At 46.6% G+C, this 144,179-nt stretch overlaps 4 protein-coding genes across 6 annotated transcripts; all 4 read right to left on the reverse strand.

Annotated features, from left to right (window-relative positions):
- Nucleotides 1–5,932: 5,932 nt before the first annotated feature.
- Nucleotides 5,933–39,946, reverse strand: LOC140721819 (zinc-binding protein A33-like). The gene is made up of 9 exons (XM_073036632.1): nucleotides 39,758–39,946; nucleotides 39,169–39,327; nucleotides 27,080–27,149; nucleotides 21,601–21,782; nucleotides 17,269–17,364; nucleotides 16,234–16,467; nucleotides 15,174–15,196; nucleotides 14,968–15,086; nucleotides 5,933–6,560 (listed from the first exon to the last, which is right to left on the reverse strand). Exons 1-9 carry the CDS (start codon nucleotides 39,944–39,946, stop codon nucleotides 6,028–6,030), a joined length of 1,605 nt encoding a protein of 534 aa, XP_072892733.1. The 3' UTR covers nucleotides 5,933–6,027.
- Nucleotides 39,947–41,060: 1,114 nt separating this feature from the next.
- On the reverse strand, nucleotides 41,061–59,394 carry LOC140719522 (zinc-binding protein A33-like). 3 transcript variants are annotated; one of them, XM_073034229.1, is made up of 6 exons: nucleotides 58,978–59,394; nucleotides 54,494–54,589; nucleotides 53,458–53,685; nucleotides 52,396–52,418; nucleotides 52,190–52,308; nucleotides 41,061–41,677 (listed from the first exon to the last, which is right to left on the reverse strand). In XM_073034229.1, the coding sequence occupies exons 2-6, from the start codon at nucleotides 54,530–54,532 to the stop codon at nucleotides 41,145–41,147; spliced, it is 942 nt and encodes a 313-aa protein (XP_072890330.1). In that variant the 5' UTR covers nucleotides 54,533–54,589; nucleotides 58,978–59,394; the 3' UTR covers nucleotides 41,061–41,144. The 3 variants fall into 3 exon arrangements, with proteins under 3 accessions (XP_072890330.1, XP_072890325.1, XP_072890324.1); XM_073034224.1 differs by having other exon boundaries at nucleotides 52,399–52,418; nucleotides 53,458–53,691; XM_073034223.1 differs by having other exon boundaries at nucleotides 53,458–53,691.
- Nucleotides 59,395–78,117: 18,723 nt separating this feature from the next.
- LOC140719455 (zinc-binding protein A33-like) lies at nucleotides 78,118–93,898 on the reverse strand. Its single transcript, XM_073034138.1, has 6 exons — nucleotides 93,487–93,898; nucleotides 93,266–93,361; nucleotides 92,637–92,870; nucleotides 91,584–91,606; nucleotides 91,380–91,498; nucleotides 78,118–78,734 (listed from the first exon to the last, which is right to left on the reverse strand). The coding sequence occupies exons 1-6, from the start codon at nucleotides 93,895–93,897 to the stop codon at nucleotides 78,202–78,204; spliced, it is 1,416 nt and encodes a 471-aa protein (XP_072890239.1). The 5' UTR covers nucleotide 93,898; the 3' UTR covers nucleotides 78,118–78,201.
- A 12,295-nt stretch (nucleotides 93,899–106,193) lies between these two features.
- On the reverse strand, nucleotides 106,194–124,870 carry LOC140719463 (zinc-binding protein A33-like). The gene is made up of 6 exons (XM_073034163.1): nucleotides 124,446–124,870; nucleotides 124,275–124,370; nucleotides 114,126–114,359; nucleotides 112,919–112,941; nucleotides 112,707–112,822; nucleotides 106,194–106,809 (listed from the first exon to the last, which is right to left on the reverse strand). Exons 1-6 carry the CDS (start codon nucleotides 124,854–124,856, stop codon nucleotides 106,277–106,279), a joined length of 1,413 nt encoding a protein of 470 aa, XP_072890264.1. The 5' UTR covers nucleotides 124,857–124,870; the 3' UTR covers nucleotides 106,194–106,276.
- Nucleotides 124,871–144,179: the final 19,309 nt, after the last annotated feature.

Genomic DNA, 144,179 nt, shown 5'->3' on the forward strand with positions numbered 1-144,179 from the left:
GTGTTTCTGTCTTTACAACAGAATTATTAGCAATCCTCTGGGCCTTATGGTGGATAGAAGACTCTCGACCATGTAGGGTTATCATCTGTTCAGATTCAACATATTGTTCAAGAGGCTGTCTGACTTAAAATGTACTTTGTTTTTCTATTAAATCTTTGTTTGTCCATCAAGAGAACCACCATCTGATTGAAGAATTTATTATTCAGTTTATATGTGCGACTAGTTTATATTCGAGAATCTGAGTTTCCTGAAATTATATAATTAATTATATATCCTGCGCAGGGCAGTAATACGCTTCGACGCGTCTAAACTGACGGAAATAGAAGAAGAAATGTCTGTGTGTGGAGCCATGGGAGGTTGGAGAGTTTTGATAACTTTCCTGTGTTTAAAGTGAAGATGGGTGTGGAAGCTGGGGAATTTGTTGAATTTTCAAACATCTACATTTCCGTCCTGACTGATGTTCTGCTGATTTGTAAAACCGTCGTTCATCGTTGTTAATATCCTGAATTCAGTGTTCTGCCAATCCAGATGGTAAGATGTGAGAAAATTCAATTTACGTCAGTGACGTGTTCAATTTACGGATAGGGATAGCGAACAGACTGAATATCTCCTTCGCGATTCCCCATTCCCTTTTCCCTCTCCACCTCATCTCCTTGCCTGCCCATCGCATCCTTCACCGCCTTCTTTTTTCCCATGGCCTTCTGTCCTCTTCTACCAGACTCCCCGTATCCAGCCCTGTGTCTTCTTCACTAAACATCTTCCCAGCGCTCTGCTTGATCCCTGCCCCTCTCGGTTTCTGTAACCTCGTGTTTCTCTCCCCCCTCCCCACACACCTTTTAACTCTACTCCTCATCCTGCCAAAGGGTCTCGGCGCGAACTGTCGACTGGACTCTGCCCGGCCTGCTGAGTTTCTCCAGTATTTTCTGTGGGTTACTCAGACATCCAGCAAATGCACATTTTCTCTTGTTTGAGCCTGAATGTCAGTTTCACGACACAATACCGCCACCCGCCGCTGTAAACCGGTACTGCAGGAAGGGCAGAAACAAAATACTGTACTGGAACTTTCAGCTGGAGCAAACTCAAAGTGATTTATTATCAAAGTACGCATGTGTCAAGATGAACAACAATGAAATTCATTTTCTTGGCAGCGTTTACAGCAAATCCAATAGCAATTTGGAAAGATAATAATAAACTGAAACAAGTAATTAATGTGCAAAAGGGGACAATTTCTGCCAATAGGCATCGAATTATAGAGCACTACAGCACAGAAACAAACCCTTCGGCCCATCTGTGCCAAACTCTCATTGTCTCATTCTATCAACCTGCACCTGGACAAAACCCCACCCATGCATGTACTTTTCCAAACTTAAACATTGACATTGAACCACTTCTGCAAGAAGCTTTTCTCCACTCGCACCACTCTCTCAGTGAACACGTTCCCCTTCGATATTTCATCCTTCACCCTTCACCTATGAACTCTACTTGTAGTCCCATCAAACACAGTGGGAAGGCCTGCATGTATTTCCCCTATATATACTGTACCACTCATAAATGTGTATATCTCTATCAAATCGTGCCTCACTCACCGAAGCTCCAGGGAATTATGCCTCTAACTCAGGTCCTCAAATTCCTTCTGAATTTTCTCTGTACTCTTTCAATCTTACTTACGTCTTTCCTGCAGGTGGGAGACCAGAACCGTACACAATACTCCAAATTAGTCCTCACCAATGTTTTATCCCTCTGTTGTTCTGCACTCCTCAGACCACTGACATTCACCGTGTAAATCCTACCCTGGGTTGTCCTCCAGAATGTGCAGTACCTCACCTGTCTGGAATAAATTCCATCTGCCATTTTCAGAACATTTTATCAGCTGAATGCTTGGAAGTTCTGCCTTACTGTCCACTACGCTCAGAACTTGTCAGCTGCAAATTTGCTGATTCCGTTTACCAGAGTATCATCCAAATCGTTGAAATTGAAGACAAACAATGGACCCAGCATCGATCCCTGCAGCACACCACCAGTCACGGGCGTCCAGTCAGAGAGGCAACCAAACGGCAAAGAAATAAATTGCAGAGTCCTTGAAAGCTGGTCTGTCACTTGTGGAATCAGTTCAGAGTTGAGGTGAGTGAAGTTATCCACGCTGATTCAGGAGGCAGAGTAAATTTATCATCAAAATATGAAGAGCAGGAGTAAGAATGTATTGTTTACGCAATGTGAACATTGAAAGCAGGACCAACATTGTCTGCCCTCTAACTGTCCTTGAAAAGGTTGAAATGATCGACTCCAGCTGCTGCAGTCCGAGTGGTGTCATGCACTTAAATCAGTTCCTTAACAATGACATTGAATAGTCAGTATTCTATTAACAGAGGAAGTGATTGGATAATGAACACTACCATTAATTAGTGCAATTTAATATTCCAATTTACACCCAATCAATGTGAAAAGCACCATTTCATCAGCTTGCTCCCTCTCCTGTCCCTTTCCCTCAGAATCCTGGATTTTGCTCCTGTCTCCGCTCCTCTCAGGTCAGTGAAGGGATCTAACATCGGAATCTGTTCACTTCCTCTGCTCCAATTTCCCCTTATCCCGGAAAACATTTCCAGCTGTTTAATAGTTCGGCCGTTCCTTCATGGTCGTGGAGTGCAAATCTCGCTGCCCAGCAACAATTTGGGACCTCCTTCACTATACAGTAAATGTTGATCTCCTGGCGCTGCCGAGATTCTGTCAACAATAACTTTTTGGCGCAAACACGAGGATATCTGCAGATGCTGGAAATTCAAGCAACTCACACAAAGTGCTGGTGGAACGCAGCAAGCCAGCAGAATCTATCGGAAGAAGTCAACGTTTCGGGCCGAGACCCTTCGTCAGGACTAACTGAAAGATAGTAAGAGATTTGAAAGTAGGAGGGGGAGGGGGAAATGCAAAATGATAAAAGAAGACCTGAGGGGGTGGGGTGAAAAAGAGCTGGAAAGGTGATTGGCAAAAAGGATACAGAGCTGGAGAAGGGAAAGGATCATGGGACGGGAGGCTTCAGGGGAAAGAAAGGGGGAGGGGAGCAACAGAGGGAGATGGAGAACAGGCAAAGAGTGATGGGCAGAGAGAGTAAAAAGAGGAGGGGGGAAAATAAATCAGGGATGGGGTAAGAAAGGGAGGAGGGTCTTTAATGGAAGTTAGAGAAGTCAATGTTCATGCCATCAGGTTGGAGGCTACCCAGCCGGTATATAAGGTGTTGTTCCTCCAACCTGAGTGTGGCTTCATCTTGACAGTGGAGGAGGCCATGGATAGACATATCAGAATGGGAATGGGACGTGGAATTAAAATGTGTAGCCACTGGGAGATCCTGCTTTCTCTGGTAGACAGAGCATAGGTGTTCAGCGAAACGGTCTCCCAGTCTGCGTTGGGTCTCACCAATATATAAAAGGCCACACCGGGAGCACGGGATGCAGAGGACACCAGCTGACTCACAGGTGAAGTGTCGCCTCACCTGGAAGGACTGTCTGGGGCCCTGAATGGTGGTGAGGGGGGAAGTGTAAGGGCAGGTGTAGCACTGGTTCCACTTACAAGGATAAGTGCCAGGAGGGAGATCGGTGGGAAGGGATGGGGGGGGGGGGGGACGAGTGGACAAGGGAGTCGCGTAGGGAGCGATCCCTGCGGAAAGCAGAAAGGAGGGGGGAGGGAAAGATGTGCTCGGTAGTGGGATCCCGTTGGAGGTGGCGGAATTATACGTTGGACCCGGAGGCTAGTGGGCTGTTAGCTGAGGACAAGTGGAACACTATCCAGAGTGGGGTGGTGGACGGATGGGGTCAGAGCAGATGTGCGGGAAATGGGAGAGATGTGTTTGAGAGCAGAGTTGATGGTGGAGGAAGGGAAGCCCCTTTGTTGAAAAAAGGAAGACATCTCCTTCATCCTAGAATGAAAAGCCTGAGAGCAGATGCGGCAGAGACGGAGGAATTGTGAGGAGGAGATGTTCCTCACCTACCACCCCACCAGCCTCAGGGTCCAACGAATAATTCCTCGTAACTTACGCCACCTCCAACGGGCATCCGCTTCTCGAATTCCTCCATCTCCATCGGCTGGTTGAAAGCCGCGTTACAACGAACTGAACGTTCATCCAACAGCCGGACTGGTGGAGTCATGAATCCAGGAGTGAAATTTAAACTGCTGGAAGAACTCAGCGGGTCAAACTGCACCAGTGGGGGAAAAGGGATGGGTTTGACCCTATTTCAGGAGGAAATTAGGCTTGACTGATGGATTCCAGCATCTACAGCTCCAGTCTCTCGGATTCGGGGCAGTAACAACGATGAACCAGAAGTAATAATAAAAAAGATTAGCTTCATCCACATCGGGATATCGAAACAAAACGGCCCCGTTCTGAGTGAACGACCGATGCAGTCCGACCGACGATTGTGCAGAGACACCCCGCAAGGGTCGGTATGCTTCCGGCGCCAAAATACCATGCCCACAATTCACCGATCCTAACTGTCGGAAGATGGGAGGATACCAGTGAACACAAATGAAACGTTGTCCACTCCTCCCTCAACAATGACCTGCCACCTGCCACTCATTCATGCTCCACCAGCCCCTACACCTCATCCCTCACCACTGTTCAGGTACCCATAGTCCTTCCAGGTGAGCCAACACTTCACCTGCGGGTCTGTCGGGGTCATCCACTGTATCCTGTGCTCCCGGGCCGGTCTCCACATCGCTGAGTGCCGACGTAGACTGCGGGAACACTCGGTTCCTTCCGCCTCGGAAAGCGATTTCTCGGTGGCCAGCCATTCCAATTCGACTTTTCATTCCCATTCTGATACGCCAGTCCAGAACTTCCTCTGCTGATGTGACGAGACACACTCGGGAGGAGCAACACCTCATTCCGTTTGGGTCACATCCGACCTGATAATAGGAGCATCGGTTTCCCACCTTCCGATCGTTTATCCGGCTTCTCTCATTATCCATTCCCATTCCAGCTCCCCTGTCAGGATTTTCCTTCCCCTCAACTGCCTAGTATGTACCTCTGGTACCCCTCCTCCTTCCCTTTCTACCCCTGTCCTCCCCCACCAGATTCCTTCTCCAGCTATCACCTCCCAGCTTCCCTCATTATTCCCCTCCCCATCTCCTATCACCTGCAAGCTTCCCTCATCCCTCCCCGCCCCCTCTATCACCTCCCAGCTTCCCTCATCCATCCATTCCCTCTCTCCTATCACATCCCAGCTTACCTCATCCATCCACCCCTCTCCTATCACCTCGCACCTTCCCTCATTCATCACTCTCCCTCTCCTATCATCTCCCAGCTTCCCTCTTCCATCACTCCCCGCTCCTATCACCTCCCAGCTTCCCTCATCCATCACTCCCCCTGTCCTATCACTTCCCAGCTTCCCTCATCCATCCCGCCCCCTCTCCTATCACCTCACAGCTTCCCTCATTCATCATTCCCCTCTCCTATCACCTCCGGGCTTCCCTCATCCATCCTGCCCCCTCTCCCATCATCTCCCAGCTTCCCTCATCCATCATTCCCCTCTCCGATCACCTCCGTGCTTCCCTCATCCATCACTCCCCCAGTCCTATCACTTCCCAGCTTCCCTCATCCATCACTCCCTCTCTCCTACCACGTCGCAGCTTCCCTCATCCATCACTCCCCCTGTCCTATCACTTCCCAGCTTCCCTCATCCATCCCGCCCCCTCTCCTGTCACGTCGCAGCTCCCCTCATCCATCACTCCCCCACTCCTATCACCTCCCAGCTTCCCTCATCCATCCAATCCCCCTCTCTTATCACCTCCTAACTTCCCTCATCCATCACTCCCCCTCCCTATCACCTGCCAGCTTCCCTCATCCATCACTCCCCCTCTCCTATCACCTCCCAGCTTCCCTCATCCATCACTCCTCCTCTCCTATCATCTTCGCAGTGTTTCTGTTCCATTGACGGATGCGGTGAACGAGTTAGAATTAATGGATCGATAATTCTCACATCGTGTTTATTTCACTGTAAACGGGTCGGGTCCCTGACGCCGGTCCCGGACCCGACCCGTTTACAGACCCGGAGCGGAACCGGAGCAGATTCTCAGCCACTCGTTTTCATATCCAGTCCAGAAGAAAGGATAAAGTTTCTTCGTGAATTTATTCCCACTGAAGGTGTGGAGATGGGACTTGGTCTCCGCGTTGTAAAATGAAACTGTCCCGGACTCGTAACTGATATAAACTCCCACCCTCCCGGGGATGGGACCGGCAGGGAGACGGGACACAGGGGAGTTGAGAACCCACATCACGTCATCAACCCGCGCGATGGTCCAGAATCCGGTCTCCGGACTCCGTGTGAACTCTCCCTTCCTCTCCACAGACTCTGCGGCGACTCCCAGACCCCAGCGCCGATTCCCCGTCACTTCCACCTCCCAGTAATGTCTCCCCGATGTGAATCCCTCCGATCCCAGCACACAAAGCCAGTTTGTGAACCTCTTCCCAGTGTCAGGGAGATCCCTCCGGGTCCCGGTCCGTCTCAAACTCTTCCGATCCTCAGACACCTCGAGCCGCGGATGCGCCGTTTCCACATCCAGGGTGACAGAGACTGGGGGGAGAAGCAGAGAATTAGAGAGTCCCCGGGGATCGGGGGGAGACTCGGGCAGCGCGGCCCCGGGGATCGGGGTGGGGGGGGGGGGGGGAGACTCGGGCAGCGCGTCCCCGGGATCGGGGGGAGCCGCTGGGCCTCAGGCACAGTCGGGTGGCCGCTAGGACCCTTTCCCGGGGTTTTACCCAAACACAGCGGATGGACAACCGGCATCTTCCCGAGGTTTTTCCACCGGGATAAAGAGCGGAGTTCTCCCGAATAACACACACACAATTCTGTAGGAATTTAACGGATCGAGCAGCACGTTTGCAGGGATGTGGCCAGGCCAGGCCACGTTTCAAGTCCCGATCTTTCCTCAAGAATGGAAAAAACCGGTGTGGGCAAGCGGTGGAAAACAATTCGATCCAGATGGGCAAACACGACGAAATCTGCAGATGCTGGAAATTCAAACAACACTCACAAAATGCTGGTGGAACACAGCAGGCCAGGCAGCATCTATAGGTAGAAGCACTGTCGACGTTTCACCAGCATTTTGTGTGTGTTGTTCGATCCAGATGGGGATTGGGTGAGTGAATACTGGAGGGGTTTAAACAGGAGGTCAGGGAGCCTCTTCGGCCCAACACGTTTGTGCCAACCAACTTGCTTTAATGACCTAGTCCCATTTGCTGGGCATCTTCCTGGTTTGTGCGAGTTTATTACAACGTCACTGCTTTTTCAGTTCGGAGTTCAGTTCCGGTGTTGTCTGGAAGGGGTTTTCTACGTCCCCCACCCCCCCACCGTGACTGTGTGCATTTCCCCCAGATGCTCTGGTTTCCTCCAAAGGCGTACCGGTTACCAGGTTACTGAGATTATTGTGAACTGTCTTGTGATTAGGCTAATGATAAATTCTTGGGTTGCTCTACCCACCTCTACAGCTTCTTCTGGCAACCTCTTCAGTTCCAGAGAGAAGGACCCATCCTGTCCAGCGTCTCCTTATAACCCAGGCTCTCCAGCCTCCGTAACATCCTTGTAAATCTGTTTACACCCGCTCCAGCTGAGTTACATCCCAAGGTGACCAGAACAGTACACACTGCTCCAAATGTGGCCGGACCAACGACTTGTACACACATATCAGGAAGTCCCAGCTCCTGTACTCAGAATTCTGACTGATGAAGGCAAGCATGCTAAACTGTGTCACAGTGTTGAAGGAACTTTGTACCTGTGCCACTTGCTCTTTCTGTTTGACAACTTCCTCCAGAGTGGTACAATTGCTGTGTCAGTCCTTTCCTGGTTTGATTTCCCAAAATACAACACCCCACATTTCCCTGAATTAAACTCCACCTGCCATTCCTCGGCCCACTGGCCCAGTTAATGGAGGGCCCGTTGTAAACTTAGATCACCCTCTTCACTGTCCACTCTACCACGAATTTTAGTGTCATTCATAAACCTACTAACTCTGTCCCTACATTCTCATCCAAATCATTAATATGAATGACAAACAACCGCGGACCCAGCAGTGACACCTACAGGTCACAGGCCTCCAGTCCACTGTGTTTCAGATTCAATTGGACAGATATTTCAATAGACAAGGCACAGAAGGCGTGTCACCTAATACCAGCCAATGGGATGAGTGTAGATGGGTAAATAGGTCAGTACACAGATGATGGGTTGATAGGCCCATTTCTGTGCTGTACAAAGATGACTTTGTGACCTTAAATCAATGGAATGACTGAGACCCCACATCCCTCCGGTGCAGAGAACTCTAAAGATGCACCATCCTCTCGAGGGTACAACCACCCTGAGGCAGTGACCTCTGACCCTCGACTGCTTGACAGGGGAAACATCCTCCCTGCATCCTGTCCGTTGAGCCTGGGAAGAGTTTCGTGTTTCCCTGAGATCCCCTCTCATTCTTTGAAACAGGGAACAGAGAACATGGAACAGTACAGCACAGGAACAGGCCCTTCATTCAATGTGACAGAGACTGATCAATAACGGCATCCTTCCTCTTCTATGTCGGATCGCCAAACCGTCAATTCCCCAACCTTTCAAAAATTTCTCTGCCTCCGCCTTAAATATATCCAATAATCAGGCCTCACACAAACTGCTGGAGGAACTCACTGGGTCAAGCAGCATCTGTGGGAGGAACGGGGTGGGGGAGTCTGGGGACACTGGGAGGTGAATGATAGATGGAGATTGACACAGGGAAAAGTGAGAGGAAGATGGAGTGAGGTTGCAGGGGTGGGTGACGGAGAGCGTCAGGAAGTGAAAAACAGGAAACCAAAGGCTGCCTTGTTTTGTAATCTTCTCAGTAACGGAGATGATAATGGGAACCATTCCGGGAAAGATGAATGGCAGGTGGAACTGGAAGCGGATGGGAGAGGGGTGGAAAGCCTGTCAGTGTTTTTGGCCAGGAGGAGGAACTACAGTCTACAAATGAGTCAATCTGAATGCATCAAGGACAGTGGAAGCAGACAGACCAATTGTCTTTGTTCTTGCCATGAGGTGGAAGGAGATAGAGGCTGCCGTTTTATGAAAAAATCTGTCCTCCATTTTGTGAACTTAAGTTGCTTGGCTTGAGAAGTGCTTTAAAGTAGACACAATGCTTCGGGTAATCTGCTGGGCTAAGGCTCATTTCCAAATAAGAAGTTATTTCTGATATGTTCTTTGGCTGGAGCTTTGTGACTGCTGGGGTCTGTATCTGTTCTTCATGATTCTCCACGGTTACTGAAGAGAACAATGAGCCAGAAATTACTAGTTGTCATTTGCTGGCGAAAGGGCAATGAATGAATGCTGTTTGGAGTAGAACCAGTACGAATGAGTTAAAAGTCAGTCACATGACCCACAGCCAATAACACTGAGATGCAACATTTGAATTGGTAAGGAATGAATACAAAAGCAGACGATTCGAGTGTGCTGACTACATTGACTCTCTGAGAGCCACCATCGTGGATTTGAAATGCCCCACCGATGTTGAGATTAAAAATGGGACTATGAGGAACAAATGGCCAGCAGAGACTCTTATTCACTGGGAGAACCTTTTCTATTCTGTGACTGTTCATGGAGGATCGGGTGAGCACTCAGGTAATCAGTTGTGTAAGTTGATGTGTGCTTACGTGGAGACAATAAAGGTACTTGTTGGGAATTACAGATTCTTTGTGCCTCCCTGATCATTATTACTAAGGGGAAGATCCTTGGAGCAGTGTGTATAGATGAATCTACAAGGTGGAGGGAATGAAGATGGCTGACGAGGATCTCTTTGTTTTCTTTCCTACAATCCCAACCCCACAGCCCCTCATGAGAACACGGATGAATTTGAAGAGTCCCTGGCAGACATATTTGCTTGACAATTCACCACAGGTGAGTTGCTGGAAGACTGGAGGGGGCTCAGGTGATAGGAAGGAATCGATGAGCAAGCCGGGGAACTCCAGGCCACTGAGCCTAATATCAGTAGACATAAAGTTTCTGAAAGACAGGATTGACAGCACGTGGAAAGGCAAGGACAGTCAGCACGGCATTGTGCATGAAAAAAATCATGGCTCACAAATCTGATTAGGTATAATACATCAAATTTTCACTCTAAAGACAGTAATGTGGCAATTATTTGATGAGGAAATGTGAGATTGAAGAGGAGGATTCTAGGCCTCGGCCTATGGACAATTTTCATAAGCTGAAGGATGAGGAACTACAATCTTCTGAGTCATTTCACGACCCTAATGCAACAAGGGACACAAAAAAGTCCGTCTTTACAATGAAAGCTACTCATCAATTGGTTTTACACGGACTGGTGATCCATTGAGTCTAATCTGTGGCAAACCACCCACAAATGTAGCAATGGCTCAAGCATAATTGAAAAGGCACTTAACTATAAATCAGTCACATGACACGTAAAAGAGTTGATTATTTTAAACGGCTACTGGAATATCAAAAGACACAGAGTAAAGCTTTTGTTAATAAAGTCACAGTCGGTGAGAGGATCCAGGACACAAGTTATTTAGTAGCAGAACTTATTACCCAGAAAGGGAAAAGTCACACAGTTGCTGAGAGCCTAATAATGCCAGCATGGCAGCGGAGTGAGAGACAGATAGGGCGGTAATGGGACAAGGCGAGGAAGGAAGTATGTGTGTGAGGCCAGTTTTCTGTGCTCAGTGTCAGATGTGGGAGGACCTGGAGTCTCCCAGACTCCCGCACCACCACATCTGCACCAGGTGAGTCGAGCTGCAGCTCCTGAGGAACCGAGTTAGGGAACTGGAGATGCAGCTCGATGACCTTCACCTAGTCAGAGAGAGCAAGGAGGTGATAGGGAGGAGTTATAGGCAGGTGGTCACACCGGGGCCACGGAAGACAGTCAAGTGGGTCACAGTCAGGAGGGGAAAGGGGAAGAGTCAGGTACTAGAGAGTACCCCTGTGGCTGTACCCCTTGACAATAAGTGTTCCTGTTTGAGTACTGTTGGGGGGGGGGGGGCAGCCTACCTGGGGGAAGCGACAGTGGCTGTCCCTCTGGCACAGAGTCTGGCCCTGTGGCTCAGAAGGGTAGGGAAGGGAAGAGGAAGGAAATAGTGATAGGGGACTACTAGTCAGGGGGTCAGACAGGCGATTCTGTGGATGCAGGAAAGAAAGTGGGATGGTAGTTTGCCTCCCAGGTGCCAGGGTCCGGGATGTTTCTGATCGCGTCCTAGATATCCTGCAGCGGGAGGGAGAACAGCCAGTGGTCATGGTACATATTGGTACCAATGACATAGGTAGAAAAAGGGAAGAGGTCCTGAAAAAATACTACAGTGAGTTAGGAAAGAAGTTGAGAAACAAGACAGCAAAGTTAGTAATATCGGGATTACTGCCTGTGCCACGAGACAGTGAGAATAGGATGAGATGGAGGATTAATGCGTGGTTGAGGGGTTGGAGCAGGGGGCAGGGATTAAAATTGAAGAGACTGGGGAAGAGGAGGTTAGCTCACAAATACAGAAAGCTTGTAGACAGTGTGAGAGTGAGGATAGGCCGGTGATAGAGAAGGGAAATTTCTGAGGATGTGACTAAACACATTGATGAAGGAAGAGCAGTAGATGTAGTGTATATGGATTTCCTCAAGGCATTTGATGAGGTACCCCATGCAAGGCTTATTGAGAAAGTAAGGAGGCATGGGATCCAAGGGGACATTGTGGATCCAGAACTGGCTTGCCCACAGAAGGCAAAGAGTGGTTGCAGACAGGTCATATTCTGCATGGAGGTCGGTCACCAGTGGAGTGCATCAGGGATCTGTTCTGGGACCCTTACTCTTCGTGATATTTATAAATGACCTGGATGAGGAAGTGGAGGGATGGGTGAGAAAGTTTGCTGCTGACACAAAGGTTGGAGGTGTTGTGGATAGTGTGCAGGGCTGTCAGAGATTACAGTGGAACATTGATAGGATGCAAAACTGGGCTGAGAAGTGGCAGATGGAGTTCAACCCAGATAAGTGTCAAGTATTAATGGTAAGACTCTTGGCAGTGTGGAGGATCCGAGGGATCTTGGGGTCCGAGTCCATAGGACACTTAAAGCAGCTGTGCAGGTTGACTCTGTGATTAAGAAGGCATATGGTGTATTGGCCTTCATCAATCATGGAATTGAATTTAGGAGCTGAGAGGTAATGTTGCAGCTATACAGGACCCTGGTCAGACCCCACTTGGAGTACTGTGATCAATTCTGGTCGCCTCACTACAGGAAGGATATGGAAGCCATAGAAAGGGTGCAGAGGAGATTTACAAGGATGTTGCCTGGATTGGGGAGCATGCCTTATGAAAACAGGTTGAGTGAACTCAGCCTTTTCTCCTTGGAGCGACGGAGGATGAGAGGTGACCTGACAGAGGTGTATAAAATGATGAGAGGCATTGATCGTGTGGATAGTCAGAGGCTTTTTCCCAGGGCTGAAATGGTTGCCACAAGAGGACACAGATTTACGGTGTTGGGGAGTAGGTACAGAGGAGATGTCGGAGTAAGTTTTTTACTCAGAGAGTGGTGAGTACATGGAATGGGTGGTAGAGACAGATACAATAGGGTCTTTTAAGAGGCTTTTAGATAGGTGCATGGTGCTTAGTGAAATAGAGGGCTATAGGTAAGCCTAGTAATTTCTAAGGTAGGGACGTGTTTGGCACAACATTGTGGGCCGAAGGGCCTGTATTGTGCTGTAGGTTTTCTATGTTTTCCTATGGTTTTTTTTCTATGTAGAACTATTGTGGGTAAAATGCAAGGACAAGAATTTGAAGATGTTTCACTCTCAAACAGTCGATATACTGATGACACGTCACAGGATACTGAAAAGGTTTTGTGTGATAAACTGAAAAACAACAGCTTCTCTGTGCAGGTTGATGAGTCCACAGATTTCACCAATAAATGTCATGTTGTAGCATTTGTAAGATTTGTAAGTGATGGTGAAATTCAAAAATATTTCTTCTATTGCAAAGCGCTGCCTGAAAGAAGCAAAGGCCAAGATATATATATATATATATCTACTGTTTTGTTTCATAGCTGAAAACAAAAGGTCTGTCTTGGAGGGACTGTGTTGATATCTGTGCTGAGGTGCCCCATCAATGGTTGGCTCCATGAGAAGTTTCGATTCTCCTGTTAAGGAAAACCCTGATGTTGTCACACCACACTGCTCTCTTCACAGAGAGGTGCTGATGTCAAAAACGCTTGGTGATGAAATGAAAAAAGTTCTGGATGATGCTACAAAAATGCTTAACTTTATTAAGCAAAGACCAGTTCACTTGAGAATGTCTAAAAAACTGTGTGAAAAGCTGGACAAAGTGCACATACAGAAATCCGGTGGCTTAGCGGAGGAAGATTACTCAACAGGGTATTTGAGCTGAACGGTGAATTGCAGGAGGACTATTGAGAAAATAGTAGGCCAGATTTTGCTGAGTGCTTTGAAGATGAAGAATGGCTGCAGAAACTAGGCTACTTCAGACATTTTTCATCATACAAACAAGTCTCTGCAAGGCCCTGGAGAAAATGTTCTGACTTCAAGTGACAAGATTCTTGGATTTAAAAAAAAGAGAATCTTTGGAAAAATCATATTGCAAAAGGAACTCTTGAAATGTTTCCACTGCTACTTGGACTTGTGAGTCTCATAAGAAACCATCTCGAAGAATTGCAGAACCAGTTATTGAACAGAAATTTATTATGTTTGCCTTCTGAGTTTTTAAAATTTATGAAAGGGAAAGAAAGAGATTAATTTCAAGAAATTGAAGCTAATCTTCACTACCTGTTTTTTTTTTTCAAGAATGGTTGGCTACAAATTGATTCTCTACTTAAAACAATGCTGACAATTATTTTAGATTATTATATCTGCAACTTACTGATTTAAGTTAACGTACCATGAGCTGCAGATATAATATTTTTTACACAGGGGTTCCTTGAGACCTGAAAATTATTTCAAGGGTTGCTCCAGGGCAAAATGGTGAGAAAGGATGATCTTGTCTGAGCCTGTGTCCTCTGGTCCTTGACTCACCCACTATATGAAATATCCTCCCTATGTTGACTCTATTCACACCTTTCAATATTCAATAGGTTTCAGTGCAATCCTCCCTCACTCTTCTAAACTCCAGTGAGGACAGGATTAGAGCCATCAAACACTCCTCACATGTTAAACCTTTCATTTCTGGGATCAATCTTGTGAAACTCCTCTGGACCCTCTCCAATGTCAGCACATCCTTTCTTAGTTGTCGGGCACAAAACTGCTCACAATACTCCCAGTGCAGCCAGAGCAATGTCTTATAAAGCCCTGCTGTCATATCCATCCCTCTGAAAGTGAATGTTGACATTGCATTTGTCCTCCTTACCAACCCAACCAGCAAGTTAACCTTTAGGGAATCTTTCACAGGGTCTCCCAAATCCCCTTGCACCCTGACTTTTGAATTTTCACCCCATTTAGAAAATAGTCTACACATTTCTTCTTTCAACCAAAGTGCACGATCATACACCTACCTACACGATTTCCCATATGCCAAATTTTCCCAATCCTCAGACGTTCTACTAATTTTTGCAATGTTGTATGCCCTCTCCTTTGCTTTCATGCTGTCCTTCATTTCCCTTGTTGGCCATGGTTGCCTCAACGTCCCTTTAGTAAACTTCTTTTTCTTTGGGATTTATCTAAACTGCACCTTCCGAATTGCTTCCAGAAACATCAGCCTTTGCTGCTGTGCTGTCATCCCTGCCAGTATCCACTTCCAATCAACTTTGGCATCTCCTCTCCCATGCCTCTGTAATTCCCTTTAGTTCACTGTAATACTGACACATCTGGTTTTATCTTATCCCTCTCAAACTGGGGGGTCAATTATATCACTGGCCCCTAAGGGCCACGAGTGGGCTCAACCACAAGGGGCTCTATAAAGCCATCTCATTGGCATTCTGCAATTGTTATCACAAAGAAGGACAAATGAATCTTCGTAAGTCTTACCTTGATTAATAGCATCAAGTGTTTCTCTCAATGCTGTGTTCAACAAATAGGGGTGATAGAATCTTTCATCTGGCAGGGCTCCATCTGTCACTGACAATTCCCGGACATCATCACTAATCCTGTAAATATTAAACTGATGGTCACATTCTGCAATTTTGAATTATTTCACAAATCCATAAAGGGTTTCAGTAAAGAGTGTGTCCTACCTCCTCTTTCGACGAACTTCTTCCTGGAATAAATGAAACACAAATTGAGAAGATGTAGGCTCACTGTCCACATCCTGAATTTCACCCAGGTCATTACAAGGTGTCACAAGTTCCCACTCCCACAGTCACTCACACACACAAACAGTTCAGAACCACGGGGAAAATTACAAAGAATGTTTCTGAAAATTATGCCACAAATGAATGGATGCAACTGACAGGAAAGGCTGGACAGGTGGTTTATTTTTATCTGGATATGATGGCAGGATGATAAGATGGAGGAATTTAAAATGAGTGACAGATTAGATTGGAGAAACCATCTCTATTTATGGGAGACCTTAAATTAAACATAAAATGCCAGGTGGTTTGGCAAGAGAACGTGGAACTCACAGCCACAGGAGTGGTTGAAGTGGAACAGCAGAGATTGATTGTAATGGGGAAGTTGGATAAACACATGAGGGACCATGGAGTTCGGGGCACTGTTGCTGGGTGTGGTGAGGAGGTGGGAGGAGGCTTGTGAAGCAGGGAAATTGATAGGAGAATGCATAGAAAGACCTGTCTATGATGTAAATTGGGATATAATCCGAAGAAGAATATATCTGAAAAGGAAAACTGACAGTGCAAAATTCTCTAAAACAGTGAATCTGATGCAATCTAGATATAGATGGTAAATCTGATGTGTGGGTCACATTCTGCAATTCAACCTCAGTTCCCACTGATCAACAGAGAGACCCTCACACCCACCACACCAGACACACTCACAGTCTGTGACTGTAACTGGGTGTTACTCTGAGTCTCAAGGGATATTATACATGGGAATCACAGAAACAATCACCAGCTCAGTGCTCTGATCAGAGTAACACATTCCTGAGAAGGTTGCAGACTGTCCTGTGATGTACAGATGTTGTGGGATGGGGTTTGGGGACAACAACAATCTGGAACAGTCAAAACATCTGTCTGGTTTAAATCAGTTTACAGCTGCAATATTTGTAAAGACCACATTGATCAAAATACATTATTCTGTCACTGTGCCCCTCTACAGAAACCAACTCAAATTTCTCACCATGAGAAACATCACATTTTCTTGTTGCTCCATCTGTTCCTGTAACTTTGTGATTTCCTCGTAGATGGAATTTAAATTCTCTTGAATCTCCTGAAGATTTTTCTCCATTGGATTTAGAATCCTCTCCTCTTCTTCCCTGAGATCTCGGAGTGTGTGCTGCTCTTTCTCGGAGATAATCCGGCGCAGTTCAGCAAACTGGGATGTGATGTGGGACTGAACACTGTGTGACTGTTCCTGTTGAATGAAAGGAAAGGCTGGTTTATTATTTGGCTGTGAAGTATTTCCTTATGACATGGACAGTGACCATTCAGTCCATTAAATTATTATGCTGGTTCTCAAGAGCTTCAACCCCACTCCCTCACTTTCCCTGAAACCCACTGTTCCTCACTGACCCATTCATTTACACTTGATTCACAGACCACCCACCTTCACAGGGTTAATTACGGTAGTGAATTAAACATTCAACCAGGATTTATGACAATATCGGCCCAGTTCACAAGGAGTACATGCTAACTCCCCACAGACAGCACAAAAGGCCAGGATCGAAAATGATCACCAAAGCTGATATTCTGTATTAAAGGGAACAAAACTACACAACGATTTATATTTAACTATGAATTGTTGGAATAATGAAATATATAGTTGTATTCCACCTGAAAAAATTACATACAATCTAAGAAATGAATATGATATATTTTTGCAAATTTGGCTCCCATACCTACAAAAGATAGGATTAAATACATAGGTCCTTTGAAGATAAAATTATAAAGTAATTGGGGAAAGTAAAAATAAAAATTAAAATTATTTTTAACTCCATGGAGCATGTGGGGATCCTCTGATATCCAGGCAATCTTTCTCTTCTTTCTTTCTTTTTTTTCTTTCTTTAGACAAGGGTTAAGGGGGGGGAGGGTTAATATTATTTTTTCTCTCTCTTACTATTTTATCATTACATTTATTCTTTGTAATTTTCTAAAAATTTAATTAATAAATAAAAACTACACAACGACATTGGAAATTCTCCTCAAGAAGTCTCACCCGAACTCCGGAAATCTTCTCTTTCTGTTGCCGCTCCATTTCCTCAAACTTGGATTTCTTTTCTGTGAGAGAGTCTAACGCAGATTTAACCCGGTCCTGGGAAGCAGAGAGTGAAGGAATTAGACAATAAAGATGCAGTGCCGATTCAGGCAGTTTATTGTCATATACACCAGGGATTTAACCTTTAAATCGAAGCAAGAGGCGGAGAGGGAAGAGGTAAAAGAAGCTCGGAGAGAAGCTGTTTCTTTTTTAACTGATCAGGGCAAAGAGGCTAGACTGCGCAAGCACGTGAAAATCAGCCTCTTAGATCAGCGGGGGAATTTTAAAAGTGAGCAGAGGCTGAGGACGAGCTTCACTCCAGGGGAGGTAAGGCCAGGTAAGCTCCTTTAATTAATCTAATTAGCTTAGGAGTAGGTAATGGAGGCAGCAGTTAGGGCAGTTGAGTGCTCCGTTTGCAGTATGTGGGAAGTCAGGGCGAGCACAGCTGTCCCTGATGACTACACCTGCAAAAGGTGCATCCAGCTGCAGTTCCTGACAAACCGTGTTAGGGAACTGGAGCTGGATGAACTTCACATCATTCAGGAGGCAGAGGCAGATATAGACAGGAGTTTCAGGGAGATAGTCACCCCTAGGAGTCAGGAGACAGGTGACTGTCAGGAGAAGGAAGGGGAATAGACAGGAAGAGCTGAGCACCCCTGTGGCCGTTCCCATCAACAATAAGTATACCGTTTTGGATACTGTTGGTGGGGACGACCTACCAGGGACAACTTGCAGTGGTTGCGTCTCTGGCACCGAGACTGGACCCTCAGCTCAGAAGAGACGTAAGGAAAAGAGGAGAGCAGTAGTGATAGGGGATTCGATAGTTAGGGTGACAGATAGGAGGTTCTGCGGAATAGATCGAGAATCCCGGATGGTGTGTTGCCTCCCTGGTGCCAGGGTCTGCGATATCTCGGATCGAGTTCTCAGTATTCTCAAGAGGGAGGGTGAGCAGCCGGATGTCGTGGTCCATGTAGGGACCAGTGACGTGGGTAGAAAGAGTGAGGAGGTCCTGAAAGGTGAGTTTCGGGAGCATGGTGCCAAGTTGAAGGACAGGACCTCCAGGATAGCAATCTCAGGATTGCTACCAGTGCACACGTGCAGGCGGGTTTAGAAATAGTAAGATAGTGCAGATCAACACGTGGCTGAAGACATGGTGCAGGAGGGAGGGCTTCAGATTTATAGATAATTGTACAGTTTTCCAGGGAAGGTGGTACCTGTTCCGGCGTGACAGTTTACATCTGAACTGGACGGTGACGAATATTCTTCCAGGTAGGTTTGCTAGAGAGATTCCAGTGGATTTAAACTAGACACAAGGGGGGAGGGGAACCAGAGTGTAGGAACAGATGTATGGGAGAAGGAAGAAAAAGAAGTTCTTTGTACTGTTAGAGATAAACAGAGAGGAAGAGGTGGAGAATTTCTTAAATGCATTTATTTTAATGCTAGGAGCATTGTAAGAAAGGTGGATGGGCTTAGAGCATGGATTGATACCTGGAAATATGATGTTGTAGCTATTAGTGAAACATGGTTGCAGGAGGGGTGTGATTGGCAACTAAATATTCCTGGATTTTGTTGCTTCAGGTGTGACAGAATTGGATGGACAAGAGGAGGAGGTGTTGCATTGCTTGTCCAAGAAAATATTACAGCAGTGCTTTGGCAGGATAGATTAGAGGGCTCATCTAGGGAGTCTATTTGGGTGGAATTGAGGAACAGGAAAGGTGTAGTAACACTTATAGGGGTGTATTATAGACCACCTAATGGGGAGCGAGAATTGGAGGAGCAAATTTGCAAGGAGATAGCAGATATTTGTAGTAAGCACAGGGTTGTGATTGTGGGAGATTTTAATTTTCCACACATAGACTGGGAAGCCCATACTGTAAAAGGGCTGGATGGTTTGGAGTTTGTAAAATATGTGCAGGATACTTTTTTGCAGCAATACATAGAGGTACCAACTAGAGAAGGGGCAGTGTTGGATCTTCTGTTAGGGAATGAAATAGGGCAGGTGACAGAGGTATGTGTTGGGGAGCACTTGGGGTCCAGTGATCACAATGCCATTAGTTTCAATATAACTATGGAGAAGGATAGGACTGGACCCAGGGTTGAGATTTTTGATTGGAGAAAGGCTAACTTTGAGGAGATGCGAAAGGATTTAGAAGGAGTGGATTGGGACCATTTGTTTTATGGGAAGGATGTAATAGAGAAATGAAAGTCATTTAAAGGTGAAATTTTGAGGGTACAGAATCTTTATGTTCCTGTTAGGTTGAAAGGAAAGGTTAAAAGTTTGAGAAAGTCATGGATTTCAAGGGATATTGGAAACTTGGTTAGGAAAAAGAGAGATCTACAATAAATATAGGCAGCTTGGAGTAAATGAGGTGCTCAAGGAATATAAAGAATGTAAGAAGAATCTCAAAAAAGAAATTAGAAAAGCTAAAAGATACGAGGTTGCTTTGGCAAGTAAGGTGAAAATAAATCCGAAGGGTTTCTACAGTTATACTAATAGCTAAAGGATAGTGAGGGATAAAATTGGTCCCTAGAGAATCAGAGTGGACAGCTATGTGTGGAGCCGAAAGAGATGGGGGAGATATTGAACAATTTCTTTTCTTCGGTATTCACTAAGGAGAAGGATGTTGAATTGTGTAAGGTAAGTAAAACAAGTAGGGAAGTTATGGAAACTATGACGATTAAAGTGGAGGAAGTACTGGCGCTTTTAAGGAATATAAAAGTGGATATATCTCCGGATCCTGACAGGATATTCCCTAGGACCTTGAGGGAGGTTAGTGTAAAAATAGCAGGGTCTCTGACAGAAATATTTCAAATGTCATTAGAAACGGGGATGGTGCCAGAGGATTGGTGTATTGCTCATGTGGTTTCATTGTATAAAAAGGGTTCTATGAGTAAACCTAGCAATTATAGCCTGTCAGTTTGATGTCAGTGGTGGGTAAATTAATGGAAAGTATTCTCAGAGATGGTATATATAATTATCTGAATAGACAGGGTCTGATTAGGAACAGTCAGCATGGATTTGTGCGTGTAAGGTCATGTTTGACAAACCTTATTGAATTTTTTGAAGAGGATACGAGGAATGTTGACGAGGATAAAGCAGTGGATGTTGTCTATATGGACTTCAGTAAGGCCTTTGACAAGGTTCCGCACGGAACGTTAGTTAGGAAGGTTCAATCGTTAGGTATTAATATTGAAGTAGTAAAATGGATTCAACAGTGGCTGGATGGGAGATGCCAGAGAGTAGTGGTGGATAACTGTTTGTCAGGTTGGAGGCCGGTGACTAGTGGTGTGCCTCAGGGATCTGTACTGGGTCCAATGTTGTTTGTCATATACATTAATGATCTGGATAATGGGGTGGTAAATTGGATTAGTAAGTATGCAGATGATACTAAGGTAGGTGGCGTTGTGGATAATGAAGTAGGTTTTCAAAGCTTGCAGAGAGATTTAGGCCAGTTAGAAGAGTGGGCTGAACGATGGCAGATGGAGTTTAATGCTGATAAGTGTGAGGTGCTACATTTTGGTAGGAATAATCCAAATAGGACATATATGGTAAATGGTAGGGCATTGAGGAATGCAGTAGAACAGAGTGATCTAGGAATAATGGTGCATAGTTCCCTGAAGGTGGAATCTCATGTGGATAGGGTGGTGAAGAAAGCTTTTGGTATGCTGGCCTTTATAAATCAGGGCATTGAGTATAGGAGTTGGGATGTAATGTTAAAATTGTACAAGGCCGAATTTGGAGTATTGTGTACAATTCTGGTCACCGAATTATAGGAAAGATGTCAACAAAATAGAGAGAGTACAGAGAAGATTTACTAGAATGTTTCCTGGGTTTCAGCAGCTTAGTTACAGGGTAAGATTGGACAAGTTAAGTCTTTATTCTTTGGAGCGTAGAAGGTTGAGGGGGGACTTGATAGAGGTATTTAAAATTATGAGGGGATAGATAGAGTTGACGTGGATAGGCTTTTTCCATTGAGAGTAGGGGAGATTCAAACAAGAGGACATGAGTTGAGAGTTAGGGGGCAAAAGTTTAAGGGTAACACGAGGGGGAATTTCTTTACTCAGAGTGGTAGCTGTGTGGAACGAGCTTCCAGTAGAAGTGGTAGAGGCAGGTTCGGTATTGTAATTTAAAGTAATATCGGATAGGTATATGGACAGGAAAGGAATGGAGAGTTATGGGCTCAGGGCGGGCCAGTGGGACTAGTAAGCGTTCGGCACGGACGAGAAAGGGACGGGTTAGAAAACAAAAATGCAATGAAAAAATATCAGGTGATCAAAATCGATTTGTTTTACCCTATATACTTCAACGGCTTCTTTAATTGGCAGGAAGTTGTGAGACTTGTGTTCCCGCGTATCTCTGCAGATCACACAGAGCAGTTTCTTGTCGTTTTCACAAAACAGCTTCAGTTCTTCCTCGTGTTCCTCGCAGTAAAGTTTACTTTCCTTCTCTTTCGGATTCAGGTTTAGTTTTCGAGCTTTCTCAGACAGATTTGCTAAGGCCCGATTGACCCTGAGGGTGCGGTCCGCAATCTCCTCTCTACATTCCGGGCAGGAGTTTCTCTCCTCCCTTTCCCAACACCGATTGATACAGGAGCGGCAGAAGTTGTGTCCACACTCCAGTATAACCGGGTCGGTGAAGAAATCCAGGCAAATGGGACAAATTGCCTCGTCGGTCCAACTCTCGACCTGTCCTTTCGAAGCCATGTTAACTCCCGGTACTTCCTGGTTCAGGATCCTTTCACTTTCGGGGAGCCGCTGAACCCCTGCGGTACCGCGGCTGTCCACTAGGGGCGCTGCAGTCTCGTGAATGACGGTTCTATTCCTACGAGTGTTCAAAGGACCATTTCCACAACAAGGTGGGATCAGGAACACATTAAACAGGTGGGAACATAACGAAAACCTCAGCCATGGACAGCCCCATGCCCGGCTGCGAAAAGAAGAGTGTTGTGCATGGGTTACCCCCGTCCTGCAAAACCGCAGTGTGACAGATGCATCAACTGAATGTCCACAGGCTCACCCCCGGGATAGGCAGGACCTTCGCCTGGAAGATGATTGGATTGTGCAAGGAGAAGCCAGACAGCCAGACAGCCGATCGGTGTTCGGCCCAGGTCAGAGGCCTCTGGCGAGCTGCTCTTGGCAGTGCAGAGGGCGTGATTGGCATAAGAGGCAGAACATGACTGAAGCCGGAGAGAAGAGCCTGGCTCAGTCTGAGGCAGGACTGAAAGGGACGAGTTCTGAAAATAGAGACACTGGAGACTGCAGATGCTGGAATCTCGAGCAAGAATCGAGATGCTGAAGGAACTGAGCGGGTGTTAACCCGAAATGTCGATGTTCCGTTTCCCTCCACAGATGCTGCCTCACCCGCTGAGTTCCTCCAGCGGCTCGTTTTCAATATTTTCGAGGTCCAAAGAGAGCCAGACTGGAGTTTAAAACTGTGGTTCAGTAAACATTTAAAGCAACTGTTAAATTCGTTCATACCATGAAAATGGAGATGTGGAGAGAATATTGTGCTGTGAGGAGACAGATGCAGTTGTGATGATGACCAGTGGCTGCAGGAAAAAACACAGGACTGGACGTTATACATCACAGGGTGGAAAGCATTCGGTTTTTCAGTGAAGCTCTGATTTCCACTGCCGTTCATATGAAGAGGCTTCCTCACTTCACTATGTCCAACCCGGCTCCAATGGCAGGTATGGTCTCCCTCACTCCAAACACACCCAACAAGTTGATTTTTTTTAAAATCATAACAGACTTTATTTACCATAAAAATATTCACCAGAATAAACTGTGTAATGCCATTACCCAATGAATTTACATTCAGAGTCATTCATTAGTGTTCTTTTACTTTCATTGAAACCGATCAGACCGTTTCCGCTCAAGTGGCCCCGGGATGGTTCACTACTACAATAATAGAGAGACTTCCTCACCCAACCCGGCCACTCACTGTCCAGCGGCAGAGGAACCCTGTCCCTTCAGTGCGTCCCTCAGCACGTACTCCTGCAGTCTGGAAGGTGCCAGTCGGCTACACTCCTCTGCAGCAGGGGCTTCCATCCACCACGGGATCGGGGCCTGTTGTCTGCTGCTGCCTCCTAAACCCACCACCTGCTGCTGGGTGACGGAGGCAGCGCTGCAGTGGCTGAAGGCCAAGGGAGAAGGTGGCACAAAGGTCGGACGTGGTCAGCTGTGACGTCCAGTGCCCCTGGAAGCAAAAGCTGCAACCCACGGAAAGCGAGGGAGGGTGAAGTCCCTCTGATGGTCCACTACTTCTCGGTTGGATTTTCCATTCACAGGCTTTGATGGTTCCATACCAGGCCAGCACGTAACCCCTCCATATACTCTCCACCACACATCTGTGGAAGTTTGGTGAGGATTTAGATGTCTCGCTGAATCTCCACAAACTTTCGAGATATTAGAGACACAGACATGCTCTCGTCACAATCGCACTTGTGTACCAGGCCCAGGACACATCCTCGGAAATGATAACATGGAGGAATTTAAGGTCGCTGGCCCTCTCCACCTTTGATTCCCCGATGAGGACTGGCTCATGGACCCCCTGAAGTCACTAATCAGCCCCTTGCTCCTGCTGGCATTGAATGAGGGGTTGTTATTGTGCCAAGGCTCAGCCAGGTTTTCAGCCTCCCTCCTATATGCAGATTCGTCACCACCTTTAATGCGGCCAGCAGCAGTGGTATCATCAACAAATGTAAATATGGCATTGGAGCTGTGCTGATCCTCACGGTCAGAGGTAAATAAAGAGTAAAGTGGAGGGGTCGGGAGCTATACACACAGCCGTGTGGTGACCTGTGCTGATGGAGACTGTGGAAGAGATGTTGCTGCCAATCTGAACTGACTGGGTAGAGGTCTGGATGCGAAGGGGAATCCAGGGAAATGGCATCAGCACAGTGAAGAGGCATTTGTCAGGTGAGGGGCTAAATGGCCTCCCCTTGATTCTGTTCTCCATGTTCTTCAGAGCTGTGGATCGACTGAACTGAGGGAGCATAGAAGGCGCTGGTGAATAAACAGAGGTGTAGAGCAGGGGGGTGGAAAGATGGGGAAGTATAAATAAATGGTCAGCACAGAGATGATGGGCTGAAGGGCCTGTTCCGGCTCCTACTGTTTTATCTTCTGTCCTGTGGTGAAATATAAATAACTGTCAGGCAAACAACTTTCTCAGTGAGATGGGGACATTGATGCAACGTGACATCGCGAGGTGTCGGAAACACTGGGATTACTGACGCAGCTGCAGCAAAACTTCCTGATTTCACCCCGTTGTGCTGCAAGGTCCTGCTCTTCCTAATCAGATGCAGAGAGGCAGACAGCACGGACCGAGGCCCTTTGGCCCAACGTGTCTCTGCAAACCGAGCTGTCTTCCTGAACACATCCCATTTGCCGACATCTTGCCCTCATCCCTCTAAACCTTTCCTATCAAGCACTTATCTATGTTGTAATTTGTTGTCTTTTAAATGTTTTAATTAGACACACCTCCACCATTCCCTCTGGCAGCTCATTCCACAACTCACCACACTTTCCCCTCACCTGAAACCTCTGTCCACAGGGTTTAGACTCCGTGACCCTTGGAAAAGGACTGTAACCATCCACCTTACCTGTGCATTTTGTAAACCTCAATAAGCTCAGCCCTCAGCCTCAGGGAAAACAGTCCAGGCTCGTCCGGGTTCTCCTCATCACTCAAGGAGTAGTTCTGACAACATCAGACTGAAATATTTCTGCACCATTTCCAGCTTCTTGTCATCCTTGCTGCCACCAGGTAACCAGAATTGTGTCCAACACTCCGAGTGTGTTTTCACTAATCTCTTGTACAGTTGCACCATGTCATGACAACTCTTGCACTTAATACCCTGACTGATGAAGACAAGGGTATCAAATGCCTTCTTCACCACTTTGCCTACCTACAGTGGTGCTCGCAAGTTTGTGAACCCTGTAGAATTTTCGATATGGCCTAAAGTGTGATCAGATCTTCACGCAAGTCCTAAAACAAGATAAAGAGAACCCAATTACATAAATAACACAAAAAACCTTATACTTGTTCATTTATTTATTGAGAAAAATTATCCAATATTACATGTATTTGTTGGAAAAATTATGCGAATCTTTGCTTTCGGTAACTGATGTGACCCCACTTGTACAGCAATAATTCCAACCAAACGTTTCCGCTAACTGTTGATCAGTCCTGCAGAGCGGCTTGGAGGAATTTTAGGCCATTCCTCCTTGCAAAACCGCTTCAACTCTGGGATATTGGTGGGCTTCCTTGCATGAGCTGCTTACTTCAGGTCCTTCCACAATATTTCTCATGGATTAAGGTCAGAAGTTTGACTCAGCCATTCCAAAACATGAATTTTCTTCTTTTTAAACCATTCTATTGTCGATTTAGTCTTGTCTTTTGGACCATTGAATTCTTGCATAATCCACCTTCTCTTAAGCTTCAGGTGACAGACTGCAACCCTGACATTCTCCTGTAAAATGTCTTGAATTCATTGTTCCAAGCTGTCCAGGCCCTGAGTCAGCAAAGCAGCCCAAAACCACGATGCTCCTTCCACCGAGCTTCACAGTGGGATGAGGTGTTGGTGTTGGTGTGCGGTATCCTTTTCCCTCCAAATGTAGCAATGTGCTTTTCTGCCAAAAAGTTCAACTTTTGCCTGAACATTGTCCCAGAAGTGTTGTAGAACGTCCAGGTGATCTTTTGCCAACTTGAGACATGCATCAATTTTTTTAATAGGGCAGGGTACCTCATCTCATCTCATTGAATGGAACAACTCATTCCAAATGGTTTTTATAGAAGGCGTTAGCACAGAGGTTCACATACTTGTTCCAACAAATACATGTAATATTTACGTTTATGTATTACCTATAAAGTGAGGCACCACTTCACCTGCGAGTCAACTGGGGTGATACACTGTATCTGGTGCTCCCGATGTGGCCATTTATACATTGGGGAGACCTGTCGCAGACTGGGAGACCATTTCGCCAAACTGCTCAGTCCTCCAGCAGTGGCGGGATCTCCCTGTGGCCACACACTTCAATTCCACAGACCACTCCCACTCTGGAATGTCCGTCCTTGGCCTCCTCTACCGTAAAGATGAGGCCACATGCAGGTTGATGGAGCAATACCTTATCTCCTGTCTGGGTAGCCTCCTACCTGCCGGCATGAACATTCAACTCACAGACCTCCATTGATACCCCTGCCCCCCCTTACCCCATCCCTATCTATAATTTTAGTCTGGTTCTCTCTCTCTCCCTCTCTCTTTTCCCCCCTCACTATAATCTCCCCCCTGTCCTACCTTTCTTTCTCTTTTATTTCCCATAATTCTCCACCTTCCCCCAGCCCATTTCCCTTCAGCCTATCACTTCCCAGCTCTCTACTTCATCCCTCCCCCCACCTCTTATCCCCCCTTGTCCATCCCATGTTACTTCACTCCTGATGAAGGGTTTCGGCCCAAAACGTCGTCACTACCTCCTCCCATAGATGCTGTCTGGCCTGCTGAGTGCTGCCAGCATTTTGTGTTTTTATTTATTTCCAGCATCTGCAGATTCACTCGTGTTGCCATGTAATATTGGATCTTTTTCCTCAATAAATAAATGAACAAGTGTAATGATTTTGTGTTATTTATTTAATTGGGCTCTCTTTATCTAATTTTAGGACTAGCATGAAAATGATCTCATTTTAGGTCATACTTATACAGAAATAGACACAATTCTACAGGGTTCTACAGGTAGATCTACATTCTGTCGTCACCAACTTCCCTGTCCAGCGCACCTCCAATGATGGTGTCATCTGCAATTTTACTGATCAGTTCACCCACGTTCTCATCCAAATCATTAGTTCTCTATATATCATAACATAAAAGGTTTATGTGATTGATTATTTGAAAATTAGATGAAAATGATTTGAGCTGGAGTTCTATTCCATTCCACCTCCACTTGTACTGTATTTTTAAAAATCTTTTGTGTGTAAGTTATTTCCTTTCAGCTTTTCTTAAATATTTTTCTGCTCTCACCTCACATCCCTAACATTACCGACCATGGTACTGTTGGGCTTGAAATTCTGCCCTGTGTTCGTTTAGCAAGAGAGACAACCAACACCGGAATATTACAAAACTTGGGTTTATTGCAGAATTCGTAACTGGCACAGCGAATCGACGGAGTCGCTGGAGAAGGCGCGTTCCAAATTCCCCTTACAATCTGCTCTTATTTATATCCCTTTTCCCCCCAGCACAACCCCCCGCTACATATTAGGTAATATCGGGCACTTGTGTCCATCTTATTGGCCCGCAGCCATATGCTCACGAGTTACCTGTTTCTTTTGTTTACTGAATCGCGTGACACTGGTAGTTTCGGTGTAGCGGGGTCCCCAGTTTCGCTCCCCCCTCCCTCTCATTACGTGAGCCACTCCTGACCTGTAATGGCAGTCTCGAATTAACCCTAACATTAACCCTAACACTCCCTCCCTTGGCCTCCCAGAGGCCACACCCCTTACAAGCTTTTCCGCGGCTGCCGGGATCAGGCAGGGAGGTGAGCGTCCCCCGGCACTCTTTGGCGTGTCCTCCCTATTTGCTTATCCTGATTTGTCCGACCTAGGGTCACAAAATATGGGTAGGGGTTCCCTAAACATCCGCAATTTTTACAAGTAGCATGCAACATTTCAGAAAACTTATTCAAGAACAAATTCACAATCCCCCCCCCCCCCTTGCCATGGTCCATTTCAGTCCGTGTCCTCCCATAGCGCGTCCACTTTCCGGGAGGGCCGTGTCCTCCCCTTCCACCGGGAACAAGGGTGCCTGGTACGCCGGTGGAGGTCCATCCTTTCCGGTCAAGGCTCGATCTATAGTCCCGCAACAACAACCACACGTAATAAAGATAGCAATTGAAATAGACAGTCCTAGAGCCGACTGTCCCAGAAACGCTCCCCACTTGCCAGAGGTCTTATTTAGCCAGTAGAAAATGATGCCAGTTATTGTCCCCCTCCCTTCTTATCTTTTAATGCCCTGTTGAGACCTCGGTGACAGGGTATGGACCATGCCACCGTTTTCCGTTCCAGGTGAGCTTCCCCGGGCCTCGGAGGAACACTTCCACTCCTACCTTGATGGTGTCCGACCCCTGCGGCTGCTCACTGTTAGATTATTGAAGTCGCACAGTTATCAATTTTACCATATTTCTAAAAACTCTCATATACTCTGTTACTCAACACACAAATGTCTGAGTTTCGGTAACTCGAAATTGAAGTGCTCCATGGCTCCCTAGTACACAGAGAGGATCAAATGTGGGACGGTCGCCTTTCAAAACCTGACCTTCACGTGGGAGATTTCTCCTCTGAACAACCAGTCTAAGGTAGGCGCCGTCAGTATCCCTGTGTACTACGGTGTAGCGCGACACTTTTCTCTTCTCCTCCTCACTCCTGAGACTTTTATGCCCATCGTGGGCGGCGGGTACCCTCACTTAGAAGACTTTTCCACGGGCGGAGGATCTTCCTAAAAACAGATAAGAGTTAGCACTTACCAGTCACGATTCTGCACCGGGAATGATCTCTCCCAGGGTAATTTGGGGTTGGTGAGGATCCGTCAGCAGACAAGATCTAACTCGGTGATTTAACTATCTATTGGAAGTCTTCGATATAACAGGCACTTCCTGACCTTAGTCGAGGTTGCGGCCGCAAGTTGTCTGCTGTCGGACCCGCCAGCCTGTGTTGTCTCTCCCTCCCCACGTCGGGGTCACCAAATGTTGGGCTTGAAATTCTGCCCTGTGTTCGTTTAGGAAGAGAGACAACCAACACCGGAATATTACAAAACTTGGGTTTATTGCAGAATTCGTAACTGGCACAGCGAATCGACGGAGTCGCTGGAGAAGGCGCGTTCCGACTTCCCCTTACAATCTGCTCTTATTTATATCCCTTTTTCCCCCCAGCACAACCCCCCGCTACATATTAGGTAATATCGGGCACTTGTGTCCATCTTATTGGCCCGCAGCCATATGCTCACGAGTTACCTGTTTCTTTTGTTTACTGAATCGCGTGACACTGGTAGTTTCGGTGTAGCGGGGTCCCCAGTTTCGCTCCCCCCTCCCTCTCATTACGTGAGCCACTCCTGACCTGTAATGGCAGTCTCGAATTAACCCTAACATTAACCCTAACAGTACCAACCTCTCATGTAATGGGGAGGGGGGATTGTTCCTCGCTGCCATTTACGTGAGGGAGGGAGGGAGGGAGTTGAGGGACTTTGGGGTTCTGACATTTAACTGTCGTTGATAATTGGGGCACTCCCATTTTCGTGGACGTTTCCAAATAAAAAGCATTTCAGGATGTGAATTGTAAACATTTCTCTGACATTAAATGTACCTTTGACCCTGTGAACCAATCTGCAAAGCAATTCCCCCACTAACACCCTCTGCCTCCTACCACAAGCAAATGTTTTATCCAGTTAACACACAAAATGCTGACGGAGCTCCCCGGGCCAGGCACCAGCTATCGAAAAATGTACAGCTGACGTTTCAGACCAAGACCCTTCTCTAGTCGGGCATCTACACGTTGCTAGTGAAACCATTCCAGACGCACTTCACAAATTCTACCCTGTCCGAACCGTCGACACTATGTCTGACCCAGTCAATGTTAGGGAAGCTGAAGTCTCTGACTATTACAGAGTTATCTGCATTCTCCCTACACATGGGCTCTTCTGATTCTCACTGACATTTGGCATCCAACAAATGCCAACAAAGTGATCATCTCCATATTTCTAACTCCTACCAATATACTCTCACTGGCCGTTCCCCACAAGGATCTCTCTAAGTGCTGTGGTGATGTTCTCCCTAATCAACATCACAACTCCCCCTCCTCTCTGACCCCCACTTCTGTCACGTCCTTTGCATCTGTAGCCCAGTGAGGTGGTTTTGATCTTATTCAATGGGAGAGCATGTGTGAGGGGCTGAACAGCCTCCTCTTGCTGCTATTTCTGATGTTCAGAGCAGTGAACAGACTGAACTGAGGGAGGATGGAAAGGGTCAGGGAATGAATAGAGGTGTAGAACAAGAGGGTGGTCCCAATTGAACAGACATCTGGCAAGTGAGCGGCTCTGAAACTGAGTTTGGAAGGGTTCAGTATCAGTCTGTCCTTGTTAGAGTGAATGGTGAGACTGGCGGGATGAGAGAACCCTGGCTGATGAGGGTTGTTGAGCGTCTGGTCGGGATGGAGTTGTGTGTCAGGTGAAAGCAGCTGGGATCAGGTGAATCCCTCGAGGAGTAGGAGGGATGTAGGAAAACACTGAAGAGAGAACATCAAGAGGCCAAAGGGGGTGTGAGATAGCTTTAGCAGGTAAGATGAAGGAGATTCTACAGAAGATTCTATGAGTCTCTGAAACAAAAAGGGTAATGAGTGAGGTATCCTTGGAGGATCAGTGTGGTCATCTATGTGTGGAGACACAGCAGATGGGTGAGGTCTGAAATAAATACTTCTCATCTGTATTTACTATGGAGAAGGTGCTGGAAGTTTGGGAATTCAGGGAGGGGAATAGTAATCTCCAGAAACACATCCTCTGACATGTTAGGGATCCAGGGAAGAAATTGTAGGGACCCTGGCCACACAGGGAAATGCACCTTCTTCTCCCGGAGTCTCCCCGAATTGGCTTGAGAGCAAAGTATAACGAAGGAAATAAAATGCCCGCTTCAGAATCAGTGTCTGTGTGAGCAGGTAGCGGCGCTCAGAGGATGTGAGTATATTATCGAGACAAAGCAGATTCAGGTTGTTAGTAACCAACAAAAATGCTCAGGCAGAAAAGAAAGTTGACAGAGAACAAAGGACAAGTAAAGAAAAGATTGGAACGATGCGGAGTCAGCACATTCTGCGTTCTCCAACTATGGTTCCTTCAGAGATGGTGCTGATGACTAAAGAGTCTTTTTTGACGTTTGTTGATGAGGTACTGGTTGGGGCTACAACTTCAAACAAGAGGACGGATATGATAAAAGTAGCTGTTGGAGCTGCAGAGAGATTCCTTGATATGAAACAGGTTTTACCGGAAAAATTACATGAGTATGTGACAGAGAAATAATCACTGAATACTTCCCAGTTGTCGGGGTCAGAGAGTATGGAGGAGCTTTATGTGGATGAAGAGGCCGATAATTAGTATTTGGATGTTTTTCATACTACAATGGAATGCAAGAAGTTTAATTGCAAATGATCAAGAATTAAAAAAATTTGTTGGAACTTTAAAAGACAAGCCTGATTTGATCTGTATACAGGAGACATGGTTAAAGCCTCATTTAGATTTTGTGATCCCTGGATATGATAGTTTAACAGCTGACAGAACGGGTAAATCTGGTGGAGGGTGAGCAACTTTCATAAAAACAAGACTTCAGTTTAGAAGACTTGATTTTAAATCTAACCTTGAAATTGTGGCTGAGGAGGTTTGAAGCTCTCGTGGTCAAACAACTTTGATTAACTTTTATAATCCATGTAATGTGATGATGTTATCAGGTTTTGATGAAAGTATGAATAAAGTAAGATCCCCAGTAATCTGGGTTGGAGATTTCAATACCCATAATCCTGTGTGGGGTAGTGAAAGTAAAGATAGTAATGGAGCGGGAGTAGAGGAGTTTCTAGATAAATACAACATGGTACTTCTAAACGACGGAAGGCCTACAAGATTTAATATTGTAAAGAATACTTGTAGTCACTTAGACTTATCGATCACTTCCTCAGACTTAGCCAGGGTTGGGGAATGGGATGTTATGGACAGATACACACTAGGAAGTGATCACTATCCTATGTTATGTAGATTTGGTAGAAATTTGATAGTAGAAGTTGAGGAGAGAGCTGCTGGGTATAATTTTTCTTTTGCCCTTTGGGATGAGTACCAGGAGAAAGCTGTGGATATGATAGAAGAGATTGATAGCGAGGCCTCCATAGACGAGTGGAATGAATCCCTCTGTTCTGAAATTCATAAAGTTGCTCAGTTGACTATTCCGCTGCGGAATGTTCCTGAGGCTCGAGCATTAGTTCCGTGGTGGAATAAAAACTGTGATATAGCAGTCAGAAACAGAAACAGAGCTTACAGGAAATTAAGAAAGTACCCAGTGTTAGATAATGTTATGGAGTATAAAAAGGAAAGAGCAGTAGCAAGGAGAGTAATTAAAAATGCAAAGAGGGATAGTTGGAGAACCCTGGGCCCTGAGACACCTATAAAGCAGCTACGGAGGATCATTCACAGAATGTCAGGGACATATAGAAAACCATCTATCCCAGCTTTGCTGGAAGGACATATTGAATCTGTAACCAACAGGGAAAAGGCTGATCTGTTTGTAGAGGTGTTCCAAGCTTTGTACAGTTCTGGAGAGCCAGGTGATTTGAGAAAGGAAATTATGTTAAAGGAAAAATGGAAATTAGACAAGAGTTTGGATGATAACAGCTCCATGAATTTGTTTTTCACCCTTCAGGAATTGCAGGAAGCTGTCCAATCAGGTTCAAACTCTTCTCCTGGTAGGGATGGACTGTGTTATGAATTGCTTAAGCATTTAGATGACTCTGTGTAATAGAAATGCTAGCTTTGTTTAATTTAGTGAGGAAAGGAGGAAAATTACCAGTCGAATGGAAGCATTCAGTGGTAGTTCCAGCTTTAAGCCAGGTAAAGACGCATCTAGACTGAGTTCGTATCGGCCTATAGCTTTAACATCAGTGCTTTGTAAAACTATGGAACGAATGGTCACCAACAGACTTGTTTATTTTTTAGAAAATAAGGGACATTTTGCAGCCTATCAAAGTGGTTTTAGAACTGGAAGATCAACAGTGGAATCTGTTGCCCTTTTAGATCATGATATTAAAAAAGTGTTTCAAAATAGAAAAGTAATGTAAAGTGTATTTCTAGATATTGAAAGAGCATATCACTCACTATGGTTTATTAATTAAACCCCATGATGTGGGAATTAGAGGTAGAATGTTTAATTGGATCAAAGATTTTCTTAAGGAAAGGACAATTCAAGTAAGAATAGGTGGAACAAGCTCCAAGTCAGTTAAAATAGATAATGGTACCCCTCAAGGAAGCATCATTAGTCCAGTTCTTCTTAATGTCATGATAAACAATATATTTGATCAGGTAGGGACAGGATTTGGCAAATCAGTGTTTGCAGACAATGGTGAAATCTGGAAAAGAGGAAGAAACGTCAAGTATATATTAAAGCGGGTACAAAAGGCGTTAAGATCAGTTGAAAACTGGGCAAATAAATGGGGTTTCAGTATTTCTTCTTTTAAATTTTTTATATAGTTTTTAAATACTTTAAAGTCTGTGTCTCCTGATTGTGACAGGTGCCACTCTGCTGAGGGCTCACTAGCACATCTTCTCTGGTTTTGCCCGACATTATACAACTTTTGGACTGCAATTTCTGAGTGGGTCTCAAAAGCCTCTTCTAGAGACATTCAGCCCAATCACGACCTCGCCATCTTTGGATGTTCTGCAGTGACTCTTGAGCTGCCGCACGACCTGCAGATTGCTCTGCATCTCGGAATGGTGGTGGCTAAAAAACTTATTCTTCTGACCTGGAAGGCTACTACTCCACCTACCTTTGCACACTGGCTCAGGGAGATGTTGTCTAATATACAGATGGAAAGGCTGCGTCTGCACAAACCCAATACACAAAATACATTTGAGAGAATACGGGGACCTTTCTTGGCTCAGTGCCATATTACCTCACATACAGAGTGACCTTGACCTGTCTAGTCTCATGAGTGGGTGTGGTGCCTAACCGGATTCCTTCACTCATTTTATTTTATATTGCTGCCGTGATACCACTGTTGTGTCAACTCTTTTTTTGAAAGTCTATTTACATAATCTTGTAAATTGTCTGGCAGCCTTTTTGTTTTTGATTTGTTTTGCCTGTGCTCCAACTGGAGCTACATTTCTTTTACATTGTTTTGTACGTCTTCAATATTTTTTGTCTTTGTAAAACTGAAAATTCTAAATAAAGGGTTTCAGTATTTCTGCTTCTAAGTCCAAATATATGATTTTTGGCTTTGGAAGAAAGATTCCTGTTTGTGAATTCTGTCTATATGATTTTCCATTAGAAAAAGTCAAGGTATTCAAGTTTTTAGGTGTCTGGTTTAATGAAAGACTTACTTGGAGGGTTCATATAGATAAAACAATTGGAAAGTGTGAGAAAGTTTTAAATGTTATGAGAAGTATTGCTGGATGTGACTGGGGAGCAGGGTGGGAAACTATGTACGTAATATATCTAGCTATGATTAGATCAGTTATTGATCATGGTTGTATTGCTAACGTTTCCGCTGCTACGGCAGTGCTTGAAAAATTAGACCCTGTGCAGTCCAAAGCACTTAGACTCTGTTGTGGAGCTTTTAGAACATCAGTCCCTGCACTATGTGTGGAGATGGGAGAAGTGCCTTTACATTTAAGACGAGTTCAGTTGGGCCTGCAGTATTGGGCAAAACTAAATGGCTTCAATCACAGCTGTCCATCAAAATGTCTTTTGCAGGTGAAGTCGGAGTGCCAAAGTGAATTTAAAAGATATTCATTTTTAAATTTGGTTAATAACAGGGCTGTGAAATTGAAACTGATTGAGGAAGACATAGCTGACCAAATTTACTTACCACCCGTTCCCTTTTGGCTTTTACCAGAACCAGAAGTAGACCTATTCCTCCTTTTACTGCTTCAAGGAAACAGAGCAATTTCAACAGCGTCGATCGTAAATGAATATTTAAATAATAAATGGGGATCTTATCTGAAGATTTTTACTGATGGCTCAGTGGACCCAGACAGCAGTGAGGCAGGATTTGGGATGTACACATATCAACTTGGAGTCGAGATTGGTCACCGGGTTTCAGATGGTGTTTCTGTCTTTACAACAGAATTATTAGCAATCCTCTGGGCCTTATGGTGGATAGAAGACTCTCGACCATGCAGGGTTATCATCTGTTCAGATTCCGCATATTGTTCAAGAGGCTGTCTGACTTAAATGTACTTTGTTTTTCTATTAAATCTTTGTTTGTCCATCAAGAGAACCACCATCTGATTGAAGAATTTATTATTCAGTTTATATGTGCGACTAGTTTATATTCGAGAATCTGAGTTTCCTGAAATTATATAATTAATTATACATCCTGCGCAGGGCAGTAATACGCTTCGACGCGTCTAAACTGACGGAAATAGAAGAAGAAATGTCTGTGTGTGGAGCCATGGGAGGTTGGTGAGTTTTGATAACTTTCCTGTGTTTAAAGTGAAGATGGGTGTGGAAGCTGGGGAATTTGTTGAATTTTCAAACATCTACATTTCCGTCCTGACTGATGTTCTGCTGATTTGTAAAACCGTCGTTCATCGTTGTTAATATCCTGAATTCAGTGTTCTGCCAATCCAGATGGTAAGATGTGAGAAAATTCAATTTACGTCAGTGACGTTTTCAATTTACGGATAGGGATAGCGAACAGACTGAATATCTCCTTCGCGATTCCCCATTCCCTTTTCCCTCTCCACCTCATCTCCTTGCCTGCCCATCGCATCCTTCACCGCCTTCTTTTTTCCCATGGCCTTCTGTCCTCTTCTACCAGACTCCCCGTCTCCAGCCCTGTGTCTTCTTCACTAAACATCTTCCCAGCGCTCTGCTTGATCCCTGCCCCTCTCGGTTTCTGTGACCTCGTGTTTCTCTCCCCCCTCCCCACACACCTTTTAACTCTACTCCTCATCCTGCCAAAGGGTCTCGGCGCGAACTGTCGACTGGACTCTGCCCGGCCTGCTGAGTTCCTCCAGTATTTTGTGTGGGTTACTCAGATATCCAGCAAATGCACATTTTCTCTTGTTTGAGCCTGACTATCTGTCAGTTTCACGACACACTACCGCCACCCGCCGCTGTAAACCGGTACTGCAGGAAGGGCAGAAACAAAATACTGTACTGGGACTTTCAGCTGGAGCAAACTCAAAGTGATTTATTATCAAAGTACGCACGTGTCAAGATGAACAACAATTAAATTCGTTTTCTTGGCAGCGTTTACAGCAAATACAATAGCAATTTGGAAAGATAACAATAAACTGAAACAAGTAATTAATGTGCAAAAGGGGACAATTTCTGCCAATAGACATCGAATTATAGAGCACTACAGCACAGAAACAAACCCTTCGGCCCATCTGTGCCAAACTCTCATTCTGTCTCATTCTATCAACCTGCACCTGGACAAAACCCCACCCATGCATGTACTTTTCCAAACTGAAACATTGACATTGAACCACTTCTGCAAGAAGCTTTTCTCCACTCGCACCACTCTCCCAGTGAACACGGTCCCCTTCGATATTTCACCCTTCACCCTTCACCTATGAACTCTACTTGTAGTCCCATCAAACACAGTGGGAAAGCCTGCATGTATTTCCCCTATATATACTGTACCACTCATAATTGTGTCTATCTCTGTCAAATCGTGCCTCACTCACTGAAGCTCCAGGGAATTATGCCTCTAACTCAGGTCCTCAAATTCCTCCTGAATTTTCTCTGTACTCTTTCAATCTTACTTACATCTTTCCTGCAGGTGGGAGACCAGAACCGCACACAATACTCCAAATTAGTCCTCACCAATGTTTTATCCCTCTGTTGTTCTGCACTCCTCAGACCACTGACATTCACCGTGTAAATCCGACCCTGGGTTGTCCTCCAGAACGTGCAGCACCTCACCTGTCTGGAATAAATTCCATCTGCCATTTTCAGAACATTTTACCAGCTGAATGCTTGGAAGTTCTGCCTTGCTCTCCACTACGCTCAGAACTTGTCAGCTGCAAATTTGCTGATTCCGTTTACCAGAGTATCATCCAAATCGTTGAAATTGAAGACAAACAATGGACCCAGCATCGATCCCTGCAGCACACCACCAGTCACGGGCGTCCAGTCAGAGAGGCAACCAAACGGCAAAGAAATAAATTGCAGAGTCCTTGAAAGCTGGTCTGTCACTTGTGGAATCAGTTCAGAGTTGAGGTGAGTGAAGTTATCCACGCTGATTCGGGAGGCAGAGTAAATTTATCATCAAAATATGAAGAGCAGGAGTAAGAGTGTATTGTTTACGCAATGTGAACATTGAAAGCAGGACCAACATTGTCTGCCCACTAACTGTCCTTGAAAAGGTTGAAATGACCGACTCCAGCTGCTGCAGTCCGAGTGGTGTCATGCACTTAAATCAGTTCCTTAACAATGACATTGAATAGTCAGTATTCTATTAACAGAGGAAGTGATTGGATAATGAACACTACCATTAATTAGTGCAATTTAATATTCCAATTTACACCCAATCAATGTGAAAAGCACCATTTCATCAGCTTGCTCCCTCTCCTGTCCCTTTCCCTCAGAATCCTGGATTTTGCTCCTGTCTCCGCTCCTCTCAGGTCAGTGAAGGGATCTAACATCGGAATCTGTTCACTTCCTTTGCTCCAATTTCCCTTTATCCCGGAAAACATTTCCAGCTGGTTAATAGTTCGGCCGTTCCTTCAAGGTCGTGGAGTGCAAATCTCGCTGCCCAGCAACAATTTGGGACTTCCTTCACTATACAGTAAATGTTCATCTCCTGCCGCTGCCGAGATTCTGTCAACAATAACTTTTTGGCGCAAACACGAGGATATCTGCAGATGCTGGAAATTCAAGCAACTCACACAAAGTGCTGGTGGAACGCAGCAAGCCAGCAGAATCTATCGGAAGAAGTCAACGTTTCGGGCCGAGACCCTTCGTCAGGACTAACTGAAAGATAGTAAGAGATTTGAAAGTAGGAGGGGGAGGGGGAAATGCAAAATGATAAAAGAAGACCTGAGGGGGTGGGGTGAAAAAGAGCTGGAAAGGTGATTGGCAAAAGGGATACAAGGCTGGAGAAGGGAAAGGATCATGGGACGGGAGGCCTCAGGGGAAAGAAAAGGGGAGGGGAGCAGCAGAGGGAGATGGAGAACAGGCAAAGAGTGATGGGCAGAGAGAGTAAAAAGAGGAGGGGGGAAAATAAATCAGGGATGGGGTAAGAAAGGGAGGAGGGTCTTTAATGGAAGTTAGAGAAGTCAATGTTCATGCCATCAGGTTAGAGGCTACCCAGCCGGTATATAAGGTGTTGTTCCTCCAACCTGAGTGTGGCTTCATCTTGACAGTGGAGGAGGCCATGGATAGACATATCAGAATGGGAATGGGACGTGGAATTAAAATGTGTAGCCACTGGGAGATCCTGCTTTCTCTGGTAGACAGAGCATAGGTGTTCAGCGAAACGGTCTCCCAGTCTGCGTTGGGTCTCACCAATATATAAAAGGGCACACCGGGAGCACGGGATGCAGAGGACACCAGCCGACTCACAGGTGAAGTGTCGCCTCACCTGGAAGGACTGTCTGGGGCCCTGAATGGTGGTGAGGCGGGAAGTGTAAGGGCAGGTGTAGCACTGGTTCCACTTACAAGGATAAGTGCCAGGAGGGAGATCGCTGGGAAGGGATGGGGGGGGGGGGGGGTCCAATGGACAAGGGAGTCGCGTAGGGAGCGATCCCTGCGGAAAGCAGAAAGGAGGGGGGAGGGAAAGATGTGCTTGGTAGTGGGATCCCGTTGGAGGTGGTGGAATTATACGTTGGACCCGGAGGCTAGTGGGCTGTTAGCTGAGGACAAGTGGAACACTATCCAGAGTGGGGTGGTGGACGGATGGGGTCAGAGCAGATGTGCGGGAAATGGGAGAGATGTGTTTGAGAGCAGAGTTGATGGTGGAGGAAGGGAAGCCCCTTTGTTGAAAAAAGGAAGACATCTCCTTCATCCTGGAATGAAAAGCCTGAGAGCAGATGCGGCAGAGACGGAGGAATTGTGAGGAGGAGATGTTCCTCACCTACCACCCCACCAGCCTCAGGGTCCAACGAATAATTCCTCGTAACTTACGCCACCTCCAACGGGCATCCGCTTCTCGAATTCCTCCATCTCCATCGGCTGGTTGAAAGCCGCGTTACAACGAACTGAACGTTCATCCAACAGCCGGACTGGTGGAGTCATGAATCCAGGAGTGAAATTTAAACTGCTGGAAGAACTCAGCGGGTCAAACTGCACCAGTGGGGAAAAAGGGATGGGTTTGACCCTATTTCAGGAGGAAATTAGGCTTGACTGATGGATTCCAGCATCTACAGCTCCAGTCTCTCGGATTCGGGGCAGTAACAACGATGAACCAGAAGTAATAATAAAAAAGATTAGCTTCATCCACATCGGGATATCGAAACAAAACGGCCCCGTTCTGAGTGAACGACCGATGCAGTCCGACCGACGATTGTGCAGAGACACCCCGCAAGGGTCGGTATGCTTCCGGCGCCAAAATACCGTGCCCACAATTCACCGATCCTAACTGTCGGAAGATGGGAGGATACCAGTGAACACAAATGAAACGTTGTCCACTCCTCCCTCAACAATGACCTGCCACCTGCCACTCATTCCTGCTCCACCAGCCCCTACACCTCATCCCTCACCACTGTTCAGGTACCCATAGTCCTTCCAGGTGAGACAACACTTCACCTGCGGGTCTGTCGGGGTCATCCACTGTATCCTGTGCTCCCGGGCCGGTCTCCACATCGCTGAGTGCCGACGTAGACTGCGGGAACACTCGGTTCCTTCCGCCTCGGAAAGCGATTTCTCGGTGGCCAGCCATTCCAATTCGACTTTTCATTCCCATTCTGACACGTCAGTCCAGAACTTCCTCTGCTGCTGTGACGAGACACACTCGGGAGGAGCAACACCTCATTCCGTTTGGGTCACATCCGACCTGATAATAGGAGCATCGGTTTCCCACCTTCCGATCGTTTATCCGGCTTCTCTCATTATCCATTCCCATTCCAGCTCCCCTGTCAGGATTTTCCTTCCCCTCAACTGCCTAGTATGTACCTCTGGTACCCCTCCTCCTTCCCTTTCTACCCCTGTCCTCCCCCACCAGATTCCTTCTCCAGCTATCACCTCCCAGCTTCCCTCATTATTCCCCTCCCCATCTCCTATCACCTGCAAGCTTCCCTCATCCCTCCCCACCCCCTCTATCACCTCCCAGCTTCCCTCATCCATCCATTCCCTCTCTCCTATCACATCCCAGCTTACCTCATCCATCCACCCCTCTCCTATCACCTCGCACCTTCCCTCATTCATCACTCTCCCTCTCCTATCATCTCCCAGCTTCCCTCTTCCATCACTCCCCGCTCCTATCACCTCCCAGCTTCCCTCATCCATCAGTCCCCCTCTCCTATCACCTCACAGCTTCCCTCATTCATCATTCCCCTCTCCTATCACCTCCGGGCTTCCCTCATCCATCCCGCCCCCTCTCCCATCATCTCCCAGCTTCCCTCATCCATCATTCCCCTCTCCTATCACCTCCGGGCTTCCCTCATCCATCACTCCCCCTGTCCTATCACTTCCCAGCTTCCCTCATCCATCACTCCCTCTCTCCTACCACGTCGCAGCTTCCCTCATCCATCACTCCCCCTGTCCTATCACTTCCCAGCTTCCCTCATCCATCCCGCCCCCTCTCCTGTCTCGTCGCAGCTTCCCTCATCCATCACTCCCCTCTCCCATCACCTCCCAGCTTCCCTCATCCATCCAATCCCCCTCTCTTATCACCTCCTAACTTCCCTCATCCATCACTCCCCCTCCCTATCACCTGCCAGCTTCCCTCATCCATCACTCCCCCTCTCCTATCACCTCCCAGCTTCCCTCATCCATCACTCCTCCTCTCCTATCATCTTCGCAGTGTTTCTGTTCCATTGACGGATGCGGTGAACGAGTTAAAATTAATGGATCAATAATTCTCAGATCGTGTTTATTTCACTCTCCGCACATTTATATTTACAGTGACTTAGTCCTGACGCCGGTCACGGGACCCGACCCGTTTACAGACCCGGAGCGGAACCGGAGCAGATTCTCAGCCACTCGTTTTCATATCCAGTCCAAAAGAAAGGATAAAGTTTCTCCGTGAATTTATTCCCAGTGAAGGTGTGGAGATGGGACTTGGTCTCCGCGTTGTAAAATGAAACTGTCCCGGACTCGTAACTGAGATAAACACCCACCCTCCTGGGGATGGGATCGGCAGGGAGACGGGACTCAGGGGAGGTGAAAACCCGCATCACGTCATCAATCCGCGCGATGATCCAGAATCCGGTCTCCGGACTCACTGTGACCCCTCTCTTCCTCTCCACAGACTCTGCGGCGACTCCCAGACCCCACCACCGATTCCCCGTCACCTCCACCTCCCAGTAATGTCTCCCCGATGTGAATCCCTCCGATCCCAGCACACAAGCCCCGACTGTGAACCTCTTCCCGGTGTGAGGGAGATTCCTCCGGGTCTCGGTCCGTCTCACACTCTTCCGATCCTCAGACACCTCGAGCTCCGGATTCGCCGTTTCCACATCCAGGGTGACAGAGACTGGGGGGAGAAGCAGAGAATTAGAGAGTCCCCGGGGATTGGGGGGAGACTCGGGCAGCGCGGCCCCGGGGATCGGGGGGAGACTCGGGCAGCGCGGCCCCGGGGATCGGGGGGAGAAGCAGAGAATTAGAGAGTCCCCGGGGATCGGGGGGAGAAGCAGAGAATTAGAGAGTCCCCGGGGATCGGGGGGAGAAGCAGAGAATTAGAGAGTCCCCAGGGATCGGGGGGAGACTCGGGCAGCGCGGCCCCGGGGATCGGGGGGAGACTCGGGCAGCGCGGCCCCGGGGATCGGGGGGGGGGGGAGACTCGGGCAGCGCGGCCCCGGGGATCGGTGGGTGGGGGGGAGACTCGGGCAGCGCGTCCCCGGGGATCGGGGGTGGGGGAGACTCGGGCAGCGCGTCCCCGGGGATCGGGGGGGGGGGGAGACTCCTGCAGCGCGGCCCCGGGGACCGGGGGGAGACTCGGGCAGCGCGGCCCCGGGATCGGGGGAGACTCGGGCAGCGCGGCCCCGGGGATCGGGGGGAGACTCGGGCAGCGCGGCCCCGGGATCGGGGGGGGGGGGGGCGGGGGAGACTCGGGCAGGTGGCCGACAGGACCCTTTCCCGGGGTTTTACCCAAACACAGCGGATGGACAACCGGCATCTTCCCGAGGTTTTTCCACGGGGATAAAGAGCAGAGTTTTCCCGAATAACACACACACACAATTCTGTAGGAATTTAACGGATCGAGCAGCACGTTTGGAGGGATGTGGCCAGGCCACGTTTCAAGTCCCGATCTTTCCTCAAGAATGGAAAAAACCGGTGTGGGCAAGCGGTGGAAAACAACTCGATCCAGATGGGCAAACACGACGAAATCTGCAGATGCTGGAAATTCAAACAACACTCACAAAATGCTGGTGGAACACAGCAGGCCAGGCAGCATCTATAGGTAGAAGCACTGTCGACGTTTCACCAGCATTTTGTGTGTGTTGTTTGATCCAGATGGGGATTGGGTGAGTGAATACTGGAGGGGTTTAAACAGGACGTCAGGGAGCCTCTTCGGCCCAACACGTTTGTGCCAACCAACTTGCTTTAATGACCTAGTCCCATTTGCTGGGCATCTTCCTGGTTTGTGCGAGTTTATTACAACGTCACTGCTTTTTCAGTTCGGAGTTCAGTTCCGGTGTTGTCTGGAAGGGGTTTTCTACGTCCCCCACCCCCCTCCGTGACTGTGTGTGTTTCCCCCAGATGCTCTGGTTTCCTCCAAAGGCGTACCAGTTACCAGGTTACTGAGATTATTGTGAACTGTCTTGTGATTAGGCTAATGATAAATTCTTGGGTTGCTCTACCCACCTCTACAGCTTCTTCTGGCAACCTCTTCAGTTCCAGAGAGAAGGACCCATCCTGTCCAGCGTCTCCTTATAACCCAAGCTCTCCAGCCTCCGTAACATCCTTGTAAATCTGTTTACACCCTCTCCAGCTGAGTTACATCCCAAGGTGACCAGAACAGTACACACTGCTCCAAATGTGGCAGGACCAACGACTTGTACACACGTATCAGGAAGTCCCAGCGCCTGTACTCAGAATTCTGACTGATGAAGGCAAGCATGCTAAACTGTGTCACAGTGTTGAAGGAACTTTGTACCTGTGTCACTTGCTCTTTCTGTTTGACAACTTCCTCCAGAGTGGTACAATTGCTGTGTCAGTCCTGTCCTGGTTTGATTTCCCAAAATACAACACCTCACATTTCCCTGAATTAAACTCCACCTGCCATTCCTCGGCCCACTGGCCCAGTTGATCGAGGGCCCGTTGTAAGCTTAGATCACCCTCTTCACTGTCCACTCTACCACGAATTTTAGTGTCGTTCATAAACCTACTAACTCTGTCCCTACATTCTCATCCAAATCATTAAATGAATGACAAACAACCGCGGACCCAGCAGTGACAGCTACAGGTCACAGGCCTCCAGTCCACTGCGTTTAAGGTTCAATTGGACAGATATTTCAATAGACAAGGCACAGAAGGCGTGTCACTAATACCAGCCAATGGGATGAGTGTAGATGGGTAAATAGGTCAGTACACAGATGATGGGTTGAAAGGCCCATTTCTGTGCTGTACGAAGATGACTCTGTGACCTTAAATCAATGGAATGACGGTGAGACCCCACATCCCTCCGGTGCAGAGAACTCCAAAGATACACCATCCTCTCGAGGGTATAACCACCCTGAGGCAGTGACCTCTGACCCTCGACTGCTTAACAGGGGAAACATCCTCCCTGCATCCTGTCCATTGAGCCTGGGAAGAGTTTCGTGTTTCCCTGAGATCCCCTCTCATTCTTTGAAACAGGGAACAGACAACATGGAACAGTACAGCACAGGAACAGGCCCTTCATTCAATGTGACAGAGACTGATCAATAACGGCATCCATCCTCTTCTATGTCGGATCGCCAAAACCGTCAATTCCCCAATCTTTCAAAAATTTCTCTGCCTCCGCCTTAAATATATCCAATAACAGGCCTCACACAAACTGCTGGAGGAACTCACTGGGTCAAGCAGCATCTGTGGGAGGAACGGGGTGGGGGAGTCTGGGGACACTGGGAGGTGAATGATAGATGGAGATTGACACAGGGAAAAGTGAGAGGAAGATGGAGCGAGGTTGCAGGGGTGGGTGATGGAGAGCGTCAGGAAGTGAAAAACAGGAAACCAAAGGCTGTCTTGTTTTGTAATCTTCTCAGTAACGGAGGTGATAATGGGAACCATTCCGGGAAAGATGAATGGCAGATGGAACTGGAAGCGGATGGGAGAGGGGTGGAAAGCCTGTTAGTGAACAGTGTTTTTGGCCAGGAGGAGGAACTGCAGGCTACAAATGAGTCAATCTGAATGAATCAAGGACAGTGGAAGCAGACAGACCAATTGTCTTTGCTCTTGCCATGAGGTGGAAGGAGATAGAAGATGCTGTTTTATGAAAAAATCTGTCCTCCATTTTGTGAACTTAAGTTGCTTGGCTTGAGAAGTGTTTTAAAGTAGACACAATGCTTCGGGTAATCTGCTGGGCTAAGGCTCATTTCCAAATAAGAAGTTATTTCTGATATGTTCTTTGGCTGGAGGTTTGTGACTGCTGGGGTCTGTATCTGTTCTTCATGATTCTCCACGGATACTGAAGAGAACAATGAGCCAGAAATTACTAGTTGTCATTTGCTGGCGAAAGGGCAATGAATGAATGCTGTTTGGAGTAGAACCAGTACGAATGAGTTAAAAGTCAGTCACATGACCCACAGCCGATAACACTGAGATGCAACATATGAATTGGTAAGGAATGAATACAAAAGCAGACGATTCAAGTGTGCTGGCTACATTGACTCTCTGAGAGCCACCATCGTGGATTTGAAATGCCCCACCGATGTTGAGATTAAAAATGGGACTATGAGGAACACATGGCCAGCAGAGACTCTTATTCACTGGGAGAAACTTTTCTATTCTGTGACTGTTCATGGAGGATCAGGTGAGCACTCAGGTAATCGGTTGTGTAAGTTGATGTGTGCTTATGTGGAGACAATAAAGGTACTTGTTGGGAATTACAGATTCTTTCTGTGCCTCCCTGATCATTATTACTAAGGGGAAGATCCATGGAGCAGTGTGTATAGATGAATCTACAAGGTGGAGGGAATGAAGATGGCTGACGAGGATCTCTTTGTTTCCTTGCCTACGATCCCAACCCCACAGCCCCTCATTAGAACACGGATGAATTTGCAGAGACCCTGGCAGACATATTTGCTTGACAATTCACCACAGGTGAGTTGCTGGAAGACTGGAGGGGGCTCAGGTGATAGGAAGGACTCGATGAGCAAGCCGGGGAACTCCAGGCCACTGAGCCTAATATCAGTAGAGATAAAGTTTCTGAAAGACAGGATTGACAGCACGTGGAAAGGCAAGGACAGTCAGCACGGCATTGTGCATGAAAAAAATCATGGCTCACAAATCTGATTAGGTATATTAGATCAAATTTTCACTCTAAAGACAGTAATGTGGCAATTATTAGATGAGGAAATGTGAGATTGAAGAGGAGGATTCTAGGCCTCGGCCTATGGACAATTTTCAAAAGCTGAAGGATGAGGAACTACAATCTTCTGAGTCATTTCACGACCCTAATGCAACAAGGGACACAAAAAAGTCCGTCTTTACAATGAAAGCTACTCATCAATTGGTTTTACACGGACTGGTGATCCATTGAGTCTAATCTGTGGCAAACCACCTACAAATGTAACAATGGCTCAAGCATAATTGAAAAGGCACTTAACTATAAATCAGTCACATGACACGTAAAAGAGTTGATTATTTTAAACGGCTACTGGAATATCAAAAGACACAGAGTAAAGCTTTTGTTAATAAAGTCACAGTCGGTGAGAGGATCCAGGACACAAGTTATTTGGTAGCAGAACTTATTACCCAGAAAGGGAAAAGTCACACAGTTGCTGAGAGCCTAATAATGCCAGCATGGCATTGGAGTGAGAGACAGATAGGGCAGTAACGGGACAAGGCGAGGAAGGAAGTATGTGTGTGAGGCCAGTTTTCTGTGCTCAGTGTCAGATGTGGGAGGACCTGGAGTCTCCCAGACTCCCGCACCACCACATCTGCACCAGGTGTGTCGAGCTGCAGCTCCTCAGGGACTGAGTTAGGGAACTGGAGATGCAGCTCGATGACCTTCACCTAGTCAGAGAGAGCAAGGAGGTGATAGGGAGGAGTTATAGGCAGGTGGTCACACCGGGGCCCACGGAAAACGGACAAGAGGGTCACAGTCAGGAGGGGAAGGGGAAGAGTCAGGTACTGGAGAGTACCCCTGTGGCTGTACCCCTTGACAATAAGTGCTACTGTTTGAGTACTGTTGGGGGGGGGCAGCCTACCTGGGGGAAGCGACAGTGGCCGTACCTCTGGCACAGAGTCTGGCCCTGTGGCTCAGAAGGGTAGGGAAGGGAAGAGGAAGGAAGTAGTGATAGGGGACTACTAGTCAGGGGGTCAGACAGGTGATTCTGTGGACGCAGGAAAGAAAGTGGGATGGTAGTTTGCCTCCCAGGTGCCAGGGTCCGGGATGTTTCTGATCGCGTCCTAGATATCCTGCAGCGGGAGGGAGAACAGCCAGTGGTCATGGTACATATTGGTACCAATGACATAGGTAGAAAAAGGGAAGAGGTCCTGAAAAAATACTACAGTGAGTTAGGAAAGAAGTTGAGAAACAAGACAGCAAAGGTAGTAATCTTGGGATTACTGCCTGTGCTACGTGACAGTGAGAATAGGAATAGGATGAGGTGGAGGATAAATGCGTGACTGAGGGATTGGAGCAGGGGGCAGGGATTCAGATTTCTGGATCATTGGGACCTCTTTTAGGGCAGGTGTGACCTGTACAAAAAGGACGGGTTGCACTTGAATCCTATAAGGGACCAATATCCTGGCGGGGAAGTTTGCTAAGGCTCCTGGGGAGAGTTTAAACTAGAATTGTTGGGGGGTGGGAACCAAATTGAAGAGACTGGGGAAGAGGAGGTTGGCTCACAAATAGAGAAAGCTTGTAGACAGTGCAAGAGGGAGGATAGGCCGGTGATAGAGAAGGGAAATTTCTGAGGATGTGACTAAACACATTGATGAAGGAAGAGCAGTAGATGTAGTGTATATGGATTTCAGCAAGGCATTTGATAAGGTACCCCATGCAAGGCTTACTGAGAAAGTAAGGAGGCATGGGATCCAAGGGGACATTGTGGATCCAGAACTGACTTGCCCACAGAAGACAAAGAGTGATTGCAGATGGGTCATATTCTGCATGGAGGTCGGTGACCAGTGGTGTGCCTCACGGATCTGTTCTGGGACCCTTACTCTTCGTGATATTTATAAATTACCTGGATGAGGAAGTGGAGGGATGGATGAGAAAGTTTGCTGATGACACAAAGGTTGGAGGTGTTGTGGATAGTGTGCAGGACTGTCAGAGATTACAGTGGAACATTGATAGGATGCAAAACTGGGCTGAGAGGTGGCAGATGGAGTTCAACCCAGATTAAGTGTCAAGTATTAATGGTAAGACTCTCGGCAGTGTGGAGGATCAGAGGGATCTTGGGGTCCGAGTCCATAGGACACTTAAAGCAGCTGTGCAGGATGACTCTGTGATTAAGAAGGCATATGGTGTATTGGCCTTCATCAATCGTGGAATTGAATTTAGGAGCCGAGAGGTAATGTTGCAGCTATCCAGGACCCTGGTCAGACCCCACTTGGAGTACTGTGATCAATTCTGGTCACCTCACTACAGGAAGGATGTGGAAGCCATAGAAAGGGTGCAGAGGAGATTTACAAGGATGTTGCCTGGATTGAGGCGCATTGGTTGAGTGAACTCGGCCTTTTCTCCTTGGAGTGACGGAGGATGAGAGGTGACCTGATAGAGGTGTATCAGATAATGAGAGGCATTGATCGTGTGGAGAGTCAGAGGCTTTTTCCCAGGGCTGAAATGGTTGCCACAAGAGGACACAGGTATAAGGTGCTGAAGAGGAGGTACAGAGGAGATGTCGGGGTAAGTTTTTCACTCAGAGAGTGGTGAGTGCGTGGAATGGGCTGCCGGCAATGGTGGTGGAGGCGGATACGATAGGGTCTTTTAAGAGGCTTTTGGAGCGGTGCATGGAGCTTAGTGAAATAGAGGGCTATAGCTAAGCCTAGTAATTTCTAACGTAAGAACGTGTTTGGCACAACATTGTGGGCCGAAGGGCCTGTATTGTGCTGCAGGTTTTCTATGTTTTCCTATGTTTTTTTTTCTATGTAAAACTATTGTGGGTAAAATGCTAGGACAAGAATTTGAAGATGTTTCACTCTCAAACAGTCAACGTACTGATGACATGTCACAGGATACTGAAAAGGTTTTGTGTGATAAACTGAAAAACAACAGCTTCTCTATCCAGGTTGATGAGTCCACAGATTTCACCAATAAATGTCATGTTGTAGCATTTGTAAGATTTGTAAATGATGGTGAAATTCAAGAATATTTTTTCTATTGCAAAGCGCTGCCTGAAACAAGCAAAGGCCAAGATATATATATATATATATCTACTGTTTTGTTTCATAGCTGAAAACAAAAGGTCTGTCTTGGAGGGACTGTGTTGATATCTGTGCTGAGGTGCCCCATCAATGGTTGGCTCCATGAGAAGTTTTGTTTCTCCTGTTAAGGAAAACCCTGATGTTGTCACAACACACTGCTCTCTTCACAGAGAGGTGCTGATGTCAAAAACGCTTGGTGATGAAATGAAAAAAGTTCTGGATGATGCTACAAAAATGCTTAACTTTATTAAACAAAGACCAGTTCACTCGAGCATGTCTAAAAAACTGTGTGAAGACCTGGACAAAGTGCACATACAGAAATCCGGTGGCTTAACGGAGGAAGAGTTCTCAACAGGGTATTTGAGCTGAACGGTGAATTGCAGGAGGACTATTGAGAAAATAGTAGGCCAGATTTTGCTGAGTGCTTTGAAGATGAAGAATGGCTGCAGAAACTAGGCTACTTCAGACATTTTTCATCATACGAACAAGTCTCTGCAAGGCCATGGAGAAAATGTTCTGACTTCAAGTGACAAGATTCTTGGATTTTAAACAAAAGAGAATCTTTGGAAAAATCATGTTGCAAAAGGAAATCCTGAAATGTTTCCACTGCTACTTGGACTTGAGAGTCTCATAAGAAACCACCTCGAAGAATTGCAGAACCAGTTATTTAACAGAAATTTATTATGTTTGCCTTCTGAGTTTTTGAAATTTATGAAAGGGAAAGAAAGAGATTAATTTCAAGAAACTGAAGCTAATCTTCACTACCTGTTTTTTTTCAAGAATGGTTGGCTACAAATTGATTCTCTACTTAAAACAATGCTGACAATTATTTTTAGATTATTATATCTGCAACTTACTGATCAAGTTAACGTACCATGAGCTGCAGATATAATATTTTTTGTACAGGGGTTCCTTGAGACCTGAAAATTATTTCAAGGGTTGCTCTAGGGCAAAATGGTGAGAAAGGATGATCTTGTCTGAGTCTGTGTCCTCTGGTCCTTGACTCACCCACTATATGAAATATTGTCCCGATGTTGACTCTATCTACATCTTTCAATATTCAATAGGTTTCAGTGCAATCCTCCCTCACTCTACTAAACTCCAGTGAGGACAGGATTAGAGCCATCAAACACTCCTCACATGTTAACCCTTTCGTTTCTGGGATCAATCTTGTGAACCTCCTCTGGACCCTCTCCAATGCCAGCACATCCTTTCTTAGTTATCGGGCACAAAACTGCTCACAATACTCCCAGTGCAGCCAGACCAAAGTCTTATAAAGCCCTGCTGTTATATCCATCCCTCTGAAAGTGAATGCTGACATTGCATTTGTCCTCCTTACCAACCCAACTGGCAAGTTAACCTTTAGGGAATCTTTCACAGGGTCTCCCAAATCCCCTTGCACCCTGGCTTTTGAATTTTCACCCCATTTAGAAAATAGTCTACACATTTCTTCTTTCAACCAAAGTGCACGATCATACACCTACCTACACGATTTTCCATATGCCAAATTTTCCCAATCCTCAGACTTTCTACTAATTTTTGCAATGTTGTATGCCCTCTCCTTTGCTTTCATGCTGTCCTTCATTTCCCTTGTTGGCCATGGTTGCCTCAACGTCCCTTTAGTAAACTTCTTTTTCTTTGGGATTTATCTAAACTGCGCCTTCCGAATTAACCATATAACCATATAACAATCACAGCACGGAAACAGGCCATCTCGGCCCTCCTGGTCCGTGCCGAACTCTTAATCTCACCTAGTCCCACCTACCCGCACTCAGCCCATAACCCTCCACTCCTTTCCTGTCCATATACCTATCCAATTTTACCTTAAATGACACATCTGAACTGGCCTCTACTACTTCTACAGGAAGCTCATTCCACACAGCTATCACTCTCTGAGTAAAGAAATACCCCCTCGTGTTTCCCTTAAACTTTTGCCCCCTAACTCTCAAATCATGTCCTTTCGTTTGAATCTCCCCTACTCTCAATGGAAACAGCCTATTCACGTCAACTCTATCTATCCCTCTCAAAATTTTAAATACCTCGATCAAATCCCCCCTCAACCTTCTACGCTCCAATGAATAGAGACCTAACTTGTTCAACCTTTCTCTGTAACTTAAGTGCTGAAACCCAGATAACATCCTAGTAAATCGTCTCTGCACTCTCTCTAATTTATTGATATCTTTCCTATAATTCGGTGACCAGAACTGTACACAATATTCCAATTTTGGCCTTACCAATGCCTTGTACAATTTTAACATTACATCCCAACTTCTGTATTCAATGCTCTGATTTATAAAGGCCAGCGTTCCAAAAGCCTTCTTCACCACCCTATCTACATGAGACTCCACCTTCAGGGAACTATGCACTGTTATTCCTAGATCTCTCTGTTCCACTGCATTCCTCAATGCCCTACCATTTACCCTGTATGTTCTATTTGGATTATTCCTGCCAAAATGTAGAACCTCACACTTCTCAGCATTAAACTCCATCTGCCAACGTTCAACCCATTCTTCTAACCGGCATAAATCTCCCTGCATGCTTTGAAAACCCACCTCATTATCCATAACACCTCCTACCTTAGTATCATCGGCATACTTACTAATCCAATTTACCACCCCATCATCCAGACCATTTATGTATATTATAAACAACATTGGGCCCAAAACAGATCCCTGAGGCACCCCGCTAGTCACCGGCCTCCATCCCAATAAACAATTATCCACCACTACTCTCTGGCATCTCCCATCTAGCCACTGTTGAATCCATTTTATTACTCCAGCATTAATACCTAACGACTGAACCTTCTTGACTAACCTTCCATGTGGAACTTTGTTAAAGGCCTTGCTGAAGTCCATATAGACTACATCCACTGCCTTACCCTCGTCAACATTCCTCGTAACTTCTTCAAAAAATTCAATAAGGTTTGTCAAACATGACCTTCCACGCACAAATCCATGCTGGCTACTCTTAATCAGATCCTGTCTATCCAGATAATTATAAATACTATCTCTAAGAATACTTTCCATTAATTTACCCACCACTGATGTCAAAATGACAGGTCTATAATTGCTAGGCTTACTTCTAGGACCCTTTTTAAACAATGGAACCACATGAGCAATACGCCAATCCTCCGGCACAATCCCCGTTTCTAATGACATCTGAAAGATCTCCGTCAGAGCTCCTGCTTCCAGAAACCTCAGCTTTTGCTGCTCTGCTGTCATCCCTGCCAGTATCCACTTCCAATCAACTTTGTCATCTCCTCTCCCATGCCTCTGTAATTCCCTTTAGTTCACTGTAATACTGACACATCTGGTTTTATCTCATCCCTCTCAAACTGGGGGGTCAATTATATCACTGGCCCCTAAGGGCCACGAGTGGGCTCAACCACAAGGGGCTCTATAAAGCCATCTCATTGGCATTCTGCAATTGTTATCATAAAGAAGGACAAATGAATCTTTGTAAGTCTTACCTTGATTAATGGCATCAAGTGTTTCTCTCAATGCTGTGTTCAGAAAATAGGGGTGATAGAATCTTTCATCTGGCAGGGCTCCATCTGTCACTGACAATTCCCCGACATCGTCACTAGTCCTGTAAATATTAAACCGATGGTCACATTCTGCAATTTTGAATTATTTCACAAATCCAGAAAGGGTTTCAGTAAAGAGCATGTCCTACCACCTCTTTCGACGAGCTTCCTCCTGGAATAAATAAAACACAAATTGAGAAGATTTAGGCTCACTGTCCACATCCTGAATTTCACCCAGGTCATTACAAGGTGTCACAAGTTCCCACTCCCACAGTCACTCACACACACAAACAGTTCAGAACCACGGGGAAAATTACAAAGAATGTTTCTGAAAATTACGCCACAAATGAATGGATGCAACTGACAGGAAAGGCTGGACAGGTGGTGTATTTTTATCTGGATATGATGGCAGGATGATAAGATGGAGGAATTTAAAATGAGTGACAGATTAGATTGGAGAAACCATCTCTATTTATGGGAGACCTTAAATTAAACATAAAATGCCAGGTGGTTTGGCAAGAGAAGGTGGAACTCACAGCCACAGGAGTGGTTGAAGTGGAACAGCAGAGATTGATTGTAATGGGGAAGTTGGATAAACACATGAGGGACCATGGAGTTCGGGGCACTGTTGCTGGGTGTGGTGAGGAGGTGGGAGGAGGCTTGTGAAGCAGGGAAATTGATAGGAGAGAATGGACTGAAAGACCTGTCTATGATGTAAATTGGGATATAATCCGAAGAAGAATATATCTGAAAAGGAAAACAGACAGTGCAAAATTCTCTAAAACAGTGAATCTGATGCAATCTGGATATAGATGGTAAGTCTGATGTGTGGGTCACATTCTGCAATTCAACCTCAGTTCCCACTGATCGACAGAGAGACCCTCACACCCACCACACCAGACACACTCACAGCCTGTGACTGTAACTGGGTGTTACTCTGAGTCTCAGGGGATATTATACGTGGGAATCACAGAAACAATCACCAGCTCAGTGCTCTGATCAGAGTAACTCATTACCAAGAAGGTTGCAGACTGTCCTGTGATGTACAGATGTTGTGGGAGGCTGGTTTGGGGACAACAACAATCTGAAACAGTCAAAACATCTGTCTGGTTTAAATCAGTTTACAGCTGCAATATTTGTAAAGACCACATTGATCAAAATACATTATTCTTTCACTGTGCCCTCTGCAGAAACCAACTCAAATTACTCACCATGAGAAACATCACATTTTCTTGTTGGTCCATCTGTTCCTGTAACTTTGAGATTTCCTCGTAGATGGAATTTAAATTCTCTTGAATCTCTCGAAGATTTTTCTCCATTGGATTTAGAATCCTCTCCTCTTCTTCCCTGAGATCTCGGAGTGTGTGCTGCTCTTTCTCGGAGATAATCCGGCGCAGTTCAGCAAACTGGGATGTGATGTGGCACTGAACACTGTGTGACTGTTCCTGTCGAATGAAAGGAGAGGCTGGTTTATTATTTGGCTGTAAAGTATTTCCTTATGACATGGACAGTGACCATTCAGTCCATTAAATTATTATGCTGGTTCTCAAGAGCTTCAACCCCACTCCCTCACTTTCCCTGAAACCCACTGTTCCTCACTGACCCATTCATTTACACTTGATTCACAGACCACCCACCTTCACAGGGTTAATTACGGTAGTGAATTAAACATTCAACCAGGATTTATGGCAATATCGGCCCATCGTGTTCACAAGGAGTACATGCTAACTCCCCACTGACCGCACAAAAGGCCAGGATTGAAAATGATCACCAAAGCTGATATTCTGCATTAAAGGGAACAAAACTACACAACGATTTATAATTAACTATGGATCGTTGGAATAATGAAATATATGGTTGTATTCCACTTGAAAAAATTACATACAATCTAAGAAATGAATATGATATATTTTTGAAAATTTGGCTCCCATACCTACAAAATATAGGATTAAATTAAAGGTCCTTTGAAGATAAAATTATAAAGTAATTGGGGAAAGTAAAAATAAAAATTAAAATTATTTTTAACTCCATGGAGCATGTGGGGATCCTCTGATATCCAGGCAATCTTTCTCTTCTTTCTTTCTTTTTTTTCTTTCTTTAAACAAGGGTTATGGGGGGAGGGTTAATATTATTTTTTCTCTCTCTTACTATTTTATCATTACATTTATTCTTTGTAATTTTCTAAAAATTTAATAAATTTTTAAAAACTACACAACGACATTGGAAATTCTCCTCAAGAAGTCTCACCCGAACTCCAGAAATCTTCTCTTTCTGTTGCCGCTCCATTTCCTCGAGCTTGGATTTCTTTTCTGTGAGAGAGTCCAACGCAGATTTAACCCGGTCCTGGGAAGCAGAGAGTGAAGGAATTAGACAATAAAGATGCAGTGCCGATTCAGGCAGTTTATTGTCATATACACCAGGGATTTAACCTTTAAATCGAAGCAAGAGGCGGAGAGGTAAAAGAAGCTAGGAGAGAAGCTGTTTTTTTAACTGATGGGGCAAAGAGGCTAGACTGCGCAGGCATGTGACGTCACACGCCAAAGGTTTAAAAAGGAGAGGAAGTTTAAAAACGGTCATTTAAATTGAAGCAAGAGGCGGAGAGGGAAGAGGTAAAAGAAGCTTGGAGAGAAGCTGTTTCTTTTTTAACTGATCAGGGCAAAGAGGCTAGACTGCGCAAGCACGTGAAAGTCAGCCTCTGAGATCAGCAGTGGAATTTAAAAAGTGAGCAGAGGCTGAGTACGAGCTTCACTCCAGGTGAGGTAAGGCCAGGTAAGCTCCTTTAATTAATCTAATTAGCTTAGGAGTAGGTAACGGAGGCAGCAGTTAGGGCAGTTGAGTGCTCCGTTTGCAGTATGTGGGAAGTCAGGGTGAGCACAGCTGTCCCTGATGACTACACCTGCAAAAGGTGCATCCAGCTGCAGCTCCTGACAAACCATGTTAGGGAACTGGAGCTGGATGAACTTCGGATCATTCGGGAGGCAGAGGCAGAAATAGACAGGAGTTTCAGGGAGATAGTCACCCCCAGGAGTTAGGAGACAGGTGACTGTCAGGAGAAGGAAGGGGAATAGACAGGAAGAGCAGAGCACCCCTGTGGCTGTTCCCATCAACAATAAGTATATCATTTTGGATACTGTTGGTGGGGACGACCTACCAGGGACAAGTTGCTGTGGTTGCGTCTCTGGCACCGAGACTGGACCCTCAGCTCAGAAGGGAAGGAGGGAAAAGAGGAGAGCAGTAGTGACAGGGGATTCGATAGTTAGGGGGACAGATAGGAGGTTCTGTGGAGGAGATCGAGAATCCCGGATGGTCTGTTGCCTCCCTGGTGCCAGGGACTGCGATATCTCGGATCGAGTTCTCAGTATTCTCAAGAGGGAGGGTGAGCAGCCGGATGTCGTGGTCCATGTAGGGACCAGTGACGTGGGTAGGAAGAGTGAGGAGGTCCTGAAAGGTGAGTTTAGGGATCTAAGTGCCAAGTTAAAGGACAGGACCTCCAGGATAGCAATCTCAGGATTGCTCCTCATGCCACGTGCAGGCAGGTTTAGAAATAGTAAGCTTGTGCAGATCAACACGTGGCTGAAGACATGGTGCAGGAGGGAGGGCTTCAGATTTATAGATAATTGGACAGTTTTCCAGGGAAGGTGGTACCTGTTCCGGCGTGACAGTTTACATCTGAACTGGAGGGTGACGAATATTCTTGCAGGTAGGTTTGCTAGAGAGGTTCCAGTGGATTTAAACTAGACACAATGGGGGAGGGGAACCAGAGTGTAGGAACAGATGTATGGGAGAAGGAAGAAAAAGAAGACAGTGAAGTTCTTTGTACTGTTAGAGATAAACAGAGAGGAAGAGGTGGAGATTTTCTTAAATGCATTTATTTTAATGCTAGGAGCATTGTAAGAAAGGTGGATGAGTTTAGAGCATGGAGTGATACCTGGAAATATGATGTTGTAGCTATTAGTGAAACATGGTTGCAGGAGGGGTGTGATTGGCAACTAAATATTCCTGGATTTTGTTGCTTCAGGTGTGATAGAATCGGATGGACAAGAGGAGGAGGTGTTGCATTGCTTGTCCGAGAAAATATTACAGCAGTGCTTTGGCAGGATAGATTAGAGGGCTCATCTAGGGAGTCTATTTGGGTGGAATTGAGGAACAGGAAAGGTGTAGTAACACTTATAGGGGTGTATTATAGACCACTTAATGGGGAGCGAGAATTGGAGGAGCAAATTTGCAAGGAGATATCAGATATTTGTAGTAAGCACAGGGTTGTGATTGTGGGAGATTTTAATTTTCCACACATAGACTGGGAAGCCCATACTGTAAAAGGTATGGATGGTTTGGAATTTGCAAAATGTGTGCAGGATACTTTTTTGCAGCAATACATAGAGGTACCAACTAGAGAAGGGGCAGTGTTGGATCTTCTGTTAGGGAATGAAATAGGGCAGGTGACGGAGGTATGTGTTGGGGAGCACTTGGGGTCCAGTGATCACAATGCCATTAGTTTCAATATAACTATGGAGAAGGATAGGACTGGACCCAGGGTTGAGATTTTTGATTGGAGAAAGGCTAACTTTGAGGAGATGTGAAAGGATTTAGAAGGAGTGGATTGGGACCATTTGTTTTATGGGAAGGATGTAATAGAGAAATGAAAGTCATTTAAAGGTGAAATTTTGAGGGTACAGAATCTTTATGTTCCTGTTAGGTTGAAAGGAAAGGTTAAAAGTTTGAGAAAGTCATGGATTTCAAGGGATATTGGAAACTTGGTTAGGAAAAAGAGAGATCTACAATAAATATAGGCAGCTTGGAGTAAATGAGGTGCTCAAGGAATATAAAGAATGTAAGAAGAATCTCAAAAAAGAAATTAGAAAAGCTAAAAGATACGAGGTTGCTTTGGCAAGTAAGGTGAAAATAAATCTGAAGGGTTTCTACAGTTATATTAATAGCTAAAGGATAGTGAGGGATAAAATTGGTCCCTATAGAATCAGAGTGGACAGCTATGTGTGGAGCCAAAAGAGATGGGGGAGATATTGAACAATTTCTTTTCTTCGGTATTCACTAAGGAGAAGGATGTCGAATTGTGTAAGGTAAGTAAAACAAGTAGGGAAGTTATGGAAACTATGACGATTAAAGTGGAGGAAGTACTGGCGCTTTTAAGGAATATAAAAGTGGATATATCTCCGGATCCTAACAGGATATTCCCTAGGACCTTGAGGGAGGTTAGTGTAAAAATAGCAGGGGCTCTGACAGAAATATTTCAAATGTCATTAGAAACAGGGATGGTGCCAGAGGATTGGTGTATTGCTCATGTGGTTTCATTGTATAAAAAGGGTTCTATGAGTAAACCTAGCAATTATAGCCTGTCAGTTTGATGTCAGTGGTGGGTAAATTAATGGAAAGTATTCTCAGAGATGGTATATATAATTACCTGAATAGACAGGGTCTGATTAGGAACAGTCAGCATGGATTTGTGCGTGTAAGGTCATGTTTGACAAACCTTATTGAATTTTTTGAAGAGGATACGAGGAATGTTGACGAGGATAAAGCAGTGGATGTTGTCTATATGGACCAGTAAGGCCTTTGACAAGGTTCCGCACGGAACGTTAGTTAGGAAGGTTCAATCGTTAGGTATTAATACTGAAGTAGTAAAATGGATTCAACAGTGGCTGGATGGGAGATGCCAGAGAGTAGTGGTGGATAACTGTTTGTCAGGTTGGAGGCCGGTGACTAGTGGTGTGCCTCAGGGATCTGTACTGGGTCCAATGTTGTTTGTCATATACATTAATGATCTGGATAATGGGGTGGTAAATTGGATTAGTAAGTATGCAGATGATACTAAGGTAGGTGGCGTTGTGGATAATGAAGTAGGTTTTCAAAGCTTGCAGAGAGATTTAGGCCAGTTAGAAGAGTGGGCTGAACGATGGCAGATGGAGTTTAATGCTGATAAGTGTGAGGTGCTACATTTTGGTAGGAATAATCCAAATAGGACATATATGGTAAATGGTAGGGCATTGAGGAATGCAGTAGAACAGAGTGATCTAGGAATAATGGTGCATAGTTCCCTGAAGGTGGAATCTCATGTGGATAGGGTGGTGAAGAAAGCTTTTGGTATGCTGGCCTTTATAAATCAGGGCATTGAGTATAGGAGTTGGGATGTAATGTTAAAATTGTACAAGGCCGAATTTGGAGTATTGTGTACAATTCTGGTCACCGAATTATAGGAAAGATGTCAACAAAATAGAGAGAGTACAGAGAAGATTTACTAGAATGTTTCCTGGATTTCAGCAGCTTAGTTACAGGGTAAGATTGAACAAGTTAAGTCTTTATTCTTTGGAGCGTAGAAGGTTGAGGGGGGACTTGATAGAGGTATTTAAAATTATGAGGGGATAGATAGAGTTGACGTGGATAGGCTTTTTCCATTGAGTGTAGGGGAGATTCAAACAAGAGGACATGAGTTGAGAGTTAGGGGGCAAAAGTTTAAGGGTAACACGAGGGGGAATTTCTTTACTCAGAGTGGTAGCTGTGTGGAACGAGCTTCCAGTAGAAGTGGTAGAGGCAGGTTCGGTATTGTCATTTAAAGTAATATTGGATAGGTATATGGACAGGAAAGGAATGGAGGGTTATGGGCTCAGTGCGGGCCAGTGGGACGAGTAAGCGTTCAGCACGGACTAGAAGAGGACGGGTTAGAAAACAAAAATGCAATGAAAAAATATCAGGTGATCAAAATCGATTTGTTTTACCCTATATACTTCAACGGCTTCTTTAATCGGCAGGAAGTTGTGAGACTTGTGTTCCCGCGCATCTCTTCAGATCACACAGAGCAGTTTCTTGTCGTTTTCACAAAACAGCTTCAGATCTTCCTCGTGTTCCTCGCAGTAAAGTTTACTTTCCTTCTCTTTCGGATTCAGGTTTAGTTTTCGCGCTTTCTCAGACAGATTTGCTAAGGCCCGATTGACCCTGAGGGTGCGGTCTGCAATCTCCTCTCTACATTCCGGGCAGGAGTTTCTCTCCTCCCTTTCCCAACACCGATTGATACAGGAGCGGCAGAAGTTGTGTCCACACTCCAGTATCACCGGATCGCTGAAGAAATCCAGGCAAATGGGACAAATTGCCTCGTCGGTCCAACTCTCGACCTGTCCTTTCGTAGCCATGTTAACTCCCGGTACTTCCGGGTTCAGGATCCTTTCACTTTCGGGGAGCCGCTGAACCCCTGCAGTACCGCGAGTGTCCACTAGGGGCGCTGCAGTCTCGTGAATGACGGTTCTATTCCTACGAGTGTTCAAAGGGCCATTTCCACAACAAGGTGGGATCAGGAACACATTAAACAGGTGGGAACATAACGAAAGCCTCAGCCATGGACAGCCCCATGCCCGGCTGCGAAAAGAAGAGTGTTGTGCATGGGTTACCCCCGTCCTGCAAAACCCTAGTGTGACAGATGCGACAACTGAATGTCCACAGGCTCACCCCCGGGATAGGCAGGACCTTCGCCTGGAAGATGATTGGATTGTGCAAGGAGAAGCCAGACAGCCGATCGGCGTTTGGCCCAGGTCAGAGGCCTCTGGTGAGCTGCTCTTGGCAGTGCAGAGGGCGTGATTGGCATAAGAGGCAGAACATAACTGAAGCCGGAGAGAAGAGCCTGGCTCAGTCTGAGGCAGGACTGAAAGGGACGAGTTCTGAAAATAGAGACACTGGAGACTGCAGATGCTGGAATCTCGAGCAAGAATCGAGATGCTGAAGGATCTGAGCGGCTGTTAACCCGAAATGTCGATGTTCCGTTTCCCTCCACAGATGCTGCCTCACCCGCTGAGTTCCTCCAGCGGCTCGTTTTTAATTTTTTCGAGGTCTGTAGAGAGCCAGACTGGAGTTTAAAACTGTGGCTGAGTAAACATTTAAAGCAACTGTTAAATTAACTGAGTTAACTGAGTTCATGCCATGAAACTAGTGATGTGGAGAGAATATTGTGCTGTGAGGAGACAGATGCAGTTGTGATGATGACCAGTGGCTGCAGGAAAAAACACAGGACTGGACGTTATACATCACAGGGTGGAAAGCATTCGGTTTTTCAGTGAAGCTCTGATTTCCACTGCCGTTCATATGAAGAGGCTTCCTCACTTCACTATGTCCAACCCGGCTCCAATGGCAGGTATGGTCTCCCTCACTCCAAACACACCCAACAAGTTGATTTTTTTTTAAATCATAACAGACTTTATTTACCATAAAAATATTCACCAGAATAAACTGTGTAATGCCTTTACCCAATGAATTTACATTCAGAGTCATTCATTAGTGTTCTTTTACTTTCATTGAAACCGATCAGACCGTTTCCGCTCAAGTGGCCCCGGGATGGTTCACTACTACAATAATAGAGAGACTTCCTCACACAAACCCGGCCACTCACTGTCCAGCGGCAGAGGAACCCTGTCCCTTCAGTGCGTCCCTCAGCACGTACTCCTGCAGTCTGGAAGGTGCCAGTCGGCTACACTCCTCTGCAGCAGGGGCTTCCATCCACCACGGGATCGGGGCCTGTTGTCTGCTGCTGCCTCCTAAACCCACCACCTGCTGCTGGGTGATGGAGGCAGCGCTGCAGTGGCTGAAGGCCAAGGGAGAAGGCGGCACAAAGGTCGGACGTGGTCAGCTGTGACGTCCAGTGCCCCTGGAAGCAAAAGCTGCAACCCACGGAAAGCGAGGGAGGGTGAAGTCCCTCTGATGGTCCACTACTTCTCGGTTGGATTTTCCATTCACAGGCTTTGATGGTTCCATACCAGGCCATCACGTAACCCCTCCATATACTCTCCACCACACATCTGTGGAAGTTTGGTGAGGATTTAGATGTCTCGCTGAATCTCCACAAACTTTCGAGATATTAGAGACACAGACTTGCTCTCGTCACAATCGCACTTGTGTACCAGGCCCAGGACACATCCTCGGAAATGATAACATGGAGGAATTTAAGGTCGCTGGCCCTCTCCACCTTTGATTCCCCGATGAGGACTGGCTCATGGACCCCCTGAAGTCACTAATCAGCTCCTTGCTCCTGCTGGCATTGAATGAGAGGTTGTTATTGTGACAAGGCTCAGCCAGGTTTTCAGCCTCCCTCCTATATGCAGATTCGTCACCACCTTTAATGCGGCCAGCAGCAGTGGTATCATCAACAAATGTAAATATGGCATTGGAGCTGTGCTGATCCTCACGGTCAGAGGGAAATAAAGAGTAGAGTGGAGGGGTCGGGTGCTATACACACAGTCGTGTGGTGACCTGTGCTGATGGAGACTGTGGAAGAGATGTTGCTGCCAATCTGAACTGACTGGGTAGAGGTCTGGATGCGAAGGGGAATCCAGGGAAATGGCATCAGCACAGTGAAGAGGCATTTGTCAGGTGAGGGGCTGAATGGCCTCCCCTTGATTCTATTCTCCATGTTCTTCAGAGCTGTGGATCGACTGAACTGAGGGAGCATAGAAGGCGCTGGTGAATAAACAGAGGTGTAGAGCAGGGGGGTGGAAAGATGGGGAAGTATAAATAAATGGTCAGCACAGAGATGATGGGCTGAAGGGCCTGTTCCGGCTCCTACTGTTTTATCTTCTGTCCTGTGGTGAAATATAAATAACTGTCAGGCAAACAACTTTCTCAGTGAGATGGGGACATTGATGCAACGTGACATCGCGAGGTGTCGGAAACACTGGGATTACTGACGCAGCTGCAGCAAAACTTCCTGATTTCACCCCATTGTGCTGCAAGGTCCTGCTCTTCCTAATCAGATGCAGAGAGGCAGACAGCACGGACCGAGGCCCTTCGGCCCAACGTGTCTCTGCAAACCGAGCTGTCTTCCTGAACACATCCCATTTGCCGACATCTTGCCCTCATCCCTCTAAACCTTTCCTATCAAGCACTTATCCATGTTGTAATTTGTTGTCTTTTAAATGTTTTAATTAGACACACCTCCACCATTCCCTCTGGCAGCTCATTCCACAACTAACCACACTTTCCCCTCACCTGAAACCTCTGTCCACAGGGTTTAGACTCCGTGACCCTTGGAAAAGGACTGTAACCATCCACCTTACCTGTGCATTTTGTAAACCTCAATAAGCTCAGCCCTCAGCCTCAGGGAAAACAGTCCAGGCTCGTCCAGGTTCTCCTCATCACTCAAGGAGTAGTTCTGACAACATCAGACTGAAATATTTCTGCACCATTTCCAGCTTCTTGTCATCCTTGCTGCCACCAGGTAACCAGAATTGTGTCCAACACTCCGAGTGTGTTTGCACCAATCTCTCGTACAGTTGCACCATGTCATGACAACTCTTGCACTTAATACCCTGACTGATGAAGACAAGGGTATCAAATGCCTTCTTCACCACTTTGCCTACCTACAGTGGTGCTCGCAAGTTTGTGAACCCTGTAGAATTTTCGATATGGCCTAAAGTGTGATCAGATCTTCACGCAAGTCCTAAAACTAGATAAAGAGAACCCAATTACATAAATAACACAAAAAACCTTATACTTGTTCATTTATTTATTGAGAAAAATTACCCAATATTACATGTATTTGTTGGAAAAATTATGCGAACCTTTGCTTTCAGTAACTGGTGTGACCCCCCTTGTACAGCAATAATTCCAACCAAACGTTTCCGCTAACTGTTGATCAGTCCTGCACAGCAGCTTGGAGGAATTTTAGGCCATTCCTCCTTGTAAAACCGCTTTAACTCTGGGATATTGGTGGGCTTCCTTGCGTGAGCTGCTTACTTCAGGTCCTTCCACAATATTTCTCATGGATTAAGGTCAGAAATTTGACTCAGCCATTCCAAAACATGAATTTTCTTCTTTTTAAACCATTCTGTTGTCAGTTTAGTCTGTCTTTTGGATCATTGAATTGTTGCATAATCCACCTTCTCTTAAGCTTCAGGTGACAGACCGCAACCCTAACATTCTCCTGTAAAATGTCTTGAATTCATTGTTCCAAGCTGTCCAGGCCCTGAGTCAGCAAAGCAGCCCCAAACCACGATGCTCCTTCCACCAAGCTTCACAGTGGGATGAGGTTTTGGTGTTGGTGTGCGGTATCATTTTCCCTCCAAATGTAGCAATGTGCTTTTCTGCCAAAAAGTTCAACTTTTGCCTGAACATTGCCCCAGAAGTGTTGTAGAACGTCTAGGTGATCTTTTGCCAACTTGAGACATGCATCAATTTTTTGAATAGGGCAGGGTACCTCATCTCATCTCATTGAATGGAACAACTCACTCCAAATGGTTTTTATAGAAGGCATTAGCACAGAGGTTCACATACTTATTCCAACAAATACATGTAATATTTACGTTTATGTATTACCTATAAAGTGAGGCACCACTTCACCTGTGAGTCAACTGGGGTGATATACTGTATCTGGTGCTCCTGATGTGATACATTGGGGAGACCCGCCGCAGACTGGGAGACCGTTTCGCCAAACACCGGCACTCAGTCCTCCAGCAGTGGCGGGATCTCCCTGTGGCCACACACTTCAATTCCACAGACCACTCCCACTCCGGAATGTCCGTCCTTGGCCTCCTCTACCGTCAAGATGAGGCCACACGCAGGTTGATGGAGCAATACCTTATCTCCCGTCTGGGTAGCCTCCTACCTGCCGGCATGAACATTCAACTCACAGACCTCCATTGATACCCCTGCCCCCCCTTACCCCCATCCCTATCTATGATTTTAGTCTGGTTCTCTCTCTCTCTCTTTCCCCCCCTCACTATAATCTCCCCCCAGCCCTACCTTTCTTTCTCTTTTATTTCCCATAATTCTCCACCTTCCCCCAGCCCATTTCCCTTCAGCCTATCACTTCCCAGCTCTCTACTTCATCCCTCCCCCCACCTCTTATCCCCCCTCGTCCATCCCATGTTACTTCACTTCTGATGAAGGGTTTCGGCCCAAAACGTCATCACTACCTCCTCCCATAGATGCTGTCTGGCCTGCTGAGTTCTGCCAGCATTTTGTGTTTTTATTTATTTCCAGCATCTGCAGATTCACTCGTGTTGCCATGTAATATTGGATCTTTTTCCTCAATAAATAAATGAACAAGTGTAATGATTTTGTGTTATTTATTTAATTGGGCTCTCTTTATCTAATTTTAGGACTAGCATGAAAATGATCACATTTTAGGTCATACTTATACAGAAATAGACACAATTCTACAGGGTTCTACAGGTAGATCTACATTCTGTCGTCACCATCTTCCCTGTCCACCGCACCTCCAATGATGGTGTCATCTGCAATTTTACTGATCAGTTCACCCACGTTCTCATCCAAATCATTAGTTCTCTATATATCATAACATAAAAGGTTTATGTGATTGATTATTTGAAAATTAGATGAAAATGATTTGAGCTGGAGTTCTATTCCATTCCACCTCCACTTGTACTGTATTTTTTAAAATCTTTTGTGTGGAAGTTATTTCCTTTCAGCTTTTCTTAAATATTTTTCTGCTCTCACCTAACATCCCTAACATTACCGACCATGGTACCAACCTCTCATGTAATGGGGAGGGGGGATTGTTCCTCGCTGCCATTTACGTGAGGGAGGGAGGGAGGGAGTTGAGGGACTTTGGGGTTCTGACATTTAACTGTCGTTCATTCTTGGGGCATTCCCGTTTTCGTGGATGTTTCCAAATAAAAAGCATTTCAGGATGTGAATTGTAAACATTTCTCTGACATTAAATGTACCTTTGACCCTGTGAACCAATCTGCAAAGCAATTCCCCCACTAACACCCTCTGCCTCCTACCACAAGCAAATGTTTTATCCAGTTAACACACAAAATGCTGACGGAGCTCCCCAGGCCAGGCACCAGCTATCGAAAAATGTACAGCTGACGTTTCAGACCAAGACCCTTCTCTAGTCGGGCATCTACACGTTGCTAGTGAATCCATTCCAGACGCACTTCACAAATTCTACCCTGTCCGAACCGTCGACACTATGTCTGACCCAGTCAATGTTAGGGAAGCTGAAGTCTCTGACTATTACAGAGTTATCTGCATTCTCCCTACACATGGGCTCTTCTGATTCTCACTGACATTTGGCATCCAACAAATGCCAACAAAGTGATCATCTCCATATTTCTAACTCCTACCAATAAACTCTCACTGGCCGTTCCCCACAAGGATCTCTCTAAGTGCTGTGGTGATGTTCTCCCTAATCAACATCACAACTCCCCTCCTCTCCGACCCCCACTTCTGTCATGTCCTTTGCATCTGTAGCACAGTGAGGTGGTTTTGATCTTATTCAATGGGAGAGCAGGTGTGAGGGGCTGAACAGCCTCCTCTTGCTGCTATTTCTGATGTTCAGAGCAGTGAACAGACTGAACTGAGGGAGGATGGAAAGGGTCAGGGAATGAATAGAGGTGTAGAACAAGAGGGTTGTCCCAAGTGAACAGACATCTGGCAAGTGAGCGGCTCTGAAACTCAGTTTGGAAGGGTTCAGTATCAGTCTGTCCTTGTTAGAGTGAATGGTGAGACTGGCGGGATGAGGGAACCCTGGCTGATGAGGGTTATTGAGGGTCTGGTCGGGATGGAGTTGTGTGTCAGGGGAAATCAGCTGGGATCAGGTGAATCCCTCGAGGAGTAGGAGGGATGTAGGAGAACACTGAAGAGAGAACATCAAGAGGCCAAAGGGGGTGTGAGATAGCTTTAGCAGGTAAGATGAAGGAGATTCTACAGAAGATACCATGAGTCTCTGAAACAAAAAGGGTAACGAGTGAGGTATCCTTGGAGGATCAGTGTGGTCATCTATGTGTGGAGACACAGCAGATGGGTGAGGTCTGAAATAAATACTTCTCATCTGTATTTACTGTGGAGAAGGTGCTGGAAGTTTGGGAATTCAGGGAGGGGAATAGTAATCTCCAGAAACACATCCTCTGACATGTTAGGGATCCAGGGAAGAAATTGTAGGGACGCTAGCCACACAGGGAAATGCACCTTCTTCTCCAGGAGTCTCCCCGAATTGGCTTGAGAGCAAAGTATAATGAGGGAAATAAAATGCCCGCTTCAGGATCAGTGTCTGTGTGGGCAGGTAGTGGTGTACAGAGGATTTGAGTATATTATCAAGACAAAGCAGATTCAGGTTGTTAGTAACCAACACAAATGCTGAGGCAGTAAAGAAAGTTGACAGAGAGCAAAGGACAAGTAAAGAAAAGATTGGAACGATGCGGAGTCAGCACATTCCGCGTTCTCCAACTATGGTTCCTTCAGACATGTTGCTGATGACTAAAGAGTCTTTTTTGACGTTTGTTGATGAGGTACTGGTTGGGGCTACAACTTCAAACAAGAGGACGGATATGATAAAAGTAGCTGTTGGAGCTGCAGAGAGATTCCTTGATATGAAACAGGTTTTACTGGAAAAATTACATGAGTATGTGACAGAGAAATAATCACTGAATACTTCCCAGTTGTCGGGGTCAGAGAGTATGGAGGAGCTTTATGTGGATGAAGAGGCCGATAATTAGTATTTGGATGTTTTTAATATTACAATGGAATGCAAGAAGTTTAATTGCAAATGGTCAAGAATGAAAAAGATTTGTTGGAACTTTAAAAGACAAGTCTGATTTGATCTGTATACAGGAGACATGGTTAAAGCCTCATTTAGATTTTGTGATCCCTGGATATGATAGTTTGACAGCTGACAGAACGGGTAAATCTGGTGGAGGGTGAGCAAATTTCATAAAAACAAGACTTCAGTTTAGAAGACTTGATTTTAAATCTAACCTTGAAATTGTGGCTGAGGAGGTTTGGAGCTCTTGTGGTCAAACAACTTTGATTAACTTTTATAATCCATGTAATGTGATGATGTTATCAGGTTTTGATGAAAGTATGAATAAAGTAAGATCCCCAGTAATCTGGGTTGGAGATTTCAATGCCCATAATCCTGTGTGGGGTAGTGAAAGTAAAGATAGTAATGGAGCGGGAGTAGAGGAGTTTCTAAATAAATACAACATGGTACTTCTAAACAACGGAAGGCCTACAAGATTTAATCTTGTAAAGAATACTTGCAGTCACTTAGACTTATCAATCACTTCCTCAAACTTAGCCAGGGTTGGGGAATGGGATGTTATGGACAGATACACACTAGGAAGTGATCACTATCCTATATTATGTAGATTTGGTAGAAATTTGATAGTAGAAGTTGAGGAGAGGGCTGCTGGGTATAATTTTTCTTTTGCCCTTTGGGATGAGTACCAGGAGAAAGCTGTGGATATGATGGAAGAGATTGATAGCGAGGCCTCCATAGACGAGTGGAATGAATCCCTCTGTTCTGAAATTCATAAAGTTGCTCAGTTGACTATTCCGCTGCGGAATGTTCCTGAGGCTCGATCATTAGTTCCGTGGTGGAATAAAAACTGTGATATAGCAGTCAGAAACAGAAACAGAGCTTACAGGAAATTAAGAAATTAAGATAATGTTATGGAGTATAAAAAGGAAAGAGCAGTAGCAAGGAGAGTAATTAAAAATGCAAAGAGGGATAGTTGGAGAACCCTGGGCCCTGAGACACCTATAAAGCAGCTACGGAGGATCGTTCACAGAATGTCAGGGACATATAGAAAACCATCTATCCCAGCTTTGCTGGAAGGACATATTGAATCTGTAACCAACAGGGAAAAGGCTGATCTGTTTGTAGTGGTGTTCCAAGCTTTGTACAGTTCTGGAGAGCCAGGTGATCTGAGAAAGGAAATTATGTTAAAGGGAAGTTGGAAATTGGACAGGAGTTTGGATGATAACAGCTCCATGAATTTGTTTTTCTCACTTCAGGAATTGCAGGATGCAGTCCAACAGGTTCAAAAACTTCTCCTGTTAGGGATGGACTGTGTTATGAATTGCTTAAGCATTTATATGACTCTGTGTAATAGAAATGCTAGCTTTGTTTAATTTAGTGTGGAAAGAAGGAAAATTACCAGTCGAATGGAAGCATTCAGTGGTAATTCCAGCTTTAAGCCAGGTAAAGACGCATCTGGACCTAGTTCGTATCAGCCTATAGCTTTAACATCAGTGCTTTGTAAAACTATGGAACGAATGGTCACCAACAGACTTGTTTATTTTTTAGAAAATAAGGGACATTTTGCAGCCTATCAAAGTGGTTTTAGAACTGGAAGATCAACAATGGAATCTGTTGCCCTTTTAGATCATGATATTAAAAAAGTGTTTCAAAATAGAAAAGTAATGTAAAGTGTATTTCTAGATATTGAAAGAGCATATCACTCACTATGGTTTATTAATTAAACTCCATGATGTGGGAATTAGAGGTAGAATTTTTAATTGGATCAAAGATTTTCTTAAGGAAAGGACAATTCAAGTAAGAATAGGTGGAACAAGCTCCAAGTCAGTTAAAATAGATAATGGTACCCCTCAAGGAGGCGTCATTAGTTCAGTTCTTCTTAATGTCATGATAAACAATATATTTGATCAGGTAGGGACAGGATTTGGCAAATCATTGTTTGCAGATGATGGTGCAATCTGGAAAAGAGGAAGAAACGTCAAGTATATATTAAAGCGGGTACAAAAGGCGTTAAGATCAGTTGAAAACTGGGCAAATAAATGGGGTTTCAGTATTTCTTCTTTTAAATTTTTTTATATAGTTTTTAAATACTTTAAAGTCTGTGTCTCCTGATTGTGACAAGTGCCGCTCTGCTGAGGGCTCACTAGCACATCTTTCCTGGTTTTGCCCGACATTATACAACTTTTGGACTGCAATTTCTGAGTGGCTCTCAAAAGCCTCTTCTAGAGACATTCAGCCCAATCACGACCTCGCCATCTTTGGATGTTCTGTAGTGACTCTTGAGCTGCCGCACGACCTGCAGATTGCTCTGCATCTAGGAATGGTGGTGGCTAAAGCAATAGACAATAGACATTAGGTGCAGGAGTAGGCCATTCGGCCCTTCTAGCCAGCACCGTTATTCACTGTGATCATGGCTGATCACACACAGTCAGTACCCCGTTCCTGCCCTCTCCCCATATCCCTTGACCCCGCTATCTATAAGAACTCTATCTAACTCTCTCTTGAATGCATCCAGAGACTTGGCCTTCACTGCCTTCTGGGGCAGAGCATTCCACATATCCACCACTCTCTGGGTGAAAAGGTTTTTCTGCATCTCAGTTCTAAATGGCCTACCCCTTATTCTTAAACTGTGGCCTCTAGTTCTGGACTCACCCATCAGCGGGAACATGCTTCCTGCCTCCAGTGTGTCCAATCCCTTAAAAATCTTATATGTTTCAATCAGATCCCCTCTCATCCTTCTAAATTCCAGTGTATACAAGCCCAGTCGCTCCAATCTTTCAACATATGACAGTCCCGCCATTCCGTGAATTAACCTTGTGAACCTACGCTGCACTCCCTCAATAGCAAGAATGTCCTTCCTCAAATCTGGAGACCAAAATTGCACACAATACTCCAGGTGGGGTCTCACCAGGGCCCTGTACAGCTGCAGAAGGACCTCTTTACTCCTATACTCAATTCCTCTTGTTATGAAAGCCAGCATGCCATTAGCTTTCTTCACTGCCTGCTGTACCTGCATGCTTGCTTTCATTGACTGATGTACAAGAACACCTAGATCTCGTTGTACTTCCCCTTTTCCTAACTTGACTCCATTTAGATAGTAATCTGCCTTCCTGTTCTTGCCACCAAAGTGGATAACCTCACATTTATCCACATTAAACTGCATCTGCCATACATTTGCCCACTCACCCAACCTGTCCAACTCACCCTGCATTCTCATAACATCCTCCTGACATTTCACACTGCCACCCAGCTTTGTGTCATCAGCAAATTTGCTGATGTTACTTTTAATCCCTTCATCTAAATCATTAATGTATATTGTAAACAGCTGCGGTCCCAGCATTGAACCTTGTGGTACCCCACTGGTCACAGCCTGCCATTCTGAAAGGGACCCGCTAATCACTACTCTTTGTTTCCTGTCAGCCAGCCAATTTTCAATCCATGTCAGTACTCTGCCCCCAATACCATGTGCCCTAATTTTGCCTACTAATCTCCTATGTGGGACTTTATCAAAAGCTTTCTGGAAGTCCAGGTACACTACATCCACTAGCTCTCCCTTGTCCATTTTAATAGTTACATCCTCAAAACACTCTAGAAGATTAGTCAAGCATGATTTTCCCTTCATAAATCCATGTTGACTCAGACTGATCCTTCTACTGCTATCCAAATGTGTCGTAATTTCCTCTTTCATAATTGACTCCAGCATCTTTCCCACCACTGACGTCAGGCTAACCAGTCTATAATTCCCTGTTTTCTCCCTCCCTCCTTACTTGAAAAGTGGGACAACATCAGCCACACTCCAATCAGCAGGAACTGTTCCTGAATCTATAGAACATTGGAAAATGATTACCAAATGCATCCACGATTTCTAGAGCCACCTCTTTAAGTACCCTGGGATGCAGACCATCAGGTCCCAGGGACTTATCAGCCTTCAGACTCAACAGTCTATCCAACACCGTTTCTTGCCTAGTATAAATTTCCTTCAGTTCATCCTTTACCCTAATTCGGATCTAGTGAAGACAGATCCAAATTACCTGTTCAACTCATCTGCCATTTCCTTGTTCCCCATAATAAATTCACACGTTTCTGTCTTCAATGGCCTAATTTTGGTCTTAACTATTTTTTTGCTATTCACATACCTAAAGAAGCTTTTACTATCCTCCTTTATATTCTTGGCTAGTTTACCTTCGTACCTCATTTTTTCTTGGCATATTGCCTTTTTTGTTATCTTCTGTTGCTCTTTAAAAGCTTCCCAGTCCTCCAGTTTCCCACTCATCTTTGCTATGTAATACTTCTTCTCCTTTATTTTTATACTGCCCTTTACTTCCCTCGTCAGCCACGGCCGCCCCTTACTAAGCAACTTATTCTTCTGACCTGGAAGTCTACTACTCCACCTACCCTTGCACACTGGCTCAGGGAGATGTTGTCTAATATACAGATGGAAAGGCTGCGTCTGCACAAACCCAATACACAAAATTCATTTGAGAGTATACGGGGACCTTTCTTGGCTCAGTGTCATATTACCTCACATACAGAGTGACCTTGACCTGTCTAGTCTCATGAGTGGGTGTGGTGCCTAACCGGATTCCTTCACTCATTTTATTTTATATTGCTGCCGTGATACCACTGTTGTGTCAACTCTTTTTTTGAAAGTCTATTTACGTAATCTTGTAAATTGTCTGGCAGCCTTTTTGCTTTTGATTTGTTTTGTCTGTGCTCCACCTGGAGCTATATTTCCTTTGCATTCTTTTGTATGTCTTCAATATTGATTGAGGAAGACATAGCTGACCAAATTTGCTTGCCACCCGTTCCCATTTGGCTTTTGCCAGAACCAGAAATAGACCTATTCCTCCTTTTACTGCTTCAAGGAAGCAGAGCAATTTCAACAGCGTCGATCGTAAATGAATATTTAAATAATAAATGGGGATCATATCTGAAGATTTTTACTGATGGCTCAGTGGACCCAGACAGCAGTGAGGCAGGATTTGGGATGTACACATATCAACTTGGAGTCAAGATTGGTCACCGGGTTTCAGATGGTATTTCTGTCTTTACAACAGAATTATTAGCAATCCTCTGGGCCTTATGGTGGATAGAAGACTCTCGACCATGCAGGGTTATCATCTGTTCAGATTCTGCATATTGTTCAAGAGGCTGTCTGACTTAAATGTACTTTGTTTTTCTATTAAATCTTTGTTTGTCCATCAAGAGAACCACCATCTGATTGAAGAATTTATTATTCAGTTTATATGTGCGACTAGTTTATATTCGAAAATCTGAGTTTCCTGAAATTATATAATTAATTATACATCCTGCGCAGGGCAGTAATACGCCTCGACGCGTCTAAACTGACGGAAATAGAAGAAGAATCTGTGTGTGGTGCTATGGGAGGTTAGTGAGTTTTGATAACTTTCCTGTGTTTAAAGTGAAGATGGGTGTGGAAGCTGGGGAATTTGTTGAATTTTCAAACATCTACATTTCCGTCCTGACTGATGTTCTGCTGATTTGTAAAACCGTCGTTCATCGTTGTTAATATCCTGAATTCAGTGCTCTGCCAATCCAGATGGTAAGATGTGAGAAAATTCAATTTACGTCAGTGACGTTTCCAATGTACGGATAGGGATAGCGAACAGACTGAATATCTCCTTCGCGATTCCCCATTCCCTTTTCCCTCTCCACCTCATCTCCTTGCCTGCCCATCGCATCCTTCACCGCCTTCTTTTTTCCCATGGCCTTCTGTCCTCTTCTACCAGACTCCCCGTCTCCAGCCCTGTGTCTTCTTCACTAAACATCTTCCCAGCGCTCTGCTTGATCCCTGCCCCTCTCGGTTTCTGTAACCTCGTGTTTCTCTCCCCCCTCCCCACACACCTTTTAACTCTACTCCTCATCCTGCCAAAGGGTCTCGGCGCGAACTGTCGACTGGACTCTGCCCGGCCTGCTGAGTTTCTCCAGTATTTTGTGTGGGTTGCTCAGATATCCAGCAAATGCACATTTTCTCTTGTTTGAGCCTGACTATCTGTCAGTTTCACGACACACTACCGCCACCAGCCGCTGTAAACCGGTACTGCAGGAAGGGCAGAAACAAAATACCGTACTGGAACTTTCAGCTGGAGCAAACTCAAAGTGATTTATTATCAAAGTACGCACGTGTCAAGATGAACAACAATGAAATTCATTTTCTTGGCAGCGTTTACAGCAAATACAATAGAAATTTGGAAAGATAATAATAAACTGAAACAAGTAATTAATGTGCAAAAGGGGACAATTTCTGCCAATAGACATCGAATTATAAAGCACTACAGCACAGAAACAAACCCTTCGGCCCATCTGTGCCAAACTCTCATTCGGTCTCATTCTATCAACCTGCACCTGGACAAAACCCCACCCATGCATGTACTTTTCCAAACTGAAACATTGACACTGAACCACTTCTGCAAGAAGCTTGTTCTGCACTCGCACCACTCTCCCAGTGAACCCGGTCCCCTTCGATATTTCACCCTTCACCCTTCACCTATGAACTCTACTTGTAGTCCCATCAAACACATTGGGAAAGCCTGCATGTATTTCCCCTACTATACTGTACCACTCATAATTGTGTCTATCTCTATCAAATCGTGCCTCACTCACCGAAGCTCCAGGGAATTATGCCTCTAACTCAGGTCCTCTAATTCCTTCTGAATTTTCTCTGTACTCTTTCAATCTTACTTACATCTTTCCTGCAGGTGGGAGACCAGAACCGCAGACAATACTCCAAATTAGTCCTCACCAATGTTTTATCCCTCTGTTGTTCTGCACTCCTCAGACCACTGACATTCACCGTGTAAATCCTACCCTGGGTTGTCCTCCAGAATGTGCAGTACCTCACCTGTCTGGAATAAATTCCATCTGCCATTTTCAGAACATTTTACCAGCTGAATGCTTGGAAGTTCTGCCTTGCTGTCCACTACGCTCAGAACTTGTCAGCTGCAAATTTGCTGATTCCGTTTACCAGAGTATCATCCAAATCGTTGAAATTGAAGACAAACAATGGACCCAGCATCGATCCTGCAGCACACCACGAGTCACGGGCGTCCAGTCAGAGAGGCAACCAAACGGCAAATAAATAAATTGCAGAGTCCTTGAAAGCTGGTCTGTCACTTGTGGAATCAGTTCAGAGTTGAGGTGAGTGAAGTTATCCACGCTGATTCAGGAGGCAGAGTAAATTTATCATCAAAATATGAAGAGCAGGAGTAAGAGTGTATTGTTTACGCAATGTGAACATTGAAAGCAGGACCAACATTGTCTGCCCTCTAACTGTCCTTGAAAAGGTTGAAAGGACCGACTCCAGCTGCTGCAGTCCGAGTGGTGTCATGCACTTAAATCAGTTCCTTAACAATGACATTGAATAGTCAGTATTCTATTAGCAGAGGAAGTGATTGGATAATGAACACTACCGTTAAATGGTGCAATTTAATATTCCAATTTACACCCAATCAATGTGAAAAGCACCATTTCATCAGCTTGCTCCCTCTCCTGTCCCTTTCCCTCAGAATCCTGGATTTTGCTCCTTTCTCCGCTCCTCTCAGGTCAGTGAAGGGATCTAACATCGGAATCTGTTCACTTCCTCTGCTCCAATTTCCATTTATCCCGGAAAACATTTCCAGCTGGTTAATAGTTCGGCCGTTCCTTCATGGTCGTGGAGTGCAAATCTCGCTGCCCAGCAACAATTTGGGACCTCCTTCACTATACAGTAAATGTTGATCTCCTGGCGGTGCCAAGATTCTGTCAACAATAACTTTTGGCGCAAACACGAGGATATCTGCAGATGCTGGAAATTCAAGCAACTCACACGAAGTGCTGGTGGAACGCAGCAAGCCAGCAGAATCTATCGGAAGAAGTCAACGTTTCGGGCCGAGACCCTTCGTCAGGACTAACTGAAAGATAGTAAGAGATTTGAAAGTAGGAGGGGGAGGGGGAAATGCGAAATGATAAAAGAAGACCTGAGGGGATGGGGTGAAAAAGAGCTGGAAAGGTGATTGGCAAAAGGATACAAGGCTGGAGAAGGGAAAGGATCATGGGACGGGAGGCCTCGGGAGAAAGAAAGGGCGAGGGGAGCAGCAGAGGGAGATGGAGAACAGGCAAAGAGTGATGGACAGAGAGAGTAAAAAGAGGAGGGGGAAAAATAAATCAGGGAATGGGTAAGAAAGGGAGGAGGGTCTTTAATGGAAGTTAGAGAAATCAATGTTTATGCCATCAGGTTGGAGGCTACCCAGCCGGTATATAAGGTGTTGTTCCTCCAACCTGAGTGTGGCTTCATCTTGACAGTAAAGGAGGCCATGGATAGACATATCAGAATGGGAATGGGACGTGGAATTAAAATGTGTGGCCACCGGGAGATCCAGCTTTCTCTGGCGGACAGAGCGTAGGTGTTCAGCGAAACAGTCTCCCAGTTTGCGTCGGGTCTCACCAATATATAAGAGGCCACACCGGGAGCACCGGATGCAGTATACCACACCAGCCGACTCACAGGTGAAGTGTCGCCTCACCTGGAAGGACAGTCTGGGGCCCTGAATGGTGGTGAGGGGGGAAGTGTGAGGGCAGGTGTAGCACTGGTTCCACTTACAAGGATAAGCAGCTTTCCTCATTCATCACTCTCCCTCCTCTATCACCTCCCAGCTTCCCTCTTCCATCACTCCCCTCTCCTATCACCTCCCAGCTTCCCTCATCCATCACTCCCCTTCCCCTATCACCTCCCAGCTGCTTCCCTCATCCATCACTCCCCCTCTCCTATCACCTCCCAGCTTTCCTCATCCATCCATTCCCCCTCTCCTATCACCTCCCAGTTTCCCTCATCCATCACTCCCCCTTTCCTATCACCTCCCAGCTTCCCTCATCCATCCATTCCCCCTCTCCTATCACATCCCAGCTTACCTCATCCATCCACCCCACTCCTATAATCTCCCAGCTTCCCTCATCCATCCTGCCCCCTCTCCTATCACCTCCCAGCTTCTTCCCTCATCCATCACTCCCCCTCTCCTATCACCTCCCAGCTTCCCTCATCCATCACTCCCCCTTTCCTATCACCTCCCAGCTTCCCTCATCCATCACTCCCCCTCTCCTATCACCTCCCAGCTTCCCTCATCCATCCCCTCCCCCTCTCCTATCACCTCCGAGCTTCATCCCTCATCCATCACTCCCCCTCTCCTATCACCTCCCAGCTTCCCTCATCCATCACTCCCCTTCCCCTATCACCTCCCAGCTGCTTCCCTCATCCATCACTCCCACTCTCCTATCACCTCCCAGCTTCCCTCATCCATCACTCCCCTTCCCCTATCACCTCCCAGCTTCCTTCATCCATCACTCCCCTCTCCTATCACCTCCCAGCTTTCCTCATCCATCCATTCCACCTCTCCTATCACCTCCCAGCTTCTTCCCTCATCCATCACTCCCCCTCTCCTATCACCTCCCAGCTTCCCTCATCCATCACTCCCCCTCTCCTATCACATCCCAGCTTACCTCATCCATCACTCCCCCTCTCCTATAACCTCCCAGCTTCCCTCATCCATCACTCCCCCTCTCCTATCACCTCCCAGCTTCCCTCATCCATCACTCTCCCTCTCCTATCACCTCCCAGCTTCCCTCATCCATCCCCACCCTCCTCTCCTATCATCTCCTAGCTTCCCTCATCCATCAGTCGCCCTCTCCTATCACCTCCCAGCTTCTTCCCTCATCCATCACTCCCCCTCTCCTATCACCTCCCAGCTTCCCTCATCCATCACTCCCCTTCCCCTATCACCTCCCAGCTTCCTTCATCCATCACTCCCCTCTCCTATCACCTCCCAGCTTTCCTCATCCATCCATTCCACCTCTCCTATCACCTCCCAGCTTCTTCCCTCATCCATCACTCCCCCTCTCCTATCACCTCCCAGCTTCCCTCATCCATCACTCCCCCTCTCCTATCACATCCCAGCTTACCTCATCCATCACTCCCCCTCTCCTATAACCTCCCAGCTTCCCTCATCCATCACTCCCCCTCTCCTATCACCTCCCAGCTTCCCTCATCCATCACTCTCCCTCTCCTATCACCTCCCAGCTTCCCTCATCCATCCTGCCCCCTCTCCTATCATCTCCCAGCTTCCCTCATCCATCAGTCGCCCTCTCCTATCACCTCCCAGCTTCTTCCCTCATCCATCACTCCCCCTCTCCTATCACCCAGCTTCCCTCATCCATCACTCCCCCTCTCCTATCACCTCTCAGCTTCCCTCATCAATCAGTCCCCCTCTCCTATCACCTCTCAGCTTCCCTCATCCATCACTCCCCCTCTCCTATCACCTCCCAGCTTCCCTCATTCATCACTCCCCCTCTCCTATCCCCTCCCAGCTTCTTCCCTCATCTATCACCTCCCAGCTTCCCTCATCCATCACTCCCCTCTCCTATCACCTCCCAGCTTCCCTCATCCATCACTCCCCCTCTCCTATCACCTCACAGCTTCCCTCATTCATTACTCCCCCTCTCCTATCATCTCCCAGCTTCCCTCATCCATCATTCCGCCTCTCCTATCACCTCCGGGCGTCCCTCATCCATCACTCCCCCACTCCTATAACCTCCCAGCTTCGCTCATCCATCACTCCCCCTCTCCTATCACCTCTCAGCTTCCCTCATTCATTACTCCCCCTCTCCTATCATCTCCCAGCTTCCCTCATCCATCACTCCTCCTCTCCTATCACCTCTCAGCTTCCCTCATCCATCACTCCCCCTCTCCTATCACCTCACAGCTTCCCTCATTCATTACTCCCCCTCTCCTATCATCTCCCAGCTTCCCTCATCCATCACTCCCCCTCTCCTATCACCTCTCAGCTTCCCTCATCCATCCACTCTCCCTCTCCTATCACCTCACAGCTTCCCTCATTCATTACTCCCCCTCTCCTATCATCTCCCAGCTTCCCTCATCCATCACTCCCCCTCTCCTATCACCTCTCAGCTTCCCTCATCCATCACTCCCCCTCTCCTATCACCTCCAAGCTTCCCTCATCCATCACTCCCCTCTCCTATAACCTCCCAACTTCCCTCATCCATCACTCCCCCTCTCCTATCACCTCCCAGCTTCCCTCATCCATCCCTCCCCTATCACCTCCCAGCTCCTTCCTTCATCCATCCCCTCCCCTTTACCTCCGAGCTTCCCTCATCCATCACTCCCCTCTCCTATCACCACCCAGCTTCCCTCATCTATCACTCCCCCTCTCCTATCACCTGCCAGCTTCCCTCATCCATCACTCCCGCTCTCCTATCACCTCCCAGCTTCCCTCATCCATCACTCCCGCTCTCCTATCATCTTCGCAGTGTTTCTGTTCCATTGACGGATGCGGTGAACGGGTTAAAATTAATGGATCGATAATTCTCACATCGTGTTTATTTCACTCTCCGCACATTTATATTTACACTGACTTACTCCTGACGCCGGTCCCGGGACCCGACCCGTTTACAGACCCGGAGCGGAACCGGAGCAGATTCTCAGCCACTGGTTTGTATCCCAAGTCTCGAAGAAAGGATAAAGTTTCTCCGTGAATTTATTCCCAGTGAAGGTGTGGAGATGGGACTTGGTCTCCGCGTTGTAAAATGAAACTGTCCCGGACTCGTAACTGAGATAAACTCCCACCCTCCCGGGGATGGGACCGGCAGGGAGACGGGACTCAGGGGAGGTGTGAACCCGCATCTCGTCATCAATCCGCGTGATGATCCAGAATCCGGTCTCCGGACTCGGTGTGACCCGTCCCTTCCTCTCCACAGACTCTGCGGCGACTCCCAGATACCAGTTCCGATTCCCCGTCACCTCCACCTCCCAGTAATGTCTCCCCGATGTGAATCCCTCCGATCCCAGCACACAACACCATTCTGTGAACCTCTTCCCGGTGTCAGGGAGATCCCTCCGGGTCCCGGTGTTTCTCACACTCTTCCGATCCTCAGACACCTCGAGCTCCGGATTCGCCGTTTCCACATCCAGGGTGACAGAGACTGGGGGGAGAAGCAGAGAATTAGAGAGTCCCCGGGATCGGGGGGGAGACTCGGGCAGCGCGGCCCCGGGATCGGGGGGAGACTCGGGCAGCGCGGCCCCGGGGATCGGGGGGAGACTCGGGCAGCGCGGCCCCGGGGATCGGGGGGGAGACTCGGGCAGCGCGGCCCCCGGGATCGGGGGAGACTCGGGCAGCGCGGCCCCGGGGATCGGGGGGGGGGGGGAGACTCGGGCAGCGCGGCCCCGGGGATCGGGGGGGAGACTCGGGCAGCGCGGCCCCCGGGATCGGGGGAGACTCGGGCAGCGCGTCCCCGGGGATCGGGAGAGACTCGGGCAGCGCGGCCCCGGGATCGGGGGGGAGACTCGGGCAGCGCGGCCCCGGGGATCGGGGGGGAGACTCGGGCAGCGCGGCCCCGGGGATCGGGGGGAGACTCGGGCAGCGCGGCCCCGGGACCGGGGGGGAGACTCGGGCAGCGCGGCCCCGGGGACCGGGGGGAGACTCGGGCAGCGCGGCCCCGGGGATCGGGGGGAGGATCGGGCAGCGCGGCCCCGGGGATCGGGGGGAGACTCGGGCAGCGCGGCCCCGGGACCGGGGGGGAGACTCGGGCAGCGCGGCCCCGGGGATCGGGGGGAGGATCGGGCAGCGCGGCCCCGGGGATCGGGGGGAGACTCGGGCAGCGCGGCCCCGGGACCGGGGGGGAGACTCGGGCAGCGCGGCCCCCGGGATCGGGGGGGAGACTCGGGCAGCGCGGCCCCGGGATCGGGGGGGGGGGGGGCGGGGGAGACTCGGGCAGGTGGCCAACAGGACCCTTTCCCGGGGTTTTACACAAACACAGCGGATGGACAACCGGCATCTTCCCGAGGTTTTTCCACCGGGATAAAGAGCAGAGTTTTCCTGAATAACACACACACAATTCTGTAGGAATTTAACGGATCGAGCAGCACGTTTGGAGGGATGTGGCCAGGCCACGTTTCAAGTCCCGATCTTTCCTCAAGAATGGAAAAAACCGGTGTGGGCAAGCGGTGGAAAACAACTCGATCCAGATGGGCAAACACGACGAAATCTGCAGATGCTGGAAATTCAAACAACACTCACAAAATGCTGGTGGAACACAGCAGGCCAGGCAGCATCTATAGGGAGAAGCACTGTCGACGTTTCACCAGCATTTTGTGTGTGTTGTTCGATCCAGATGGGGATTGGGTGAGTGAATACTGGAGGGGTTTAAACAGGACGTCAGGGAGCCTCTTCGGCCCAACACATTTGTGCCAACCAACTTGCTTTAATGACCTAGTCCCATTTGCTGGGCATCTTCCTAGTTTGTGCGAGTTTATTACAACGTCACTGCTTTTTCAGTTCGGAGTTCAGTTCCGGTGTTGTCTGGAAGGTGTTTTCTACGTCCCCCACCCCCCACCGTGACTGTGTGCGTTTCCGCCAGATGCTCTGGTTTCCTCCAAAGGAGTACCGATTACCAGGTTACTGAGATTATTGTGAATTGTCTTGTGATTAGGCGAATGATAAATTCTTGGGTTGCACTACCCACCTCTGCAGCTTCTTCTGGCAACCTCTTCAGTTCCAGAGAGAAGGACCCATCCTCTCCAGCGTCTCCTTATAACCCAAGCTCTCCAGCCTCCGTAACATCCTTGTAAATCTGTTTACACCCTCTCCAGCTGAGTTACATCCCAAGGTGACCAGAACAGTACACACTGCTCCAAATGTGGCCGGACCAACGACTTGTACACACGTATCAGGAAGTCCCAGCTCCTGTACTCAGAATTCTGACTGATGAAGGCAAGCATGCTAAACTGTGTCACAGTGTTGAAGGAACTTTGTACCTGTGCCACTTGCTCTTTCTGTTTGACAACTTCCTCCAGAGTGGTACAATTGCTGTGTCAGTCCTGTCCTGGTTTGATTTCCCAAAATACAACACCCCACATTTCCCTGAATTAAACTCCACCTGCCATTCCTCGGCCCACTGGTCCAGTTGATGGAGGGCCCGTTGTAAGCTTAGATCACCCTCTTCACTGTCCACTCTACCACGAATTTTAGTGTCATTCATAAACCGACTAACTCTGTCCCTACATTCTCATCCAAATCATTAATATGAATGACAAACAACCGCGGACACAGCAGTGACACCTGCAGGTCACAGGCCTCCAGTCCACTGTGTTTAAGGTTCAATTGGACGGATATTTCAATAGACAAGGCACAGAAGGCGTGTCACTAATACCAGCCAATGGATGAGTGTAGATGGGTAAATAGATCAGTACATAGATGATGGGTTGAAAGGCCCATTTCTGTGCTGTACAAAGATGACTCTGTGACCTTAAATCAATGGAATGACTGAGACCCCACATCCCTCCAGTGCAGAGAACTCCAAAGATACACCATCCTCTCGAGGGTACAACCACCCTGAGGCAGTGACCTCTGACCTTCGACTGCTTGACAGGGGAAACATCCTCCCTGCATCCTGTCCGTTGAGCCTGGGAAGAGTTTCGTGTTTCCCTGAGATCCCCTCTCATTCTTTGAAACAGGGAACAGACAACATGGAACAGTACAGCACAGGAACAGGCCCTTCATTCAATGTGACAGAGACTGATCAATAACGGCATCCTTCCTCTTCTATGTCGGATCGCCAAAACCGTCAATTCCCCAATCTTTCAAAAATTTCTCTGCCTCCGCCTTAAATATATCCAATAATCAGGCCTCACACAAACTGCTGGAGGAACTCACTGCGTCAAGCAACATCTGTGGGAGGAACGGGGTGGGGGAGTCTGGGGACACTGGGAGGTGAATGATAGATGGAGATTGACACAGGGAAGAGTGAGAGGAAGATGGAGCGAGGTTACAGGGGTGGGTGACGGAGAGCGTGAGGAAGTGAAAAACAGGAAACCAAAGGCTGCCTTGTTTTGTAATCTCAGTAACGGAGATGATAATGGGAATCATTCCGGGAAAGATGAATGGCAGGTGGAACCAGAGGCGGATGGGAGAGGGGTGGAAAGCCTGTTAGTGAACAGAGTTTTTGGCCAGGAGGAGGAACTACAGGCTACAAATGAGTCAATCTGAATGCATCAAGGACAGTGGAAGCAGACAGACCAATTGTCTTTGTTCTTGCCATGAGGTGGAAGGAGATAGAAGCTGCCGTTTTATGAACTCTGTGAACTTAAGTTGCTTGGCTTGAGAAGTGCTTTAAAGTAGACACAATGCTTCGGGTAATCTGCTGGGCTAAGGCTCATTTCCAAATAAGAAGTTATTTCTGATATGTTCTTTGGCTGGAGGTTTGTGACTGCTGGGGTCTGTATCTGTTCTTCATGATTCTCCACGGATACTGAAGAGAACAATGAGCCAGAAATTACTAGTTGTCATTTGCTGGCGAAAGGGCAATGAATGAATGCTGTTTGGAGTAGAACCAGTACGAATGAGTCAGTCACATGACCCACAGCCGATAACACTGAGATGCAACATTTGAATTGGTAAGGAATGAATACAAAAGCAGATGATTCGAGTGTGCTGGCTACATTGACTCTCTGAGAGCCACCATCGTGGATTTGAAATGCCCCACCGATGTTGAGATTGAAAACGGGACTATGAGGAACACATGGCCAGCAGAGACTCTTATTCACTGGGAGAACCTTTTCTATTCTGTGACTGTTCATGGAGGATCAGGTGAGCACTCAGGTAATCAGTTGTGTAAGTTGATGTGTGCTTACGTGGAGACAATAAAGGTACTTGTTGGGAATTACAGATTCTTTCTGTGCCTCCCTGATCATTATTACTAAGGGGAAGATCCTTGGAGCAGTGTGTATAGATGAATCTACAAGGTGGAGGGAATGAAGATGGCTGACGAGGATCTCTTTGTTTTCTTGCCTACGATCCCAACCCCACAGCCCCTCATGAGAACACGGATGAATTTGCAGAGACCCTGGCAGACATATTTGCTTGACAATTCACCACAGGTGAGTTGCTGGAAGACTGGAGGGGGCTCAGGTGATAGGAAGGACTCGATGAGCAAGCCGGGGAACTCCAGGCCACTGAGCCTAATATCAGTAGAGATAAAGTTTCTGAAAGACAGGATTGACAGCACGTGGAAAGGCAAGGACAGTCAGCACGGCATTGTGCATGAAAAAAATCATGGCTCACAAATCTGATTAGGTATATTAGATCAAATTTTCACTCTAAAGACAGTAATGTGGAAATTATTTGATGAGGAAATGTGAGATTGAAGAGGAGGAGTCTAGGCCTCGGCCTATGGACAATTTTCATAAGCTGAAGGATGAGGAACTACAATCTTCTGAGTCATTTCACGACCCTAATGCAACAAGGGACACAAAAAAGTCCGTCTTTACAATGAAAGCTACTCATCAATTGGTTTTACACGGACTGGTGACCCATTGAGTCTGATCTGTGGCAAACCACCTACAAATGTAACAATGGCTCAAGCATAATTGAAAAGGCACTTAACTATAAATCAGTCACATGACACGTAAAAGAGTTGATTATTTTAAACGGCTACTGGAATATCAAAAGACACAGAGTAAAGCTTTTGTTAATAAAGTCACAGTCGGTGAGAGGATCCAGGACACAAGTTATTTGGTAGCAGAACTTATTACCCAGAAAGGGAAAAGTCACACAGTTGCTGAGAGCCTAATAATGCCAGCATGGCAGCGGAGTGAGAGACAGATAGGGCAGTAACGGGACAAGGCGAGGAAGGAAGTATGTGTGTGAGGCCAGTTTGCTGTGCTCAGTGTCAGATGTGGGAGGACCTGGAGTCTCCCAGACTCCCGCACCACCACATCTGCACCAGGTGTGTCGAGCTGCAGCTCCTCAGGGACTGAGTTAGGGAACTGGAGATGCAGCTCGATGGCCTTCACCTAGTCAGAGAGAGCAAGGAGGTGATAGGGAGGAGTTACAGGCAGGTGGTCACACCGGGGCCACGGAAGACGGACAAGTGGGTCACAGTCAGGAGGGGGAAGGGGAAGAGTCAGGTACTAGAGAGTACCCCTGTGGCTGTACCCCTTGACAATAAGTGCTACTGTTTGAGTACTGTTGGGGGGGGGGGGGGCAGCCTACCTGGGGGAAGCGACAGTGGCCGTTCCTCTGGCACAGAGTCTGGCCCTGTGGCTCAGAAGGGTAGGGAAGGGAAGAGGAAGGAAGTAGTGATAGGGGACTACTAGTCAGGGGGTCAGACAGGCGATTCTGTGGACGCAGGAAAGAAAGTGGGATGGTAGTTTGCCTCCCAGGTGCCAGGGTCTGGGATGTTTCTGATCGCGTCCTAGATATCCTGCAGTGGGAGGGAGAACAGCCAGTGGACATGGTACATATTGGTACCAATGACATAAGTAGAAAAAGGGAAGAGGTCCTGAAAAAATACTACAGTGAGTTAGGAAAGAAGTTGAGAAACAAGACAGCAAAGGTAGTAATCTTGGGATTACTGCCTGTGCTACGTGACAGTGAGAATAGGAATAGGATGAGGTGGAGGATAAATGCGTGACTGAGAGATTGGAGCAGGGGGCAGGGATTCAGATTTCTGGATCACTGGGACCTCTTTTAGGGCAGGTGTGACCTGTACAAAAAGGACGGGTTGCACTTGAATCCTATAAGGGACCAATATCCTGGCGGGGAAGTTTGCTAAGGCTCCTGGGGAGAGTTTAAACTAGAATTGTTGTGGGGTGGGAACCAAATTGAAGAGACTGGGGAAGAGGAGGTTGGCTCACAAATAGAGAAAGCTTGTAGACAGTGCGAGAGGGAGGATAGGCCGGTGATAGAGAAGGGAAATTTCTGAGGATGTGACTAAACACATTGATGAAGGAAGAGCAGTAGATGTAGTGTATATGGATTTCAGCAAGGCATTTGATAAGATACCCCATGCAAGGCTTACTGAGAAAGTAAGGAGGCATGGGATCCAAGGGGACATTGTGGATCCAGAACTGACTTGCCCACAGAAGACAAAGAGTGATTGCAGATGGGTCATATTCTGCATGGAGGTCGGTCACCAGTGGAGTGCCTCACGGATCTGTTCTGGGACCCTTACTCTTCGTGATATTTATAAATTACCTGGATGAGGAAGTGGAGGGATGGATGAGAAAGTTTGCTGATGACACAAAGGTTGGAGGTGTTGTGGATAGTGTGCAGGACTGTCAGAGATTACAGTGGAACATTGATAGGATGCAAAACTGGGCTGAGAGGTGGCAGATGGAGTTCAACCCAGATAAGTGTCAAGTATTAATGGTAAGACTCTCGGCAGTGTGGAGGATCAGAGGGATCTTGGGGTCCGAGTCCATAGGACACTTAAAGCAGCTGTGCAGGATGACTCTGTGATTAAGAAGGCATATGGTGTATTGGCCTTCATCAATCGTGGAATTGAATTTAGGAGCTGAGAGGTAATGTTGCAGCTATACAGGACCCTGGTCAGACCACACTTGGAGTACTGTGGTCAGTTCTGGTCACCTCACTACAGGAAGGATGTAGAAGCCATAGAAAGGGTGCAGAGGAGATTTACAAGGATGTTGCCTGGATTGGGGAGCATGCCTTATGAAAACAGGTTGAGTGAACTTGGCCTTTTCTCCTTGGAGTGACGGAGGATGAGAGGTGACCTGATACAGGTGTATCAGATAATGAGAGGCATTGATAGTGTGGAGAGTCAGAGGCTTTTTCCCAGGGCTGAAATGGTTGCCACAAGAGGACACAGGAATAAGGTGCTGAAGAGGAGGTACAGAGATGTCGGGATAAGTTTTTCACTCAGAGAGTGGTGAGTGCGTGGAATGGGCTGCCGGCAATGGTGGTGGAGGCGGATACGATAGGGTCTTTTAAGAGGCTTTTGGAGCGGTGCATGGAGCTTAGTGAAATAGAGGGCTATAGCTAAGCCTAGTAATTTCTAACGTAAGAACGTGTTTGGCACAACATTGTGGGCCGAAGGGCCTGTATTGTGCTGCAGGTTTTCTATGTTTTCCTATGGTTTTTTTTTCTATGTACAACTATTGTGGGTAAAATGCTAGGACAAGAATATGAAGATGTTTCACTCTCAGTCAACGTACTGATGACACGTCACAGGATACTGAAAAGGTTTTGTGTGATAAACTGAAAAACAACAGCTTCTCTATCCAGGTTGATGAGTCAATAGATTTCACCAATAAATGTCATGTTGTAGCATTTGTAAGATTTGTAAACGATGGTGAAATTCAAAAATATTTCTTCTATTGCAAAGCGCTGCCTGAAAGAAGCAAAGGCCAAGATATATATATATATATCTACTGTTTTGTTTCATAGCTGAAAACAAAAGGTCTGTCTTGGAGGGACTGTGTTGATATCTGTGCTGAGGTGCCCCATCAATGGTTGGCTCCATGAGAAGTTTCGTTTCTCCTGTTAAGGAAAACCCTGATGTTGTCACAACACACTGCTCTCTTCACAGAGAGGTGCTGATGTCAAAAACGCTTGGTGATGAAATGAAAAAAGTTCTGGATGATGCTACAAAAATGATTAACTTTATTAAGCAAAGACCAGTTCACTCGAGAATGTCTAAAAAACTGTGTGAAGACCTGGACAAAGTGCACATACAGAAATCCGGTGGCTTAACGGAGGAAGAGTTCTCAACAGGGTATTTGAGCTGAACGGTGAATTGCAGGAGGACTATCGAGAAAATAGTAGGACAGGTCTTGCTGAGTGCTTTGAAGATGAAGAATGGCTGCAGAAACTAGGCTACTTCAGACATTTTTCATCATACGAACAAGTCTCTGCAAGGCCATGGAGAAAATGTTCTGCCTTCAAGTGACAAGATTCTTGGATTTTAAACAAAAGAGAATCTTTGGAAAAATCATGTTGCAAAAGGAAATCCTGAAATGTTTCCACTGCTACTTGGACTTGAGAGTCTCATAAGAAACCACCTCGAAGAATTGCAGAACCAGTTATTGAACAGAAATTTATTATGTTTGCCTTCTGAGTTTTTAAAATTTATGAAAGGGAAAGAAAGAGATTAATTTCAAGAAACTGAAGCTAATCTTCACTACCTGTTTTTTTTTCAAGAATGGTTGGCTACAAATTGATTATCTACTTAAAACAAAGCTGACAATTATTTTTAGATTATTATATCTGCAACTTACTGATCAAGTTAACGTACCATGAGCTGCAGATATAATATTTTTTGTACAGGGGTTCCTTGAGACCTGAAAATTATTTCAAGGGTTGCTCCAGGGCAAAATGGTGAGAAAGGATGATCTTGTCTGAGTCTGTGTCCTCTGGTCCTTGACTCACCCTCTATATGAAATATCGTCCCGATGTTGACTCTAACCACATCTTTCAATATTCAATAGGTTTCAGTGCAATCCTCCCTCACTCTACTAAACTCCAGTGAGGACAGGATTAGAGCCATCAAACACTCCTCACATGTTAACCCTTTCGTTTCTGGGATCAATCTTGTGAAACTCCTCTGGACACTCTCCAATGCCAGCACATCCTTTCTTAGTTATCAGGCACAAAACTGTTCACAATACTCCCAGTGCAGCCAGAGCAAAGTCTTATAAAGCCCTGCTGTTATGTCCATCCCTCTGAAAGTGAATGCTGACATTGCATTTGTCCTCCTTACCAACCCAACTGGCAAGTTAACCTTTAGGGAATCTTTCACAGGGTCTCCAAATCCCCTTGCACCCTGACTTTTGAATTTTCTCCCCATTTAGAAAATAGTCTACACATTTCTTCTTTCAACCAAAGTGCACGATCATACACCTACCTACACGATTTTCCATATGTCAAACTTTCCCAATCCTCAGACTTTCTACTAATTTTTTTTTTTGCAATGTTGTATGCCCTCTCCTTTCCTTTCATGCTGTCCTTCATTTCCCTTGTTGGCCATGGTTGCCTCAACGTCCCTTTAGTAAACTTCTTTTTCTTTGGGATTTATCTAAACTGCGCCTTCCGAATTAACCATATAACCATATAACAATCACAGCACGGAAACAGGCCATCTCGGCCCTCCTAGTCCGTACCGAACTCTTAATCTCACCTAGTCCCACCTACCCGCACTCAGCCCAAAACCCTCCATTCCTTTCCTGTCCATATACCTATCCAATTTTACCTTAAATGACACATCTGAACTGGCCTCTACTACTTCTACAGGATGCTCATTCCACACAGCTATCACTCTCTGAGTAAAGAAATACCCCCTCGTGTTTCCCTTAAACTTTTGCCCCCTAACTCTCAAATCATGTCCTCTCATTTGAATCTCCCCTACTCTCAATGGAAACAGCCTATTCACGTCAACTCTATCTATCCCTCTCAAAATTTTAAATACCTCGATCAAATCCCCCCTCAACCTTCTACGCTCCAATGAATAGAGACCTAACTTGTTCAACCTTTCTCTGTAACTTAAGTGCTGAAACCCAGGTAACATCCTAGTAAATTGTCTCTGCACTCTCTCTAATTTATTGATATCTTTTCTATAATTCGGTGACCAGAACTGTACACAATATTCCAAATTTGGCCTTACCAATGCCTTGTACAATTTTAACATTACATCCCAACTTCTGTACTCAATGCTCTGATTTATAAAGGCCAGCGTTCCAAAAGCCTTCTTCACCACCCTATCTACATGAGACTCCACCTTCAGGGAACTATGCACTGTTATTCCTAGATCTCTCTGTTCCACTGCATTCCTCAATGCCCTACCATTTACCCTGTATGTTCTATTTGGATTATTCCTGCCAAAATGTAGAACCTCACACTTCTCAGCATTAAACTCCATCTGCCAACGTTCAACCCATTCTTCTAACCGGCATAAATCTCCCTGCAAGCTTTGAAAACCCACCTCATTATCCACAACACCTCCTACCTTAGTATCATCGGCATACTTACTAATCCAATTTACCACCCCATCATCCAGATCATTTATGTATATTACAAACAACATTAGGCCCAAAACAGATCCCTGAGGCACCCCGCTAGTCACCGGCCTCCATCCCGATAAACAATTATCCACCACTACTCTCTGGCATCTCCCATCTAGCCACTGTTGAATCCATTTTATTACTCCAGCATTAATACCTAACGACTGAACCTTCTTAACTAACCTTCCATGTGGAACTTTGTCAAAGGCCTTGCTGAAGTCCACATAGACTACATCCACTGCCTTACCCTCGTCAACATTCCTCGTAACTTCTTCAAAAAATTCAATAAGGTTTGTCAAACATGACCTTCCACGCACAAATCCATGCTGGCTACTCCTAATCAGATCCTGTCTATCCAGATAATTATAAATACCGTAGATACTGGATTATAAGCCGCTACTTTTTTCCCACGCTTTGAACAGCTTTGAACACTGCGGCCTTTACTACGGTGCGGCTAATGCATGGTTTTTTTTCATGCCGCCAAAAACATTTTGCCTCGTAACAGTAGACCAATAAAATTGATGAGTAGTTCACAGAGGTCCAATGAAATTGTACGATAAATCAAGCGCACTTTCACAATTAAATTATTGTAAATCAGTCATTTGTACTCACCCTCATCAACATGGAAAACACTCGAAGAAAAGCATATGATGCAGCTTTTAAGTTAAAGGCGATCAATCTGGCGGTTGAAGAAGGAAATCGAGCTGCTGCACGTAATCTTGGCATAAATGAATCGATGGTGAGACAGTGGAGACGCCAGCGTGAAGAACTGAGTCAATGCAAAAAGACGACAAAAGCTTTCAGAGGTAATCATAGCAGATGGCCCGAACTTGAAAACTTTCTTGAAGACTGGGTTAACACACAGAGAGCAGGCGGCCGCGGTGTTTCCACCGTGCAGATCAGACTGAAGGCTAAAGCAATCGCCACCAAAATGAAAATCAAATATTTTAGAGGTGGGCCATCGTGGTGTTTTAGATTTATGAGACGAAAAGGCCTGTCCATCAGGGTACGCACGACTCTGTGTCAGCAGCTCCCTCCCGACCACGAGGAAAAACTTGCTAACTTCCGCACATTCACTCAAACAACGATAGCGGAGAATTCCATCGGGCCAGATGAAATCATAAATATGGATGAAGTACCTTTGACGTTTGACCTGCCTCTCACTCGGACTGTTAATAAAAAAGGTGACTCGTCCATCATACTGAAAACAAGTGGCCATGAGAGAACGCATTTTACTTGTGTTCTGAGCTGCACAGCATCCGGACTAAAGCTTCCACCGATGGTGATTTTTAAGCGGCTGACAATGCCAAAGGAAAAATTCCCAAAATAAATCATGGTGAAAGTCAATAAGAAAGGTTGGATGATGGAGAGTCTAATGAAGGATTGGCTGAGAGAGTGCTACGCCAAGCGACCGGGGGGATTTTTTCACAGAAAAAAAGCGTTGCTCGTTATGGACAGCATGAGGGCTCATGTAACAGATTCAGTGAAAGCTGCCATCAAGAGTACAAACTCAATTCCAGCTGTGATTCCTGGGGGCACCACGAAGTATTTGCAGCCACTGGACATCAGCGTGAACCGGGCATTTAAAGTGGCGCTGCGCGTTGAGTGGGAGACTTGGATGACGAGCGGCGAGAAATCCTTTACCAAAACAGGCCACATGCGAAGAGCATCTTTAACTCAAGTCTGCCAGTGGATCCTAAATGCGTGGAGCCGTGTCACAACATCCACCATCACCAACGGGTTTCGAAAGGCTGGACTGCTGCGTGATGAAGAGGATCGCGTGCGCTCAAGTGAGAGCGACAACGAAGAGACTGAAGTGAGTGACGAGATCCTGAGGTTGTTCAATTCAGACACTGAAGAAGAGGACTTTGATGGTTTTAGTGCACAGGAGGAAGATGAAGAAGGCGATCAATAACTTTTCCTGGTAGGCTGCAGTATATATATTTTTTTTACCAATCGTTAGGAGATGTTGGAATGTTGTTCATGCACTGTTCAGTGAAAAAGTATATGCAACGTAATTTGTGTGTTACCGATACGTATGTATATTTAAAAGTAGCCGTGTTACAGGCACAGTTCGAAAAAAAGCATTTGCAATATGTATTTGTTTATGTTACCATACGGATTTAATTAAAAGTTAAAAAATCCTCACGTGTAATATCTTTCTGTGTAAATATCTCATATTACAACATGGGACACCTGCGGCTTAAAATCCAGTGCGGCTTGTACAAGTACAAAATTGATTTTCTTTCTAAAATTAGAGCCTGCGGCTTTTAATCAGGTGCGCTCTGTAGTGCGGAATCTACGGTACTATCTCTAAGAATACTTTCCATTAATTTACCCACCACTGATGTCAAACTGACAGGTCTATAATTGCTAGGCTTACTTCTAGGACCCTTTTTAAACAATGGAACCACATGAGCAATACGCCAATCCTCCGGCACAATTCCCGTTTCTAATGACATCTGAAAGATCTCCGTCAGAGCTCCTGCTTCCAGAAACCTCAGCTTTTGCTGCTCTGCTGTCATCCCTGCCAGTATCCACTTCCAATCAACTTTGCCATCTCCTCTCCCATGCCTCTGTAATTCCCTTTAGTTCACTGTAATACTGACACATCTGGTTTTATCTAATCCCTCTCAAACTGGGGGGTCAATTATATCACTGGCCCCTAAAGGCCACGAGTGGGCTCAACCACAAGGGGCTCTATAAAGCCATCTCATTGGCATTCTGCAATTGTGTATCACAAAGAAGGAGAAATGAATCTTTGTAAGTCTTACCTTGATTAATGGCATCAAGTGTTTCTCTCAATGCTGTGTTCAACAAATAGGGGTGATAGAATCTTTCATCTGGCAGGGCTCCATCTGTCACTGACAATTCCCGGACATCGTCACTAGTCCTGTAAATATTAAATCCATGGTCACATTCTACAATTTTGAATTATTTCACAAATCCATAGAGTTTCAGTAAAGACCGTGTCCTACCTCCTCTTCCGACGAGCTTCCTCCTGGAATAAATAAAACACAAATTGAGAAGATTTAGGCTCACTGTCCACATCCTGAATTTCACCCAAGTCATTACAAGGTGTCGCAAGTTCCCACTCTCACAGTCACTCACACACACAAACAGTTCAGAACCACGGGGAAAATTACAAAGAATGTTTCTGAAAATTACGCCACAAATGAATGGATGCAACTGACAGGAAAGGCTGGACAGGTGGTGTATTTTTGTCTGGATATGATGGCAGGATGATAAGATGGAGGAATTTAAAATGAGTGATGGATTAGATTGGAGAAACCATCTCTATTTATGGGAGACCTTAAATTAAACATAAAATGCCAGGTGGTTTGGCAAGAGAACGTGGAACTCACAGCCACAGGAGTGGTTGAAGTGGAACAGCAGAGATTGATTGTAATGGGGAAGTTGGATAAACACATGAGGGACCATGGAGTTGGGGGCACTGTTGCTGGGTGTGGTGAGGAGGTGGGAGGAGGCTTGTGAAGCAGGGAAATTGATGGGAGAGAATGGACTGAAAGACCTGTCTATGATGTAAATTGGGATATAATCCGAAGAAGAATATATCTGAAAAGGAAAACAGACAGTGCAAAATTCTCTAAAACAGTGAATCTGATGCAATCTGGATATAGATGGTAAGTCTGATGTGTGGGTCACATTCTGCAATTCAACCTCAGTTCCCACTGATCGATAGAGTGACCCTCACACCCACCACACCAGACACACTCACAGACTGTGACTGTAACTGGGTGTTACTCTGAGTCTCAGGGGATATTATACGTGGGAATCACAGAAACGATCACCAGCTCAGTGCTCTGATCAGAGTAACTCATTCCCAGATCTGTCCTATGATGTATAGATGTTGTGGGAGGCCGGTTTGGGGACAACAACAATCTGGAACAGTCAAAACATCTGTCTGGTTTAAATCAGTTTACAGCTGCAATATTTGTAAAGACCACATTGATCAAAATACATTATTCTGTCACTGTGCCCCTCTACAGAAACCAACTCAAATTTCGCACCATGAGAAACATCACATTTTCTTGTTGCTCCATCTGTTCCTGTAACTTTGTGATTTCCTCCTGGATGGAATTTAAATTCTCTTGAATCTCTCGAAGATTTTTCTCCATTGGATTTAGAATCCTCTCCTCTTCTTCCCTGAGATCTCGGAGTGTGTGCTGCTCTTTCTCGGTGATAATCCGGCGCAGTTCAGCAAACTGGGATGTGATGTGGGACTGAACACTGTGTGACTGTTCCTGTCGAATGAAAGGAGAGGCTGGTTTATTATTTGGCTGTGAAGTATTTCCTTATGACATGGACAGTGACCATTCAGTCCATTAAATTATTATGTTGGTTCTCAGAGCTTCAATCCCACTCCCTCACTTTCCCTTAAACCCACTATTCCTCACTGACCCATTCATTTACACTTGATTCACAGACCACCCACCTTCCCAGGGTTAATTACGGTAGTGAATTAAACATTCAACCAGGATTTATGACAATATCGGCCCATCGTGTTCACAAGGAGTACATGCTAACTCCCCACAGACAGCACAAAAGGCCAGGATCGAAAGTGATCACCAAAGCTGATATTCTGCATTAAAGGGAACAAAACTACACAACGACATTAGAAATTCTGAAGAAGCCTCACCCGAACTCCGGAAATCTTCTCTTTCTGTTGCCGCTCCATTTCCTCGAGCTCGCATTTCTTTTCTGTGAGAGAGTCTAACGCAGATTTAACCCGTTCCTGGGAAGCAGAGAGTGAAGGAATTAGACATTAAAGATGCAGTGCTGAGTCAAGCCAATTGATTGTCATATACAAATAAATATAAAATGAAAAAACATCAAGTGATCAAAATCGATTTGTTTTACCCTATATACTTCAACGGCTTCTTTAATCGGCAGGAAGCGGTGTTCCCTGTGTTCCCGTGTATCTCTACAAATCACACAGAGCAGTTTCTTGTCGTTTTCACAAAACAGCTTCAGTTCTTCCTCGTGTTCCTCGCAGTAAAGTTTATTTTCCTTCCCTTTCGGATTCAGGTTTAATTTTCGAGCTTTCTCAGACAGATTAGCTAAGGCCCGACTGGCCCTGAGGGTGCGGTCTGCAAACTCCTCTCTACATTCCGGGCAGGAGTTTCTCTCCTCCCTTTCCCAACACCGTGTGATACAGGAGCGGCAGAAGTAGTGTCCACACGCCAGTGACACCGGATCGGTGAAGAAATCCAGGCAGATGGGACAAATTGCCTCGTCGGTCCAACTCTCGACCTGTCCTTTCGAAGCCATGTTAACTCCCGGTACTTCCGGGTTCAGGATCCTTTCACGTTCGGGAGCTGCTGAACCCTGCGGTACCGCGATTGTCCTCTAGGGGGCGCTGCAGTCTCGTGAATGACGGTTCTATTCCTACGAGTGTTCAAAGGGCCATTTCCACAACAAGGTGGGATCAGGAACACATTAAACAGGTGGGAACATAACGAAAGCCTCAGCCATGGTCAGCCCCAGCCTGGCTGCGAAAAGAAGAGTGTTGGGCATGGGTTAACCCCGTCCTGCAAAACCGCAGTGTGACAGATGCGACAACTGAATCTCCACATGCTCACCACGGGATAGGAAGGACCTTCGCCTGGAGGATGATTGGAGTCGTCTGGTGTAAGCAGAAGCCAGACGAGCGATCGGTGTTCAACCCAGGTCAGAGGCCTCTGGCGAGCTGCTCTTGGTAGCCTGTGCCCCAGAGGGCGTGATTGGCATAAGAGGCAGAACATGACTGAAGCCGGAGAGAAGAGCCTGGCTCAGTCTGAGGCAGGACTGAAAGGGACGAGTTCTGAAAATAGAGACACTGGAGACTGCAGATGCTGGAATCTCGAGCAAGAATCGAGATGCTGGAGGAACTGAGCGGGTGTTAACCCGAAATGTCGATGTTCCGTTTCCCTCCACAGATGCTGCCTCACCCGCTGAGTTCCTCCAGCATCTCGTTTTCAATTTTTTCGAGGTCTGAAGAGAGCCAGACTGGAGTTTAAAACTGTGGCTGAGTAAACATTTAAAGAAAGGTTAACTGAGTTCATGCCATGAAACCAGGGATGTGGAGAGAATATTGTGCTGTGAGGAGACAGCAGTGTGTGGCTGAAGGAAAAACACAGGACTGGACATTATACATCACAGGGTGGAAAGCATTCGGTTTTTCAGTGAAGCTCTGATTTCCACTGCCGTTCATATGAAGAGGCTTCCTCACTTCACTATGTCCAACCCGGCTCCAATGGCAGGTAATATTGGATCTTTCTTTTCAATAAATTAATGAACAAGTATAATGGTTTTTCCTGTTATTTATTTAATTGGGTTCTCTTTACCTAATTTTAGGACTTGCATGAAGATATGATCACATTTTAGGTCATACGGAGAAATAGAGACAATTCTACAGGGTTCACAAACTTTCTAGCACCAATGTGCATCTTCATTCAGGCAATGAAATACTTGTTTCCATCGGTATCTCCGTTCCTCAACATTCCCCAGGGTCCTGTCATTCACTGGATTAACTTCCCACACTTGTCTGAGTTGAATTCCTTCTGCCGTTCCTTGTCCACTTTCCCAGTTGATCTAAACGTAGATCTACATTCTGTCGTTACCATCTTCCCTGTCCACCACACCTCCAATGCAGGCGTCATCTGCCAGTTTACTGATCAGCTCACCCACATTACCATCTAAATCATTAGTCCTCTATATATCAGAACAGAAAAGAAACAGGTTTATGTGATTGGTGATTTGATAATTAGATGAAAATAGATAGATAGATAGATAGATAGATAGATACTTTATTCATCCCCATGGGGAAATTCAACTTTTTTTCCAATGTCCCATACACTTGTTGTAGCAAAACTAATTACATACAATACTTAACTCAGTAAAAAATATGATATGCATCTAAATCACTATCTCAAAAAGCATTAATAATAGCTTTTAAAAAGTTCTTAAGTCCTGGCGGTAGAATTGTAAAGCCTAATGGCATTGGGGAGTATTGACCTCTTCATCCTGTCTGAGGAGCATTGTATCGATAGTAACCTGTCGCTGAAACTGCTTCTCTGTCTCTGATTTGAGCAGGAGTTCTATTCCATTCCACCTCCACTTGTACTGTATTTTTTAAAATCTTCTGTGTGGAAATTGTTTCTTTACAGCTTTTCTTATACTTTTCTGCTCTCCCCTCACATCCCTAACATTACCGACCACGGCACCAACCTCTCATGTAAATCGTTAATGTAAATGACAAATAATAGAGACCCAGCATCGATCCCCATCACACACCACTAATCACAGGCCTCCACGTTATGTCTCTCCCACTCGCTGGAAAATGGAGTCTCCTCTTTCTCCCTTATTAGGGAGGGAGAGCCTGCAGAATGTCAAATTACCGGGTGAACATTATACTCTCTGGGGGTAACTGCTGGTCTGTGTGTTTGCTATTGCCTTGTTCATGTTTAAGTGAGGGTAGAGGGTGTGCTTTGTTTCCCGGTGGGGGGAGAGGGGGGATTGTTTCTCGCTGCTGACACAAGGGAGGGAGGGAGGGAGCTGGGGACTTTGGGGTTCTGACATTTAACTGTCATTCATTCTTGGGGCACTCCCCTTTTTTTTTGATGATTGCAAATAAAAAGCATTTCAGGATGTGAATTGTAAACATTTCTCTGACATTAAATGTACCTTTGACCCTGTGAACCAATCTGCAAAGCAATTCCCCCACTACCACCATCTGCCTCCTACCACAATCAAATGTTTTATCCAGTTAACACACAAAATGCTGACGGAGCTCCCCGGGCCAGGAAGCAGCTATTGAAAAATGTACAGCTGATGTTTCAGACCAAGACCCTTCTCTAGTCGGGCATCTACACGTCGCTTGTGAGACCATTCCAGACACACTTCACAAATTCTACCCTGTCTGAACCGTCGACACTATGTCGGACCCAGTCAATGTTAGGGAAGCTGAAGTCTCTGACTATTACAACCCTGATATTCCAACAGTTATCTGCGTTCTCCCTACACATGGGCTCTTCTGATTCTCACTGACATTTGGGATCCTACAGTACAATCCCAGCAAAGTCACCATCTCCATATTTCTAACTCCTACCAATAAACTCTCACTGGCCGTTCCCCACAAGGATCTCTCTAAGTGCTGTGGTGATGTTCTCCCTAATCAACATCACAACTCCCCCTCCTCTCCCACCCCCACTTCTGTCACGTCCTTTGCATCTGGAGCACAGTGAGGTGGTTTTGATATTCAATGGGAGAGCAGGTGTGAGGGGCTGAACAGCCTCCTCGCTGTTATTTCTGATGTTCAGAGCAGTGAACAGACTGAACTGAGGGAGGATTGAAGGGGTCGGGGAATGAATGGAGGTGTAGAACTGGAGAATGTTCCCAAGTGAACAGACATCTGGCAAGTGAGTGGCTTTAAAACTGAGTTTGTGAAGTTTCAGGATCAGCCTGTCCTTGTCAGAGTGAATGGTGAGACTGGAGGGATGAGGGAACCCTGGCTGAAGAGGGTCTAACCAGGATGGAGTTGTGTGTCAGGGGAAATCAGCTGGGATCAGGTGAATCCCTCGAGGAGTAGGAGGGGTGTAGGAGAACACTGAAGAGGGAACATCAGGAGGCCAAAGGGGGTGTGAGATAGCTACAGCAGGTAAGGTAAAGGAGATTCTACAAATGATTCTATGATTCTCTGAAACAAAAAGGGTAACGAGTGAGGTATCCTTGGAGGATCAGTGTGGTCATCTATGTGTGGAGACACAGCAGATGGGTGAGGTCTGAAATAAATACTTCTCATCTGTATTTACTGTGGAGAAGGTGGTGGAAACTGGGGAATTGAGGCAGGAGAATAGTAATGTCCTGAAACATATCCTCCGACATGTTAGGGGTCTAGGGAAGAAATTGCAGAGTCCTTGGCTGTCATATTTCAAACGCTGAACACAGAACAGTACAGCACAGGAACAGGCCATTCTGCCCACGCAGTCTATGCTGACCATGATGTAATCACATTTGCCTGCAAAAGATCCAAACCCTCCATTCCCTGTCTGTTCATTTCCCTGTTTAAATGTCTGATAAACATCACGATCGTATCTGATTCCACCACTCCCCATCCCGGCCACGCATTCCAGGAAGATACCACTCATTGTGTCCAAAAACATGCCTTGGACATTGTTGTGATGGAAATAACTGGTTCTTTGAGTCTCAACAGTAGAGGCCTGGACACACACAGTTTTAATAATAAGGAATTTATTTACAAGGGGAAGTCGGGTCAACACAAGCAACTACAATACACAGGAAGCGGTGTGGGGACAGGGTACGGTTACACAGACAAAGAACAAGGGAAAAGCACTACAACAGCTATCCCCCTTGACCTTGGATAGCTGTGGCTCCCTTACCAGGACAAACGATAGACTTTCCCAAACATAAATCAATGCACTTACCTTCAATGAGGTGGTCTGTAAGAGAGAGTGAGCCAGGGGCAAGTCTCACCTTTTAGAGCATGAGGCTTGGCGAGATAATCCAATTAAGGTGACCAATAATTTAGGTGTGCATTGATTAGTTGGGAGGGACCAAATGTTGATTGGCATGTGGTGTGTCCTCCGACCAGCCAGGTGGCAGTGCGTCTGTCACGTGGCCGGTATCTCTGGATACAAACATCCAGTTCAACCTTGACCCTCTTAATTTAAAACTTTACCCTTCATATAGTGTCCTCGGGGAGATTACACTGACTGAGACTGTCTGATAATTAGAAGAATAAGAGGTGTTCTCACTGGCACAGACACAGTCTCACTGGGTATTGACAGGGAAGAGGCAGGAATGATGTTTCCCTTGGATGGGGTGTGGAACCAGGGGTCACAGACTCACAATCAGAGGTCTACTCAGCAGGACTGAGATCAGGAAAATTCCTCTCCCAGTGTGTGGTGAATCTTTGGAATTCTTTGCAAAAGATTTCTGGATTTAAGAGGAACAGCGATGATGGGATGGTGCAGGAAATTGGCACTGAGGTCAATGATCAGCCATGTTCTGAGTGACGGGCAGAGCAGGAGCAAGGGCCCGTTGGAGGTGTCAGAAGTTACGGAGAATTATACGGTGAGGAACATCCCCTTCTCGCAATCTCTCCATCTCCGCCACATCTGCTCTCAGGATGAGACTTTTCATTCCAGGACGAAGGAGATGTCTTCCTTTTTCCTTCCTCCACCATCAACTCTGCTCTCAAACGTATCTCTCCCATTTCACACACATCTGCTCTGACCCCATCTGTCCGCCATTACACTTGGGATAGGGTTCCCCTTGTCCTCACCTACCACCCTACCAGCCCCCGCGTCCAACGTATAATTCTCCGTAACTTCTGCCACCACCAACGGGATCCCACTACCAAGCAGATCTTTTCCTCCCAGCACATCCCAGTCTCTCGGATTCGGGGCAGTAACAACGATGAACCACAAGTAATAATAAAAAAGATTAGCTTCATCCACATCGGGATATCGAAACAAAACGGCCCCGTTCTGAGTGAACGACCGATGCAGTCCGACCGACGATTGTGCAGAGACACCCCGCAAGGGTCGGTATGCTTCCGGCGCCAAAATACCGTGCCCACAATTCACCGATCCTAACTGTCGGAAGATGGGAGGATACCAGTGAACACAAAGGGAACGCGGGAAGCATGGGTCTGTGATTACCGGCGCTGTAAAGCGAATGCCCAAACCGCCAGGCACAGCTATCACCTCACAGCTCCTTCTCTCATCCATCACTCCCCCTCTCCTATCACCTCCCACCCTCCCTCATCCATCACTCCCCCTCTCCTATCACCTCCCACCCTCCCTCATCCATCACTCACCCTCTCCTATCACCTCCCAGCTTCCCTCATCCATCACTCCCCCTCTCCTATCACATCCCACCCTCCCTCATCCATCACTCCCCCTCTCCTATCACGTCCCACCCTCCCTCATCCATCACTCCCACTCTCCTATCACCTCCCACCCTCCCTCATCCATCACTCCCCCTCTCCTATCACCTCCCAGCTTCCCTCATCCATCCACTCCCCCTCTCCTATCACCTCCCAGCTTCCCTCATCCATCACTCCCCCTCTCCTATCACGTCCCACCCTCCCTCATCCATCACTCCCCCTCTCCTATCACCTCCCAGCTTCCCTCATCCATCACTCCCCTCTCCTATCACCTCCCAGCTTCCCTCATCCATCACTCCCCCTCTCCTATCACCTCCCAGCTTCCCTCATCCATCACTCCCCTCTCCTATCACCTCCCAGCTTCCCTCAATATTCCCCTCCCCATCTCCTATCACCTCCCAGCTTCCCTCATCCATCACTCCCCTCTCCTATCAACTCCCATCTTCCCACATCCATCACTACCCCTATCCTATCACCCCCGCTTCCCTCATCCATCACTCCCCTCTCCTATCAACTCCCATCTTCCCACATCCATCACTACCCCTCTCCTATCACCCCCGCTTCCCTCATCCAGCCCCTCCCCTCTCCTATCACCTCCCAGCTTCTTCCCTCATCCATCACTCCCCTTCCCCTATCACCTCCCAGCTTCCCTCATCCATACACTCCCCCTCTCCTATCAACTCCCAGCTTCCCTCATCCATCGCTCCCCTTCTCCTATCACCTCCCAGCTTCCCTCATCCATCACTCCCCCTCTCCTATCACCTCCCAGCTTCCCTCATCCATCCCCTCCCTCCTCTACTATCACCACCCAGCTTCCCTCATCCAGCCCCTCCCTCCTCTACTATCACCACCCAGCTTCCCTCATCCAGCCCCTCCCCTCTCCTATCACCTCCCAGATTCTTCCCTCATCCATCACTCCCCCTCTCCTATCACCTCCCAACATCCCTCATGCATCCCCTCCCACTCTCCTATCACCCCCCAGCTTCCCTCCTCCATCCCCTCCCTCTCCTACCACCCCCTGCTTCCCTCACCCATCACTCCCCTCCGCTATCACCTCCTATCTTCCCTCATCCATCCCCTCCCCCTCTCCTACCACTCTCCAGCTTCCCTCATCCATCCCCTCCCCTCTCCTATCACCTCCCAGATTCTTCCCTCATCCATCACTCCCCCTCTCCTATCACCTCCCAGCTTCCCTCATCCATCCCCTCCCTCCTCTACTATCACCACCCAGCTTCCCTCATCCAGCCCCTCCCCTCTCCTATCACCTCCCAGATTCTTCCCTCATCCATCACTCCCCCTCTCCTATCACCCCCCAGCTTCCCTCCTCCATCCCCTCCCTCTCCTACCACCCCCCTGCTTCCCTCACCCATCACTCCCCTCCGCTATCACCTCCTATCTTCCCTCATCCATCCCCCCCTCTCCTACCACTCTCCAGCTTCCCTCATCCATCCCCTCCCCCTCTCCTATCACCTCCCAGCTTCTTCCCTCATCCATTACTCCCCTCCGCTATCACCTCCTATCTTCCCTCATCCATCCCCTCCCCCTCTCCTACCACTCTCCAGCTTCCCTCATCCATCCCCTCCCCCTCTCCTATCACCTCCCAACTTCTTACCTCATCCATCCCCTCCCCCTCTCCTATCACCTCCCAGCTTCTTCCCTCATCCATTACTCCCCTCCGCTATCACCTCCTATCTTCCCTCATCCATCCCCTCCCCCTCTCCTACCACTCTCCAGCTTCCCTCATCCATCCCCTCCCCCTCTGACACGGTGGTCAGCAGCACAGGAGCGCCACAGGGAACCGTACTCTCTCCGGTCCTGTTCACCCTGTACACATCAGACTTCCAATATAACTCGGAGTCCTGCCATGTGCAGAAGTTCGCTGATGACACGGCCATAGTGGGGTGTGTCAGGAATGGACAGGAGGAGGAGTATAGGAAACTGATACAGGACTTTGTGATATGGTGCAACTCAAACTACCTGCGTCTCAATATCACCAAGACCAAGGAGATGGTGGTGGACTTTAGGAGATCTAGGCCTCATATGGAGCCAGTGATCATTAATGGAGAATGTGTGGAGCAGGTTAAGACCTACAAGTATCTGGGAGTACAGTTAGACGAGAAGCTAGACTGGACTGCCAACACAGATGCCTTGTGCAGGAAGGCACAGAGTCGACTGTACTTCCTTAGAAGGTTGGCGTCATTCAATGTCTGTAGTGAGATGCTGAAGATGTTCTATAGGTCAGTTGTGGAGAGCGCCCTCTTCTTTGTGGTGGCGTGTTGGGGAGGAAGCATTAAGAAGAGGGACGCCTCACGTCTTAATAAGCTGGTAAGGAAGGCGGGCTCTGTCGTGGGCAAAGTAATGGAGAGTTTAACATCGGTAGCTGAGCGAAGGGCGCTGAGTAGGCTATGGTCAATTATGGAAAACTCTGAACATCCTCTACATAGCACCATCCAGAGACAGAGAAGCAGTTTCAGCGACAGGTTACTATCGATGCAATGCTCCTCAGACAGGATGAAGAGGTCAATACTCCCCAATGCCATTAGGCTTTACAATTCAATCGCCAGGACTTAAGAACTTTTTAAAAGCTATTATTAATGCTTTTTGAGATAGTGATTTAGATGCATATCATATTTTTTACTGAGTTAAGTATTGTATGTAATTAGTTTTGCTACAACAAGTGTATGGGACATTGGAAAAAAGTTGAATTTCCCCATGGGGATGAATAAAGTATCTATCTATCTATCTATCTATCTATCTCCTATCACCTCCCAACTTCTTCCCTCATCCATCCCCTCCCTCTCCTACCACCCCCCTGCTTCCCTCACCCATCACTCCCCACTCCTATCACCTCTCATCTTCCCTCACCCATCACTCCCCACTCCTATCACCTCTCATCTTCCCTCATCCATCACTCCCCCTCTCCTATCACCCCCGCTTCCCTCATCCAGCCCCTCCCCTCTCCTATCACCTCCCAGCTTCCCTCATCCATACACTCCCCCTCTCCTATCACCTCCCAGCTTCCCTCATCCATCGCTCCCCCTCTCCTATCACCTCCCAGCTTCCCTCATCCATCACTCCCCCTCTCCTATCACCTCCCAGCTTCCCTCATCCATCACAACCCCTCTCCTATCACCTCCCAGCTTCCCTCATCCATCACTCCCCCTCTCCTATCACCTTCCAGCTTCCCTCCTCCATCCCCTCCCTCTCCTACCACCCCCTGCTTTCCTCACACATCACTCCCCTCCGCTATCACCTCCTATCTTCCCTCATCCATCCCCTCCCCCTCTCCTACCACTCTCCAGCTCATCCCCTCCCCCTCTCCTACCACTCTCCAGCTTCCCTCATCCATCCCCTCCCCCTCTCCTATCACCTCCCAACTTCTTCCCTCATCCATCCCCTCCCCCTCTCCTATCACCTCCCAGCTTCTTCCCTCATCCATTACTCCCCTCCGTTATCACCTCCTATCTTCCCTCATCCATCCCCTCCCCCTCTCCTACCACTCTCCAGCTTCCCTCATCCATCCCCTCCCCCTCTCCTATCACCTCCCAACTTCTTCCCTCATCCATCCCCTCCCACTCTCCTATCACCCCCCAGCTTCCCTCCTCCATCCCCTCCCTCTCCTACCACCCCCCTGCTTCCCTCACCCATCACTCCCCACTCCTATCACCTCTCATCTTCCCTCATCCATCACTCCCCCTCTCCTATCACCTGCCAGCTTCCCTCATCCATCACTTCTCTCTCCTATCACATCCCAGCTTCCCTCATCCATCACTCCCCCTCTACCAACTTGCAGCTTCCCTCATCCATCCCCTCCCTCCTCTACTATCACCACCCAGCTTCCCTCATCCATCACTCCCCCTCTCCTATCACCTCCCTACTTCCCTCATCCATCCCCTCCCACTCTATCACCTCCCAGCTTCCCTCATTCATCACTCCCCCTCTCCTATCACCTCCCAGCTTCTTCCCTCATCCATCACTCCCCCTCTCCTATCACCTCCCTGCTTCCCTCATCCATCACTCCCCCTCTCCTGCCACCTCCCAGCTTCTCTCATCCATCCCCTCCCTCCTCTGCTATCACCACCCAGCTTCCCTCATCCATCACTCCCCCTCTCCTATCGCCTCCCAGCTTCTTCCCTCATCCATCACTCCCCCTCTCCTATCACCTCCCAACTTCCCTCATCCATCCCCTCCCCCTCCTATCCCCTCCCACCTTTCCTTATCCATCCCCTCCCCCTCTCCTATCACCTCCCAGATTCCCTCATCCATCCCCTCCCTTTTCTGCTATCACCACCCAGCTTTCATCATCCATCACTCCCCCTCTCCTATCACCTCCCACCTTTCCTCATCCATCCCCTCCCCCTCTCCTATCACCTCCCAGATTCCCTCATCCATCCCCTCCCCCTCTCCTATCTCCTCCAGCTTCCCTTATCCATCCCCTCCCCTCTCTTATCTCCTCCCAGCTTCCCTCATCCATCCCCTCCCCCTCCTACCAGCACCCAGCTTCCCTCATCCATCACTCCCCCTCTCCTATCACCTGCCACCTTGTACTTTTTACCCCACCCCATCATTAATTTGACTTCTGAAGGAGGATGTCGGTGGGAAATGTCGACGGTTTATTCTCCTCCATAGATGCTGCCTGACTGGTTGAGTTCCTCCCGTGTGAGTTTGTTGCGGATTTCCAGCATCTGAAGAATCTTTTGTCAGATCTACTTTTGTTTCAACCCGATGTTCGAAGAACTAAAAATAAACGGAAGATACTTGAAAACTGCAGCAGGTTTGAATCAGTTCAGTGAGGTGTCATCGACGTGGATCGCCAACTCCGATACTCTTTCATAGAACATAGAATAGTACAGCACGTTACAGGCCCTTTGGCCCACAATGTTGTGCCAACCCTCAAACCCTGCCTCCCATATAACCCCCCCCCACCTGAAATTCCTCCATATACCTGTCTAGTAGTCTCTTAAACTTCACTAGTGTGTCTGCCTCCACCACTGACTCAGGCAGTGCATTCCACGCACCAACCACTCTTTGTGTGAAAAACCTACCTCTAATATCCCCCTTGAACTTCCCTCCCCTTACCTTAAAGCCATGTCCTCTTGTACTGTGCAGTGGTGCCCTGGGGAAGAGGCACTGGCCACCCACTCGGTCTATTCCTCTTAATATCTTGTATTAATATTCCTCTTAACATCTTGTATTAAATTCCTCTTAATATCCCTATCATGTCTCCTCTTATTCTCCTTCTCTCCAAAGTAAAGCCCTAGCTCCCTTAATCTCTGACATTAATCCATACTCTCTAAGCCAGGCAGCATCCTGGCAAATCTCCTCTGTACCCTTTCCAATGCTTCCACATCCTTCCTATACTGAGGCGACCAGAACTGGACACAGTACTCCAAGTGTGACTTAACCAGAATTTTATAGAGCTGCATCATTACATCGTGTCTCTTAAACTCTATCCCTCAACTTATGAAAGCTAACATCCCATAAGCTTTCTTAACTACCCTATCTACCTGTGTGGCAACTTTCAGGGATCTATGGACATGTACCCCCAGATCCCTCTGCTCCTCCACACTACCAAGTATCCTTCCATTTACTTTGTACTCTGCCTTGGAGTTTGTCCTTCCGAAGTGTACCGCCTCACACTTCTCCGGGTTGAACTCCATCTGCCACTTCTCAGCCCACTTCTGCATCCTATTAGTATCTCTCTGCAATCTTCGACAATCCTCTACACTATATACAACACCACCAACCTTTGTGTCATCTGCAAACTTGCCAACCCACCCTTCTACCGCCACATCCAGGTCGTTAATAAAAATCACGAAAAGTAGAGGTCCCAGAACAGATCCTTGTTGGACACCACGAGTCACAACCCTCCAATATGAATGTACTCTCTCCACCACGACCCTCTGCCTTCTGCAGGCAAGTCAATTCTGAATCCACCTGGCCAAACCTCCCTGGATCCCATGCCTTCTGACTTTCTGAATAAGCCTACCGTGTGGAACCTTGTCAAATGCCTTACTAAAATCCATGTAGATCACATCCACTGCACTACCCTCATCTATATGCCTGGTCACCTCCTCAAAGAACTTTATCAGGCTTGATAGGCACGATTTGCCCTTCACAAAGCCATGCTGACTGTCCCTGATCAGACCATGATTCTCTAAATGCCCATACAGCCTATCTCTAAGAATCTTTTCCAACAGCTTTCCCACCACAGACGTAAGACTCACTGGTCTATAATTACCTGGTCTCACTGGTGTATAATTTGCACTGATCCTGACTGACTGCAAGTTTCCTGCATGTCCCGGGGGTAAATGTGTCCAAAACAGAATAACTGATTCCACCAGGAATCCGTCAGGATCCCAGCCCCCTGTGCAACCTACAGTGTGAACATCAAATTCGCAAACAGCCGGTTCCTTTGCTCCCCCTTTGTCACTTTTTAATTTTCTCTCTCCTCGTGACATATTACCTCCATCGTATGTCCCGCCTACCCAAGATTCACCTTGACCTCGCTAACCACTACAACTTGTCCCACTTAACCTGGCCCTGGGTGAATGGACTTTAGGACCCGGGGGAGCAGGGGAGTTCAGGATCCGCGGTCCGCGGCTGCTGCCGAATCCGCAGTGTTTCTGTTCCGTTGACGGATGCGGTGAATGGGTTAAAATTAATGGATCGATAATTCTCACATCGTGTTTATTTCACTCTCCGCACATTTATATTTACACTGACTGACTCCTGACGCCGGTCCCGGAACCGACCCGTTTACAGACCTGGAGCGGAACCAGAGCAGATTCTCAGCCACTGGTTTTTATGCCAAGTCCAGAAGAAAGGATAAAGTTTTTCCGTGAATTTATTCCCAGTGAAGGTGTGGAGATGGGACTTGGTCTCCGCGTTGTAAAATGAAACTGTCCCGGACTCATAACTGAGATAAACTCCCACCCTCCCCGGGATGGGACCGGCAGGGAGATGGAATTCAGGGGAGGTAAAAACATTGATTGTGTGATCATCCCGCCCGATAATCCAGAATCCGGTGTCCGGACTCAATCCGACCTGTCTCTTCCTCTCCACAAACTCTGCGGCGACTCCCAGATACCACCACCGATTCCCCGTCACCTCCACCTCCCAGTAATGTCTCCCCGATGTGAATCCCTCCGATCCCAGCACACAAGCCCGGTCTCTGAACCTCTTCCCAGTGTCAGGGAGATTCCTCCGGGTCCCGGTCAATCTCACACTCTTCCGATCCTCAGACACCTCGAGCCCTGGATTCGCCGTTTCCACATCCAGGGTGACGGAGTCTGGGGGGGAGAAACAGAGAATTAGAGTCACTGAAGATCGGGGGGGGTGGGGAAGACAAGAGCAGGGCGGTCTCAGGACCAGGGGAGAGGCCGCTGGTCCTCAGGCACAGTCGGGATACAAAGACGTAGGCTACGTCCACACTACACCAGATAAATCCATAACCGAAGCTTTTTCTCTTCGTTTTTACCCTCTGTCCACACTAAAATGGCGTTTTCGTCCCCCGAAATCGGAGCTTTTCAGAAATGCTTTCCAGGCTGGGTATTTTTGAAAACGCTGCTCGGGCAGATCAGTGTGGACGGGGTAACCGGAGACTTCTGAAAACGCTGTCAGACGGTAGCGCGCTATTTCATTGTTTTCTTGAACACAACATAACAATTTCAGAACAGACGGCAATGAGACTGAAGCCAGAAGAGTTAGAAATGTACTCACCAAATACTTTGACCCATAACTTACTGAATAAATAAGTATACTGTACTCAATTTGCCCTGTTTTCTGTCCTTGCTCATATGAAGGAGGTTTACTTATTTATGCAAGAACTTCTCTGACAATAGATGTGTAACAGCCTAATGTAACATTGTATGGAAATACAAGATAACACTGACGCAGACATTAAAACATTTATACATTTAACAAGGGGCTTGATTAATACAACAGAGTTAGTCAGCTTTTCAATGTTTGTCGTCAGCCGGGTCAATCTGTCCGTGAACTCCCTGTCGGTTGCCTCCGTACGCTCCAGTATTTGCTTTTTTTACTTTTAAGTTCTCCCGCGCGAGAGCCAACAGCTGTCCGTCGTTTTAAGTTTTTCTCGTCTGTAACTACACAAACGTGCACTTTTACGGCGAGATTCAACACCAAACATGTTGCTTGTTTTCGGTAGATGTGTCCTGTGCATGGACAGGAGAAGGAGATTCGCCGAAATCTCCATTTCAATGTGGATAGAGATATTTTCAAAAACGCATAGTGTGGATGCCTATCGTTGTTACGCGATAATTTCAAAATTATCCAGTCTAGTGTGGATGTAGCCGTAGCGGTTAGTAGGTCAACTGATGATTGTAAATTGTCCTGTGATTAGGTTAATGTTTAAAAAAGGTGGGTTACTGCACTGTGCGACTCGTTGAGCTTACAACGGCCTATTCTGTGTTGTGTCACTAAATAAATAAATCCTTCACACCTGACAACATGTCTTAAAACATTGTAAACCTTCCTCTGGCAGCCTCCTCAGCTTCAGGGAGAAAGGCCCAGCCTATCCCGCCGCTCTTTATGCCCAAAGCCTCCAGGCCCGGCATATCCTTGTAAATCTGCTCTGCCCTCTCCGGTTGAAAGACATCCTTCCTGTAGCAAGGTGACCAGAACTGTACACACTGCTCCAAATGTGGCCGGACCAACGTCTTGTACACATGTAACAGGAAGTCCCAGCTCCTGTACTCCGTATTCGGACTGACAAATCCCCTCTCGCACTCCGCCCGGACTGTCTGACCAGTGGCCCATCAACTGATGAGAAGCATTTAGCTTCCCAAAGTGCAACACCTCCTGTTTCTCTAAACTAAACTCCATCGGGCTTTTGTCAGTTGATCAACTGGCCCAGTTGATCAAGGTACATTGTAATCTTGGATAATCCATTTTTAATGTCACCTACAAACATGCTAACCAGATTTCCTCTCATTCTTCTAAACAAGGAACAGGGAACTTAGTACAGCACAGGAACCAGCCCTTCATTCCATGTGACTGATTGATGTAGCAAACAATTCCTGATCTGTACCAGTTCCCCAGAACCTCAGATCCTCGGTCTTTCAAAAGTTTTCTAGCTCCACCTTAAATATATCCAAAAATCACATCTGCTACAGGAATTCAGTGGGTGGGGCAGCAGCTGTGGGAGGAAAGGGACTGTCGACATTTCAGGATGAAACCCTACGTCAGGACTGAGAGTGGAGAGGGGAGATGGTCGGTGTAGAGAGGAGAGGGGGAGTGACGAGACAGGAGCCTGAGGTGACAGTGGAATAGCAGTAGGGTGGGGTTGTGGGCTGGAGCTGGGAGGCACTGGGCAGTGAATGACAGATGGAGACTGGCACAGGGGGAAAGTTAGAGGAAGACGGAGCACGTTTATGGAAGAATGTGGGCGAGATTGCTGTTTTGGAGTCAGCTGATGGAAGGTGGAAAACAGGAACACAAATCCAGTCTGTTTTGGAATCTTCTCAGTAAAGGAGGTGATAACGGGAACCATGAATGGCAGATCGAATCAGAACCAGATGGGGGAGGGGTGGAAAGCCCGTGGTGAACTGTGTGTGTAGATGGAAACAGAAGGTGAAGGGGGATGAATATGGGTGATAAGGGTCCCTTTGTCCCCTTTCCCATAAACCCCCCCTGACCCCATCACCCACCCACTCTCACCCTGATAGAGGGTTTTGATTCATTAAGGACCAATGTGGTCATTGATACCTGGACTCAGAGGAGACGGGAGAGGACCATGGAGACTGGGAATGGGAGGAATATATATAGTTCTGCCTTGGAACTTATACGTTTTACAAAAGACGAGTGCAGATTGGATTCAGATGGCTTCGCTATGGAAAGCCAAGGGTTATGTTAGAGGGGTGTTAATCTGCCTGGAGGTCTATGATCAGTGGTGTCCTATAGGGGTCAGTGTTGGGACCTCTGATGTTGAGTGTTATATGGGTGTTATTCAGTAAAGTTGCAAATGACACTTCCAGCTGGAGAAATAACTGACTTTGTGATAGGAGACAGACTGCTGGTGAGAGTTTGTTCTACAGGCTGGAGCCCTGTGACCAGTGGTGTGCCTCAGCGATCGATGCTGGGTTCACTGATACTGGCCATCGGTATTAACAATTCAGAAAACAATGGAGATTGTATGGTTAGTAAGTTTGGTGAATGCCAGCAAAATTGGTGATAAAGTGGACAGTGGGGAAAACTGTCTAGTTTCCAGCTTATTGAGATCAGCTGGGAACAGGGATCAAAGAACAATAGATGCAATTTAACTTCGACAATTGTGACATGTTACATTTTAGTCTGCTAAACTGGCACAGGATTCAGACAGTAAATCATAGAAATAATTCCAAAATAGAGACCAAAGGATACAGGTACATGACTTCCCCGAAAGTGGCAGCACGGGTAGACAGGGTGGTCAGGGTGGCATCTGGCACACTTGGTTTCCTTGGACAGGGCTTTGAGTTCAGCAGCTGGGAAGTCACTGTACAAGTCATTGTTCAGACTGTACGCGCAGAACTGTCCGCATTTCTGGTTCCCAACTATCAGAAGGATGTCATTAAGCTGGAAAGTGTGCATAAAAGATTCATATGGACTTTACCAGATCTGGAGGACTGTGGTTATAGGATAGATGGGTCCATTTCCCTTCACTATAGGAAATTGAGGGGTTACACCACAGTGCCTTGAAAAAGTATTCAGCCCCACAACAAGTTTCACATTGTACTGTCTCATTTTCCAAATTTAAAATATATTGTAGGACTTTTGGAGCTAATCTACAAAGCATTGTGCATCATGTCAAGTGAAAGAAAAATTCCAAAACCTGTCAATTATTAAAGACCTAAATTGTGAGGCTGATAAGTATTCAGCCCCTTTGTCATTACAACAGTAACTTTCCTCAGGTGCAATATATTGAATATCAACTCGCCCAGCTTGTTGATGTAGAAAATTAGAAGGGCACCTGCTTTCATTGAATTCATGAGAATAAATACCTCCGCCCCCTCTATGAGGTCCAGCAGTATGGTAGATTTTCAACAGACCAAATCAAAATGAAGACAAAAAAGCATTCAAGGCAAGGAAGGGGAATGGTAGCAGAGAAGGGTACAGACAATCTGAAAGGCATTGAACATACCTTGGAGCTCAGTGCAGTCCATTGCAACCACGGTCATACTATCTAGGTCAGGCTGCCCCTCTAAACCGGAAAAGAGGTGAATTTGTAGAAGTGACACCAACAGTCACTCTGAGTGAGCCGCAGCAGTCAGTGGCTGCAACTGGAAATGAAATTCATGGCTCTACGACCTCTAAGGCCTTGCATCAAAAGGGTATTTATTGAAGGAGAAAGGCCCGGCTAAAATCAAAAGCATATCCTTGCCCATAAAGGCTTTGCAAAACATCATTTAGAAGATGTGGAAGTAGATGTTGTGGACTGATGGGACTAAAGTGGATCTCCTTGGCCTCAACACTAAGTGTGCCAAAGAGCTAATATGGGGTGCAACAGGTAGGTAACACCATCTCTACTGCAAAGCAGGGTGGAGGTAACAGCATGCTATGGGAACAACCAAAATCAGGACTCTGCCTGAAACATCGCCTGTGTACTGTATTCCCTAGATGCTGCCTGGCCTGCTGAGTTCCTCCAGCATTCTGTGTGTGCTGCTCTGATTTCCAGCATCTGCAGATTTTCTCGTGATCATGATATGGTGATGCTTTTCATGGCAGGGACAGAAAGCTGGTCAGGATTGATGGGAAGATGAATGTTGCTAAAATAGAGAGATCCTGGATAAAAATCTGCTGGACTCTGCCGGAAAGTTTAAACTGAGGAGGAAGTTTGTCCTTCAGCAGGACAATGACCCAAAGCACAGTGCCAGAGCAACCGTGGAGTTCAAATGCAGAAGACTGATGTACTTGAGTGGCCCAATCAAACATCTCTGACAAGGTTGCGGTCCACTGCCGCTCCCCAACTAACCTGGCGCAGCTCGAGCCATTTTGCAAGGAGGAATGGGCAAATCTTGCTCCACAATGTTGTGCAAGGCTAATAGAGGCTTATCCAAATAGACGACCTTCTGTAATAACAGTGAGACGTGGTCCAACTACATAAGTACTGAACAAAGGGGGATGAATAGGTTTGAAATGCTGTCATTTCAGTGTTTGAATTTTCAGTTTTTCATGCTTTACAATCTTCCCTGTTTCTGGGCTCTACTGTGAAAAAAGGAGCATGAGATTCACAAATAAAAATTCTCAGTTAAATTGATCAAAATCCCTGGTTCTAACACTCACTTATGTGAACAAAGTGTTGGGGGCTGAATTCTTTACAAGGCACCATATAAAATCACGAGGAGTGGGGAGAAGATGGACGTTCAGTCTTTTTCCCAGACTGAGCAGGTGTAAATCCAGAGGAGATATAGATTGCAGGTGAGAGGGGAAATTTTGAAATGGATCTAGAGGCAACTTTATCACACAGTGGAAAGAGCTGTTAGAGGAAGCTGTAGAGGCAGGTAAAATTACAATATTTTAAAATATAATTAGACAGGTACGTAAATAGGAAAGGGTTAGATGTATGCAGTGTGAACATCAGCAACTGGACTAGCTCAGGAAGATATCTTGGTCGAAATGAACTAACTTGAATGAACAACTAAAAGGCCTGCATATCCAGCACCTGAGTTAACCAGAGTCTGCAGTCGTGGCAAGTCAGAGAAGGTGAGTGGAGCAAATTTCCTTTCCTGAAGGACACAAGGGCATTTTCGAACAACCCGAGTCACTACATTGTCATTGGCTTATTTCTTTTGTCCCTGTCATTAAATTAAACAAATCCTCAGAGTATGTGGTTCATTTCAATGCCACCTCATGGGGTATTTTGCAGTGCGGGTGGCTTCAGGATGCAGTGGTTCACCTAAAAGCCCATGTACATGATTTATTGTGCTCCTCGGTTGGTGTGCTCAGGGATCTGTCCTGGCTATATGAAAGTGATGCTTATATGATCAGGCAGCTGACTATATGAAAGTGATGCTTATATGATCAGGCAGCTGACTATATGAAAGTGATGCTTATATGATCAGGCAGCTGACTATATGAAAGTGATGCTGCGCAGGGAAAAAGCTTCAGTTCCCCCATCAGTGAATTCAATTTTTGCCTCAGTTTAAAATTCTCTGAAAGACACTGACAAAGGACTCTGTATGAGACTTACCTCGCTTAATGGCATCAAACACTTCACTCCACACTGTGTACAATACAGGTTGATCGAATTTCTCAACTGGCAGGGTGCCACCTGTCACAGACAATAATTGACTCCCATCACTGATCCTGCAAATATTAAACAGTTGGTTATTACCCAAACACCAGCAATCCATGACACATTTTATAAAATCCAGCAGAGTTTCAGTAAAGAGCGGGTCCTACCTCCTCTTTCGAGCAGCTTCCTCCTGAAATAAATAAAACACAGATCTGAATTGGCTGAGATTGACCGTCCGCACGCAGCCCGAGAGCAAGCGTTTCATCCAAATGATTACAGATGCTAAAAAATTCCAACTCTCACTCCTTCTGGCACAGGGCCCAAATGATAACATTACAGATCTGACAAAGAACGACAGGAGAAGGTACAAGAAATGTTTCTGAAAAGTTAACTGAGTGGGTGAAAAGTTCAAGGAAGTTTGAAAAGGATCAACATTTTGACAAAATGTCAGTAACGATGAGATCGAAGAGGTGAAAATTATCAATGGGTGGTGTGGAGAATGTACCTGGGAAAGTACAGTATCTCCTTTTGAGAGGACTACATAAGGCAAAGGTAAAACGTAAGGTGGCCTTTAATAAATCCCTGAGATATTCAGCGATGAGAATGTGAAATTCACTGCCATTGTGGCTGAAGCAGACATCAGACATGAAATATAATGTGGAAGGGGAATGAAGACATTGAGTGTGGTGAACAGCTGGGGGCAGGCTCGTGCAGCATAGGAAGATGATAGGAGATGGCGGACTAAATAGCCTGCTCTGATATGGTATGGGATGGAATCCCTTGAGGAACCTATCTGACAGAATATGCTTATCTTCTGGAATTCATCCTCATTCCTACTGATCGATTAAAAGACCTTCACACCCACCACCACTGTTCCCTCACTGTAGGAACTGAAATGCTCCCACTCTCAAACTCCAATACGGCTGGTATTTCCCTTTATCTTTTGAAATCTATGTTAATATCATTGTAAAATATCCTGTAATTAATCACGTGGAATATAAAAGAAAGTTCTAGCTGCGTAGTAACAAAGGCTATGTGCACGGGGACATTTCAGTTTATGCACAGCTGCGCAGCTAAGAGGGAACGGTGTGTGATTGGAACTGGATTTTAATGCAAGTTTTCAGGGGTACTATACGTGGGAATCACAGAAACGATCATCAGCTCAAGGCTATGCTCAGAGTTACTCATTCCTGACAAGGCTGCAGACTGCCCTGTGATGTATAAGGCACATTTGGAGACAACAGTCCCAAACAGTGAAAACATCTGGTTGAAATCAGTTTAATTGCAGAAATGCTGCATTTATCTCAAGTATGTCACTCCCCATTTTGTGACAGTGCACTTATATTGATTCAAATTTCACAAGTAATTCCACACCTTCAGAAATGTTATACTGTCTTCTTGATCCATCCTCTCCTGTAACTTCGAGATTTCCTCCTGAATAACCTTTAAATTCTCTTGAATCTCGTGCAGATTTTTCTCCATTGGGTTTAGAATCCTCGCCTCTTCTTCCCTGACATTTCGGAGTACCTGCTGCTCCTTCAGGGTGAGAAACTGGTGCAGTTCAGCAAACTGGGACATGATCTCTGACTGAAGGCTGTGTGACTGTTCCTGTCAAACCAAAGGTGAGGGTTAATATGTTGTGTTACTAAGTTGTATTTCCGTAGGGCATAGAAGGGCCGAATGGCCTACTCCTGCACCTACTGTCTATTGTCTATTGACATGGAATGTGCCCTTTCAGCCATCACATTCTATGCTGCTTCTCTGAAAAACCACATCAGTCCTCTTTCAGTTTAATCTGAAACCTATTCTCACTCACTTGCCCATTAGTGCCCCCCCCAATTCACAAGGATAATTACTGCAGCTGATCAGCCATCCACAGAGTCTTCGATCACTGCAGTGCAGTAACAGGCCCTTCTGTCTATTTGGTTGTGTGCAAAACTGTCCTTCGGCCGAGTTATTCAACAGCCACGTCCATGGGATGTGGGTGAAGCTGCCGTCGTCACGTGGATGCAAATTTCGTGTAGGCCATACCAGAGGACGTGATCAAACCCAATTTTTTGCAGCTGCATTACTTTGCAATTATTTTATCTTCTTTTTTATTGAGAGATACAGCAGGGTGACAGAACCCTCCCACACAACGGGCCCAATTGACCGACTAACCCGTTTGTCTCTGGACTGTGGGAGGGCACCAGAGCACCTGGAGGAAACCCGGGGAGGACTGCTTACAGACAACGGCGGGAAATGAACCCACGTCACTGGCTCTGTAATGGTGTTGTGCTGACCAACGCGACTGTGCAAGCGCGCGGAGGTCGGCCAATGAGAACAGTGGGAGGAGTTTAAAAAGAAGGCAGCTTTACAGAGCGCCAGAGGAGCGGGCATCTGACTAGAGGAAGGCTTTGGCTCAATGGGGCTTCGGCGACATCGGGTCGAAGGTAGGTTATCTGTGTAGAATACAGACAGAAAGTATGGGTGTGAGCACGGTTTTCTGTGCTCGGTGTCAGACCTGGGAGGTCCTGGAGACTCCCAGCCTCCTGGACAACTACACATGCAGCAGGTGTGTCGAGCTGCAGCTCCTTAGAGACCACGTCAGGGAACTGGAGATGCAGCTCAATGACTTTTGTCTGGTCAGGGAGAGCGAAGGGGTGATAGAGAGGAGTCATAGGCAGGTAGTCACTCCGGGGCCTGGGGAGACAGGTAAGTGGGTAACAGTTAGGAGAGGGAAGGGCAGGAGTCAGAGGCAAGAGAGACCCCCTGTGGCTGTACCCCTTGACAATAAGTACTCCTGTTTGAGTACTGTTGGGGGGGGCAGCCTACCTGGGGGAAGCAACAGTGGTCGCACCTCTGGCACAGAGTCTGGCCCTGTGGTTCAGAAGGGTTGGGAAAGGAAGAGGATGGCAGCAGTGATAGGGGACTCTATAGTTACGGGGTCAGACAGGCGATTCTGTGGATGCAGGAAGGTAGTTTGCCTTCAGGTTGCTAGGGACTGGGATGTTTCCGATCGCGTCCACTACATCTTGAATTGGGAAGGAGAACAGCCAGAGGTTGTGGTATATATTGGTACCAACGACATAGGTAGGAAAAGGGAGGAGGCCCTGAAAACAGACTACAGGGAGTTAGGAAGGAAGTTGAGAAACAGGACCACAAAGGTAGTAATCTCGGGATTACTGCCTGTGCCACATGACAGTGAGAATATGAATAGAATGAGGTGGAAGATAAATGCGTGACTGAGGGATTGGAACGAGGGAAGGGACTCAGATTTCTGGATCTTTGGGATCTCTTCTGGGGCAGGTGTGACTTGTACAAAAAGGACAGGTTGCACTTGAATCTGAGGGGGACCAGTATCCTGGCGGGGAGGTTTGCTAAGGCTATTGGGGAGAGTTTAAACTAGAATTGCTGCGGAGTGATGGAGGAAAGAGAATTGACTCACAAATAGAGAAAGCTTGAAGACAGTGCAAAAGTGAGGATAGACAGGTGGTAGAGAAGGGTCACACTCAGACCGATGTCTTTAGATGTTTCAGAAAGGACAGGGAGGAAGGCAAAAGAGGTGGGGGCATGGCACTGTTGATCTGAGATAGTGTCACAGCTGCAGAAAACCACCCAATAGTAGCAGGGACATCGAGGAGCAGATAGGGAGACAGATTCTGGAACGGTGCAATAATAACAGGGTTGTTGTGGTGGGAGATTTTAATTTCCCAAATATCGATTGGCATCTCCCTAGATGAGGGGTTTAGATGGGGTGGAGTTTGTTAGGTGTGTTCAGGAAGGTTTCTTGAACACAATATGAAGATAAACCTACAAGAGGAGAGGCTGTACCTGATTTGGTATTGGGAAATGAACCTGGTCAGGTATCAGATCTCTCAGTGGGAGAGCATTTTGGAGATAGTGATCATAATTCTATCTCCTTTATAAAAACATTGGAGAGGGATAGGAACAGATAAGTTAGGGAAACGTTTAATTGGAGAAAGGGGAAATATGAGGCTATCAGGCAGGAACTCAGAAGCATAAATTGGAAATAGATGTTCTGAGGGAAAGGTACAGAAGAAATGTGGCAAATGTTCAGGGGATATTTGCATGGGGTTCTGCGTAAATACGTTCCAATGAGACAGGGAAAGGATAGTAGGGTACAGGAACTGTGGTGTAGAAACGCTGTTGTAAATCTAGTCAAGAAGAAAAGAAGGGTTTACAAAAATTTCAAAAAATTCTATGTAATATTAGAGATCTAGAAGGTTATAAGGCTAGCAGGAAGGAGTTTAGGAAGGAAATTAGGAGAGCCAGAAGGGGCCATGAGAAGGCCTTGGCGGGCAGGATTAAGGAAAACCCCAGGGCATTCTACAAGTATGTGAAGAGCGAGAGGATAAACAAGAGAGAATAGGACCTATCAAGTGTGACAGTGGAAAAGTGGGTGTGGAACCAGAGGAGATAGCAGAGGTACTTAATGAATATTTCGCTTTAGTATACACTACAGAAAAGGATCTTGGCAATTGTAGGGATGACTTGCAGCGGACTGAAAAGCTTGAGCATGTAGATATTAAGAAAAAGGACGTGCTGGAGCTTTTGGAAAGCATCAAGTTGGATAAAACACCAGGACCAGATGGGATGCGCCCCAGGCTATTGTGGGAGGCAAGGGAGGAGATTAGTGAGCCTCTGGCGATGATCTTTGCATCATCAATGCGGCCGGGAGAGGTTCCCGAGGATTGAAGGGTTGCAGATGTTGTTCCCTTATTCAAAAAAGTGAGTATAGATAGCCCAGGAAATTCACAAGGTCACAAGACAAAGGAGCAGAAGCCGGCCATTCGGCCCATCGGGTCTGCTCCGCCACTCCACCATGAGCTAAACTATTCTCCCGTCTAGTTCCAATTTCCGGCTTTTTTCCCATATCCTTTGATACCCTGACTAATTAGATACCTATCAATCTCCTCCTTAAACACCCTCAATGATTGGGCCTCCACAGCTGAATGTGGCAATGAATTCCATAAATCCACGACCCTCTGGCTAAAAAAATTTCTCCTCATCTCTGTATTAAATGGGTACCCTCTAATTCTAAGACTGTGACCTCTTGTCCTGGACTCACCCACCAAGGGAAACAGCCTTTCCACATCTACTCTGTCCAACCCTTACAACATTCAAAATGTTTCTATAAGATCCCCTCTCATTCTTTTATACTCTAATGAATACAATCCAAGAGCCGACAAACGCTCCTCATATGTTAGTCCCTGCATTCCAGGAATCATCCTAGTGAATCTTCTCTGAACTCTCTCCAACATCAGCACATCCTTTCTAAGATAGGGGGCCCAAAACTGCACACAGTATTCCAAATGGGGTCTCACCAGTGCCCCATAGAGCCTCATCAACGCCTCCTTACTCTTATACACTATTCCTCTTGAAATGAATGCCAACATAGCATTCGCTTTCCTTACTGCCAATCCAACCTGGTGGTTAACCTTTAGGATATCTTGCACTAGAACCCCAAGTCCCTTTGCACTTCCGATTTTTGCATTTTCTCCCCATCTAAATAATAATCTGCCCAATTGTTTCTTCTTCCAAAATGTACAACCATACATTTCTCAACATTGTATCTCATCTGCCAGTGAGTCTTACTTCAGCGGTTGGTAAGTTGATGGAGAAGATCCTGAGAGGCAAGGTTTATGAACATTTGGAGAGGCATAATATGATTAGGAATAGTTAGTATGGCTTTGTCAAAGGCAGGTCGTACCTTACGAGCCTGATTGAATTTTTTTGAAAATGTGACTACTAAACACATTGATGAAGGCTTATTGAGAAAGTAAAGAGGCATGGGATCCAAGGGGCCATTGCTTTGTGGATTCAGAATTGGTTTGCGCACAGAATGCAAAGAGTGGTTATACATGGGTCATATTCTGCATGGAGGTCGATGACCAGTGGAGTGCCTCAGGGATCTGTTCTGGGACCCCTTCTCTTCATGATTTTTATAAATGACCTGGATGAGGAAGTGGAGGGATGGGTTGGTAAGGTTGCTGATGACACAAAGGTTGGAGGTATTGTGGGTAGTGTGGAGGGCTGTCAGAGGTTACAGCAGGACATTGATAGGATGCAAAACTGGGCTGAGAAGTGGCAGATGGAGTTCAACCCAGATAGGTGTGAGGTGGTCTCAAGGTCAAGGTCGGCAAGTGAAGGAGTGAGTACAGGGATTGGCTGAGAAGGTAAGCTCTTGGGAGTCTTTTATCTGTTGTTTTCAGGAGCGGTTGATTTAAAAACTGTTCGGGACCAGCCTGCAACACATACCTTCACGGTCGGCAGAGGGGCAGCAAGTGAAACAAATTAGTCAATTTATCAGCCAATATAAGCAAGGTTTGCTCTAGGGGAGTGGCCTGTCGAGGGAAGGGCCTTGTGAGAAAAGTGTGAGTCTTTGGCTGAGGAGTCGACGGCAAGGAGGCTGAGGGAGGAGACTACGCCACAGTGGGGAGGGTGAGAGGTGGTGAAGAAATGACAGATTCAGTGTGATGCTTGCCTGATGTGGGAGGTCAGGGACACTGATGGAGCCTCCGGCTGCTACAACTGTGAAAAGTGTGTCCAGGTTCAGCTCCTGAAGGAACGTGTTGGGGCACTGGAGAGGCAAGTGGATGACCTCAGGTTCATCTGGGAAACCGAGAGTTTTCTGGACAGGACCTATAGTGAGATTGTTACACCAAGGATACCGGAAGAGAGGGGGGATGCGACGATGAGGAAGGAGTGGAAGCATGGAGTACAGGAGACACTGGGGGATGTGCCTCTTGAAAACAGTTTCACCCTCTTGGAAGCTGTTGGGACAGAAGACACTGCCAGTCTGAGAGGCGGACAGGTCTGTGAGTCAAAAATTGGTGCAGAAGCAAACCCGAGGAGTCAGACATCAGGCAGAGCCGTGGTAGTAGGGGACTCCAAAGTGAGAGGTACAGAAAGGGGTTTCTGCAGCAACAGGCGGGATTTAAAGATGGTGTGTTGCCTCCCTGGAGCCAGGATCCAGGACGTCATGGACCAATTGCAGGGAATCCTCAAGGGTGAAGGTGAACAGCCGGAAGTGGTAGTGCATGTCGGCACAAATGACATCGGGAAGAAGAGGAAAGAAATTCTGCAGTGTGACTTCAGAGAACTCGGAAGAAGGCTGAAAAGCAGGACCTCCAGGGTGGTTATCTCCAGTTTGCTTCCAGTTCCTCGTGCTGGTGAGGGCAGGAACAGGGAGATATGGGATCTCAATGTGTGGCTGAGGAGCTGGCGCGGGAAGCCGGGTTTTAGATTCTTAGACCACTGGGATCTGTTTTGGGGTAGGGATGAATTGTACAAAAGGGACGGGTTGCACCTCAACAGGCAGGGGACCAGCATTCTGGCAGACAGGTTTGCCACTGCTACATGGGTGTGTTTAAACTATAAGACGGGGGGAGAAGACAAACTGGAAATACTGTTAAAGGGACAGAGAAAATAAGAAAAGTTAAGAAAGACAACAGAATTAACGGGGCAGAAAGCTCAGGAAGGGATCAGAGAGTCGGGCCAAGTGCAATAGGAATCAATGTGGAAGGTGAGGGGAGCAATGGATTAAAAGTTTTATATATGAATGCACGAAGTATAAGAAATAAAGTGGATGAGCTTGAGGCTCAGTTGGAAATTGGCAAGTATGATGTTGTGGGAATAACAGAGACATGGCTGCAAGAGGACCAGGGCTGGGAAATGAATATTCAAGGGTAATCGTCTTATCGAAAGGACAGACAGGCGGACAGAGGGGGTGGGGTGGCTCTGCTGGTGAAGAATGAAATTCAGTCTCTTGCGAGGGGTGACATAGAATCAGGAGATGTAGAGTAAGTATGGATAGAACTGAGAAATTGTAAGGGCAAAAAGACCCTAATGGGATTTATCTACAGGCCACCAAACAGTAGCCTGGATATAGGGTGGAAGTTGAATCAAGAGTTAAAATTAGCATGTCACAAAGGTAATGCCACGGTTGTTATGGGGGATTTCAACATGCAGGTAGACTGGGAAAATCAGGTTGGTACTGGACCCCAAGAAACGGAGTTTGTAGAGTGCCTCCGAGTTGGATTCTTAGAGCAGCTTGTACTGGAACCTACCAGGGAGAAGGCAATTCTGGATTTAGTGTTGTGTAATGAACTGGATTTGATAAGGGAACTCGAGGTAAAGGAGCTATTAGGAGTTAGTGACCATAACATGATAAGTTTTAATCTACAATTTGAGAGGGAGAAGGGAAAATCGGAAGTGTCAGTATTACAGTTGAACAAAGGGGACTATGGAGCCATGAGGGAGGAACTGGCCAAAGTTGACTGGAAGGATACCCTAGCAGGGAAGACAGTGGAACAACAATGGCAGGTATTTCTGGGAATAATACAGAAGGTGCAGGATCAGTTCATTCCAAAGAGGAAGATAGATTCTAAGGGGAGTTGGGGGTGACAAGGGAAGTCAAGGACAGTATAAAAATAAAAGAGAAGAAGTATAACATAGCAAATACGAGCCGGAAGCTAGAGGATTGGGAAACTTTTAAAGAGCAACAGAAAATAACTAAAAAGGCAATACGGGGGAAAAAGATGAGGTATGAAGGTAAGCTGGCCAAGAATATAAAGGATACTAAAAGCTAGGTATGCGAAGAGGAAAAATTTAGTTAAGACCAAAGTTGGGCCTTTACAGACAGAAATAGGTGTATTTATTATGGGGGAGAAAAGGAAATGGTAGACGAGTTCAACAAGTACTTTGGATCTGTATTCACTAGGGAAGACACAAACAATCTCCTAGATGTAATAGTGGCCAGAGGACCTAGGGTAACAGAGGAACTGAAGGAAATTCCCATTAGGCAGAAAATAGTGTTGGGTAGACTGATGGGACTGAAGGCTGGTAAATCCCCAGGGCCTGATGGTCTGCATCCCAGGGCACTTAAGGAGGTGGCTCTAGAAATCGTGGACGCATTGGTAATCAATTTCCAATGTTCTATAGATTCAGGATCAGTTTTGAGGATTGGAGGGTAGCTAATGTTATCCCACTTTTTAAGAAAGGAGGGAGAGAGAAAACAGGGAATTATAGACCAGTTAGCCTGACATCAGTGGTGGGGAAGATGCTGGAGTCAATTATAAAAGATGAAATAGCGGCACATTTGGATAGTAGAAACAGGATTGATCTGAGTCAGCATGGATTTACTAAGGGGAAATCATGCTTGACTAATCTTCTGGAATTTTTTGAGGATGTAACTATGAAAATGGACAAGGGAGAGCCAGTGGATGTAGTGTACCTGGACTTTCAGAAAGCCTTTGATAAGGTCCCACATAGGAGATTAGTGGGCAAAATTAGAGCACGTGGTATTGGGGGTAGGGTACTGACATGGATAGAAATTGGTTGGCAGACAGGAAACAAAGAGTAGGCATTAACAGGTCCCTTTCAGAATGGCAGGCAGTGACTAATGGAGTACCGCGAGACTCGGTGCTGGGACCACAGCTATATACAATATACATTAATGATTTGGATGAAGGGATTAAAAGTAACATTAGCAAATTTGCAGATGACACAAAGCTGGGTGACAGTGTGAAATGTGAGGAGGATGTTAAGAGAATGCAGGGTGACTTGGACAGGTTGGGTGAGTGGGCAGATGTATGGCAGATGCAGTTTAATGTGGATAAATGTGAGGTTATCCAATTTGGCGGCAAGAACAGGAAGGCAGATTACTATCTGAATGGTGTCAAGTTAGGAAAAGGGGAAGTACAACGAGATCTAGGTGTCCTTGTTCATCAGTCACTGAAAGTAAGCATGCAGATACAGCAGGCAGTGAAGAAAGCTAATGGCATGTTGGCCTTCATAACAAGGTGAGTTGAGTATAGGAGCAAATAGGTCCTTCTGCAGTTGTACAGGGCCCTGGTGATACCACACCTGGAGTACTGTGTGCAGTTTTGGTCTCCAAATTTGAGGAAGGACATTCTTGCTATCGAGGGAGTGCAGCGTAGGTTCACAAGGTTGATTCCCGGGATGGCAGGACTGTCATATGCTGAAAGATCGGAGCGACTGGGCTTGTATACACTGGAATTTAGAAGGATGAGAGGGGACCTGATTGAAACATATAAGATTATTGAGGGATTGGACACACTAGAGGCAGGAAACATGTTCCCGATGTTGGGGGAGTCCAGAACCAGAGGCCACAGTTTAAGAACAAGGGGTAGGCCATTTAGAACGGAGTTGAGGAAAAACTTTTTCACCCAGAGAGTTGTGGATCTGTGGAATGCTCTGCCTCAGAAGGCAGTGGAGGCCAATTCTCTGGATGCTTTCAGGGAAGAGTTAGATATAGATCTTACAGATAGCTGAGTCAAGGGGTATAGGGAGAAGGCAGGAATGTGAATTGTGGTGCTGGCTCGAAGGGCTGAATGGCTTACTCCTATTGTCTATTGTGGTTCATTTTGGTAGGTCAAATATGATGGTAGAATAAGTACAAGACGATGAGAGGCACTGATTGTGTGGATAGTCAAAGGCTTTTTCCCAGGGCTAAAATGCCACAAGAGGACACAGGTGTAAGGTGCTGGGGAGTAGGTACAAAGAAGATGTCAGGGGTAAGTTTTTTACTCAGAGAGTGGACAGTGTGTGGAATGGGCTGCTGGCAATGGTGGTGGAGGTGGACACGATAGGGTCTTTTAAGAGACTTTTAGATAGGTACATGGAGCTTAGTAAAATAGAGGGCTATAGGTAAGCCTAGTAATTTCTAAGGTAGTGACATGCTGGGCACAACTTTATGGGCCGAAGGGCCTGTATTGTGCTGTAGGTTTTCTATGTTTCTATTTAATATAGCACTAATGGTAAGACTCTTGGCAGTGTGGAGGATCAGAGGGATCTTGGGGTCTGAGTCCATCGGATGCTCAAAGCTGCCACACAAGTTGACTCTGTGCTTAAGAAGACAATTGGTGCATTAGCCTTCATCAATCGTGGGATTGAATTTAAGAGCCTAGAGGTAATGTTGCAGCTATACAGGACCCTGGTCAGACCCACTTTGAATACTGTGATCAATTCTGGTCGCCTCAATACAGGAAGGACGTGGAAACCATAGAAAGGGTGCAGAGGAGATTTACAAGGATGTTGCCCGGATTGGGGAGCATGCCTTATGAGAATTGGTTGAGTGAACTTGCCCTTTTATCCTTGGAACAACAGAGGATGAGAGGTGACCTGATAGAGGTGTACAAGATAGCGAGAGGCACTGATCGTGTGGATAGTCAGAGGCTTTCCCCCAGGGCTGAAATGGCTAGCACGAGAGGGCATAGATAGTTTTAAGGTTTTTGGGCGTAGGTACAGAGGAGATGTCGGGGTAATTTTTTTTTTTACGCAGAGTGATGAGTGCGTGGAATGGGCTGCCGGCGATGGCGGTGGAGGCGGAAACAAACGGGTCTTTTCAGAGGCTCCTGGATAGGTACATGGAGCTTAGAAAAGTAGAGGGTTATGGGTAAGCCTAGGTAGTTCGTCACATCTTTGTGGGCCGAAGGGCCTGCATTGTGCTGTAGGTTTTCTATGTTTCTAATACCACGAAGAATCGGAAAATCTCACCCGAACTCCAGAAATCTCCCCTTTCTGTTGCCGCTCCATTTTCTGAATGTCTGATTCCTTTTTTGTGAGACAGTCTAAGGAAGATTTGACCTTATCCTGAAAATCAGAGTAAATAAATTAGACAATAAAGATGCGACAAAGTAAACAGGCGATCAATCGGTTGATTTTTACCTTGTACATTTTCACAGCTTCTTTAATCGGCAGGAAGCTGTGCTCCCTGTGCTCCCGCGCATCTCTACAGACCACACAGAGCAGTTTCTTGTCCGTCTCACAAAACAGCTTCAGTTCGTCCTCATGTTCTTCGCAGTGAAGTTTACTTTTCTCCTCTATCGGGTTCAGGTTCAGTTTTCGAGCTTTCTCAGAGAGATTTGCTAAAACCCGATTGACCTTGAGGGTGCGGTCTGCAATCTCCTCTCTACATTCCGGGCAGGAGTTTCTCTCCTCCCTTTCCCAACACCGGGTGATACAGGAACGGCAGTAGTTGTGTCCACACTCCAGTATAACCGGGTTGGTGAAGAAATCCAGGCAGATGGGACAAACTACCTCCTCGGTTAAACTCTCGACCTGTCCTTTCGAAGCCATGTTTACTCGGTACTTCCGGGCTCAGGATCCTTTCACTTTCGGGGAGCCGCTGAACCCCTGCAGTACCGCGACTGCCCTCTGTACAAAAGTTCAAAGTTCAAAATAAATTTATTATCAAAGTACACATATATCACCGTCTACTAGCCTGAGATTCAATTTCTTGCGGGCATGCTCAATAAACCCACAATAGAATAATAACTATAATAAAATCAGTGAAAGACAGCACCAACTGGGCCAATCAGCCAGAGAGAAAATGCAAGGAACTGCAAATACAAAGAGAGGGAACTAATAATAATAAACAAACCATCGAGAACATGTGATGAATGAGAGTCTGTAGGTTGTGGGAACTAGTCAGTGTTGGAGCAAATGAACTGATCTCCCCTGGTTGAAAGGGCAGAAGGTTGAGGGGTAATAACTGTTCCTAAACCTGATAGTGTGAGTTCTGAGGCTCCTGTACCACCTTCTGATGGCAGCAGTAGGAAGAGAGCATGGCCTGGGTGGTGGGGGTCCCCGATGATGGATGCTGTTTTCCTGCGACAACGCTTCATGGAGATGGGCTCAATGGAGGGGAGGGCTTTACCCAGGTGGGACCGGGCCGTATCCAGTACTTTTTGTAGGACTTTCCATTGAAGACGTTTGGTGTCTGCATACCAGGCTGTGATGTGGCCTGTCAGTAAACTCTCCACTAGAAGCCTGTGAAAGTTTTGGGTGTCATGTCCAATTTTCTCAAACTCCTAAGGAAGTAGATGAACTCTTAATTGTATGCATTGCCTGAGACCCGCACAGGTCTTCCCATATAATAACACCGTGGAATTTAAAGTTGCTGACCCTCGCCACCCCTAATCTACTGAGGAGAACTGTTTAGGGAGCCCTGCATTCCTCTCCCTGAAATCAGTAATCGGCTCCTTGGTCTTACAGACATTGAATAAGCAGTTGATACTGTGGCACCACTCAGGCAGATTTTCAGTCTTCCCGGCTGGTTCCCCAGCCTTTTCCCGGGGTGCAGCTCCTTCCTGTTCTCCATTTTCTCTCGTAGTCCACTCGCTCTTTGTTCCAAACTCTGGCCCGGTCAGTAATCGCTGGTCGGTAATCGCTGGTCGGCTGGCTGCCTCCAGGGGCTGCAGTAGTCAATCTGATGGAAGCGACGAGTCCGAGAAATTTCTCCGCAACTGCTTTGTTCATCGCCCTCTACATATGAACCTTGCATTAGTAAACTTGGTCATAGTTCTTCCAGACCAACACCTTTGACCACAATTCCATCAGGGAGTGGTCAGCACGGAATGGCCTGCAGGTACCCGATCGGCAAGGTGGCAGTCATCTGGCAGAACAACACACACAAAGGGCTGGAGGAACTCAGCAGGTCAGGCAGCATCTATGGAAAAGAATAATCAGTCGATGTTTCGGGCTGAGATCCTTCTTCAGGACTGAGAAGGAAGAGGGAAGGTGCCAGAATAAAAAAGCGGGGAGGGGAAAGAACGAACAAGAGAAAATCTGCAGATGCTGGAAACCCAAACAACAGATAGATAGATAGATAGATAGATAGATACTTTATTCATCCCCATGGGGAAATTCAACATTTTTTCCAATGTCCCATACACTTGTTGTAGCAAAACTAATTACATACAATACTTAACTCAGTAAAAATATGATATGCATCTAAATCACTCTCTCCAAAAGCATTAATAATAGCTTTTAAAAAGTTCTTAAGTAGTTTACTTAAATACATTAAATACAATCAACCCCGGCACTTTAACATATCTTACTCCTGGCGGTTGAATTGTAAAGCCTAATGGCATTGGGGAGTATTGACCTCTTCATCCTGTCTGAGGAGCATTGCATCGATAGTAACCTGTCGCTGAAACTGCTTCTCTGTCTCTGGATGGTGCTATGTAGAGGATGTTCAGGGTTTTCCATAATTGACCGTAGCCTACTCAGCGCCCTTCGCTCAGCTACCGATGTTATACTCTCCAGTACTTTGCCCACGACAGAGCCCGCCTTCCTTACCAGCTTATTAAGACGTGAGGCGTCCCTCTTCTTAATGCTGCCTCCCCAACACGCCACCACAAAGAAGAGGGCGCTCTCCACAACTGACCTATAGAACATCTTCAGCATCTCACTGCAGACATTGAATGACGCCAGCCTTCTAAGGAACTCAGGATAGAAACTGCTGGAGGAACTCAGCAGGCCGGACAGCACCTATGGAAATGAGTCCAGCGGGACTGGAGAAAAAAAGAGATGTGGAGTAGATTTAAAAGGTGGGGGAGGGGAGCGAGAAGGGTGAAACCGGAAGGTGAAGGGTGAAACCGGAAGGTGGAGGGTGAAGTAAAAATCTGGGAAGTTGATCGGTGACAGAGATTCAGGGCTGGAGAAGGGGAAGCGAGAGGACAGAAGGCCATGGAAGAAAGAAAAAAGTGGGTGGGGGAGGAGCACCAGAGGGAGGCGATGTGCAGGTATGGAGATAAACTGAGAGAGGGAATGGGAATGGGAAGTGGAAATTGAATTTGTTTGCCAGAAGGAGAAATCGATATTCATGCCATCAGGTTGGAGGTATCCAGACAATGAATTAAAAATGTTTGGCCAACGGGAAGTTCCGCTTGTGCCGGATGGTGCGGAGCTGCGTAACGAAGCGGTTCCCCAATTCACGACTGATCTCACTAATGTTGAGGAGGTAGCATCGGGAACACCGGGCACAATAGACGACACCAGCATATTCACATCTGAATATTGCCTCATCTGGAAGAGTTGCTTGATGCCCTCAGTGGAGGTGGGGGTGAGGGAGGAGGTTTAGGGGCAGCTGTAGCACTCAGGCCGCCTGCAGGGATAGGTGCCTGGAGGGAGATTGGTGCAGTCTCCCTTTTCAGAACTTGTCCCCTTCAGTCTTGATTGAACCAGACTCTTCTCTCCGGCTTCATTTATATTCCGGTTTCTAACCCCAACCTGATGTGGGAATGGCCGCGATTCCTGCCCACTGAACGCTTCTGAACAGCATAATGCGCGTTCCCTGAGACTGCAGCGCGCCTGCTGGACAATCGCGGTACTGCAGCTCCCCGAAAGGGAAAGGATCCTGAATCAGGAAGCTTCGGGAGTTAACACGGCTTCGAAACAACTGATCGACAGTTTAACCAGGGAGGCAATTTGTCCCATATGCCTCGATTTCTTCATCGATCCAATGTCTTTGGAGTGTGGACACAACTTCTGCCGCTCCTGTATCACACGGTGTTGGGAAAGGGAGGAGAGAAACCCCTGCCCGGAATGTAGAGAGGAGATTGCGGACCGCACCCTCAGGGCCAGTCGGGTGTTAGCAAATCTGTCTGAGAAAGCTCGAAAACTAAACCTGAATCCGAAAGGGAAGGAAAGTAAACTTCACTGCGAGGAACACGAGGAAGAACTGAAGTTGTTTTGTGAAACCGACAAGAAACTGATCTGTCCGATCTGTAGAGACCTGCCTGTTGAAATCTACAAAATAACTCAAACTTGATACATACCCACCGTCCCTTGTCCTAACTACGACCACACGAGCCTCCATAACCAAGGTAACATTCTCTTGCAACTTCCGCCGTCTTCAACGAGATTCTACCCCCTCATAGAAGCCACCGACACACACAACTCTCCGCTCTCTGTAGAGATCGCTCTATACGTAACTCCTTTATCCACTCATCCCCGTCCTAACAAGTGCCACACCTGCCCCCTCGACATCCTCCTTGGTCACTATTCAGGGCCCCAACCAGCCATGATTCCTCCCGTTTCTTCCATGGTCGATTGTCCTCTTGTATTAGATTCTTTCTTCTTCAACTGTTTATCTCCTCCACCTGCCCTTCTCACCCCCCCCCCACGTTCCCACTCCTGTTTATCTCCTCCACCTGCCCTTCTCACCCCCCCCCACGTTCCCACTCCTGTTTATCTCCTCCACCTGCCCTTCTCACACCCCCCTCCACGTTCCCACTCCTGTTGTCTCTCCTGTCACCTGCCCTTCTCACACCCCCCCCCCGCCCACGTTCCCACTCCTGTTGTCTCTCCTGTCACCTGCCCTTCTCACACCCCCCCCACGTTCCCACTCCTGTTTATCTCCTCCACCTGCCCTTCTCACCCCCCCCCCCCCCCACGTTCCCACTCCTGTTGTCTCTCCTGTCACCTGCCAGCTGGTACTCATCACCAAACTTTTTATTCTGGCTTCTGCCTAATGCTTTCCCAGTCCTAATGAAGGTCTCATCTCCAAACGTTGCCTGGTTATTTCCCTTCCATAGATGCTGCCTGATTCACTGAGATCCTCCAGCACTGTGTGTGCGATGATCGCTTTATTTCACCTGTTTGTAGCTTTTTTACTAATTCATTCACTTTAAATCTTCCTTGGACTCTCACAGAAAAGAAATCAGACTTCCAGGGAAAGAAGCAGCAACAGAAAGAGAAGATTTCAGGAGTTCAGGTGAGGCTTCCTGCGCAGTATTTCCAATATTGTCGAGTAGTGCTTCACCCTTTGATGCAGATTAGCAGAGTATCGGTTCCAGTAATCTGGGTCCAATCCTGACGGCTTGGGATGTCTGTGTGGAATTTGTATGTTCTTCCTGTGTCCACGACAGTGTCAGCCACATTCCAAGGAATGCTGGAAAATTACTACTAACCCTGTGAACGTGGGGGAGGGTGTGTATGAATTGGGTGGGAGTTAATGGGTAAATGAGGTTTCAGGAAATGATAGCAAATGGGCTTGATCTTAGAACTAGCATGGATTTAAATTGACCGTATGGTCACCTGATGTCATAAGGAAATGCAGCACAGTAATACAGTATATTAATCTTCACTTTGATTCAACAGGAACAGTCACACAGCCTTGAGTCCCACATCTTCCGTACATCCCAGGGAAAAATATCTACTCTGATCATAATGTAGAGCTGCTGATGGTTCCTTCATTGGTTTTTTTCAAATATATAAATGGTAAAAGAGGCAAGATTAGATATCAGACTGAGGAGTCCTGATGAAGGGTCTCAGCCTGAAATGCTGATTGTACTGCTTGGCCTGCTGAGTTCCTCCAGCATTTTGTGTGTGGGATTGCCTGGGTTTCCAGCATCTGCACATCTTCTCTCGTTTGTATCTTAAACAGAGTGAGTGTATCTGATTCCATCACCTCCTCTGGCAGCAAGTTCCAACATCAGCCACTCACTGTTCAAATAAACTCACCTTTAAACTCCTTCCTCTCACCTCAGACATGTGACCTCTTGTATTTGATCCCCTCCTGTGGGAAGAAGATTTCAACCATCTGCTCAATCTAACCCCTCATAACTTTATATATTTCTGTCAGATCACCCCTCGGCACATTTACCTGCATTTGGCCCATATCCTTCTAAACCTTCCCTGTCATCATTCCTCTGTCACAGGCCTCAACTCCTCTTCTGCACCAGTTCCACAGGGCCCTCAATTCCCCCGTGTTACAGAAGATGATCAACCTCATTTTCTACCACATTACAGAAGCAAATGTGCTGCAGGTCCTAAAATGCAGAAAGGTCGATAAATCCCCAGGTCCTGATCAAGAGTATCCCAGGACATTGTGGGAAGCTCAGGACGAAATTGTAGGACCTCTTTTTGGAGATAGTTGTACATCGATAACTCTGGGCAAGGGACCAGAAACCTGGTGGTGACTCACGCTGTATCTTTATTTAAGGAAGTCTGCAGAGAAGTACAGACCAGTGAGTCTAACATTGGTGGTGGCTATGTTAAAGGAGAGGATTCTGAGGGACACAGGATCCACATGTATTAGGAAGACAAAGACTGATGAGGGATAGTCAGCATGGCTTTCTGTCTTAAATATGCTGTCTCATGAATCTGGTGGAGTTTCTGAAAGGTGTGATGAAGAATACAGATGATGTAACTGCAGTGGTCATTGTCTACCTGGACTTCAACGAGGTGTTTGACAAGGTACTTCTTGGAATGCTATTCCGGTGAGTTGGATCACGTGGGGTCCAGTACGATCTAGCAACTTGGACACAGAATTGGCTGGCTGGGAGGAGACAGTGTGTTGTGGTGTTGGTTAGTTTTCAGACTGGATGCCTGTGCCCAGCAGGTGTGCCTCAGGGACCCACTATTGTGTGTCATTCATATGAATGATGGTGATCAGATTGCAGGTGGCATGGCTTGGACATGTGTGGATGACACTGAAATTGGTGGCCTAGTGAACAGTGCAGAGGGTTATCTTAAGTTAAAGTGGGCTCTTAAACAACTGGGACAGTGGGCTGTGAAATGGCAAATGGAGTTTAATTCAGAGAAAAGTGTGATGTTGTATTTGCAAAGCCAAACTCAACTTACACAACAATCGTACCACTCTGGAGAATGTTGAGGAATGGAGCAATGGAATGGGTGGGGGGGGGGGGGTTGGAGGTGTGCTGACCTTCATTGGTCAGAATACTGAGTACAGCAGCTGGGACTTCCTGTTACATGTGTACAAGACATTGGTCCGGCCACATTTGGAGCAGTGTGTACTGTTCTGGTTACCTTTCTGTGGGAGGGATGACATTCAACTGGAGAATGTGCAAAACAGATTTACGAAGATGTAAATCCTTTACAAAGGGTTTTGGCCCAAAATGTTGACTGTATCTTTTCCGTTGATGCTGCCTGGCCTGCTGAGTTCCCCCAGCACTTTGTGCGTATTGCTTGGATTTCCAGCGCCTGCAGATCTTGTTTACAAGGATGGTACTGGGGCTGGAGAGTTTGGGCTTTAAGTGGAAGTGGGATAGGCTGGGGTTTTCTTCCTGAAGCTTGGAGGCTGTAGAGGTGGGGACAGTTACACTGCTTTAAAATCCATGTGGGCAGGTACCTGGATGAGAAGGGTGTAAAGGAATAATTTATGTATTGATATAGTGTGGAATGGGCCCTTCCAGCCTTGCGAGCTGTATTTCCCAGTCACCCGGGTGTTTAGCATCAGCATAATCACAGGACAATTGAGAATGACCGGTTAAACTTCTAATAGGTTCTTTGGAGGAAACCCACGTGCTGACAGGAAGAACGTACACACAGTGCCAGAAAGGAACATCGAACTCCAAATGCCCCGAGCTATAATATCTTTGTGCTAACCACTATGCTACCAGGCAAATGAGACTAGCATTTTAAAGCAAGTTGGTGGAGTGAGGAGGAAATAGGAAGGTTGCAGAAGGTCTTAGACAGATTGGAAGATTGGGTAAGAAAATGAAATACAATGTTGGAAAATGCATGGTCATGCCACTTCAGCAGAAGAAATAAACGAGTAAACCATTTTCTAAATGGGGAGAAAATCCAAAAATCTGAGATGCAAAGGGACTTGTGCAGAACACCCTAAAGTGGTGAGGAAGGCAAATGCAGTGTTAGCATTCATTTCAAGAGGTCGAGAATACAAGAGCAGGGATGTGATGCTGAGGCTTTATAAGGCACTGGTGAGGCCTCACCTTGAGTATTGTGAACAGTTTTGGGCTCCTTATCTGAGAAAACGTGTGCTGGCATTGGAGAGGTTTCAGAAAAGGTTCACAAGAATGAAAGGGTTATCATACAAGGAACATTTGATGGCTGCGGGTTGGTACTTGCTGGAATTTAAGATGGTGGGGGATCTTATTGAAACTTTTCAAATGTTGAAAGGGGACAGAGTAGATGTGGAAAAGATGTTTCCCATAGTGGGAGAGTCTAGGGCAAGTGGGCATGGCCTCAGGATAGAGGGGTATCCATTTAAAACAGAGATGCAAAGAAATTTCTTTAGCCAGAGGATGGTGAATTTATGGAATTTGTTACCAAAGGCAGCTGTGGAGGCCAGGCCATTGGGTTTATTTAAGGCAGAGATTGACCGCTGCATCAACTGGTACAGGGAGAAGGCCATGAAGTGGGGCTGAGGAGGGAAGTAAGGGATCAGCCATGATTGAACAGTGGAGTGGGCTTAAAAGGCCAAATGGCCGAATTCTGCTCCAGTGTCTTATGGAAAGTGTGCAGGGTTCAAGCCAGATTTGAACTCGGGACCATTCACCTTGAAGTCCAGTACTGATACCACTAATGTCATAAGGGTATGTCACAAGGGTAGGAGCAGACCCAAAAGCAAGACACAGACACTGAACTATCAGGAATAGGACTGGGCATGAGAAGGAAGCAAGGGAAGTGAGGAAGAAAGGACGCTAGACATTACACAGGCCCCGGATGAGCCAAGGACTCCGGACCTGGGCTAGGACCTGACTAGGATAGGGAACCAGGACATGGAACTGGGAACTCGGAGTCTGGGCTTGGGCTTTGAGCCAGAGACTAGACAAGGACCCAGAACCTGGGTCTTGACTTGGGCTCTAAGTCCAGAAGCAGGCAAGGATATGATGAAGTTACAGGGCAAGGACGAGAGACTCCTGGACGGGAACCCCAGCACAGGACGAGGGAATCCCAGCACCGGGCTAGGCAAGGTACTCCTGTGCTGGGCGAGGCACATGGACATGACGAGAACCCAGAGCCTATGGAGAGACAGGGACATGGAACACCGAGCCGGGACCCTTCCTTGGATACAGGATGTAGGACCAGGACTCATTACACAGAACACCAAATACGACGAGACAGTTCCCAACGCTAGGTAGCGGCAAAACGGCCGGACTTACCTAGCGAAGGCGTGGACATGGACAGACAGCTCCAAACAGGGTGAGGCTCCAGACACAGGCGAGGCGAGGCAAGGCTGCAGGCAGAGGCAAGGCAAGGTGAGGCGAAGCTGCAGGCAGAGGCGAGGCGAGGCAAGGCTCCAGGCAGGAAGGTGAAGGGAAGGGATACAGACAGAGGGTTTAGACAGGAACAATCCAGCAGCCGGAGGCTGAATCCTGAAGCTATTTATGAGGCCAGCCCAAACAAGAATCAGCTGCCTCAACAGAAACTGGGGAAACCTGGAAAACCTGGAATAAGGAACATAGACCAGACCGTGACTATCAGAATTATCTCCTTGCTTTTATATCGTATTACCCTTGAAATAAATGCCAACATTGCATTTGCCATCTTTACCACAGACTCACCCTGTAAGTGAACCGTCTGGGAGTCTTGCACGAGGACTCCTAAATCCCTCTGCACCTCTGATGTTTGAACCTTCTCCCCATTTAGATAATAGTCCGCACTATTGCTCCTTTTACCAAAATGCATTATCATGCATCTCCCAACCCTGTATTCCACCTGCCACTGTTTTGTCCATTCTTCCAATTCTTTTAAGACCTTCTGCAATTGCATTGCTTCCTCAGTACTATCAACCGCTCCACCAATCTTCATATCATCTGCAAACTTTGTCACAAAGCCATCAATTCTATTATCCAAATCATTGACAAACAATGTGAAAAGTAGCAGTCCCAGTACTGACCCCTGAGAAACACCACTGGTCACTGGCAGCCAACCAGAAAAGGCCCCCTTTATTCCCACTCTGCTTCCTGCCCGTTAGCCATTCCTCTATCCTTGCCAGTATCTTTCCAAAGGATTTTATCTTGTTAAGCAGCCTCATGTGTGGCACCTTATCAAATGCCTTCTGAAAATACAAATAAATGACATCCACATCTCTCCTCTGTCCACCCTGCTTGTTACTTCCTCAAAGAACTTCAGCAGATTTGTCAGGCAAGATTTCCCTTATAGAAACCATGCAGACTTTGACTTATTTCATCATTAGTCTCCAAGTACCCGGAAAACTCATTCTTAATAATGACTCCCAACACTTTCCCAACCACTGAGGTTAGGCTAACTGGACTATAATTTCCTTCCTCTTGCCTTCATTCCTTCTGAAAGAGTGGAGTGATGTTTACAGTTTTCCAGTCCTCCGAAACCATGCCAGGATCAAGTGATTTTTGAAAGATCATAACCAATGCATCTATTATCTGTTCAGCAACCTCTCTCAGAACTCTGGGATGTTATCCATCTGACTTCGGGGACTTATCCATCTGAAGACTTTTCAATTTGTCTAGCTCTTTTCCCTTTGTAATAGCAATGGCACTCACTCCTGCATCCCGACACTTGTGGACCTCTGGCACACTGCTAGCGTCTTCCACAGTGAAGACTGATGCAAAGTACTTATTAAATTCATCCGCCATTTCTCTGCCCCACATTACAACCTCAGCAGCATCATTTTCCAGTGGCCCAATATCAACTCTCACCTCCATTTTGCTCTTCATATAACTGAAGAAACTTTTAGTATCATCTTTATATTATTGGCTAGTTTACCCTCAAATTTCATCTTTGCCCATCTTATGGCTTTTTGGATTTTAAAAACTTCCCATTCAATTTTCCTACCTCATATGCCCTTTTCTTGGCTTTTATGCAGCCCTTAAACTTCCCTTGTCAGCCATGGTTGCCTACCCCTGCCATATAAGAACTACTTCTGTGGGACATATCTATCCTCTGCCTTCTCCCCATAACTGTTGAGGCTGTGTCCAAGCAAGTTCCTGTCAAGCTCTGCTTTAAATACCCCCTGGGACCTGTCCTCCACAGGTGCCTGTGGAAATCAATTCACCACCCTCCGACTAAAGAATATTCACTACCACTCTGTTTTAAATGGCACTGTTCTATCCTGAAGCTGTGCCCTCTGGTCCTTGACTCCCCTACCATCCTTCCCACATCTACTCTATCTGGGTCTTTCAACATTTGAAAGGTTTCAACATGATCCTCCCTCATCCTTCTCAATATATAAAAGGTCACACCGGGAGCACCGGACGCAGTATACCACACCAGCCGACTCACAGGTGAAGTGTTGCTTCACCTGGAAGGACTGTCTGGGGCCCTGAATGGTGGTGAGGGAGGAAGTGTAAGGGCAGGTGTAGCACTGGTTCCACTTACAAGGATAAGTGCCAGGAGGGAGATCGGTGGGAAGGGATGGGGGGGGATGAGTGGACAAGGGAGTCGCGTAGGGAGGGAGACCTGACACAGGCTGGGAGACCATTTAGCTGAACACCTACGCTCTGTCCGCCAGAGAAAGCAGGATCTCCCGGTGGCCACACATTTTAATTCCACGTCCCATTCCCATTCTGATATGTCTATCCATGGCCTCCTTTACTGTCAAGATGAAGCCACACTCAGGTTGGAGGAACAACACCTTATATATCGGCTGGGTAGACTCCAACCTGATGGCATGAACATTGATTTCTCTAACTTCCATTAATGCCCCCCTGCCCTTCTTACCCCATCCCTTATTTATTTACTTATTATTTTTTCCCTTCTGTTTTATTCTTTTCTCTCTATGTCCCTCTCACATTCACTCCTTGCCTGCTCTCCATCTCACGCTGGTGCTTCCCTCCTCCTTTCTTTCTCCCTAGGCCTCCCATCCCATGATCCTTTCCCTTCTCCAGCTGTGTATCCCTTTTGCCAATCAACTTACCAGCTTTTAGCTTCATCCCTCCACCTCCTGTCTTCTCCTATCATTTTGGATTTCCCCTCCCACTCCCACTTTCAAATCTCTTACTATCTCTTCTTTCAGTTAGTCCTGACGTAGGGTCTCGGCCCGAAACTTCGACTATGCTTCTTCCTATAGATGCTTCCTGGCCTGTTGTGTTCCACCAGCATTTTGTGTGTGTTGCTTGAATTTCCAGAATCTGCAGATTTCCTCGTGTTTGAGGAAATAAACTTAGCTACTTACCTCGCCTCTGCCTGGTCTAGCCAAAGCCTTACCACTCAGACTCAGACTACTCTGATAATGATCGCTCTGCTGGAGTACCTCTCTTTTATGGAGACTGTGTTTTTCCACTTGGGACCTGTGCGGGACCACTTCTATTGCGTCTGTGCCGCTGCCCAAGGACACCTGCTGAAAGCTGGCTGCTTTTTCAAGCTCTGCTCCGGACCTGCGTGAGAATGCTTCTGCTGCGTCTGTATCGCTGTCCAATCGAAGACTTCTGCTGAAAGCTGGCTGCTTTTTCAAGCTCCGCTCTGGACCTTCGCGGGAATAGTCTGAGGTTGTGCTGGGGGCAACACACACGCAATGGTGGAGGAGCTCAGCAGGTCAGGCAGCATCTATGAAAATGACCTATGAAAAGACCTTTCTTCAGGACTATAGTGCTGGTATTGCCATGCTTCCAGCAACAACACAGCATGCCCACAATGTACTAACCCTAGCCTGTACATCTTTGGAACGTGGGAGGAAACCAAAGCACCCGGAGGAAACCCACGTGAATGCACAAACTCCTTACAGACAGCAGCGGGGGTTGAACCCTGGCTGTAGGTACTGAAAGAGCATTACGCCTACAAGTATGCTGTTGTATAAGAACAGATAAAACCCATTAGAAATCACCAGATATAAAATAGCAAGGCTTACCGAAAGCATTAAATAAGTCCAGATAATCCTTTACAAGTACATTTGTCCAACGAGCATCCTGGGGTGCAGTTCCAGAGCTCCCCGAGAGTAACAGCACAAGCGGGTAGGGTATTGATCACCTCGTGTGGAAGCTTTAGAGATTTACCAGGATTAGAGAGTGAGTTTTATGAGGATAGGTTGTGTAGGCTCAGCTTTTTCTCTTTGGAGTGAAGGAAGATGAGAGGTGACTTGATAGAGCAATCCAACATGACGGCAAGTGGTGCATGGGAGCTCGATTTCAACGTTTAACTGAGGTTTGGATCGGTACAGGGATGGTGGGGTAAGGAGAGCTATGGTCGTGGTGCAGGACGATAGGAATAAGGAGTTTAAATTGCTCAGCATGGACTAGATGGACCAAAGGGCCTGTTTCTGTTCTGTCCTTTTCTATGACACTGTGATAGAGTGGACATACAGCACATTTTTCTTCCCAGGGTGCAAAGTAGCTAAGACAAGGGGGCATAATTTTTAGGTGACTGGAGGAAAGTGCAGGGGGGATGTTAGAGGCAAGTTCTTTAGTGGCAAGTCACAGACAGTGGTGGGTGCATGTCAGATACACACACATTGGGGGCATTTAAGAGAATCTTAGACAGGCAGGTGGATGAAAGGAAAATGGAGGGTTATGTGGGAACGAAGGGCTGGATTGATCTTCGTATAGGTTAAAGGGTTGGCAGAACATCATGGGCTGAAGGGCCTTTGACAGCAATGATCTATGTAATGATCTATGTTCTATGTAAAGATGCTCAGTAGCATACTTGCTGTCACTGGTGGTGGCATTAAGTTTAAAAGTCAGGAGGTCACGTTGCATCTGTGTAAATCTTCAGTTAGACCACCACTGGAGTATCGTGCGCAGCTGTAGTCACCACATTATAGGAGGGATGGTGATGCTTCAGGGAGGATGCAGGAGAGATTCACCAGGATTGAAGTGTATAAGATACAAAGACAGATTGGACAAACTCAGATTGTTCTGTCTCACTTTTTGTTTCACTCTTATACCATTTCTATTTACATCACTTTTATTTCCAGGCTCATTTGCCGGGTCGGAATGGGCTTACAATGTGGAATTTGGGGATTAAATTGGACCAGTTCAGCTCCAGCACATTGTCCATGGGGTTTCTTCCCCACAACTCCTGAGCGCCGCTCCTGATGCTGGTCCCGGGACCCTGCCTTTTTATAAATCCAGAGTGGAACTGGAGCAGATTCTCAGCCACTGGTTTCCATCCCCAGTCCAGAAGAAAGGATGAAGTTCCCCTGTGAACTTATTCCCAGTGAAGGAGTGAAGATAGGACTTGGTTTCCACAATGTGAAATGACACTGAACAGACTCGTAATTAAGATAAATTCCAATCCTACCAGGGATTGGACTGGCAGTGAGACGGGATGGAGGGCAATTAACAGCATAAAGCAGATCACCATCTCGTCCAATGGTCCAGAATCCATTCGAGGGTAAGACTGAGACCCACCCGTCTCTCACCACAGATTCTTCAGCAACTCCCACTCTCCAGTCCTCATTCATGAATACCTCCACCTCCCAGTAATGTCTCCCCGATGTGAATCCCTCCAATCCCAGCACACAATGTGACTCTGTGAACCTCTTCCCGGTGTCAGGGAGATCCCTCCGGGTCCCGGTCCGTCTCACACTCTTCCGATCCTCAGACACCTCGAGATCCGGACCCGCCGTTTCCACATCCAGGGTGACAGAGACTGGGGTCGGGGGTGGAGAGAAGCAGAGAATTAGAGTGTTGTCAGCCCCAGAAGGTAAAGCTGAGGTTTCATTCCTCACTCAATCCACTCTCTGTGCAAGTTGGCTGTTTCTTCAGCACATTGGTGGTTTGTCAGCGCCTGTTTATCCATAATTTCTACTGTATTTCTTTATTGTCCTGTAAATTAGAGACTTACATTCCAAAAACATTGGAGACTTTTAAGAGACATTTAGACAGGCACATGAATGTGAGGAAAATGGAAAGATAGGGACACTGTGTAGGCTGAAGTGATTAGTTGCCTATTTGATTATTAATTGAATTGGCTCAGCACAGCATTGCGGGCTGAAGGGCCTGTACCTATGCTGTACTGCCCTGTTTTCTATGTTAAATGCCTGCAAGAAAATGAATATGGTAACATATACATACATCGATAATAAATACTACTTTGACTTTGAATTTTCTGGGATTGGGAGATGGGTGTGGGTCTGGAGTGCCCAACTGCAGAGCGGCCTGATATACCTGAAAGATGAGAAGAGATTAGCTTTATTCGTCACACTGAGACGTCGAAACATCCAGTGAAATGTGTTGTTTGTGTCGGTGATCAGCACAGTCTAAAGATGGCAGCATGCCAGTGTCACCATGCTTCCAACACCAACGCAGCATGCCCACTCTATCAATCCGTGTTTATGAGCTGCCTTACGTATTTATATAAACACAAACTTACATCAGGTCCTGTAATTTCATTTTGTGTGATGCCTCAGATCCGGAGTAACAATTGTTTTGTTTTAAACTTGTGTACTGGAAGTGACATTAAACAGTCTTGAGCGTGCCTGTGGTGTTTCTGCAGGTAGGCTTTTGTTGCACCTGTGTATACAGATGACAGTAAACTCCACTTAGGCTGGTCATCTGGGCAGATGACAATGGGAGGTTCAAAATTTAAAGTAAGGTACATATATGTCACATATACAACTCTGAGATTCATTTCCTTGTGGGCGTTCACAGTAAATCCGAGACACACGACAGAATCAATGAAAGACCACATCCAATGGGCTAGACAAGCAACCAATGTGCAAAAGGCAACAAACTGTACAGATATAAAAGAAGAAGAAAAATAAACATTGAGAACATGAGATGACGAGTTCTCGAAAGTGAGTCCATAGTCTGTGGGACAGTTCAGTGATGGGCCGAGTGAATTTGAGTGAAGTTATCCCCACTGGTTCAAGAGCCCGATGGTTGAGGAGAAACGTGACAGCTCTCAAGGAAGCAAGAACTGTGCTTTCCTGCTTCATCAGAAAGGCAAAATGGGAGCATTCTCGGAGAACTTACAGACACTTCTGTAATATCAGAGATATGAGGTGCAAGAGGCAGGGAATCCGGAGGATTACAGACTACAAGTCTATCCTGCCCATCGATGACCAGGGCACCTCATTCCCTGACTTTTAAGGCCGGTTTGATGCACAGTACAAAGTGCTCTTGAGGAAGACCCCCTCCCCGTGTCTGGCTGAAGCTGAGGTGAGGGATACCCTGGCCAGAGTCAACCCACGTAAAGTAGCAGGCTCAATGATACACCAGGTCAGGTTCTGAAAGAAAGCACAGCCCACTAACTGAGGTGCTGATGGAGGTACATCTCTCTGGAACAGTTCATTGTCCCCTTTGGTGTCATCATTCCAGTTCCAAAGAAGGTGACAATAACCTACCTAAATGAGAATTGTCCAGTGACATTAATATCAACCATTATGAAATGCTTAGAGTGGCTGGTCATGGAGTACATTAAAACATTTCTCCTGGCTACACTGGACTCTCTCCAGTTCACTTTTCACTCAAATCGATCCACTGACGATGCAATAGCTTCTGCCCTCCACTTGATCCTGTCCCGCCTAGACTTCAGTTCTGCATTCAACACCATCATACCCCAGAAACTGGTGGGGAAACTGACCTTGCTGGGTCTCAACACCTCCCTCTCCAATTAGATACAGGACTTCTTCACAGCCAGGCAGCAACAGGTCTCATCCCATTACAATGAGCACTGGTGCTCCCCAAGGCTGTGTGCTCAGCCCGCTTTGTCCACACTGCTGACGTATGACTGTGTTGCAGGATCCAGCTCAAACCGTGTTTGCGGATCACACAACCTCATCAACAACGAATGTGAGACAGAGCACAGAGAGGAGTTGGAACGGCTGGTGGATTGGTGTGAGAAGGACAACCTGAACGTGGAGAAGACAAAGGAAACCATTCAGGACTCCAGGAAGGTGCAGATGAACTATCTCCCTCTGCAAGTACATGGCTCCTCTATTGAGTGTTAGACACACCAAGTTCCTGGGAGTTCATGTCACGGATGGCCTCGCCTGGTCCCTTAATGTCACCTCCCTGAACAAGAAGCCACAGCAGCTACTCCACTTCCTAAGAAGACAGAGGCAAGTGAGGCTTTCGCCCCCACTCCTTAACTGTATTTTATAGGAGCACTACTGAGACCGTCCTGATAAGCTGCACCTCCATTTGGTTTGGGAGCCGCCAAGCATGAGACTGGAAGTCCCTATAAAGGTCTGTGAGAATGGCTGAGAGGTCAATAGGGGTCTCCCTACCATCCATCAGAGAGATTTATCCGGAGCACTGCATACGCAGGGCCCTGAGTATTATTAAGCATTCAACCCGTTCAGCCGACATCCTCTTGGACTTCCTACCATCAGTCAGGAGACTCTGATGCATAAAAACAAGACTTCACTTGACTTGAACTATTCCTAAACTTGGTGGCGTGAGTCCAGAGGCTCCTGTACCTTCTTCCTGATGGCAGTAGTGAGAAGAGAGCGTGGCCTGGATAGTGGGGTCCGCGATGATGGATGCTGCTTTCAAGTGACAGAGCTCTTTGTAGATGGGCTCAATGGTGGGGCGGGCTCCCTGTGACGGACTGGGCTGTACCCACTACTTTTTGTAAGATATTCCATTCAAGGGCATTGGTGTTTCCATACCATGGTGTTCTATATTTATGGTATATAAATTATATACCATTTATAATATATAAATGGTATATTATACCATTTAATATACTCTCCAACACACACTTATAGAAGTTTGTCAACATTTTAGATGTCATGCTGAAACTTTGCAAACTTCTAAGGAAGCAGAGGATCTGTAGTGCTTTCTTTGTAATTGCACTTATGTGCTGGGCTTATGATCAGGAAAGATCCTTCGAAATGATAACATCAAGGAATTTAAAGTTGCTGACCCCCTCCACCTCTGATCACTTGATAAGGACTGGCTCATGGAAATCTGGTTTCCTCCTCTTGAAGTCAATAATCACCTCCTTGGTCTTGCTGCCATAGAATGAGAGGTTGATTTCAACCTCCCTCCTATATGTCTCTGTGGCAGTACATGTCCTATATTGCCACAGAGAGTGAGGCAATAGATTTAGAGAGGCCAAACAATGAGGAAATGCACAATAAGTAGCAGGTATTGAGGTGCATGGAACAATCACAAAAATAATCAGGCCTTAGCACGAGCATTACATATAGTTCTGGACACCAAAGCACAGGGAAAATGCCATTGTACCATGGAGTGTACCTCCTCCCCTATCAGATTCCTTCTCCTTCAGCCCATTACCTTTTCCACCTATCACCTCCCAGCTTCTTACCTCAGCCCCTTCCCCCGCCATCACCTATCACCTTCTAACTTGTCCTCCTTCCCCTCCCCCACCACCTTAAACTGGCATCTTCCCCCTTCCATTCCTGCCCTAAATGTCAATTCACTTCCATCGATGCTGCTTGACTGCTGACTACCTGCAGCATTCTGTGTGTGTTGCAAAGCACAGAGGAGATGTGATAATACTGGCAGTGAACTGAAATCATTTGAGAGCTCGTTGCACAGACTGGAAAACTGTTGTCATCAGGAAAGATTAGATATAATCCCAGTTTATTTCTTTGGGAAGGGAGCTGCTGAGGGGAGAGCTAAAATTATAACAGACTAAGATGGGATTTCAAACTTGCTTCTGTAAACATGGTGGGCAGATACCTGTTGGAGCCAAGAATTCTTATATTTCTGAGGTTGGGCCTGTTCAATGGAGAGAGGGGGTCTCCCAGACAAACTGCTTGGCACAACTCTTGCTGCTGGCTGTGACAAATGAGGCAAATTCTTCCTGAATGTTTACCATTCAGAATTGGTGAAACTCACACGTTGAAGGAACTGGAAAAAATAACAGGCGTTTGAAAAGTCCAGACAGAGGGCACGTGGAGAGGATGTTTCCAATAGTGGGGGAGTCTAGGGCCAAAGGGCACAGCCTCAGAATAGAGGAGCAGAAATGAGGAAGTCTTTCTTTAGTCAGAGGGTAGTGAATCTGTGGAATTCATTGCCACAGATGGCTGTGGAGGTCAAGTCATTGAGTATGTTTAAAGTAGAGATTGATCTTGATTAGTAAAGGCATCAGAGGTGACAAGGAAAATGGGTTTGAGGGGGTAATAAAGCAGCCATAATGGAATAGTAACTGAATTGATGGGTTGAATGGCCCAATTCCACACCTATGTCTGATGGTCTTATTTGGGAAACAGTTCTGTCAGTCGATCAGCTGTAACTGATACTCCCAGGTCAGCAGCCCACCACTGGCCCAAGGTGAAACGACCACTGGTGCATGGGGTCCCCTGTCCCAGTCCCACACCTAACTAATCCAAGAGGTGCTCCTGTCACCATAAAGCTTTGCAGTGCCAGCAATCAGGGTTCAATTACTGCTGCGGCCTTTAAGGAGTTTGTATATACTCTCCGTGACTACAGAGATGTCCAGTTTCCTCACACATTCCGAAAAGAAGACGTATGAGTTAGGTTTAGTGAGTTGGGGGCACCAGAAGCATGGAGGCTTTAGTGGGCTGCCCCCAGCACAAACTCAGACTGTGATAGCTGTCGACACAGGCAATGAACTTCACCGTCTGTCCAATGCTTCAATGTGCAGGTGACAAATAAAGCCAACCCAAAAAACATTTAAACACGAGGAACTCGGCAGATGCTGGACATCCAAAGCAACACACACACACGCACAAAGTGCTGGAGGAACTCAGCAGGTCAGGCAGCATCTACGGAAATGAATGAACAGTTGGCATTTTGGCCCTGGACCCTTCTTAGGACTTAAACAAAAATCTAATCCAATTCCAATCCCCATGACGGTCTCAACCTCCTGAAATATCACCCGTTCACTTGTCACACAGCACAGTGCAAACACAAAGGGCCCAGTAGACCCAGAGTTATAGAGGGATACAAAATTATGAGGGGTAGCAAGAGGGTAAATGAAAGAAGGCTTTTCCACTGAGGTTCGGTGAGACTAAAACTAGAGGTCATGGGTTAAGGATGAAAGGTAAAATAT

The sequence above is a fragment of the Hemitrygon akajei genome, chromosome 2 (assembly GCF_048418815.1).
Source record: "Hemitrygon akajei chromosome 2, sHemAka1.3, whole genome shotgun sequence".
In the NCBI taxonomy this organism is placed as follows: Eukaryota; Metazoa; Chordata; class Chondrichthyes; order Myliobatiformes; family Dasyatidae; genus Hemitrygon; species Hemitrygon akajei.

Coding starts and splice junctions, on each gene's coding strand:
- LOC140721819 (XM_073036632.1), bottom strand. CDS start 39,946: ATGGGAATGAAAAGTCGAATTGGAATGGCTGGCCACCGAGAAATCGCT. Junction 39,328..39,757: donor CTCACCTGGAAGGACTATGG/GTACCTGAACAG, acceptor CCACTGGTGCAG/TTTGACCCGCTGAGTTCTTC. Junction 15,197..16,233: donor AAAATGTGATGTTTCTCATG/GTGAGAAATTTG, acceptor CATTTATTCCAG/GAAGAAGTTCGTCGAAAGAG.
- LOC140719522 (XM_073034223.1), bottom strand. CDS start 54,532: ATGGAGCGGCAACAGAAAGAGAAGATTTCTGGAGTTCGG. Junction 53,692..54,493: donor AGAAGATTTCTGGAGTTCGG/GTGAGACTTCTT, acceptor TTCATTCGACAG/GAACAGTCACACAGTGTTCA. Junction 41,678..52,189: donor ACTTGATGCCATTAATCAAG/GTAAGACTTACA, acceptor TTCTCCCCCCAG/TCTCTGTCACCCTGGATGTG.
- LOC140719455 (XM_073034138.1), bottom strand. CDS start 93,897: ATGGCTTCGAAAGGACAGGTCGAGAGTTGGACCGACGAGGCAATTTGT. Junction 91,607..92,636: donor AAAATGTGATGTTTCTCATG/GTGCGAAATTTG, acceptor TATTTATTCCAG/GAGGAAGCTCGTCGGAAGAG. Junction 91,499..91,583: donor GAAGCTCGTCGGAAGAGGAG/GTAGGACACGGT, acceptor TAATATTTACAG/GACTAGTGACGATGTCCGGG.
- LOC140719463 (XM_073034163.1), bottom strand. CDS start 124,856: ATGGCTTCGAAAGGACAGGTCGAGAGTTTAACCGAGGAGGTAGTTTGT. Junction 114,360..124,274: donor GGGAGATTTCTGGAGTTCGG/GTGAGATTTTCC, acceptor TTGGTTTGACAG/GAACAGTCACACAGCCTTCA. Junction 112,942..114,125: donor ACAGTATAACATTTCTGAAG/GTGTGGAATTAC, acceptor TATTTATTTCAG/GAGGAAGCTGCTCGAAAGAG.